General features: G+C 36.8%; 1 long non-coding RNA gene and 1 pseudogene across 1 annotated transcript; one reads left to right on the plus strand and one right to left on the minus strand.

Annotated features, from left to right (window-relative positions):
* Positions 1–40,777: 40,777 nt before the first annotated feature.
* Positions 40,778–105,913, minus strand: LOC129533934 (uncharacterized). The gene is made up of 3 exons (XR_008680353.2): positions 105,621–105,913; positions 92,318–92,363; positions 40,778–42,699 (listed from the first exon to the last, which is right to left on the minus strand). It is a non-coding gene; the product is annotated as an uncharacterized lncRNA (long non-coding RNA).
* A 3-nt stretch (positions 105,914–105,916) lies between these two features.
* On the plus strand, positions 105,917–107,286 carry LOC109026704 (polyubiquitin-B-like; annotated as a pseudogene).
* The last annotated feature ends 36,893 nt before the right edge of the window (positions 107,287–144,179 follow it).

A 144,179-nucleotide genomic window follows, 5' to 3' on the forward strand; every position in this document is an offset into this window, starting at 1 on the left:
GAAAACAAGGGCAGGATGTAAAGTACACTAAAAGCAGAAGCGAGGATTTTGAGGTAAATGGACGGAGTCAGCAGCCATGTTAACACGCAGCATATTGAGATGTGAAGGGAAGGCAAAGCTGCCCCTCCAATGGGGATGTTCCTGACACTTACTGTCAATTGCAGTCGCCAGGCACGTATTCCTGACTTCCGCTGGGTCTGTCTGCTTGCATATTTCCTGCATTATTACTCAGTGTATTCATTTCCTATGACTACACATTACACCATTAGTAAGGACATTACTAATGACAGAACAGTCCATTCATTTTGAAGATATAACAACTAAGTATATATTCGCTAAAATTCATGCATCTAGATATATAAAGCAAACATTAGCAGACTGAAGAAAGAGACAGCAATACACTAATAGTAAGAGGCTTCAACATTCCACTTTCAATAATAGATATAATACACTGACAGAAAAGAAATAAGTAAACAGTGGCCTTGAATAACGCAATTAATCAAATGGATCAAACAGACATATCAAAAACATCCCACCCAATAGCAGTAGAAGATACATTCTACTTAAGCATACACAGAAGACTTTGCAGTATAGGTAGTATATTAGGTCATGAAACAAGTCTTAACAAATTTAAGAAGATTGAAGTCTTACTGAGCAACTTTTTCAACCAATGTGGAATGAAACTGAAAATCACAGAAGGAAAACTTAAAAATTCACAAATATATGAAAAAGGGCACATTCTTGAACAATCAATGCATCAAATAATCAAAAAGGAAATTAAAAAATATCTTGAGACAAACAAAAATGGCAAAAACTCCAAAACTTCAGAGATTCAGAAAAAGCGGTATGAAGAGGGATGGTTATAATAAATGCTTATATTAAAAAAGGAGAAATATCTTAAATAAACAACCTGCCTTTGCCCATCAAGGAACTAGAAAAGAATAACAAACTAAGCCCATGGTTAGCAGAAGAAAGAAAATCATAGATTATAACAGAAGTAAGGAGAATAGAAAAAACAATAAAATTTATTTAAAAAGCATATTCAATTTTTGAAATAAAAGACTTTAGACCATGAAAAAAGAGAAAGGCTCAGTTAAATAAAATTTTTAAATAGGAGACATTACAACTGATGCCACAAGAATCATAAGAAAGAGATTACTGTGAAAAATTATTTGGCAACAAATGAAATAGTCTAGAAAAAATGAATAATTTAATAAAATAAATACTGATTAAAAAGAAAAATTTAGTCAAATTAAATTTAAAAGAGTTTGTGCAAAGAATGATTCATGAATGGGGCAGCCTCCGGAGTGAGAGTAGTCTCAGCGACTCCAGCTCAGCCACGTGGGAAGATTTATGGATCAAAAAAGGAAAATGAAGTACAGAAAATGGAATTGAGGTACAGAGACAGTCGGATTGGTTACAGCTTTGTGTTTGCCTTACTTGAACACAATTTGAACAGTTGGCCACTTTTGGCCAAAACTCAGTGACTGTCACAAGAGTAGGCTACAGTCTGTTTACAATTCCATTTAGGTTATAGTTCACAATGTAAAGAGACACCGTTAGGCTGAACTTAAAACATGTAAGAAGAAGCTTTAAGCTGAACTTGATTTAATACTACCAAAACTTAATGAATACATAGAAAATCTAAATAGATCAGTAACCAATAAGGAGAATGAATAAGTATCAGAAGACTCCCAACAAAGAAAAGCCTCACTGGTAAATTCTCTCAAACATTTAAATAAGAATTAACATCAATTCTTTTCATTCTTTTCCAAAAAAAAAAAAAAAAGATAAGGGAAGAATTTCAAACTATTTTTATGAGGCCAACATTACTAAAACAACAAAGCCAGACAAAGAAAAAGACACTACAAAAAAAAAAAAAAAAAAAAAATCACAGGTCTATATCCCAGATAAACAATGTAAAAATCCTCAATAAAACACTGGCAAACCAAATTCAATAACTTAAGGACCATTCACCATAACCAACTATAATTTATCCCTGGGATGCAAGAATGGTTCAACACACACAAATAAATAAATGTGATATATAACAGTAAGAAAATGAAGAACAAACACATGATCATTGCAATAGTTGCACAAAAAGTGTTTGACCAAATTCGGCAATCTTTCATTATAAAAACTCTCCACAAACCAGCAACAGAAAAAATTACCATGACATAATTAAGGTCATATGTGAAAAGACCACAGTTAATATCATACTCAACAGTAAAAAACGGAAAGCTTTCTCTGAAAGATTAGAAACAAGGCATTCATGTCCACTCTTGCCTCTTCTGTTCATTATATCACTAAAAGTTTTTAGCAAGGGTAATTAGGCAAGAAAAAATTAAAAATAAATGAATAATTAAATAGCATTAAATAGGAAAGGAAGAAAATTGTTCTTTTCAGATGACATAATCCTATATGTAGAAAACCCTAAACTTTCTAGCAAAAACTATTAGAATTAATAAATGAATTCAGTAAAATTGCAGGATATAAAATTAAAATACAAAAACAATTGTGTTTCTATAGACTAAAAACAAACTCTTTGAAAAGGTAATAAAGTGATTTTTTCTACAATAGTATAAAATAGAATAAAATTGTTAGAAATAAAGTTAACGAAGGAATAAAAGACTTGAGACCCAGTAAAGGCAGAACATTAATAAATTAAAGAAAGCACAAATAAACGTAAAATATCCTGTGCCCATGGATTGGAAGACTTAATATTGTTAAAATTGTCATAATTCCCAGAGCAATCTTTAAGTTCAGTTAAATCTCTATTCAAATCCCCATGCCACTTTTTACATAAGTGGAAAAAATTATAAAATTTATATGAAAGCATAAATAATTCTGTATAGTCCAAACAATGTTGAACAAAAAGAAAAAAGCTGAAGGCAACATGTTTTCTGGCTTTAAAATACAGTGGCTTCCTCTTATTTGTGAGGGATATGTTTCAAGATCTCTAGTGGATACCTAAAATCTTAGATGATGCCAAACTATATATATTATAATATTTTCATCTAGTGACTGAGAAGGCTACTAAGTGACTAATGGGCTACTAAGTGACTAACAGTGTAGATATGCTGGACCCACGGATGATTCACATCCTTGGAACAGTGTGAGATGCCATAACATTATTCAGAAAGAATTAAAATTTAAAACAAATTATTTCTGAAATTTCTATTTTAATATTTTGGAACTGTGGCTTACTGCAGGTAACTGACATGGTAGAAAACCCAAAGATAAGGGAGATACTACTGTATATTATGGCATATTGTATATTACTGTAAGTTGCAGTAATTAATATGTTACTGCCATAAAGATAGACATATAAAACTATGAAACGGAATAGATCCCAGACAAAAACCCTCAAATATACTGTCAACTGATCTTTTGCAAGGGTGCCAGGAGTACACAATAGGGATGGGATGGTTTCTTCAACAACTGGTGTTGGGAAAATTGGATATTCCCATAATAAAAAATAAAATTGGAAACTTATTTTAGATCATATACAAAGATCAACTCAAAATAGATTAAAAAGCTTAAACAGAGACCTAAACTGTAAAACTCTTAGAAGAAAACATAAGGAAAAATATTCATGACATTGGCATTGGCAATGATTTTTTGGATAAGACACCAAAATTGAAGGCAATAAAAGCAATCATAGACAAGTGGGACTACATATAACTAAAAAGCTTCTGAACAGCAACTGCAACAATCAACAGAGTGAAAAAAGGCAGTTAAAATATATGCAATTGTTAAAGGTTAATATGCAACATACATGATTAAGTCCTTCAACTCATACTAAAAAAAAAATACTGATTTAAAAGAACTTGACAAATAACTTGAATGGACAGTTTTCTCTACAAAAACATAAAAATAGCCAACAGGTATATGAAAATACTCTGAACATCACAAATCAACAGAGAAATGCTAATCAAAACTACAATGAGATAGCACTTCATACCTCTTCTAATGATTATTACAAAAAAGAAATAAAACAATGTAAAAAGTGTTAGCAAGTATGTGAGAAATTGCAATATTAATATGTTGATGAGAATGTATAATGGTGCAGGTGCTATGAATAACAAGTATGAAGTTTCCTTAAAAAATGCAAATAGACTACCACAGAATATAGAAATAGTACTTCTGGGTAATTAATCCAAAAGAAAAAATTATGATCTTGAAGAGATATGTGCACCCTTATGTTAACTGGAACATTATTTACAGTAGATAAGATAAAGAAACAACCTAAATGCCCATCAGTTGATTAGTGGATAAAGAATACGTTATATACAAATACAATAAAATATTATTCAGCATTTAAAAAGAAGGAAATCCTGTAATATGCAACAACATGGATGAACCACGAAGATATTATGCTAAGAGAAATAAGTCAGTCACAGAACTACCATGACCGCATAATTCCACTTATATCATATATCTAAAATAGTCAACCCCAATAGAATCTCAGTAGAAAGTAGACGGCGGTTGCCGGGGGCAGGGGAGAGGGAAAAAGGGGGCGATGTTATTCAATGAGCATAAACTTTTAATAATGCAAGAGGAATGAGATTAACAAATCTGCTGTACAACATTGTGACTATAATTAACAATACTCTATTGTGTTCTTAAAATTTTCGTAAGCAACTAGATCTCATGTTAAATGTTCTTACTCCAGTATATTTTTTTAAATCAACAAATGAAAAAATAATAATAAAAATTACTTTAAGATAAGAGATGTCTTCTTAGATACCTTGCTGGAGTAAAAAACCACTACATTTTACCTTAAGATATGCTCCATCTTCTTTCTTGAACGGTAGGTCTAAATAGGGTTAATTTACAGCATACTCCATTTGAGGATATATTAGTTGTCAGTATCACTACATGCTCAATAAAGTAAAAAAATCTAGCTGTCTTTTACAGGTAGAAGCTCTCCAGTTAGTCATGAGACTAAATTCTGAGGGTGCTGATAAAGTGAGTTGGGATATAAAATTGAATTTGTGGCATTATCCCAAATTACAGGATATAACACTCTGAAAAAGGACCTTGGAAGGTGATAAACCCACTTACATAATGCTTGCTAGAACCATGGAAAAGTGACTGTCCATGCTGAATAAATATGAGATGCCAGAGTTGCCTCTCAGATGGTGAAAGAGAAACCCTGCTGAACTGGACATGCAGTCAGAAGGCTCACAGATAGTGTCCCATAGGAAGGTGACAACACTAAGCAGTGCACAAGTAAAAGAATCACTCTTTCTGACACCAAGGCTAAAAGTAGATGCATTAGTCTATTCTCATGCTGCTAATAAAGACATATCTGAGACTGGGTAATTTATAAAAGAAAGAAGTTTAATGGATTCACGGTTCCACATGGCTGGGGAGGCCTCACAATCATGATGAGAAGACAAAGGAAAAGCAAAGGTATGTCTTACATGGCAACAGGCAAGAGAGGGCTTGCACAGGGGAACTCCCCTTTATAAAACCATCAGATCTTGAGAGACTTATGCACTATCATGGCAACAGCATGGGAAAGACTCACCCCCATAATTCAATTACCTCCCACTGGGTGCCTCCCATGACATGTAGGAATTATGGGAGCTGTGATGCAAGATGAGATTTGGGTGGGGATGCAGCTAAATCATATCAGTAGGAGAAGCTACTACAAAACTTGATTAATTATTGCAAGACAATAGAAGCAGGGCAGTGGTGTTTAACCACTGGAAGAGAAGTGATCATAACCATAATAATAACTGGCAAGTTTTGAGTGACAGCCAAAGGGTAACAAACAGCACAGGGTTATAAATATGGTCAATAGAACACGAAATTTCTAGGGAAACACAAGTGGGTGGCCAACAAAGTTACTATTCAGTTTGTGCCAACAGAAAAATTGAAGGGTGAAATAACTGTACTGAAGACAATTGATCCATTTAAAAGTACTGATTGCCCAGTTTCTGGAGCTAAGCCAGTTTTGCAATTAGAATGCATTACCTGAAGAAGCAGAGAAATCCCCAGGGGAAAGGAGTATGGAAAACCATAGTGAGTAACCTACGCAAAATGTATATCCTAGTGCTTCACTAAAGAGACGCATGTTAATTTTCTCTGGTAACTGTGGACTGGAAAACAGAAGATTCCCTGACATGTTGAGGGATGTCAGAAACAAGACACCAATAACATCATCATGCTGTCATGCCCCTTCGCTGTCAGAAAAGGAATATATTGTGACACATGTGGTAAAGGGAAATAATATAAATAGAGCTCTAGCCAGGGACTGGCCTACAGACCTTACAATGGTGACTTGGCTGTCATTTCATCACAATATACCTTTCTTTAGTCCATAGAGGAAAAACTATCATGGCATAAAACTTTAGGGAAGTCTTCAAAAACTATTATTCCCTATAAAACAAGAAATTCAAAAACAATACTACATCCCAGGTGGCTTAAAAAATCTAATATCACCCTCGATAGTCTAAAAAGGGCCAGATTAGTGGATTAGTAGTTCTCATTATATCTATTTTGATTCACCTATGTGACTCCTATAGAAATAGGATGGATGCTGGAGAATGACCATAGAATACTATAGGATCAACCTTGTTGACCAAATCCCAAATCCCATGAGGATGTGACACTTTTGCTAAAGATAATTAGTATAGCCTCAGATACCATTGATTTGGAAAATATAGTTTTCTATTATGATAAGAAAAGGATTAAAATAGTTCACATTCACATGGAATAAGCAACATCTTACAGTCACAATTTTGTCCCAAAGCTACGTTAACACTTCCACCTCTGTCACAGGTTAGTCATAAGAGATATGAACTATCCGAATATTGTACAAACCATCTCTGATATAAAACCCTGACAGGTGAATGAAGGAGGACACCTGGAATGCATTACATCAGTGACAGGGTGCACAGCCAGAAGCACATGAGGGAAGCCTAGATGCCCATGATATCCAATATTGTTACACCAGTATCCCTTCCTTGGCCTATGTCTATGAGAATATCTTATGACCAGATGAAAGATAACACATCTCAATTTGGTTTATCAATAATTTGTCTTGGCATTAGCATGCGAGTCAATATCAATGAAAACTGCACTATAACATTCTGTGCTATTAGCCTTGAAAAAAGTGACAGGAAAATCTTCCCAATAGGTATAAATTCAGACAATGACCCTAATCATCCACTTTGTGTAGACAGAGAATTGTCTCAAAGAGGCAGTAAACATATGCTCGTGAGTAGTATTGAGTAGCCTGGATGAAAAATATTGTATTTTTTGCTTAAAATCTGACTTATAAGCATATGATGTGTAAATATGTCACATATCAAAAAATGCATTCATCTCTGAAAATGGACCAATTCACAAAGAAGTCAAAAGGACTCAGCAAGGGAACGTTAGCACGCCTTTGTAATTGGCAACCACAGGTCTAGCATGATGGGCACATGAATAAAGTGGCCATCGTGGCAGCAATGAAGGAGATGCCTGAGATAAACAGCCTGCACTCACATGACCAGTGTTAGTGTGGCAGCTTCTAGAGACCAGTGATCCACCTGCCAGGAACAGGAACCAGTGGCACGATCCATTGAGGGAGCCAACAGCAGCTTGGTGGTAAGGACCAGTGGATTATTCTCAAGCAATAAGTATCTATCTGGATAAATTTGTATATATACTGCCTGCACAGCTTTGGTATATCTGAAAATGTGTTTAATATGTTGGCATCACATTATATGTAAACTTGCATAAGCACAGGGGATCCACTTTCTATTAAAACATGTAGAGGAATAAACCAATGTCCATAGATCCACATGTAGCATATCACACCAAGATACTTCCAGGCATGATAGCTGTTCAAAGGTGGGTAATTACTCCAATGAACACACACCCTTACCATCTGAAAGGAGAAACATGACTAACAATGGGTGTGAAGCAGTGATAGGAACAAGTTTTGAGTGATCCCAAATAAAATCCACCTGACTTAATACTTGTTACATGAGTATTTGGTGAGTGAAAAAACTATTAGGAAAATGTGGAACTTTTAAATAGTATGACTCTCATACCTCATTGAACCTTTTGGATTTTTTTAGAAGAGGGAAGAGCATTAATTTTATAGTCAGCAACAACACACTGCATGCCTCCTACAAATTGAGCATCATAATATTATCTGGAGAAAAATAAATGTCATGAGCCCTAATCTGTAATTTCTAGGAAACTACTTGGCCCATGTTTTCATTTGTCAATACCTGTAGTCTCCAACCTTAATTATGTACTGTTCAATAACCTGCTTACTTGCTTACTTTAGTATAGTGTCTTATCTAAAGTTTTCATGCTCTGGGTGTTAATCTATCACTGGAAACAGTTTCAACCATAATTTTTTCACTCTTGATCACAAGTCACTCATATGACCCAGTGAAACAAATTACAGTGTTCTCTTTGCATTGATTTGACTTCTGGGCCTTTGTAAATCTTACTTCTCTAATTAGGCTGTAAAAAGAAACTGCAATATATAGATTCATGAAATAAAATCAGGACAGGGGAAATGTTTTTAACAGTTTTGAAGCCCAAGGGGATTTTAGAACTGTCACTGTGATGAGATGGGCTTAAAAATTCGATGGTCTATATTAAAATAAATAGTCTTATGACAACACAGTTCCTGCTGTAGGCATCTCAGAGTCACCGTAGTTTCGTATATTTGGAAATGCTTAAATATACTGGAAATAAAAAATTATATTACATTTTCATATTACAATATTAAACATTCTGTTATTTTCATTCCTACAACTACTGTTCCATTTCATGTCCTAATCATTGCTTGTCTGTATAATTTCAACAATTTCTCAAATGGTTTATATTACTAGGAATCCATCCTTTGTCAGATGACTTTCCTGGAAAACAATATCTGTTTTACGTGACTTTAATATTTCAGAATCACATGGCTTCCTCATATCAACTCAGTTGTTTTAAAACTAGTGAAACATATTCATTCTACAAAGGCAATATCACATAAAACTTTGTGATATTTTAAGAAGCATGGAGACTTCTACTTATGGCCATGATAGAATAATTGGTACTGGAATAACCCTCCATGGATGAACAAATTTTAACTGAATGATTCAACAACCACTGGACTATTTGTAAAGATCTAAAATATTGTGCCACTTTCTGATAAAATGTGCATTTACATATATTCTTCAGAAATGTATCTATTAATAGCATTTTTCCTTGAGTATGTGTAAATAAAATGTTAGCTATTTTCTAGTTTAAAAAATGATTTTTATAACTAGTGATTATTAATTTATTTATTTTATATTTAATTGTAATGAAATTTCCATTTATTCCTAAATGTGGATTATTTTAATCCCTCCAAATATAAGTTTCCTAAAAGCAGCCATCTTGATTGTCTTGTATTCTTACATATTCTCATAACATCATCCAATACTTGGCATTCTTTACATACTCAAATCATATATGCTGAGTTTTTTTTTTTTTTTATTATACTTTAAGTTTTAGGGTACATGTGCACATTGTGCAGGTTATTTACATATGTATACATGTGCCATGCTGGTACGCTGCACCCACTAACTCGTCATCTAGCATTAGGTATATCTCCCAATGCTATCCCTCCCCCCTCCCCCCACCCCACAACAGTCCCCAGAGTGTGATATTCCCCTTCCTGTGTCCATGTGATCTCATTGTTCAATTCCCACCTATGAGTGAGAATATGCGGTGTTTGGTTTTTTGTTCCTGCGATAGTTTACTGAGAATGATGGTTTCCAATTTCATCCATGTCCCTACAAAGGACATGAACTCGTCATTTTTTATGGCTGCATAGTATTCCATGGTGTATATGTGCCACATTTTCTTAATCCAGTCTATCATTGTTGGACATTTGGGTTGGTTCCAAGTCTTTGCTATTGTGAATAATGCCGCAATAAACATACGTGTGCATGTGTCTTTATAGCAGCATGATTTATAGTCCTTTGGGTATATACCCAGTAATGGGATGGCTGGGTCAAATGGTATTTCTAGTTCTAGATCCCTGAGGAATCGCCACACTGACTTCCACAATGGTTGAACTAGTTTACAGTCCCACCAACAGTGTAAAAGTGTTCCTATTTCTCCACATCCTCTCCAGCACCTATTGTTTCCTGACTTTTTAATGATTGCCATTCTAACTGGTGTGAGATGATATCTCATAGTGGTTTTGATTTGCATTTCTCTGATGGCCAGTGATGATGAGCATTTTTTCATGTGTTTTTTGGCTGCATAAATGTCTTCTTTTGATAAGTGTCTGTTCATATCCTTCGCCCAGTTTTTGATGGGATTGTTTGTTTTCTTCTTGTAAATTTGTTTGAGTTCATTGTAGATTCTGGATATTAGCCCTTTGTCAGATGAGTAGGTTGCGAAAATTTTCTCCCATTTTGTAGGTTGCCTGTTCACTCTGATGGTAGTTTCTTTTGCTGTGCAGAAGCTCTTTAGTTTAATTAGATCCCATTTGTCAATTTTGTCTTTTGTTGCCATTGCTTTTGGTGTTTTGGACATGAAGTCCTTGCCCATGCCTATGTCCTGAATGGTAATGTCTAGGTTTTCTTCTAGGGTTTTTATGGTTTTAGGTCTAACGTTTAAATCTTTAATCCATCTTGAATTGATTTTTGTATAAGGTGTAAGGAAGGGATCCAGTTTCAGCTTTCTACATATGGCTAGCCAGTTTTCCCAGAACCATTTATTAAATAGGGAATCCTCTCCCCATTGCTTGTTTTTGTCAGGTTTGTCAAAGATCAGATAGTTGTAGGTATGCGGCGTTATTTCTGAGGGCTCTGTTCTGTTCCATTGATCTGTATCTCTGTTTTGGTACCAGTACCATGCTGTTTTTGTTACTGTAGCCTTGTAGTATAGTTTGAAGTCAGGTAGTGTGATGCCTCCAGCTTTGTTCTTTTGGCTTAGGATTGACTTGGCAATGCGGGCTCTTTTTTGGTTCCATATGAACTTTAAAGTAGTTTTTTCCAATTCTGTGAAGAAAGTCAGTGGTAGCTTGATGGGGATGGCATTGAATCTGTAAATGACCTTGGGCAGTATGGCCATTTTCACGATATTGATTCTTCCTACCCATGAGCATGGAATGTTCTTCCATTTGTTTGTATCCTCTTTTATTTCCTTGAGCAGTGGTTTGTAGTTCTCCTTGAAGAGGTCCTTCACATGCCTTGTAAGTTGGATTCCTAGGTATTTTATTCTCTTTGAAGCAATTGTGAATGGGAGTTCACTCATGATTTGGCTCTCTGTTTGTCTGTTGTTGGTGTATAAGAATGCTTGTGATTTTTGTACATTGATTTTGTATCCTGAGACTTTGCTGAAGTTGCTTATCAGCTTAAGGAGATTTTGGGCTGAGACAATGGGGTTCTCTAGATAAACAATCATGTCGTCTGCAAACAGGGACAATTTGACTTCCTCTTTTCCTAATTGAATGCCCTTTATTTCCTTCTCCTGCCTAATTGCCCTGGCCAGAACTTCCAACACTATGTTGAATAGGAGCGGTGAGAGAGGGCATCCCTGTCTTGTGCCAGTTTTCAAAGGGAATGCTTCCAGTTTTTGCCCATTCAGTATGATATTGGCTGTGGGTTTGTCATAGATAGCTCTTATTATTTTGGAATACGTCCCATCAATACCTAATTTATTGAGAGTTTTTAGCATGAAGGGTTGTTGAATTTTGTCAAAGGCTTTTTCTGCATCTATTGAGATGATCATGTGGTTTTTGTCTTTGGCTCTGTTTATATGCTGGATTACATTTATTGATTTGCATATATTGAACCAGCCTTGCATCCCAGGGATGAAGCCCACTTGATCATGGTGGATAAGCTTTTTGATGTGCTTCTGGATTCGGTTTGCCAGTATTTTATTGAGGATTTTTGCATCAATGTTCATCAAGGATATTGGTCTAAAATTCTCTTTTTTGGTTGTGTCTCTGCCCGGCTTTGGTATCAGAATGATGCTGGCCTCATAAAATGAGTTAGGGAGGATTCCCTCTTTTTCTATTGATTGGAATAGTTTCAGAAGCAATGGTACCAGTTCCTCCTTGTACCTCTGGTAGAATTCGGCTGTGAATCCATCTGGTCCTGGACTCCTTTTGGTTGGTAAACTATTGATTATTGCCACAATTTCAGCTCCTGTTATTGGTCTATTCAGAGATTCAGCTTCTTCCTGGTTTAGTCTTGGGAGAGTGTATGTGTCGAGGAATGTATCCATTTCTTCTAGATTTTCTAGTTTATTTGCGTAGAGGTGTTTGTAGTATTCTCTGATGGTAGTTTGTATTTCTGTGGGATCAGTGGTGATATCCCCTTTATCATTTTTTATTGTGTCTATTTGATTCTTCTCTCTTTTTTTCTTTATTAGTCTTGCTAGCGGTCTATCAATCTTGTCGATCTTTTCAAAAAACCAGCTCCTGGATTCATTGATTTTTTGAAGGGTTTTTTGTGTCTCTATTTCCTTCAGTTCTGCTCTGATTTTAGTTATTTCTTGCCTTCTGCTAGCTTTTGAATGTGTTTGCTCTTGCTTTTCTAGTTCTTTTAATTGTGATGTTAGGGTGTCAATTTTGGATCTTTCCTGCTTTCTCTTGTGGGCATTTAGTGCCATAAATTTCCCTCTACACACTGCTTTGAATGCATCCCAGAGATTCTGGTATGTTGTGTCTTTGTTCTCGTTGGTTTCAAAGAACATCTTTCTTTCTGCCTTCATTTCGTTATGTACCCAGTAGTCATTCAGGAGCAGGTTGTTCAGTTTCCATGTAGTTGAGCGGCTTTGAGTGAGATTTTTAATCCTGAGTTCTAGTTTGATTGCACTGTGGTCTGAGAGATAGTTTGTTATAATTTCTGTTCTTTTACATTTGCTGAGGAGAGCTTTACTTCCAACTATGTGGTCAATTTTGGAATAGGTGTGGTGTGGTGCTGAAAAAAATGTATATTCTGTTGATTTGGGGTGGAGAGTTCTGTAGATGTCTATTAGGTCCACTTGGTGCAGAGCTGAGTTCAATTCCTGGGTATCCTTGTTGACTTTCTGTCTCGTTGATCTGTCTAATGTTGAGAGTGGGGTGTTAAAGTCTCCCATTATTAATGTGTGGGAGTCTAAGTCTCTTTGTAGGTCACTCAGGACTTGCTTTATGAATCTGGGTGCTCCTGTATTGGGTGCATATATATTTAGTATAGTTAGCTCCTCTTGTTGAATTGATCCCTTTACCATTATGTAATGGCCTTCTTTGTCTCTTTTGATCTTTGTTGGTTTAAAGTCTGTTTTATCAGAGACTAGGATTGCAACCCCTGCCTTTTTTTGTTTTCCATTTGCTTGGTAGATCTTCCTCCATCCTTTTATTTTGAGCCTATGTGTGTCTCTGCACGTGAGATGGGTTTCCTGAATACAGCACACTGATGGGTCTTGACTCTTTATCCAACTTGCCAGTCTGTGTCTTTTAATTGGAGAATTTAGTCCATTTACATTTAAAGTCAATATTGTTATGTGTGAATTTGATCCTGTCATTATGATGTTAGCTGGTGATTTTACTCATTAGTTGATGCAGTTTCTTCCTAGTCTCGATGGTCTTTACATTTTGGCATGATTTTGCAGCAGCTGGTACCGGTTGTTCCTTTCCATGTTTAGCGCTTCCTTCAGGAGTTCTTTTAGGGCAGGCCTGGTGGTGACAAAATCTCTCCGCATTTGCTTGTCTGTAAAGTATTTTATTCCTCCTTCACTTATGAAGCTTAGTTTGGCTGGATATGAAATCCTGGGTTGAAAATTCTTTTCTTTAAGAATGTTGAATATTGGCCCCCACTCTCTTCTGGCTTGTAGGGTTTCTGCCGAGAAATCCGCTGTTAGTCTGATGGGCTTCCCTTTGAGGGTAACCCGACCTTTCTCTCTGGCTGCCCTTAACATTTTTTCCTTCATTTCAACTTTGGTGAATCTGACAATTATGTGTCTTGGAGTTGCTCTTCTCGAGGAGTATCTTTGTGGCGTTCTCTGTATTTCCTGAATCTGAATGTTGGCCTGCCTTGCTAGATTGGGGAAGTTCTCCTGGATAATATCCTGCAGAGTGTTTTCCAACTTGGTTCCATTCTCCGCATCACTTTCAGGTACACCAGTCAGACGTAGATTTGGTCTTTTCACATAGTCCCATATTTCTTGGAGGCTTTGCTCATTTCTTTTTATTCTTTTTTCTCTAGACTTCCCTTCTCACTTCATTTCATTCATTTCATCTTCCATTGCTGATACCCTTTCTTCCAGTTGATCGCATCGGCTCCTGAGGCTTCTGCATTCTTCACGTAGTTCTTGAGCCTTGGTTTTCAGCTCCATCAGCTCCTTTAAGCACTTCTCTGTATTGGTTATTCTAGTTGTACATTCATCTAAATTTTTTTCAAAGTTTTCAACTTCTTTGCCTTTGGTTTGAATGTCCTCCCGTAGCTCAGAGTAATTTGATCGTCTGAAGCCTTCTTCTCTCAGCTCGTCAAAATCATTCTCCATCCAGCTTTGTTCCATTGCTGGTGAGGAACTGCGTTCCTTTGGAGGAGAGGTGCTCTGCGTTTTAGAGTTTCCAGTTTTTCTGTTCTGTTTTTTCCCCATCTTTGTGGTTTTATCTACTTTTGGTCTTTGATGATGGTGATGTACAGATGGGTTTTTGGTGTGGATGTCCTTTCTGTTTGTTAGTTTTCCTTCTAACAGACAGGACCCTCAGCTGCAGGTCTGTTGGAATACCCTGCCGTGTGATGTGTCAGTGTGCCCCTGCTGGGGGGTGCCTCCCAGTTACGCTGCTCGGGGGTCAGGGGTCAGGGACCCACTTGAGGAGGCAGTCTGCCCGTTCTCAGATCTCCAGCTGCGTGCTGGGAGAACCACTGCTCTCTTCAAAGCTGTCAGACAGGGACATTTAAGTCTGCAGAGGTTGCTGCTGTCTTTTTGTTTGTCTGTGCCCTGCCCCCAGAGGTGGAGCCTACAGAGGCAGGCAAGCCTCCTTGAGTTGTGGTGGGCTCCACCCAGTTCGAGCTTCCCGGCTGCTTTGTTTACCTAAGCAAGCCTGGGCAATGGCGGGCGCCCCTCCCCCAGCCTCGCTGCCGCCTTGCAGTTTGATCTCAGACTGCTGTGCTAGCAATCAGCGAGATTCCGTGGGCGTAGGACCCTCCGAGTCAGGTGTGGGATATAGTCTCGTGGTGCGCCGTTTTTTAAGCCGGTCTGAAAAGCGCAATATTCGGGTGGGAGTGACCCGATTTTCCAGGTGCGTCCGTCACCCCTTTCTTTGACTCAGAAAGGGAACTCCCTTACCCCTTGCGCTTCCCAGGTGAGGCTATGCCTCGCCCTGCTTCGGCTCGTGCACGGTGCACGCACCCACTGGCCTGCGCCCACTGTCTGGCACTCCCTAGTGAGATGAACCCGGTACCTCAGATGGAAATGCAGAAATCACCCGTCTTCTGCGTCGCTCACGCTGGGAGCTGTAGACCGGAGCTGTTCCTATTCGGCCATCTTGGCTCCTCCCCCCTATGCTGAGTTTTTGAAAGGATGCATACTTACTAATTTTTCTGTCGAATACTCATCCATGTTACAGGTTAAACAGCTTTCCTTTGAAGATTTTTTAATAAATACATTAATCAAAATCACCATATTTGCATACATATTTTACAGTAGACATGATAGAAATTGTAAATGGCTTGGTCATATATATTAATATTACTTACATTAAAGAAAGCTATATTAGCCTTCAGTTACTTTGCATCGTCTTCTGGTAAGATAAGTGGCAAAATATTTAAATCAAGTAAATGGAGAAAAGACACTAACATTATTTTATAGAAGAATACACTTGACAGATGCAAGTTAAGCAAAATAGGATTTGAGATTGGGTGAAGGGTCTTTAAAATGATAATGGAAAAAATGCATACTATGAAAAAATACTCATGAATTTCAAAACTTTTGCACAGTAATAAACCTGTACTAACTTTTTATAACATGTTTGAACAGTATCTAGTTTGAGGCATTAAGAAGAAAAAGGCATCAGTTTGAAAAGAGCCCCTAGAAAAGTAACATGTATTCTATTCAAATTGACGGAAGAACCAATGTCAAATTTATGGTGAAGCTTGGGTAGAAAAATAATGAATCATTGATGCTTTATGAAAAGTTTAGGAGGACAATAACCTAGAGAAATGAGCAGTGTACAAGTGGTTAACTTGTTTTAAGAAGGGACAAGACAATGTTGAAGCCCACAGCATCAGACCATCTACATCAATTTGCTAGAAATAAAATATCTTGTTCATGCCCTAATCGAAGAACAACAACGATTAACAGCAGAAACAATACACCATAGACATCTCAACTGGTTAACCTTACACAATTCTGACTACTAAAAAATTAAAGTTGTGCCAACTTTCCATTTAATAGATCCCAAAACTTGTGCCTGGGTCAGCTGCAGACAAGAGCAAAACAGTCAGTGAAAAGTTTAAAGAAGTGAGATCAAGATCCTGAAGCCTTTCTTAAGAGAATTGTAACAGGAGATAAAACATAGCTATACCAATATTATCCTGAAGACAAAGCACAAATAAACTAATGGTTATCAAGAGTTGGAAGTGGTCCAGTCAAAGTAAAAGTGGACTGATCAAGAGCAAAGGCATGGCATCATATTTTGGGATGCTCGTGGCTCTTTGCTTATTCTCTGGAAGTTCAAAAACTATAAATCCTGCTTATTATGAGTGTTTGAGAAAGTTAGTCAATGCTTTAACACAGAAACACCCAGCCAAACTTCATCAGAGAGTCCCTCTCTGCCATAACAATGCTTCTGCTCATTACTCTCATTAACAAGGGCAATTTTGTGAGTTTTAATGGAAAATCATTAGGCATCCCCCTTAGGGTTCTGATTTGGCTTCTTCTGACTTCGTTTCTTTCCTAATTTGAAAAACATCTGTAAAGGGTATGTATTTTCTTTAATTAATAATGTAAAAAAGACTACCTTGACATGGTTAAATTCTTAGGACCATCATTTATTTAGAGATGAACTAAATGGTTGCTGTCATTGCTTACAAAAGCGACTTAGCTCGTAGTAAGAAATAAAGTTCATACTTACATTTTTATTTTCAAGTTTAATTTCTTGGTGAACTTTTTGAAGTCCCCTCATATATGAAACCTTTTCCTATAATACATACAAATAAATGTATTACATTGTACAGCAGCATTCATTCAACAAATATTGTGAGTACCCATTACATGTCTTTAACCATAGAAGGAATTTGGATGGTATCTGTGAACAAAGCATAAAAAATCACTGTCGTCATGAAACTTAACTCCTGCTAATGGAAAATATGCAATAAATGATAATCAAATAGATATAATAAATTACCTATTATGCTGAGGATGCTAAGTATTTTGGGGGAAATGAAACAAGGAAAGTGAGTTTAGAAATAATAGAAAGGAAAGTTACAATTATAAAGAGGATTGGGAGATGGAGTGATATTTTAACCATAAGAAGATATTTTATTAAGAGATTGAAGAAGATTTTGATCACATGGTTCTCTTGGTAAGGGGCATTTAAGCAAAGGAAAAAAACCTGTGCAAAGCCCTGTGGCACAGCTAATTTGACATGTTCAAGGATCAGTAAGAAGGCCCGGGAGAGTATAAGGTAGTGAGGGAGGAACAGAGGAGTAGAAGGGCAAAAATATTGATATTTAACAAAGATATTTCATATTTGATAATGTTTGTCATATGTTTCACAAAGAATCGTAGAGAATATAGTCTCTAGATTTTGTAATTCAAATCTAAAAGAATACATTATTACAATTAAGAAAAATTAATTTCACAATAATAATAATGGAAGGCGCAGTGTGTCTTGCTCAGTTGACAAATAAATTCAGAACCAAAAGAAAATGGAAAAATTCAGGTATTCTCATTCACATTTTATGTAAGAGAACTTCATCTCATAGCTTTTGATGACAAAATAAGATATTAGCATAATATAGCACTTTTAGGTGTTTTTAAAAGAAGTATATTCTATCCATGACACTAATAGCCCACAACTCACAATTGGTAGCAGAAGGTAGGATGTTGCTTTTTTTAAAAATCCAAATCTTTAATTTCTCAGGGTATTTCTAAAAGAAGAGCAATTTGATTCTTTAGTTTTATGAAAGTCCTATAATCTTTTATGGCCCAAGTGGTTCATCACATTTGATCTGTTGAGCTATAAAAGCATGAAACTTCAATATGAACATCACACAGAACTCTTACCATTTATTCTTTTGTTCCATGTGGCCACAGCTGTCAGCTCTCAAAACCACTTCTTTTACATCATTTTTTGAAGTTGGTACCTTGAATGAAAAGGTTTTCTCAGTGTCCATAAATTTTGCAACTACTGTAGATCAGGTGACAGCTTAACAGTAAAGAGCTTTAAAAATATTGCTTCGCTTCATTTTCCATAAAATTTAAGTACACAGAATAAAATAAAAACACTAGTATAGCAAAGGCATCAGAAAAAGACTATATCAGTACTTGAATATTTATCATATAATCAGTAATATGTAAAATACATAACATGTACATATATATTTATATTCAGCAGCTAGTTTACACTACCTCTCTATCAATGCCTCCACCCACCTCTCTGTCTTTCAAGTTGTTTCATATTTTGCAGCTCTGTTGCTTGGTGCATAAACATTTAGGATAGCTATGGTTTTTGAAGGACTGTCCCATTTATATTAATATAATATCCCTCAATACCTCTGGTAATTTTATTTGCTATGAAGACTACTTTTTCTGATATGAATAGATCCACTCCTGTTTTAAAAACTTATTATTTGCATGATATATGTTTCATCATTTTACTTTCAACCTTCCTGTATTTCCATATTTGAAGTGCTTTTCTCAGGGGCATGTAGTTGGGATATGTGTTTAAATTTACTTTGCTAATCACTTTTAATTGGTGTATTTAGAACATTTACATATAGTTATTAATATGTTAGGGCTTACTTTGGCCTTTTTGTTTGTGTTGCTGTTTGTTCCATAGTTTTCTTCTGATTTCATTTACCTATGTAGTTCTGGGTTGAACATTTGTTAAATTTTAATTTTGATTTATTTGTAGTGTTTATGAGAGTATGTATTTATTTCTATAGGTTTTCCTTCTGGTCATATTTATGTAGGTTATTACAATCTACTGCTATTAATTTTACTGGATCAATTGAAATACCGAAATCTTACTTCTCTTTATGTCTGTTCACCTTCTCTAATTTATAATATAGTTGTGTTAAATTTTTCTTCTGGATTCTACAGTTACTGTAGAGAATTCTATGGGAGTTTTGAATGTAGATCTTTTTCTTTTTTCTTCTAGAAATGTTACTGTTTTCTTTCATGCACTGAATTCTCATCATTATGAGCCTTTTCTGAGATATAACTTTTATACATGTAATGTATAGAATGTATAGATATAATGGTTTATGTATAAAAGTTACAAATATAATATTACACACATATATAATAATATATGTGTGTTTGTGTGTGTGTGTGTGTGTGTGTGTGTGTGTATGTATATAATAGGGCCCCAGTGGCCTCATCAACCTGGCAACTATGCAACTCTTTTAAAAAATAATGTCAATAATGTTTAACCCTGTTTTCACAAGTATCTCATTTTAGGGCTCTTAAACATAGGTAAGTTCTTTACTGCTTTGAATGAAATACAATGAAAGTGACATTTGCCAGTATCAGTCATCTGGCCTTCCACTGGCAGTTTCCATGTTCTAACTTTCTAGGAACACTCACTCATAGGGAATCTATGTTAGTCTGTTATCACACTGCTGTAAGGAACTACCTGAGACTGAGTAACTTATGAAGAAAAGAGGTTTAATTGACTCACACTTCTACAGGGTGTACGGGAAGGCTGGGGAACCTCAGAAAACTTACAATCAGGGAGGAAGGTGAAGGGGAAGCAAGCACATCTTACCATGGCATAGCAGGAGAGAGAGTGAAGGGGGAAGTGCTACCACTTTTAAACAAGCAGATCTCTTGAGAACTCCATCATGAGAACAGCAAGGGGAAGTCCTCCCTCGTGATTCAGTCACCTTCCACCAGCCCCCTCCTTCAACATGAGAAGATTACAATTCACCATGAGATTTGGGTGGGGACGCAGAGCCAAACCATATCAGAAGCCAACCAACAAGTACCAAATCCAGCTTTCCTGAAGTTAACAAGTTTGACAAAGACTAAGCTGTAGTAAAAAGTACAGCAAAATTGAAAAGATTCTCAGATGCAATGATAAGATTAACAACTTCAGATTACATGTTCATTTAACTCTTATTCATCATCAAATGTTAAGTAATTAGAGAAAATTGGATAGTATTAAAATTTTATATTATAATTTGTGGATATGTTGCTGTATTAGAATAATACCTAGATAATGAATGAAAAATACAGGTTATGGCTATGAAGCCTTTATTTTGCAATAATCTATTTGAAATAAACAGCAAAATTCTTCCTCATTTTCTTTATCATAAGAGCATTCATTATTTTGTGTGAAAAAGATTTTTCTTTCATTAGTATTGTAAATGATTATTTTTTTCCAGTATATTTATAATTTTGGTTTACTTGTGCTATTTTATTTTTTAAATTAATACATTTCTAGATTAATTTTAGGTTTTTTGATACTGATTACTTTTTTAATATTTCATGATTTTCATAAGTGTATATAGAAATAATAGTCACCTTACATTTTACTTCACAATACTTTATTATTGGATTACTATTCTTTAAAATTGTATGCCTTGCAACTTTTTATTAAATGCTCGTTTTCTTTATTTGTATTAAAAACACATAATTTCTCTGCAGTATCCAAAGGTTTATGTGTATATACATAGTTTTAATCCTGCTGATAACTTTACTCAGATCCATTACATCATTGCTAATTGACATATATTTTGTCTTTGTCAAATTGTTTATATGGTCACATATGAAAGTAGACACATCAAATATTTTAACTATGATTTATGCTTTTAAAGTTCTTATTTTATGGGTATTAACTTTGGCTAATTCAATACAATATCCTTTGGTATGTTAAGTTTATATTGTTATAAATTAGGAATGAATTATTCTGTTTATAATTACATAATACTCACATCCTGGCTTTGGTAATTAATAACCTTTGCTCTATATGAATGCCCTCATACTAATCCATTTTAATTGTTTTATTACATAATATGTATACATGAAAAAATCTATGCAACACACATGTGAACCTTAAAGCACAATAATTAAAAAAAAAAGTCTCAGTAATCAACTACTCAACCTGTCAAGCAGAAGGCCAATTGTATTGCTATGTGGATTTTTGTTTCTTTTTACTGTATCCTAAGGTTTTCCTCTATCCCAGGTTAACCAATAACCTGAATATATACATATATATATGTATATATATATATGCAGAAATTCTTTAGATTTAAAAATGTTTAATCACAAATGTAAAGTTTCTAAAATGCATAATATATATGCATATGGCTATATTCATCTGTATTTATTTGTGTACATATTTAGGTGTTTATGCGTTCTTTTATAATTTTGCTGACAATAAAAGTTATGCTATAAAGAGTCTTACAGCATTCTTTTTCATTCATGTATTTTATTTCTGAGATGTGTTCTATAACCGTATTTTCTCTGATCTATAGTATTTCATTGGCAAATATACTACATTGTATACAGCCAGTCAGTCCTCTGAACCATTTTTTCTCTCCCACTTAACTACAATCACATTCTTATGGAAACACTGGTGGTGACGTACAAGAGTTCCCAAAGATATATGACTCTAACAGTGAAATTACTGCTTTTTGGAGTTTATGGGCATGTAACTTTATATGGCTGTCACATTATTAATGTACTTGTATCAATTTAAAAGCCTAGTAAGAGCAATAAAACTATCTACTGATGAAAATTCTTACTAATGCTTGATATTTATTAGTAAGCTTCTTAATTGTTGTCAATTTGATATGAAACATCTCATTTTGGTCCTAATTTACATTTTCATGACTACTAATTATATTTATATGTCATTCCTAATTACTTTTCTATGAAAACCTGTTGCCTATAATTTTGAAGTTGTCTATAGTTTTCTTAGGAATAATTAACACTTATCTATATATTATTGTGATTTTTTGTTTTTAGAATTCAAATAACTTTCCCAGATTATGAATTCTCTTTCGTTCTCTGTGGGGTTTTTCTTCTAATTTTTACTTCTAATTTTTTCTTCAAATTTTTATTATGAAGATATTTCATACACACCAAGTTAGAGAGAGGTTTACTAAGACTCATGTGCTTATGCCTTACTTGCAATGTTCTCAACATTTTGCCAATAGTGTTTCATTTTACTCTGTAGTTTTCTATGTTTACTTTGAAGATCATAAATCACTGCAATGCTGCAATACTGTAAATAGCTCACTAATCATCTCTGAAGAAGGATTTGTTTTTATGATTACCACATTGCCATTGTGAAACCACAGCAAATTAAGAATTTTTTTTTTTTGGTGTCACCTACTCGCCACTAATTATGCTCTTTTGCTGCCAGTATTTTTTCTTTTTGTATGCAGTTGGTTCCTGCAAAACTTCACCCAATCATCACCTGGCAAATTATGATACACATTTCAAAGTAGATATTAATTACACTGAGAATAAATCCCTTGGCTCCAAAATTATGTTAGGTGCCCTTTCTAGACAGTGTAATAGCAATACCCACTTCTTCCTTTGCATATATATTCCCAGCCTGCAAATGTCTTGTTACATATGTATCTCAGGAAGTACACTATAAAAGCTTTATTTACCAATTTATTGCTTATTCTTAGTAGGAGAAATTGCATACAGTCTTTACTCAATGTGAATGAATAAAACACATAAAATAATAATACTTTTGGAAAACTTTTAATCATAGATACTATTTTTTCATATTTCCACGGTGCCAAACACAGTTCTTAGCTCTTTATATATCCGAAAAAATAAACAAGCTTTTCAATTCTTCACTTTTTATAATATAGGAAAATTTTTTAACATCTCTAATGTTAAATATTTGTTGACCAAAGTTAAGCATGCATCTCATGGAACATACAATTAATATTTATATTCCTATACAAATATTTTGTTGGCCAAAATATCAACTATAATAAGCACATATAACTGCAACAATTATAAATGGAATATATTTTAGTTTGGCTCAGCATTCAGATTTAACATTTGCAAGTGTTGTGAACATGGTAGCTTGCTTAAGAATTGGAAACTATGCAACAATGTACCCCTTACTTATCTTCAGGTACACAGTATGTCCAAATGCTCTCAGGGAACCTCACAAGATTTACTTCCTTCTGCCCCAGGGTAATACCTTTCACTTATGTGTATATATATATTTATATTTATGTATATATATTTATATTTATGTATATATATTTTTGTGTATATATTTTATATATAGATACAGTTATGTATATATATTTATGTATATATATTATGTGTATATGTATATATATTTACGTATATTAAGTATATATTTATGTATATAAGTATTTATATTCTTCCATCTATATTCACTTAGGTAGACAGTATTTCATTCTTACTTCTAAATATTTTATTTACACAAAATTTTATGATAACTTAGGCAACAGAAATCAAACAAAAACAGCTTACAGTGTTTTTTCCCAAGGCAAGCAGAAGACTCATAATATTGTGAAAGCAGTAAACTTTAAAAAGAGGATAATTTCTGTGTGTGTGTATGAAGCAGCTCATGTAAATGATTGTTTTCACTTTTGAATTAAACTGGCCCTAATCCCAACTCATCTAGCAATTAGTTGATATAAACGTAAAATAGGTTTTTTTTGGTTTGTTTTTTTCTTTTTTGTTTTTTGTTTTTTGTTTTTCACCCAGACTGGAGTGCTGTGGCATGATCTCGGCTTACTGAACCTCCACCTCCCGGGTTCAAGCGATTCTCCCGCCTCAGCCTCCTAAGTAGCTGGAACTACAGGCACATGCCACCACACCTGGCTAATTTTTTTAATATTTTTAGTAGAGACAGGGTTTCACCGTGTTAGCCAGGATGGTCTCGATCTCCTGACCTCGTGATCCGCCCGCCTCGGCCTCCCAACGTACTAGGATTACAGGCATGAGCCATGGCACCCAGCGTTTTATGTTGTTGTTTGTTTGTTTGTTTGTTTGTTTTTAGGCTACACCATTCTTGGAGTAAAAATAGGTAACCAAAAACAATTACAAAAAAAGTGTTTATTAGACTCCAATCTATTTCTGTGAAAATTCAGCCTTACATAAATTCCACACTGATAACACTAAGAGTACCCAAAGAACATTCCCCACATGTATGTTTGTTTTGGTGGGCCCCTGTAGAAGACTAAACATGTTCTGAGGACTGACAATTGGGACACTCTTTTCACCAACTATTTGCATTTTCTACTACTACAAATGATTAGTAGCTGTCTATTCTACCTGACATCTGAAGTAGCATTTAACATCCTCTGTTCTTCTCAATGATACTCTACAATTGATACCCAAATAAAGATTATTTATCTTTTTTTTCCTGTGGATTACCCTGGTGTTGCAGAAGTTACTGTTACATATATTAATGATTTGTATCATCACACAGTAGTCTGCCACATAATGTATTTTCATGTTACTCATTTTAGAAAGACCTCCTTGCTCTAGATATATTTAAGCTCAAGTGGATAAAACTATTAGAGTCATTCCTGGTGGCTCGGGGAATGAGAAAGAGGAGATATGGAAATGCTGAAGTTGACAGACACTACATATTTTATTTAGAGAATGAACAGGACAAATCTGCTGTAAAATACACACATACTTTTTAAATACCGAAATTGTGCCAGTACTGTTAAGAGAAAAATATGTTTTTAAGAACTCAACAAACATTAATCAAATGCCACTGTATTCTGGATAATATGGTATAGATTCAGTCATTTCTGTTGTATCCACATCATGTCCTTCAAGAATCCGACGAAGTTATACTTTCAAAGAAGCGTTAGATAATATCAAATGAAAATACACTCTTTAATCAACAGGATCAACTAAAGGGGCGTGGGGGAAAGGGGTTGATCTGTTCAGTGTATGCAACAGTGAAGCAGTTGGAATTTCATAGAAAGAATATACTCCCAGGGCAGAAGGAGATTTGAACTTCGTATCTACAAAGGAGAAAGTCTTATGATGGCAGGCTTGCAGGCTTTGTTACACTGAGAATATAAAAAGGAACGAATTTAAAAGTTTTAGTCAAACTGAATTAGAAAAATAGAGATACTCTGGCCTGTACTTAATGTAACACCTCTTGGCATCCCTCAAAATTTTGGTAAGATATCTAAACCTCTCAAATCTTAGTGACTGAAATTATCATAAAAATTAGAGCACAAGAGAGTCACGATGTCTTAGTGTGATCAGCAGGACACATATCGGGAAGCTCATTGTTAAGTAGAGTCCTTCAGAGAAGATAGGCAAAAAAGTACACAGCAGATAAAATCTTTTCAGTAGAGCAAACCTCGGGGAAAATTGAAGTAAGTGAAAATTGATCCGTGCCTTAAGTTTTTAAAAAATTAGTATTGAACAAATTAATAGATACTTTTCTGACTTTTCTGATTTCAATATTTGATAACCTATTCTTCTTGAAAATTGCTCTCTTCTTGATTTCCATAATACTGATCACCACTAGTTTTTCTCCTTTGTTATTACTTTTTATTGGCAGAAGAAGCCGTTGAGATTCTGGATTTGATAGTAGATGAGACAGAAAAAAAAAAGGCAGAGTACCTGAATTGTTTGGTTTCTTAGTTGCTGGTAGAAAAAAGTGTAATGACCTCCCACCCTACACAAAATCTTTTGGACAGCCTGGACCAACTTCTTCCATTTCCTTTCCTCTGTCGGCACCATAAATACTAGTGTTCTTCAGTGTTTGGCTATATTCTCTTTTCTTCTATATTTTACACTTCACTGGGCAATTGTGTCAACTTTAATTTAATTGACCCCACTATTATATTAATAGTAACTCCTAAATCTTCCTTACTAGCACATATGGCATCTTTTTATTCGTACACACCCAAACAATAATAGATCTTGACAATCAGATGTTGTACAGGACGCTGATATTTAACATGCCTAAAATTCAGTTCATAAATTTCTTCTAAGGAAGTTGTAATAAAAATGCTAAGAAAAGTTAAAACTACTGATATTGGATTAGGAGAATTTTATGAGGAAGTATTTTTGTGGTTTCTCCATGTATTACAACTACATATGCTAATTGATTTTTTGTGTGCCAGGTAATTATCTTAGTAGGAATATAAGGTGCAGAAATGACACAGAGTCCTTACAGAGCTGGCATTCTTATCAGCACAAAGATAACTATCTAGAAACAAATAAATATACAACAAACTTCTAAGAGTAAAAGATAATGTGTGTTAGGGAAGTAGAGTTGGGACAGGGATATTTTAGAAGGAATTATCCGAAAGGACCTCTCTGAGATCTTTTGAAAAGAGAAATGGATGAGGTAAAGAAGAAAATTATGTCAAGCTTCACAGGAAGAGTAAGGCACATTTTCCTAAGTAAATGTATTTTCCAATTTAGTAGTAAAATTGTATGTTGTCTAGATAATTCTTTTTAATAAATACGGAGAAATACTGGGCATGAGTGTTTTACTCTGAGAACATACGCACTGCATTTAAGGTTAAGGAAACACTGGCTCAAAAATAGATATATACTCACATGGAAAAAAAGTAAAATAGATTTGAGACAATGAATTGTTTAACTTTTATCTCAATTAGATAAACACATTTGCACATCTTAACCAGGTTAAATATTCAACTTTAAATAAAAGAGTTTGTTTTTTTAAAAAAAGTAATAAATATAGTGCAAAAAAATTGTGGATTTGAAAGTGAATTAGGTTTCAATTTTGACGTAACAGGAAACTTCCTTTGTCATTTTTTAGTGTTGTGTTTATATTTATAGCTTACACATTTTCTGCAAATACATTAGACTCAAATATTGACATTAATTGTCATATTTAACACAGTCAACTTAAAATATGAGATACAGGATAAATATTTTATGTGATTCAATAACTATGTTCATTTCCCAATGTTTGAGAAAAAAATTCAGGCACCAGTTATTACCTATTATAGTGGTTGATGTGAAAACCTAAAGAAAATTCTTCTGTAGTACAAACTTTTAAAAAGTTTACCAAGATAATCTCTAAAATGATACAATGATAGATTTCTTCATGGAAGAATAACAATATTTAAAATAACAAGGAAGCTTGAAAATTTTAAGTACAGATAGATTATCAGTTATAAATGGTGTGAAATGATAAATGTTATTTGTATAAAACCAGAAACAATAAAGCATTTTTATCTTCTGTAATAAAATCTCAAAATTTATGGAAGTCAACTCTTATTTTAAAACAATATGTGTATACAGCCCTAATATTTTGCATATGCATATTTAGGTTGGCAGCCTATGGAAATGCTTACTTATGCATAGTATATGAATTTCTAGTAATCATTTATTATAAAGAAATATGAATAAGTGTGCGTTAAGTGCAAAACTGATGTTTACCTCCAAATAATTTATATTAGTAATTTGCTCCAGAATGGTTCACCTATTTTTGCTAAGAGAACGTTTTGATCTAGTTTTCTAATTACAAATAAGTCAATATTACACCCTCACCTTATATTTAATGTTTTGTGTTTAAAACTTTTTCCTTATCCTTGAAGATAGATAATCCAGTTATGTATATAATCTTTACAATATATCTGGAATGCTCACTTTATTTACATTTGGAAGCAATGTCTTTTAAAAAGACACAATCATGTATAAAATAATCTGAAAATTAATTGGAATAGATAATGCACTTATAAATTTTAATTACATACTATCTTATTAAAAATTAAACTTATGATTATGTAAAAAGTGAATAAACTCTTGAGAAAATCAAGACCATGTGAATATTATTTCAGGCAGGTTGGATAAAGAAATTTCTTATGATTGTATGTCTTTCATTAGTACATGACCCAAAAATTAAAAATACATATTTTCATACATTGTTTTCAGTTTTAAATCAGGAGTAAAACATGATGAATGACAGATAGGTATTTCTGATACATTTAAAAATCAGTAAATTCTATATTGCAGTAGATGTGCTAATATTCCTTTTAGTCACTCTGATACATTCAAGACAATGGAAATTTTGAATTATAACATCAAAATGTCATTTTTATCATTTTAATATTTTTACTGAGGTGTCAAAATAAAAAATTATTGGGAGATGAAAAGTTTTAATAAATATAATTAAAATGATTCATGCAATAATATTTAACACTTTGTGCCACCACATAGAACGTATGATTGCATAAGTTTACATATTCCAAAGCTTTATACAATGTAAATTAGATGTGACATTATTTTATCATTAATAAAAACATATAGTGAATTTTAAGTTTCAGTGCCTTCAAGCTATTAAGTGGCAGAATCTGTAAACAAGGTATAACTTTCTCATTAAATTTACTCTATATCAAATTGAATCTGAGATCAGATTATATAAAAAACACAAAATAATACCATAACTTTCAAGTCAAAACAGTATTTCAACTTTATAAAGATGGATGATGTACAAGAAGAGAAAACTCCTTAAAATTATAAATCAAACATCTAATGTTTAGATTTTATTCGACACTAAGGAGACTTTTTTATTTTTTAATATGCGTGATTTCACTTTATTTACAGAAATTTTTGATACATAAATGAAATAATTTGTTACTTTATAAGAGAAAAATTTGTTATCTCCTTTTTTCAAATATATGCTTAGATTAATACTGTTTGATATATAAAGCTTGATATCCATAGAATGTTTCAAGAAGATTGCCTTTTGATATAAATGAAGTACATATAAAATGTATATTAAACTACCAGCTTCCAAAAACAAATATAATGGTTGTTCTATAAAAAAAAAATTTTGAATCCTGAAATTGTGGAAACAATTTATAATTCATTTTTAGTATAACTAGTTCCTAAACTGTAAATTTAAATAATAATTGATAAATTATAAATAAATTGATAAATTTTAAAGCAAGTATCCCATTTATTTGACAACATTTATATTGGGTAATTAACAAAATTTTGTCATTGTAACACGAAGCCATTTTCTCAAAATTATAAATGACATCTCAATACACCCAGTTCACATTTCATTACCTCCTTCTTTAGAGTATTTCCCAATATATAGCTCTTTACAATTTTATAATATTTTGACATGTCTTTCTATGGTGTAGTTGGATGAGTCCACTATTTGTTTATGTACAGAGTTCAGCATGCAGTTTCTGCCACTTAATAACTGTTTAATCTTAAACTAGTTTTTATGCTTTCATCTCAATAAGTATTATGGGAAAAATAATTTCTAGGGGAGATTTGTTAAAATGTTAACAATGCATTATTATATTGGCCCTCCTATGTTTGTGTATATGGGCATTGCATACATAGGAGAAGGATATCATGAAAATTCCAAACAAACATATAAAAAGATATGGTAAATATCTACCTTACAAAACAAGAACTTGTCATATTTTTGAATGTCTATATGCAAAAAGATACGGTAAATATCTACCTTACAAAACAAGAACTTGTCATATTTTTGAATGTCTATATGCAAAAAGATACGACATATTTAAAGTCTAAACAAATATTACAGACATAGGATGGCTCAAGAAAACCAAAACGCTTAGCTGAATAGATAAAGGCCATAAATCATCATAATAATAAACAAACACAAATGCAGAGAAGTAAGATAGTACTGTAACTGGTATTAACACTGAGAACATCTGTTGAATACTTTTGGCCTAGAACTGAATCTTAGTGGATATATATATATTTTTTTCTTTTCTTTTCTTTTTTTTGCACAAATTGAGAGATAAACTACCAAACCTGGAACCCATAAAGGGTGAAAAGTTAGTTTAGAGATGAGACCCCCACAGGGAATGATCTCCTGAGTGCACAAAAATGCCCACTTGTTAACAAAAGATAATGTATTTGCCCATGTTGACAATAATATTGAGTAGAAGTTGAAAATAAAAGCTAAAAGTCTCCACTAAGTTTCCAGAGACACAATCTAATTGTTACCGGTGGAGCGTGTCCGGATCCTTGGTATTTTGAACAAAGAACTGGACAAAATGCACAAACAAAGCCAGGAAAAATGAAGCAACAAAAGCAGAGATTTACTGAAAATGAAAGTACACTCTACAGGGTAGGAGCTGGCCTGAGAGAAGGTGCTCAAGAGCCTGATTACAGAGTTTTCTGAGGAAACCCTCTAGAGGTTTCCCATTGGTTACTTGGTGTACACCCTATGTAAATGAAGTCGTAGCCCACATCAGAATGATCGTTTCTCAGAATTGTTGAAAAATGCCAATCCTCAGATTTGGGGCAGGGGCCAAATAAATTAAAAAGCAACCTATAACTATCATTCTAAAATAAGTCAAAATTTAAAAAATAAACAATATGAAAATTGATGTAAAAGAAAGCAAAACATAAAATCATAGAAATAGATGAAAATATTAACTATTTTTAAGATATTAATGGTAAAATGCCTTAAAAAATTCCCTCTAACAAAAAAAAAATTGCCAGTTGAGTTTCAAGCCTAAAGACAGTTTCATGGCTGAAGACTATGAGACAGGCTAAGGTAAGAGAATTGCCTGAGCCCAGAAGGTTATGCCCAACGTTGGCAATCTAGCAAGACCCTGTCTCTAAAATAAACAAAAAAATTCTCAGACTAAATAAAAAAAAATCCAAATTTACGCTATTAAAAAAAACTTTCTAATGCTTAAAGATGATCAAGAGTAAAATAACTGAGAAATATCTCAGGTGAGTACTAATCACAAGAATCTTACTCTATGTAGGCTATTACCAGTAGAATAAACTTCAAGGTAAAACAATAATGAGAACAAACAAAAACAAAACCTGTAACTCAAGATCAAAACCAATACAGACTCAAAAAGTTTTAGTACATTTTAGATATATTTGTTTTAAATTTACAGTAATAAAAGAGCTTAAAAATATACAAAGCAAAAATGATGGAACAAGGATAGCTATAAGTCAATGATAGACTAAATGCATATATAGTTCAATATATGTATAAAAATTTAAACAACAAAATTAATACGTTTAAGCTGAATAAAATACATAGAATACAGCCTGTATTAGTCTGTGTTCACAATACTACAAAGAACTATCTGAGATTGGGTAATTTATGAAGAAAAGAGTTTTAATTGACTCACAGTTTTGCATGGCTGGGGAGGCCTCAGGAAACCTACAATCATGGTGCAAGGCAAAGGGGAAGCAAGGCACATCTTCCCACAGAGGCAGGAGAAAGAGAAAGAGTGAAGGGGGAAGTGCCACACTTCTAAACCATCAGATCTCCTGAGAACTCACTCACTATCAGGAGAACAGCAAAGGGCAAATCTCCCCCCATGGTCCAATCACCTTCCATGTGGTCCCTCCCTCAACACATGGGGATACAATTCGAGATGAGGTTTGGGTGGGGACACACAGCCAAACTGTATCACAGCCCTTCCAAACTAAAGTATATATATTGTTTCAAAAACCCATGATATATTTGGATAAGTAATCATGTGCTGGTCATATCTTATTAAAAAATTAGTATCATAGGCCTTATTATTCAGCCATATTGTTATCACTATAGACATTAGTAACAACAGTAAAATAACATAAAAGACGCTTTGGACATAAAAATTTAATGAGCACATATGAAAATACTAATATAAATAAAATTCCTTAGAACTCAGTATGTAAATATTACTTCTTGAAACTTGTGAAAGGCAGCTAAAGCAGTACATATAAATTTGTATTACACAATATATGGTAATTAATTATAACAGATGGGATGAAAAAAAATCATCATTACTAAGATGTCAAATTCCCCAGATTAATCTGTCAAATTTTACTGTATTTGGTGGAATATCATTATGTCATATCTCATTAAATGTCAATGACTTTCAACAAGATAAGAAGTTCTTGATAGATTCATCATCTCCCAGTAGGCAGCCTTAGTACTCCAGTTTTTCTTAGTGACTCACTGGCTACTTATTTTGGGCTGGGGATTACTATGATGGAGCTGTATGGCCCTGGAAAGAAACAAATAATTATTTGAAAAACATGGTAGCATTTTATCCTGTTTAGCATTTTTCCAATTGTAATCTTTTTATATAATATTAAAACATAGCCTTTTCAAAAGTTAATTAATATACTAAAAGCCATTAAAATATCCTAATTTGGAAAATCAGACTAGTTTTAATTACCCATATAATTCTAAGGTTTATGACCTCTGAAGTAATGTTCCACAACTGTTTTGTAATCAATCTGTAATTATTTTTGTGATGTCATAGGTACAGTAGCTGATCCCCCTCCAAAAAATAAAGAAACAGCTTTCAAAACATTTGTTATTATTTATCATTGTCTATGCATGTATTCATTTTGTGCTGCTATAACGGAATACCTGAGACTATGTAAATTATAAAGCACATAAATTTATTTCTCACCATTCTAGAGACCAGGAAGTCCAAGGTGAAAGGGCTGGTAAAACTTTTAAGGGCCTTCTTGATGCATAATGCCATGGCAGAAAGCAAAAGGGTGAAGAAAGCTGGGTGTGGTGGCTCACACCTGTAATCCCAGCACTTTGTGAGGCTGAGGTGGGTGGATCACAAGGTCAGGAGATCGAGATCATCCTGGCCAAAATGGTGAATCCCCGTCTCTACTAAAAATAGAAAAATTAACTGGGTGTGGTGGCGCGTGCCTGTAATCCCAGAAACTTGGGAGGCTGAGGCAGGAGAATCACTTGAACCAGGGAGTCAGAGGTTGCAGTGAGCCGATATCGTGCCACCGCACTCCAGCCTGGTGACAGAGTGAGACTCCGTCTCAAAAAAAAAAAAAGGGTGAAGAAAATAAATCCAAATTATTCTATGTGTCATATTAAGTCAGATCTATCCTACTGTCCATATGATAAAAGAGATGTAAGTAAAATTAAATCTAAATAAAACATGTTTTAAATGAATTTGACGTTTTATTTTTCTTAAGTGAAAGTATGCCAGTATATTTAGAACAGTTCCATGAGTATAAAACCCTTACACTCTCCATAAAATTATATTCAACCACCATTTGACTGCAGTTTGTTGCTTCATAGTCTGAGAAAGGCTCTTCCACTTAAATATTGCACCTATTTTCTAGACCTGGGAAAAATAGTACATGCCAATTAGGTATATTTAAAAGAGTATTCTAAAAGTGCTTATCCAGTGCTTTTTGTTTATATTTCATTGGTATAACTATGTCTCCTAGCATTCTTGGCTAAAATGGGCCCTGAGAGACACATTTTTTAAAGCTGGAAGATGGTTTTCTTTACAATAATTATGGTTATTTTACAGAAGACAAAAATGCAACTTAGGCTATTATCTGTGAATGTCACATGAATCCAGTTCATTTATTTGCCATTGTTTATTTATTGGTATAGGTCCTAACCTTGTGACTTACTCCTCTATACCAAAGTGAGCAGTGAAGATGTTCTATACAAAATCTCTCCATGGGAAACATTTATATTCTTATCCTACTTTAGTAACATCCCTTTTTGGAATAAACACACTCTGCAGAATAAAACAGAAGCCCTGCTAGAACTTTTTTCTCTTTCCCTTAAAACAATCATAGTCAATTTTAAGAGACTATGTTAGGGTTCTCTAAGTGGACTTGGTGATGGAGGGCTACTAGTAATGCCTGTCTTTATACTTTGTGGATCAGATAATGTCATACTGACTGAGAGAAATAAATATTCTGGTTACATGGGTTCCATGATACTTACATTAGTACCAAAGGCTGTTTCTCGAAAAGATCTAAAAAAGAATAGAGATTCCTTAAAAAATTTGATATACAGGCCAGGCGCGGTGGCTCGCTCCTGTAATCCCAGCACTTTGGGAGGCTGACGTGGGCAGATCATGAAGTCAGGAGATGGAGACCATCCTGTCCAACGTGGTGAAACCTTGTCTCCACTAAAAATACAAAAAAAATTATCTGGGAGTGGTGGCGCGCTCTGTATTCCAAGCTACTTGGGAGGCTGAGGCAGGAGAATCGCTTGAACCCGAGAGGAGGAGGTTGCAGTGAGCTGAGATGGCGCAACTACACTCCAGCCTGGGTTGTAAGAGCAAGACTCTGCATCAAAAAAAAAAAAAAATCCTATATACAATGTCTATACTCATTAATAAAATTCAAACTATTTCTAAACCATTGAATCACTTGCCCCAGCTACAAAGTCCCATATGAAAGAATCAAATGGCCAAATTTAAAGCAGAGGAACTTGCCCTGGATTTTAAGAATGTGGATTTTTTTTTTTTTTTTTTTTTGAGATGGAGTCTCACTCTGTCACCCAGGCTGGAATGCAGTGGCACAGTCTTGGCTCACTGAAACCTCTGCCTCCCAGGTTGACACAATTCTCTGCTTCAGCCTCCCAAGTAGCTGGGATTAGAGGTGCCTGCCACCACGCCTGGCTAATTTTTGTATTTTTAGAAGAGATGGGGTTTCACCATTTTGTCCATGCTGGTCTTGAACTCCTGACCTCATGATCCACCCGCCTCTGCCTCCCAAAGTGCTGGGATTACAGGCATGAGCCACCAAGCCCAGTGGAATTTTTCTAAAAATGACTTTCTTAACTCACAATATATAAGTCCCTTAACCTCATAGGTAAGTCTTATTTTCCAGATATAAATGAAATTTCAGTGTTGAAAAACAAAGGAGCATGACATATGCCAAGTATACAAGAATAGCTATCGAATTCATTCAAGATGAAATTTAGAGCAGAATATTATATAATTATTTTAAATAAAAGTAAAGGATATGACTTAGGGTGGTGACCCATGGTACTTGTTGAGTTGAGAGGTATTATTAACACTCTTCAACTGTGATCGATTTTTCAGTAGGTTAATGACCAGTTTGAAGTATTTGAAGAATTAATTTCTCTTTGTAGTCTACAAGGAAAAAATTCAAGTGAAAATATTCTCACTTGAATTTTTTCAAATATGTCAAGTTAAAACTAATTTCGTACATGCAGAAATGGAATCTGCTAAGATGGTTTACAAATATTGGTGGTAAAAATGTATGTGCATCAAAAAGTACGTAATTGGAAAAATTTATAGTATGTGAAAATGCAAGGTATATAAAATCTTTTGTCATTCCCTATTACCAGCATATAGTTGAAAAAAAGTTTGAATCTCCTAATCACGTGAACTTCATTCATTCTTGTCTGTGTAACCATTGTCAATTCTATAAATATTTTTATGGAAAATTGAAGAATCCTAACCTACCTGCATAATAATTAGATCATTTAGCAGTGGTAACATTTTATACTAATTATTTGGACAGATCGACATGATTGAAATTTTTCTAAAGAAGAATCACCCCAATCACTTCATTGAAAGGCTTTGAAATTAGCTTTTAATGTAAACATTTGTAGATATTTATCAAAATTAATTCAAAAATTACAAAGCAAAATAGTGCTTATATGAAAATTGTTGACTACTATAATGTAATTTCAACAACTAAACAGTAAATCATTTAGCAAAATGCCAATCTGCTATACATTCTCTCTGTGCTTTCATAAGCTATAACAAAAAGGTTGTTCTTCATTCCCATGCAAATTTGCAGTAAAATGTATTTTCTCTGAGTTCAAACTACAATTTCAGGACTGGTATTTGAAAATTGATGTAGCTATAAAAGAAAGTTTAATATTTCAAAATGAATGTAATTATACAATTGAGAAACTCCTACCTCACCTTTAACTGGAAGTGACAACTCTTGCAATATAATAATATAATGATACGCTAAAAGGCAAATATCAAGAGAAGAATCTGGTAGAATGCCTTCCAAATGTTTTGTGTGCTCAATTAAAATAATATGCTTATGAACTGATATCAATATTTGGCGGTATCTCTCTGTTAAAAACAGTATCAGGCTGGGCACAGTGGCTCATTCCTGTAATCCTAGCACTTTGGGAGGCCAAGGTAGGCGGATCACCTGAGGTCAGGAGTTCGACACCAGCCTGGCCAGCATGGTGTAGCCCCGTCTCTACTAAAAACACTAAAATTACCTGGGCTTAGTGGTGCATGCCTGTAATCTCAGCTGCTCTGGAAGCTGAGGCAGGAGAATTACTGGAACCCGGGAGGCGGAGGCTGTAGTGAGCTGAAACTGCGCCATGGTACTCCAGCCTGGGCAACAGAGTGAGACTCCATGTCAAAAAAAAAAAAAAAATCAAAGATAAAATATGTAAAATTTCATTATAGATGAGTATTAACAGATAAGCATTTGCAATCAATTTTGATGATAGGTAAAATAAACCCTGAATCTCAATTAAGCAAAATGCTGTTTCCCAGTAAAGAATTCAATTGTTTTTATCAGTAGATTCATATTATAAGTCTAATTATTATTATTTTTTAATTTTGGTCAACAAAAATATGGAAATGTGTCTTCTTGTTTGATATATAAGCAGACATATGATATCCTCAATTTTGCCTTTTGGCCAATGAAGCCTAAAACTTTTACTATCTGATATTTTACCAAAATAGTTTGCACCCTGCTTTGTCATTGACTGTTTGTCATAAATTATCAACTCAAGTGTTCTTGAGTAGAAAAGTTTTACCTATCTTCTACTTAGGTACAAGCCAGTGAGGCTCTGTAGAGTGCTTAACACCTTTGCTGATAACTTATACACTATCATTTCCACATTGCTCTTTGATCTTCCCTTTAAACATTCTTGTTATTCATCCTTGCCTTAGAGCCTCTGCCCTAGATAATCTTTGTCTAAATCTCTTGTCTTCTAACGTCTGTCTCTTTCTCACCATTTAAATCTCATAAATAACATTAGCTCTTCAGAAAGACCTTCTCTAAGCACTATATACAATGCTGCCCATCCCACCAGACCCCATAAGTAATATCTCTATATTTAAATTTTCTTCAAAATATGTAACACTGTATTAATAAATGTATTCATTTATTTGTATATTTATTAAAAGTTGGTCTCCCAGTTTTTTCTATGATAGTATTTTATAAGAAAACAATGATTTTTTTTCCAATTAATGAATGACTTAAGTAGATTATACTTTGTGACTGTAGGAACTATGACATAACTTAGCACAGTGGTTAATACATATTTAATAATGCAAAATGGATCATTAGTTAGATTCTACTTGTTGCTAAAAATTTCTAGTCAGAAATAAAGGAACTAACACTTCTGTACTCATAAATTAATAAAAAGTCACTTTGAATTGACTCATGGTTTTCATTTATCATGCACTCCTCTAATTTTCCTTCCAATTTGTTTTTTATTCTGACAATGCATTTTTTTAATCAATCCTGCTCAACAAATCATATATGTGATAGGAAGATAACAGGTTCTCACAGGTCCTGAGAATAACCTTGTACAAAAATAGATTTTTGATTTAAATTGCCTATTACCATAGAGTCAAGATATGCTTTTGTAAATCTATAATCTGACAGTTGTGATTCTGCTCTATTTGAACTTAACTAGTCATTCCACTACAAGTAACACTATAACTGGTATTTTGCTTTTAATTTAGCTACCTCAGACTTGTCCTTTTTTTAAATAACTATTTATCTAACCTGCCAAGACCATGACAAATGACCCCAGGGTATACTGTGATTGAATGTGAAATTTCTGCAGTGAGAAGAATCCCGCTAGGCAATGTTAAGAAAGACACCAGAAAACTCTGACCCTTCAGTTTAAGTCTAGTTGGTTTCCCATTAATCCAGAAGTCCTAAAATAAAGAAGAAATGTGCCACCTTTATACATGCAGACGCATACACAGGATATGCCAATAAATGGAGCATCTAGTATTGCGCATCAGATGCAAAATTACTAGGGGGAAAAAAAAGCAAAGCACATGCTGCTATTTAAAATAAAATGTTTTACAATATGTAGAATTATGTTTTCTTCTTTTTTTCTTTTTTTTTGAGATGGAGTCTTGCTCTGTTGCCCAGGCTGGAGTGCAGTGGCGGGATCTCGGGTCACTGCAAGCTCCGCCTCCCAGGTTCATGCCATTCTCCTGCTTCAGCCTCTGGAGTAGCTGGGACTACAAGCACCCGCCACCGCGCCCAGCTAATTTTTTGTATTTTTAGTAGAGATGGGGTTTCACCGTGGTGTCGATCTCCTGACCTGGCGATCCACCCGCCTCGGCCTCCCAAAGTGCTGGGATTACAGGAGTGAGCACCGTGCCCGGCCTGTAGAATTATATTTTCAAAGATGCATGGGTATATGTCAACTCAATTAAAGAATAGAAAAATTATTTTCATAAATTATACACCTTTTAAAATGTGGTATCCTCACTGATTTTTAAAGTAAAATATATTTGTACAAATGCATTTTTGTATGCTTTTTCTTTTTGATTCCCCAAATATATATACATTTTAGCTTTTTTATAATATATATTATAAAATATATGTTATATATTTTATTTTATATACAGCTATAAATAATGAATTTATGTACATTCACCTTTATTGAGGTAGAATTGAAAAATAAAACTTGTACATATTTAAGGCTGAAAATGTGAGGATTTATGTAGGTATACATTGTGAAGTGATTATCACAAGCTAAGTAGCATAGATAGATATAGATCTTAGAATATTTTTAAAATAAAATATTGGTATTTTCAAATGTTGATTTAGAGTATTAACTGGAGTTAGGCGTTTCTGTTTTATTGTTTGTAAAATATTGGCCCCCTCCGCAAAATTAAATCAGCTGAGACAAAACATGTAAAATTAAAATGAATTTGTGTTAGATAGAATTTTTGCATAATTGTACTTGAAACAAAACTTACACAATGTCTAATTGCATTATAAGTGAAATTAGTATGTTAGTGATATAATATTGGCATGATGAAATGCACACAATCTGTGCTAATAGTCTTATATTTTGTTACATAAAATAAAATTATTAAGTAGTATCAACATTTGATTCTGATATTATGTATTAGATAAGACAGACACTCAGGAAAATGACATGTTTCAAGTTATATTTAAAATTAAATTTTATATATGGTTCTCTTAGAAGTTTTAGGAGATGCAGGACAGTTTATGAATTTTTTATTATAAAATTAAATTCAGACAGCTTGAGATCAAAACTCGTCAAGTACTAATTTATGATTTTAGGCAAATTACTTAACATTTTGTGCCACAGATTCCTTATTTTGAAAATAACAATAATATTTATATTGTCTTTAGTAATATTGTGAAGAATAAATGAGTTAATTAATGTATAATACATAATAAGTACTATAAAATTGTCAGGATTTTTTTTTAGGTATTATCAGTTTAATTCAGTCATTGACAATCTTTCCTAATTCAAGGTGCTAAGATTCATACACATTAAAAACCAATGTAATCATCAAATGATGTCTTCTAACGATTAAAAATTTTTGGGTTTATTCTCTTGTGAGAAATAAATGCTGTAAACAAATGACAAACTTAGATGGTGCTTGGAATTACTATCAGCTCTGACAATGAGGCACAGAGCCAACTACACTGAGGAAAGCTGTCTGGATATAAAATAGGTTCAAACTAATAAAATGTAGAACCGCTAGAGACAATTTCTTGAAATAAATTATGAAGATACTCTTAATGACATCCCCCTGTTAAAGATTATAATTAGTGAGAATGAAAAATACTAAGGTCCTTGTATACATGTATCAAAATATTGTTATGTACCCCATAAATATGTGTAATTATTGCATGTCAACTAAAACTATAATTAAAAAGCAGAAATACAAAAAAAATTCCATAGAAAACTCAATAATGTTATACTGTCTTCAGGGTTTTATCTAAAAAAAATCCTTTTTACTATCTATATGTGTATCAAAATCATCATTATTTACATCTTATATATATATATATACAATAATATTTTTAAACAGAGGTTCATGCTAATAAAATGTAGAACTACCACAGAAAATTTCTTAAAATAAATTATAAAGATTATTTTGACTATGTCCTTTCCAACAAGGACTATGCTTAGTGAAAAGAAAAAATACTGAGGACAATTACATTTTTCTTCTCTATATCCTGGCATATCCTCGCTGTCACTGAAGGCTGAAGTTAATAGGTTGGGGTCATCGCCATTGCAATTCAGTTATTAGTTTCATATCCCATAGAGTTACTAAAAAGTGTGTCATGTGGGAAAAAAATCAACAAAGACTATCTACAAATGTTGAGAATCTAAAAGTTGTCATCTTGAGAAGTCAGTGCTGTGAAAAAACAAAATATTTATAGCATGTGGTTCTCAGTCAATTACAAACCACAAGATGTTAAAGGCATGCTGGTTTGCTAGGCTGGCAGTGTTGATCTGCCTTTAGGGATGAGCTGATGCTGATGTACATAGTAGTCATGACCAAGAGGACGTTTGTATTTATTCCCCTCAGCTTCACAAAACTTTATACAGGCTTGTTCCTGCTGTAGGCCACTGACCTTCCTTGTTGTATACCATTTGATTTAGAACACTTGAAACTGTAAATTCTTTCTCTGTCCCTTTGAGATGTAAATATTTTTGCAGCCTCTTACCAGTTTAACAACCCAGGAGTATTTTCTCAAGGACCTGAGCCCTATCCCCTTCAAATGTAATCATCAAGTTGAATACCCCTATCTACCAGTTTCTATGGGAGGGTAAAACCTACATTAGTACTGGTGCCTTGAGCCAAGTTGTGAAACTGTGGGGAAAAGCAAGAGAGATCAGATTGTTGCTGTGTCTGTATAGAAAGAAGTAGGCATAGGAGACTCCATTTTGTTCTGTACTAAGAAAAATTCCTCTGCCTTGAGATTCTGTTAATCTATAACCTTACCCCCAACCCCCTGCTCTCTGAAACATGTGCTGTGTCAACTCAGAGTTAGATGGATTAAGGGCGGTGCAAGATGTGCTTTGTTAAACAGATGCTTGAAGGCAGCATGCTCCTTAAGAGTCATCACCACTCCCTAATCTCAAGTACCCAGGGACACAAAAACTGCGGAAGGCCGCAGGGACCTCTGCCTAGGAAAGCCAGGTATTGTCCAAGGTTTCTCCCCATGTGATAGTCTGAAATATGGCCTCGTGGGAAGGGAAAGACCTGACCGTCCCCCAGCCCGACACCCGTAAAGGGTCTGTGCTGAGGAGGATTAGTATAAGAGGAAGGCATGCCTCTTGCAGTTGAGACAAGAGGAAGGCATCTGTCTCCTGCCTGTCCCTGGGCAATGGAATGTCTCGGTATAAAACCCGATTGTATGCTCCATCTACTGAGATAGGGAAAAACCGCCTTAGGGCTGGAGGTGGGACCTGCGGGCAGCAATACTGCTTTGTAAAGCATTGAGATGTTTATGTGTATGCATATCTAAAAGCACAGCACTTAATCCTTTACATTGTCTATGATGCAAAGACCTTTGTTCACGTGTTTGTCTGCTGACCCTCTCCCCACTATTGTCTTGTGACCCTGACACAACCCCCTTTTCTTTAAGCACCCACGAATGATCAATAAATACTAAGGGAACTCAGAGGCTGGCGGGATCCTCCATATGCTGAACGCTGGTCCCCCGGGTCCCCTTATTTCTTTCTCTATACTTTGTCTCTGTGTCTTTTTCTTTCCTAAGTCTCTCGTTCCACCTTACGAGAAAGACCCACAGGTGTGTAGGGGCAACCCACCCCTACATGAAACTACTTCCTGCCATAAAAATATTAAAATGTCCATTTTTCCTTTCGGTAAAGCCAATTAGCAAACACATGTGGCCTATGATCCTCTTACCTTACATCTTAAAAATGCTTCAGTTCTTTATGTACAGTACAGCCCAGATTGAATGCTGGCCTCTCCCCACAATTGCAATACCCTTGGATAAAGTATTCCCTGCTGTTTAACTTTGTCTAGTGAAATATTTCCTTTGACACTGCTCATTTGGGATAAAAGTTCAAATTCAAAAAAAGATCTAATTCAAAATTTGGCCTTTTAGTAACTAGAAATGTGCCTCTGTTTATAGATGTTCTATTGAGCCTCAAATTTAGGCTCATCAATACCCTCCAAAAATGGTATTCTATTCCTTTGTCTCCTTTTGCAACCTATCTTGACATAAAATTTACAACAGTCTAGAGTAACTAGACATTTAGAGCTAGTGTTACCAGAATCTATGTTTCATAAAAAAGGCAATAAATTCTGAAAGTAACTTCTCTGCCCAGCAATAGCACCAAGGGGTCACAATTCTAGAAAACATTTACAGACATGCATTTATGATGATAACCCTTTCGTTTTAGACTTGTGTTTTCAAATCTCTATGCAAATGGCATAAGACTTTTTTGTAATCAGAAATTAGTCCCATATACAGCCAATATGATACAGTGAAACCATGAAATTCAGGCATACAATAAATGTAACTTTTTATTCTCCCTTGTAAACATGGGTTCTGTCTCTAGATCATATATGTATGTGCTTTTCTTTTTTTCACCAATTTCAAATTTAACCTTGTTAGTTAAGGTGTCTTTCCTTTCTACAAAATTATTTTGTGTTAATTCTACGTGGGGGCAGAATGTGGTGTGGTGTTTGCCTTTTACGGTGCTCTGGCAACACTTGACAACATTCTTCTCTTTCTGATGTTTTTCATATCTTCACATTGATCGAGATGGACCTAGTGGTTAGGAACAGTGAAATCAATCAGTCATTTATTTGTTCAACAAATATTTGTTTATTTATTCAACAAATGCTTATTAAATACCATGTCTTGCTTGGGATGGCAAAATACACAATATTTCCCTAACCTCATAGTACATACATTTTCACATTGAAAGAGAAACAATTGAAATTTTAAAAGTAGGTGTCATGTTTTTTGTGAGGAACAAAAAACAGGAACAGATAATTAGGAGTGTTAAGGGCTTCAATTTTAAATAGGGTGGTAAGGAAATACCTTCATAAAAATGCTGCTGACTAAAAAATGGGAATTTTTTAGTGTTGAGGGAATAAGCCATTTTCATATTGTGAGGAAGAGCATTTTAATTCAGCAACACAATAGGTAGAACACAACAGAATAATCACAAGTTGACTATTAGCTTCAAAGAACTAGGTCTGTGAATGAATGAGAAACAAGAAATGTGATTAGATAAATAATGAGGATGTGGTGAGAATGCATCTCATAGGCCTGGTAAGCCATTGTGATGATTTTGTATTTCACTGTGGATGAGTTGGGAAGTCATCAGGAAGTGTTGGACATAGTAGTAACACGATGTAACATAATTTGAAATACACTTTAGCCCTTGAATTGAGAGTACGTTCTTGGAGTCAAGTGTGATACAAAAAAAAAAAATCAATTAGGAGAAACTCACTATAATTCAGGAAAGGAACAATACAGAGTTTATCACGATGAAAACAGCAGAGATAGAATTGGTCAAATTTCAGATACATTGTTAGAAAGAACCCACTTTCTTTTTGAGGAATTAGGAATTAAATTGTAATGTGAGAAGATATTAAACACTATGGATGACTCAAAGAGTTTGGCCTAAGTAACAGAATGGATGTGTCACTAACTGAAACGAGAAAGAGTATAAGAAGCACACATTTTAGGGGTGAATAGAAGAATCATATTGGCATTTCGTATGCCTAGTAGGCATCTGAGAAGTGACATTGAATAGGCACCTGTGCCTGAGAGTCTGTAACTCAAAGGAGATTGCAAAGCTGAATTTATAAATTTTGGAGTTCTAAGTGTACAGATTTTACTCAAAAGTATATTAAAAAAAGAAACATGTAGTAACATCACCAAAGTGATAACTCTTCTATAAATAGAAGAGTTTGAAACTTGGGACACTTTTTAAGATGTTACAGAGAGGAGTAGAATTAGAAACAAAGCAGAAGGAAAATCTGAAGGTAGAAACATGAAGATAATTGGAGACCAGGACAAGAGCAGTTTCTCTGGGGCAGTAGCAGCAAAAAAATGGTGGGAGTGGATTCAATGAAGTCATATATGAAAAATTAGATGCAGATAAACTTTATGTTTTGCATAAATATTGCAGTAAATGAAAAAAGAGAAAAGGGTTGTGAGCATTTTGTTTCTTTCCTAACAATATATGCTAATTTGGGGAATTTGAGCATTAAACTGAGGCAGAAATTAGAGAAAGAAAGAAAAATAAAATTAAAAAGAGAAAGAAGTAAGCTTTCTGTGTTACGCTGATCATCCCAAAGGCAGTGACAGGCAAAACCCAGACCCAGGCAAAAGTTCCAATAATGTTATCTAAGAAACCAGGGCTCAAAGGAATGTGCTCTGGAGACTCTCCCAGCACTCCCTCAACATAGGGAGAAGAAAAAACAAATTTTCCCTTCTCTTATCATGTGAGTAAACCTACGAGTTTACGGATTTCTGTTCTCTGTAACTAGTACCTTCAAGTATTCTGTTTTACCTAGGCGGCACAGTGAAGGTCATGAGAAGCCTGCGCAGGCCTGAACTACAGCCACCTGGGCACCATAGCGAATGTTATGAGATAAGCCCGTGCAAGGCACTTGAGTAAAACCTAGGTAACAGCCATCTGAGCCGCATAGCAGGATGTCATATGTAATCCTGAGTTATGCACCTGTCACAATTTGATTAACTGTCTTTGTTCTGCTTCGTTCTGCACACTTGCTTTTGCGCCACTACGCTTCATGGCAGTGTAAGCTTGCTTCAAACTAGCCAACCCGCTTTTTGAAGTGTGTATAAAAGCCAAGACTTGTCTTTGTTCTTGGCTCAGTTTTTGGATGTTAATCTGTTGGGTCTGACTGCACTCAATAAAATTCTCCTGTCTCACCCTGTGGTCTCTTCAGTCCTTCATTCCCGCAACAAAACAAGATAGCCAAAACAGATATGTGCTTTCCTGGAGTTTGTAATGTAAGACATACAATAGCAAATAATGACAAATTATAAGTGAGAGACAGAAAATAATGATTAGTTCAAATTAGCTAATACATCAAACTGTGATAAATGTTTTTGCATTATTTACTGGTACAACTAGCAAACATTTTTTGAGAATATTTACAGCTGACAGATTAATATGTATTAAATTATAAGAACATACATAAGAACATGTGTGGGTGTATTGGTGTGTATTTTCGTTATAATGAAAAGCAGTAGAAACATACAAATTAGCTCAGTGGTTAACTCTAAAAGGGCGGCAGGGGTATTGCCTCTATGATGAGCATGAAGGTATAAGTAATACTTCAATGGTATAAGTAATACTGCATTTATTGAATTACTGACAGGTTGATATTATCCATTTTACTAAGTATTATTGCTTGCATATATGCTGTTGTTATTTGTACTCACAAAAGATTTATAATTTGTATTCTTAAAATTAAGGAGTAAAAGAATATTTTAAAAATTAATGATGAAATAAGAATTGTATAAGAAAGGTAGCCATGATTAATTGAATAGAAACACTGCCTGGGCTCTTATCTCACTAATATTTAGACTAGAAGTTGGACTATTACTGAAGGACACTCATTTATAGCTACCATAGCTAATCTTGCTCACTTTTACATCCTTATTTTCTTTCCCAAAGCACAGTCTTTTATTCAAAATCTAAAAAAGGACAAGTAGCTCTTTCATCATCATGCATTCTGCAAATATACCTTTATGAAGGCATAAACATGGGTTTGACCTAAATACTTTACTTAATAAAATATTTTATGAAGGAAAAAATATATTTCAAAAGACTTTGAACAGTGAACAGCCCACTTGGAATTTCCTAGAGACAATAGCATGTAACTTTTAGAGCATGTAAACTCTAAAATGTATATAAAGGAAGAGATAAAGGATTTACATCAATAGAGGTAAACTATATTATTTAACATGAGATTTTAATTCATTAAAATGTAAACATTTTCAAACATATTAATGCATAAAACAAACTCAAATTCTTGAAAAATTGATGGGAGTTGCAAAAACTTTCTCTAGATTTCATATGACATATTTGAGTCCCAATATTAGGAAATGCAATTCTGCAACCAAAAAATCTGAGTTTTTGAATTCTATTGTATTTCCAAAACATATAAAGCAGCTGAAATAGTCAAAACCATAAAGAATTTTAAAATCTGGGTTTAAATATGACACTGGATATTGATAATGACTATCTCTTAACTGCAAAGCCAGATCAGACATTAGCTCCAATTTAAGCAAAAATAAATTTCAGAAGTAAACTATACTTTGGACATGGCTTATTCAAATATCTGTATGTAAGGGAACACAATTAGTCTCATAAACTTTCAGTTTTAAGTAAGCTGGTGCACACTGTGCTTATTTAAAGTTTGTGATAATACTTATTGTGAATGATATTCACAGTATATCACGATTTCTGTGGACCATATAATTCTTCAAAGAACAGTTAAATTTGAAGATGAATACGTGTGTCTAGCCACTATCACCTGGATATTTCTGCCTTGTTTATGCTAACAATCTTAAGCTTCAAAGAAATATCCTAATGAGATATCTTGCTGTGACAATCTGCTAGCTACGCTACTCCATGCAGACCAATGTCATTATTTTAAATATATGTACCCCTGCCTATGAATTCATGATTTCCATTTTACTTCTGTCTAATCAAGCTTATGTATATACCCATGAAAAAGGAACCCAGATGCCTCAAAATGATCTAATCCTGATTTCAGCTTTGCATTGTAAAACTTTTCCTTGGCTTTCCATTTGTAATTCAATTTGCTGATAAACATCTTGGACATCTTTTCTTTTAACAATGTGCAGCACTGATAGCTTTTGTCCATTCTCCTTTATTTGGTGCATTTAAAAAATTATGAGAAGTTCATTTACTTATATATCTCTACTACAAACAGATCAGCAAAGGAAAGGAAACATAGCATATATTCTAACCTAATTTTAGCCAAAAATTCCTCATAAAGACTATCAGCATGTTTTTTATTTTATCTTTAAAAAACTGTGATTTTAAAATAACTAACTTTCTGAGCATTTAGGATCTAGAGAAGAGTCAAAATATATATGACAAATAATTAATTTTGCCCAACATCTAAACTAGTGGTACTCAATTTTTTTTGGCAGAAACTCATACTAAGAAATGCAGTTTACATACCAATCTAGTTCACACATAAACATATCTACAATAACACTTCCCTAGAATATAGCAAAACTGGTTGTTTCATTTCGTGATAACTGGCTCTAACCAGTTAAAGCTGATAAGATGTCATGAATTTGAGTGACCTGAATGAACATTTATTTATTACAACAAACTAAGGAGTCTTTCCTGATGAATGTACAGTGCAGACGTATAAACTCATTTCACTTAATTTGGTGTTCTAGTTTCGGCTCTTAATTAGCATAACTATTATGAATTCCCTTTTTTTAATCACTTACGGAACCCTGATCGTATGCTGCAGAGACTTTGTAAATTTCTTAACTGTTGAGTGTTCCCTTGCCTGGCAAGTTAATAGACTCAGCAGCTTTGTAATTATTATTACAGGTACTAGTATGATTAGTCGTAGTCATAGTCGTAGTCGTAGTCGTAGTCATAGTAGTACTTAGCCCTGGTCTTATTTTATCAGACATTTTAGGAGATCCACCAAAATTGCCTTGTCGGCCTCACTTAGTGGTGCTGGTGTTGCCAGCCTTAAGACCGGAAACAACATTCTTACCTGTGCCTTTTGGTCCTCTGTTTTGGTCTTCAGGTACAATTGCAGTGGTGACTAACTAAGATTTGATTCTTCTTGGAGACCCCCTTAAATTTATTACATTTACCGGGACGGTTTGAGGAGCTGTAGCTCTGAGTTACCACAGCTCATTACTTATATATGATTTTTTTTTTTGAGTCAGAGTCTTGCTCAGTTGCCAGGCTGGAGTGCAGTGGCGCGATTTCAGCTCACTGCAACCTCCGCCTCCCAGGTTCAAGCGATTCCCCTGCCTCAGACACCCGAGTGGCTGGGACTACAGGCGCCCGCCACCACACCTGGCTAATTTTTTGTATTTTAGTAGAGGCGGAGTTTCACCATGTTGGCCAGGATGATCTCCATCTCCTGATCTTGTGATCTGCCTGCCTCGGCCTCCCGAAGTGCTGGGATTACAGGCCTGAGCCACCGTGCCCGGCCAATATGGTTTTGACCATCAGTCATCTGTCACTGAGCTTTCAGTCTTATTTTGTTTCTTATTTTTCGGTGATTGCTTGGGAAAAGAGAATCAGTTGCTCTCTTTTCTGGTGCTTTCCTAAGTCTGTCTTGTAGCTGTCATAGATAACATTTCGGTCTGTTATGTGGTTAATATAGGAACTACAGTGTCAAACCGTTATTATCCTGTACCCTCACTCTCCTGTGGGGACTTTTTAATTTGACAAGTCGGACTTTTAAATTGCTTTTAAAGTCTGTCATTATATATGCATAGTCCAGGAATATCTAGCCCAGGTCCACATAAAACTAAGTAGAAAAAAAACAATGAAACTGATTACAAAGTCTCTTAAATTTCATGGTAACTCTAATGCTAATTGGTTTACTGAAACTTATAAATACATAATTTTAAAATAGCACAAAGTTCACAAGGATTTTTTAAAATTAATTACTAATGCTTAAAATGTCTAGCTGGCTTCTTCTAAGAATAACTGCCTGGTTGTGTCTTTTATTATGGGAACAATATCTTTTTTTTCTTTTTAAAAAAAGGAAACTTTAGCTGCATTAAAGGTTAACACTTCGGTTACTTATCTCTTAGTTAAGAGAGAATAAAAAAGGCAAGTCATTCGGTGACTAAAAATTGTTCTATATTTGTGAAAAGGTATTAAATTTCTATAAATATAACTAATCAAAGTAAATCTTAAAAAATTAATTATTTTTTATGAAATAATTGTCACTTCAAATTTGCTGCAAATTGGATGAGGCTAAAGAAATATTGTAAAAAAGACATTTTTTTCTTACAATTTCTGGTATCTAATATGTTATCTTGTTCTTTTTAAGGCTCTATTGAGATATAATTGATATAAAAATAACTGGACATTTTAATGTATACATTTTGACGAATTACTGTCTTTTGTGTTTGCATGCTGCATGCTCACACATCTAAGTGAGTGTGTGTGGGCATGGCAAAAGCTCATAAAATGAAATCTATCCTCTTCAACTTTGGAGTGCTAAATGTTATATTGTTAACTATAAATATAATGCTGTACAGCAGATCTCTAAAACTTTTTCATCTTGGGTAACCAAAACTTTATATCAATGGAGCAACAAGTCTCCATCTCCGTATTCACCCATTCCCTGGCAGCCACCATTCTACTCTCTGCTTCTACGAGTTTGACTATTTTAGATATCCTGTGTAGACTGAATCATGCAACATATGTCTTTTTCTGACTGGCTTATTTCACTTTTCATAATGTCTTCTACTTTCCTCCTTGTTTTCACAAAAGATAACATTTTCATCTTTTTAAATATTCCATTGTTCGGTGACATATCACATCTTCTTTATCTTCTTTTTTGTCAGTGGACGTTTAGGTTGTTTCTATATTTTGACCATTGTAAATAATGCTGTAGTATACATGGGAGAGAAGCTACCTCTCAGAGATTACTTTGTGCTGATGGTTTCACAGATGTATGCATATTTTCAGACTCATCAAATTGTATACACTGAATATGTGAAGGCTTTTGTATATCAGTTACACCTCAATAAAGGTGTTTAAAAAAACAAATAATTTGTTTGATTCAAGGCAGGTATAATTTGCTACACAAGTTAAGCTGTTGAGTTTGTCATACTTTTTCTATTATTGTAATATTCTGCTAAAATTATTACAACTACAGTTTTCATAAGGTTCATCCAGAGAAGTTTATTTTCTCATCAGCCCAATATTAGCAAAATTGGTAATTAATTCTTCAGGCTCAAACTTTCCAGCAACCAATTTTTTTAGCTAAAAAAATCTTTAGTTAAAATAAGCATCATTTTATAGCATATGAATGTTATTATCTTATTTCTTATATGACATGAATATCATAGTTATAAAATATAATATTCTTTCTATAAAGCCAGATAGCTTAAAATATTGACAATTGTTCCATATCACAGGAAATCACTAACAACATGTTTGCACTCAACTAATTAAGAAAAAAATGTCCTTGAACTGTTTGAACTAGTTATACTTGTCCTGCTGTGAATTTCGAATTATTTGGTTAAAACAACTCTCAATTTCCTCAGATAACTACAAAAACTATAGATTGTGCTCTTTATGACTTGCATATGTATGCACCAAGATATATTGTATCACAGTATTGATTGTGGAGATAAATACGTCTACTATCTTTAAAGAGTTTATATGCTCTGTTGAAATTTTTGTAAGTCTATAATGGTAGTATTTCACATGATCTATGTACATGCCTGTTGAAGTATAAAACTTTCAGGCTGTATCAGAGATATTTGTATCCACTGATTCCTGAGAAGTTTTCTTTATTGGCCTTGATACTCCTATATTTGAATACTGCATTGAAGCTCTATGACAGAAGCAATCATAGCAAAGGAAGCCATATGTTGTCCCTGAGATACAGGTTCAACAAAATTTCTTGCACATTTTTCTTGCAAGAGTACTGAACAACAGAATCACTTTATTCACAATTCCAAAACGGAATTTACTTATCACAATATTTTCTATACTATTTAGTCTCCTGTTTTTATTTGGATAAATGCTCCAAGGTAAGTGTTGAGAGAAAAATGTTCATGTATGTTGCATGTTGCTGTTTGTCTCATATTAAGAGCCTTAGAAAATAGAAGGGATGTCTCCTTCCAGAGTGAAGGGTAGATATGCTTCCTACCCATTATAAGAGATCCACATTCCCTAAAGCTCAGCTTCTCTCTCAACACAACTCACTGTGTGTGCTGGCTTCTACCTGAGCCCATGTGTTTCTTCCCACTGGACTCTGGGGCAAGGGAAAGTAACCCATATGTATCTCCCCATTGGACTCTGGGGCAAGGGAAAGTGACAGGAATGTACATATGCTTTTACTGCTTTTGCAGCATTATCAGTAATAATGTCCTTTGTCTCTCACCTAGAAATATTTTATCTTCTCCCATTGTCCATGAAATTGTGGCAAGCTAACTTGTTAACTTGTAAGTAGATTAAATATTTAACCCTTTGAAATCCTTGATTGTAGGTTAAGAAGACTCTATGTAAAATTAATAAGGAAGCCAATTGATTTTCCAAAATATGACACACCTGCCCACAGGATTTTTTTTAATGATTCAGCCTTGTACAAATGAAAGAATATGATTAATTGTTGCTGTGATCAGGGTATTATTAACAGTTTTAGTAGAGTAACTATTTTATGGATCGTGCATTAAAGTGAAATTGAAGGTATATGGATAAACAAAACATATCCACTAAAAATTGAAACCCAAGATCTAAGTATTGTCCAAAAATATCTGACCATATATCGTTCCTTGTATCATTACTCTACAATAGAGATTAAGGAAAGGACCATAAGAAAATTGTTGCTTACTTTGAACATACAGCCTATAGTGGCAATTCCCTATGAAATATCAAAAATGATTATTGTGTTTATCACTGCTGTCATTAATCAACCAAAGCTTATAAAGGACCATGACTATTGAATATCCCCAAGATTACAAACCCTTACTGGACACAAAGTGAAGACTTTTTCCTGATCAATGAAGAGTGAAATTCATTTTATCCAACTATATGCAGGTCATTTGATTTCTATCCTCTCCAGCATACTAATTTTTAATGCTTAATAAGCACAGCGTTCATGAACTCTCACTTTCTAGCACTTAAAAACTGACTTTTTGCCTTCTGCAGATGACTTGGTAATTTTTTAAATGGTGCATGTGCTCTTTCATGGAGTTAATAGAACTCAGCATTGTAAAAATGTTTAACTCTGGTTTTCTGTTAATTCATCAATACAATATATCTGAAAATAAATTCATGAATCAATTATATTGTTACTATTATGATACGGTCTAATATTTATAACTTATTAAATTTTATTTTAAATAATACTGATGATGAGCCTTAGTTGAGTTCATGAACTATTAGTAGATTGTGGCTTGCATTTTGAAAAACATATTGATATTAGTTCCTTGTCACTTGTATTTCTTATGCAATTTATTGGGTCAGACTGATGTTTGAATCTCTGCTCCAACACTTAGTAGCTTTGTTACCTTAAAAAGTATACTTAACAACCTTAGCCTATGTGATTATACGTAAAACATGCTCATAATAATAGTTACCACTTAAGTTTTTTTAAGAATCATATGAGAAAATTTGTAAAGTATGTAATACAGTGCCTAGAACTTACAGTTCTCAATTAGTATTTTACCATGATTATGATCATAGAATTACCATAAGTGTTATTAATATAATTGTAATAAGTGAGAATCAATTTTTGAAATTACCGTATTAAACAGTGCCACTAATTGTAAAGGATATTTTTTGGCAAATGAAATAACACTCACATACCAAAAATGTTAATTTATAAAGATTTCAGTGAGTCATGTAATGGATTAGTTCTTCGTTGGTAATTTTATGAGAATTAAATAAATTTACCTGTAGCTAGAAGGTTTGCCTAAGTGTATATTCAAATCTCTTACTGTACCTCTGGGACCATACAATGTTCTCTTATTTTGTAGAATTATTAAGCAATATAATGTAAATGAAAGAATCCCGCTTCCTTTGACATTCTTTGAACCTTAATAAGGGGTTGCCTTGTTATGGTAATAATATGAGATATGTTAAATTATTCTCTTATAAAATTTTTATTCTCAGGGATCTTATATCTGTTATGAGGAATAAAATCTATCTTGTTCCCAGTGCAGCTTTTTGTCTGTGAAGGTCAGATACTTGATGAAGTTTCTAATAAAGCTGCACACTGGAGTATTTTTATTTAAGTTTGTAATGGGAGGAACATTTAGATTCGATGAGTAAAGTGATACAGAATTATTTACAAAACTTGTTGACATTAGATAAGATGTTAAATAGATTTAATAATATAATCTATAATATATTCTATAATAATAATAATATAATCTATAATATATTCAAGAAGGACAAATCGAACAGCTTAGTATAAAGCCCGTTGCAAATGTGCAGAATTTGTTTAAATTACATCAGCCAACGGAACTCTGATCCATTTATATACATGTCCCAGGTGGAAAGTTCCAGTGGGTGACTAAGATAGCCTGGATTTTAAGACAAGATGTATTGAAAGCAACTTTACATCTATACTTCCAGACTCTGATCTTTTAAGAAAATATGGTATTGACCAATGACATGGAGAGCTGCCTATGTGTTTTTCTTCTACAATCAACTTGTGAACAATGCTCTTTACTTTCATTATATTAAGTGAACTAATAACTTTACATCATTTTATTGAAGGAGAAAATAAGCAACTTTGGAATTTTACATAGAGGCAATTTTGAAAATTAAACCACAATTAGATTATTTACATTTAAAGCATATAAATTGTTCAGAATGTAATACAACTATTCTAATTTGGGAAATAAATTGTTGACAAATAATGCGTGCACTTTCAGCAATATTTTCAAACAGAAACAAGTTTTATATAATGACAGATATATTTAATTAACATATTGGTTATTATAATGTTTTGGTTATTTTAATGTTTGCAACTCTGAATGAGAAGAAACTAGCTTTGATATTTTAATTTATCCATTACAACCACAAGTGAATCCCCAAACCCCATGTTATTTTTTTGTTTACTTTTGTTGATCTACTTGAAAGCATCATGCCATTGTTTTTTTAATGCCTAAGACTGCTTAGTGAATTTGAGCCTTCAATTATTTTAATTATCTGAAATCTCTAAGGTTTTCACTTTTTCCTTATTTTGTAGTTTAAAGGTTAATAAAATGTTTTTTCATTGTGAATTCAGAGAATCATGGATTGTTATCCACGGATAAGATAAAAATCTATTATTTTTATCATGGATTCAGAGAATCAGCACATTCAGCTATGCTCATTATTGTTGTTTGTATAAAAGCAACTGACTCTCTAAGATATCCTTATTACATCATCATTTTACCTATTTTTATTTATTAAAAATAATATTTGTTAATTTAGTTCATTGCATGCAATCTTAATGTGCTTTATAAACACCTAGATAATTTAATCTTTAACAATGAAGTGAGGATAACTTTATACATGATTATTCGCTCAGCAATAAAGCAAAAAAATTTGAAATATTTGTTAAGATCTACTAACAGCAAAAATTGCTAAGCACTTGAAAATACTTACAACTAACGTTGTATTACAATTAATGTAAGTGTTTCCACTCAGACATATGAGATCCCCCTGAAAGTTATAAAATGAAGAGCTTTTATAAGCTTTCGATGTTGGGTAAATTTGGTCCTAGGCAACTGTTCTAATATTTTAACATTTTAAATATTTTAATAGGTGGTTCCTGAATTTTTAGGATATAAAACATCATTTAAAAATAAATCAGTAATAAAATATTTAGCAAATTTGTTTTAAGAGATTTTAAGAAGCACAGTTTTTCCTGTTTTTTTCCCTCCGTATATTGTACCCAAAGTCAAAATGAAAGCCTCCCATTAAGATAGAAACAAGACAAAGATGCCCACTTTCATCATTGCTATTCAACATTATATTGGAAGTTCTAGACAGGGCAAGTAGGCAAGGACAATAAATAAAAGGTCCCCCAATTTAAAAGGAAAAGATAAAGATATATCTATTCACATATGACATGTTCTTATATGTAGAAAAATCTCTCAAAATCCACAAGAAAGTTACTAAGAAACAAATTCAGCCCAATTGCCAGGTGCAAAATCAACATACAAAAATTGAATGTATTTCTACACATTTGCAATGAACAATTTGCAAAGGAAATTTAAATAGTAATTCACTTTACAATATCATTCAAAATATTAAAATACTTTAGAACAAATTTAACCAAGAAAGTTAAATAGATTAACAAATATTTTAATATACACTGAAAAATATAAAGCACTGATAAAAAAACTGAACACTTATTTAAATGGAAAGGCAGCCCATGTTCATGGGGTCGAAGACTTAATATTTTAAGACATCAGTACCACATACAGTTATCTACAAATTTCAAGCCAATCCATATCAAAATTGCAACAGCCTTTTTTTTTTTTTTGCAGAAATGCAGAAAGCTGATCCTTAAGTTATGTGAAATTGCAAGGGGATCCAAATGGTCAAAACAATTTTGAGAAAGAACAAATTTAGAGGACTCACAATTTCTAAATTTTAAAAATTATTCCAAAGAAGCCCTAATAAAAACCATTTGGGATTTGTATAAGGATAGTTGTATAGATCAATTCAATATTTGAGTCAGAAATAAATTTATGTGTCTATTAGCAGCCGATTTCTGAAAAGGGTGACAAGTCTGTAATAGAAAAGCAGCATCTTCATCAAAATGTGTTGGGCCAACTGGACTTCCACATTGATGCTGGTCCCCTACTTCACACCATATAAAACATTAACTCAGAATGAATCAATGATGTAAATGTAAGAGTTAACATCAAAAACCTTTTAGAAGACATAGGCATAAATATTCTGGGCCTTAGATTTGTCAATGGATTTTTACATATGACACCAAAGCATGAATAACTATATATATATATGTATATATAATTAAATATATATGTATATTTGACTTTCAAGAGACTCATGTACCTGTTCATTAAGCATCAATTATTGTGAACATTACACAGGTTTAGGATTTCTTTAAGAATTCTATTTTTTAGCCGGGCGCGGTGGCTCAAGCCTGTAATCCCAGCACTTTGGGAGGCCGAGGCGGGCGGATCACGAGGTCAGGAGATCGAGACCATCCTGGCTAACACGGTGAAACCCCGTCTCTACTAAAAACACAAAAAATTCGCCCGGCCTGCTGGCAGGCGCCTGTAGTCCCAGCTACTTGGGAGGCTGAGGCAGGGGAATGGCGTGAACGCGGGAGGCAGAGCTTGCAGCGAGCCGAGATCAGATCGCACCACTGCACCCCAGCCTGCGGGACAGAGTGAGACTCCGTCTCAAAAAAAAAAAAAAAAGGAATTCTATTTTCTAAATTGTTATTGTGGTTAAATATGTATAAAATAAAATGTCCTATTTTACCTTCTTCTCAATGGATAATACACGAGCATGCATAATACAGCAGCAATGTATAATACAAAAGCAATGTATAACAGGACAGATTGCATCCAAATGTAGAAGTATGTATGTAAATTTGAAAGTCAAATATATATATTTGATTTTTACAAAATTAAAATATTTTATTTATTAAAGGATATGATCAAGAAAGTGAAAAAGTAAAGCTACAGATTGGGATAAAATATCTCTAAAACACGTATCTTATGGAAACTAAATACCTAAGATATAAAGAACTCCTAAAACAACAAAATAACGTATGACCCAATTTATTAAATGACCCAAGGACTGGATAAACATCTATACAAAGAAGATATACAAATAAGCACATGCAAACATGTCCAATATTATTAGTCTTTAGGGAAATCTAAACCATAAGATACTACTTTATACCTACTAGGATAGCTATAATAAAATAAAAGAAAATAACGCGTGTTGGCAAGGATGTGGAGGAATTAGAACAATTGCACCTTGCTGGCAGAAATGTAAAATGGTACCGTCACTGTTGAAAAGAGTTTTATGGTCTCTCAGAAAGCTACACATAGAATTACCACATAACCCAAACAATTTTAGACTTTGTTATATACCCCCCAAAACTGGAAACAAAGTTTCACACACTTGTATGTCACTGCTTATTGTGGCATTATTCACAGAGCCAAAAGATGAAAACAATCCAGGTGTTCATCAACAAATGAATGAATGGACAAAAGGTGATGTATACATATAGTAGAATATTATTCAGCCAGAAAATGGAATGAAGTTCTGATGTATTGTCATAACAGGTATAACCTAGAAAACATTATACCAAATGAAAAAAGCCAGACATAAAAGGGCAAATATTTTCTGACACACTTGTATAAAATATCTAGAACAAGTAAAATTATAGAGAAAGAAAGAGATTAGAGGTTCTCAGGGGCTGAGGGAAGAGAGAATGGAAAGTTATTGTTTGTTATGAAGTTCTATTTGGGTGATGAAAAAGTTATAAAAATAGGTAATGATTACGGTTTCACAACATTGTGAATGCAACTCATGCTTCTGAATTATGCATTGAGAAGAAGGTAAAATAGAAAATTTTATTTTATATGTATTTAACCACAATAACAATTTTAAAATAGAATTCTTAAAGAAATCCTAAATCTATGTAATGTTCACAATAATTGATGCTTAATGAACACATACATGAGTCTCTTGAAAGGCAGAATTAACATTCAATTAAACTTTCCTACTTCATAGCAGTGTAGTATCTTCTTTGAAATTATTTATATTGGCATTTATTACTAAAGAAAAGCATATATTACTTGTAACTGATAAGCATTATTATATGCTGGGGAAATAGAAGGTAAAACAGGATTGTATGTCTCAGGAAGCTTCAAAGGAAGAAAATAAATAGGGTGGAAAGAAGGACAGAGAGAGACGAGAGAATTGAGAGAATCATTTTCTTGAGAGACAAGAAAATACGTAATTCAATACAAAGATCAGATAGCAGAAGAAACAGCTACTTTATTATAGCAGAACAGATTGCATCCAAATGTAAAAGTATGTATACAAATTTGATATTCAGAGAAAATGACTACATGTCTAATAGAAAAGATAGAAATAGATTTTGAAGTGTATGAACAATCTTTGAAAGATTTGAAATAGAATGAAGATTAGTTGACCAGATATCTTGCCTATAATTGAAGTGATGAGGGATTATTTCAATTTTGGGATGATCATTTTGTAGTTGGAATAATGTGTCCTGATATCTTACGTAGACAGAAATCAGATAGCTTTTTCTTCAGAGTAGCATAATGGAAAGAAAAAAATGCGTGGGCCTTTAGAATAATGTAAAAAATCTTATTGAACTGTGAGCCACGGAATATAAGCTGAAAAAAGAATCATACTAAGAAGAGGATTTTTGAAATTGGGGATAACCTATGGCTTAATAAATTCAGGCTTCTGATAAAATCAGAGTAGGAGTATTTGAACAAATAAGCTGTAAGGTGGAAAGTAGAGGAGTTAAGGAATTGAATATTTGCATGATTGATTTTCCAGCTAAAATAATTATAGGTATAAAAAAGATATGTCCCTGGAATAGGTATCTGAAATGATGGCGAGGAATAGTTATGAGAAACAAGAAGTTCAAGAACAGAGGTGTGGTATTGGATGCATCATTCACTAGAAGTTTTCAACGAAGATTATAAAATAAATTAAGGTTGAGAAAAAGTGTGTGGGCCTGTTGCCAAAGTTTTAAATATGACAATAGGGGCCCCAATATTGAATTTCAAAGATGATAACCTCAGGTAAAGGAAAAAAATTGTTAAAATTGAAGTATAAGATCTTAAAGTGAGTATGATTTTTTTTACTTAATTTTTCTTAGAGGAAGGAAATAAATAGTAATGTACAATTGCTTAAGTCTTTTGTACTCTATACCAATTATAACAGAATTCAGGTCATAGACTTTTTGTTTTTCTGTCTCTCCGTCATTGTCTCTCTTGCTCTCTGTCTCTTTTTCTATATATACACACATATATGGAAATCAATCTATCTATCTATATATTCCACATATATATATATATGAAATTCAATATATATTAGTCTGCTTTAGTTTCTCCTAAAGCCGGAAAATACAATTGCAATATATATAATGCTAAATATGAGAATTATAGTCACCCTCCTTCTTAAAGACATTTTCATGAGCTCATGAATCGCAACAAAGTTTAATAAGTAGTATTTTCTCCAAACATTTTACATACATTATCTCATTTAATTTTTAACGACATCTGAGATAAAAATTTTAAACCAGTTTTGGACTTGAGAAAAAGAAGACTTAAAATGCCTAAATAATTTGAACATGGTCGCATGGCAAGTAGAAGTAATAGTTCGGAATGAAACCCCAGTGTGCCCAGTTTTCCTGAACCAAAATCTATCTTCCATTTTGTTATTCTTCCTAATATGACTAGACAGATATTTCTTAATATAAAAAAGTTTCTTTTATATATAAAAAGTTATGTCATTTTAGCAACAATTATAAAACAAAACACATTAAACCACAATGAATTGTAGGTTTTCCTAATGAACACAATTTGTAGCAGTTGTACAACATATTAGGTTTCTTAATTTAGAGGACATGAAAACATTGTTAGAAGTACAAAAATTACAATTACAAGAACTTTGCTTTGAGAATAACAATCCCCTTTGTCTCTTTTGGTTTGTCTTTTCCTCTGTCACCCCTAGCCGGTTAGCATTGAATGAGAAAGCTAATAAATGTTTCTACATAATCTTACATTGCCTACAGAAAAAGTTTCATTATATCAGCATGGTTTTCATGTGATTTTAAACTGTATCTATGCATACCAAAACAACAGACAAATCTAGCTCATCCTATTTTATTAAATTACAACCATTTACCTCTTCTTTTCTTACTAAATTTGACCAATCTTCCAAACTCCAGCTAAAATTCTACCTTATATATGAAAACTTTCTCAATCCTATCAAGGAGATTAAACTAGTGCTTTCTTCAGGTCCGTGATGTATATACTTCATTACTCAATTTTTCAGAATTTCGTTCATTCTTTTAGTCACTCACCCATGCCTAGATACAAGATCATTAGCTCCTCAAGATTAGAGAATGAGAGTTTTTATACTTTGAACTCAGCCTCCAGCATATAGTACTTGGTAGCTGCATAAAATGTCTTCACTGGGACACAACTTTTGTCTAAAGACAAAAAGTGATTTGATTAACAAAATCAGGAGTGATTTTATTCATTTCACAAAATGCCTACAAGGTAATTAAGATATGCATAATTAAACTAGTGGATAGAGAATAAAATGTCTCTGAACTGCAAGGAAGAAGTGGGGAAACATGGAGGTTCTTGACACACCTTCATAAACAGTCACATATCTGGGAGATCTGGAAGCCACTGTTTCGAAGGCAGGTCAGTCTTTTGAATAGTGTCCAATCTGTATTTAAAAATGTGTTCATTAGAAACCTCTGGACTGAATGGTGAAAGTGAGGCAAGGCCTCATCTTGCTGGAAAATGGGATAAGTGAAGGCTTTCTGTAGCTACAGAAAAAAACATTCCATGAGTGTGTCCAAAAAAACAAGTACCCGTGATAGTACCTTCTACTACAAGGATTTAATTAAAACCTGTGTGCTTCATGTGACACAAAAGACATTTAGTGAATCCCTTACAAGTGGAATTGTGAAATGTTGGTTTTCAGTGCTCCATGTGTGAGGGTGATAATGTTATTTTTCTAGTCAAAGGTGATAATGATTCATTTTTCCTACTTAAATAAAACAGCTTTGTCACTGACAGTCAACTCCACTTCCCTGGGACCCTGAAATCTGCCGCAAAACTTGTATCATTTTACTTCACTGTCTCCACTGGGGCTTGAAGCATTTTAAGGCAGGTTTTATTCTCTATTTATGGAAAATGCACTACATAATAGGCTGAAGCTTGCTTAATTTCCATTTCCTGGGACTTCTCTAAAGAAGAAAAAAAAATTGCCTCACTTCTTCCTCTGCATATGGGGCTACTCTGCACACTGTCTTAAGATACACTCTTTCTGCTTCATCTCACTATACAATGGGAAATGCTTTGAGTACCTGATAGCTGTTGCTGTCTGGTACACTTAATTACTTTTGTACTGCAGTCATTACAACCAAGTTTACAAGATTTTGACATATGAAATTAAGTGCTATAAGGGTACCTACAAATTGATGGGTATTACATGTTTACCTATTAATATGATACTAATAAAATTTTTAAAATATTAAGAAATGGTTTATGAAATTTAGTAATGCTACCAAAGTTAAAGGATGTCGTTAATTACATGTAACTTTGAATTCTAAGTTGATAGTTAAGCACAGTGTTACATCTTTCCACCCATCTGAGCTCTTAAATATGGTAATAACTTATTGATGTGCTAAACATAGAACTGTATTACCTACTCATGATGCCATGATTTAAATTTTGAGTCTAGGTATTATTATTTTAGGTATTTTATTTATACCTTGTCTTGATTCAAGTGCACTTATCCTAATTGAATTTGATTTTGTCTCTTTGTAAAGAATTTCAGGCAACCATTTGAATTCTGTTTCTCTTGTAATGGCCTACATAGAGATACCTCAAATGAATAAATGTGCCCTCCTCTATCAGGAAGAGAGTGTTAACAATTCTGAAAAGCACTACTAATAATATCAGGTGATAATTGAATCAAAGGAAACTGCTGTTCTCTTCACCGAGATGTAAGACAATTGCATTAGGCAATCTTTGAAAATTTTAATTAGTATGTGCAATATTCTGTGTTTAGAACCTCTGGATCTTTACTGGCCTCTTTGAAACAAATTGATTGTTAAAGTCCGATTCTTAAAGAGGAAATTGCCAGATCACACAGTAGATTTCACAATTGACATGACTACCTTCTTAGCATTCTTGGTTGAAGAGACAAATATAGCTGGTAGATACAAAATTAACTATGTATTTATTACTTTAAGTCCTTGCTTTATTGCTTCTCAGCCTTTTGGCTAAGATCATGCGAAGTCCTTGCTTTATAATATATACAATGAAAGTTAAGTGAGTAATCTCTGAGTTAGTTTGTGATTTGTGTGTATATTAATGTTTCCGTGCCTGGGAACTGTTAATATGATAACGAATGTTTTACATTAAATTTTATTTTAATTTGAGGTCCCCAGAAAGACTTCATAATAAAATAAAACAAATACCTTCTGCTTAATCTTTAAATTTACCATTTGTCCATGCTTCCTTCCCCGTTTTTTTTTTTGTTTTTGTTTTTGTTTTTTTTGCTTTGGCCCAGATAAAAAGCCTCAAATATGTGATAATAAACCCAAATTGATTTCTATAATGCTTTCAATAAAAAGGCAGTTTATCTGGTTTCAGCAAGTACATGCAGCAGTAGCCAGTGAATTCTGGCCCTGGGTTGGACTAGCATTGTGTAGCCATATATCAGAACTTGTATAAATTATCAGAGTTTGTAAAGATTGCTTTAATAGCCAGGCACGGTGGCTCACACCTGTAATCCCAGCACTTTGGGAGGCCAAGGCGGGCGGATCACGAGGTCAGGCGATCGAGACCATTCTGTCTAACACGGTAAAACCCTGTCTCTACTAAAAATACAAAAAAATAGCTAGGTGTGGTGGTGGGTGCCTGTAGTCTGAGCTACTTGGGAGGCTGAGGCAGGAGAATGGCGTGAACCTGGGAGGTTGAGCTTGCAGTGAGCCGAGATTGTGCCATTGAACTCCAGCCCGGGCGACAAGAGTGAGACTCCTTCACAAAAAAAAACAAAAAAACCCCACAGTGCTTTAATATAAAATGCCCAGTGAATGAATATGAGAATGTGCTAACCTGAGTTAGGTCTCCTATCCTATCTAGAAAAACAAAATATGTTTAAAGATTGAATGGTAACAAAATAACTCCTAAGCATTGATACTCATTTCCTAACACATTTATTTATTCAGCATGCATTTATCAATTTTGTTCCTATATACAAAAATAGAGAAACAATTGTAAACAAAACACAACCAATTCCTTCATGGTATGGATCAAATATTTAGACTAATGAAGCCTAGGCAAATATTTTGATGTATTACTGCAGTTTATTTTAAAATATAGTAATTTATTTTCACACAGATCTCAATATCTGAACTTACTTTACTTCATCCAATACTGCCCAGCTCAGACTTTGTTTTTTTTTTCTGAAACCCAGAAAACTTTTTTAAACTGTGTATTAGACATTTACAATTACATGAGCCACAAGAACAAGAGATACAAGCTTCCAAAACTCAAGTCGTTGTCTTACCAAGAAAACTTACTCCTTCTTTGGCATTCTAAGTTATGCTAAATGACAACACACACCACCAGAAGCTAAGATGTCACCACTGATTCCTTCTAATTACCATAAGCCTAACACAGAATCAATCACCAGGTTCTACTAATATAGCATCTAATATTGTCAGAAAAAAGCAGACAAAATATGTCTGCCTAAATGAAGATTAGATGGATAATGAATAGAGATGTAGAGATACAGAGAAAATCAACAGCAGATTTAAGAAACAAATATCTCATGTAGTATTATAGAAAGAAACAAGTGTTATGGAAAAATTTAAAAATACAATTGAATAGTCTATTTTATGCAATTAGAGAAACATAAAAATTTCAATTTTATTATGTAATTATTTCACTTCATGCTTTTTGACTATTTTAAAATGAAAATATTTATTTTGTGTATTGAACTTATAATTTTAAGTTGCTTTGATTTATTTATTCTTAATCTTTTGGTTCAAGATAAAAATGGAACAGAAGAGTAGATTTACATATTTTTTTAAATGTCCTACTTTCAATTTTTGAAGCCTCATAACTGGTTTCTTCCTCAAGAGATGTGTTTGAAAATGACACAAAGCCACTGTCTTTATTCATGTTTCTTTCTGGCATAACTGCTCTGAACAATACGTCTTTATCTTCTGTTTTTAGTTGTTAGGTATTGGTTCCTGAGAATAAAATAGTCTTTCTTACTAAGATAACAAAGTGTTGTTTGTTATAAAGACTTCTTCAAATGAAAGGTCTCCTTTTCTACTGTTTTTGTTGAAAAGTCCCTTTAATAGAAAATCCATTTATCCCTCCCTAAACAGACGCTACTTTGGTTTTTTGAATGAACAACCCAAAAAGTTATGCAATATTTGTTTTCCCCTTAAACAAAGTATTTCTAGTGAGCGTGTTATATTTATAGCTTGATCGACATTACTAAGCAATTGCTGAAATACATTTTTCTAAAGAAAAGCTTCTTTGTAGCTTTAGCATAAAGTCTCTCAGTATTTCAGTCTGTGAAGGAATAGATGGATAAATGAGCTTCTGTGAAATAGGTTGGCAGAAAAAGATATCTTACGTTTTTATGTTTTGTGCTAAGCCAATATGGCAATAGAGTATTATTTTGATATACAGGAAGATATAAATGCCTCATTTTATTCAACTAAAATAACACTGCCTTGCAATCTTTACATAAAAGATGAAAATTATTGCTCGCTCCTCTATATATATATGTGTGTGTAAATATATGTATACCTATATGTACATATATATACCTATATTTTTATCTATCTAATATCCACACATTACAAAACATTATGCAAGTTGATAACCACTGATTATGTAAATATATGAGTGTATACAGAAAGCTAGACAAAATAGCTTTCTAACTTATACAGAACATTTTCTTTTGCAATTCAAGTATTATTTTCTTTCAGCATAACTCAGCAGACTTAGGCATTTGCAGATTCCACTCAGAGTAATGGAAGAAAGTGCGGTGGAAGGAAACATTTATCAAGTGCCTGTTTTAAGCTATTCACCAAGATAAGGGCTTCCACAGTTTACATACACTTGGTAAAAACCCTGACGGATGTTAGACAAAATCTCTATTTTTTTTTACAGTTCAGATAATTTTTGTCCCAGTGAACAATTCATAAAAGTTGTCACTGAAAACAATAGATAAAAATACTCACAAATAAAAATACTCTCACCAATGAATCCTCACCCTAAACTCACATGAGCACTGCCAACATTTTTATAGATCTATTTAGAGACTCACCAACATATTTGGAAAACAAAGTGTTCTATAGATATTAGTCAATACAAGTAAAAGTAGTTACTCAGAGAAATAATAGGTACAGATTCAACTTCGTCCCACATAAAATATGGCCTCCTTTTTCATGCTCACTTTCACATCTGTGATTTATACATACATCGCTCTCCCAGATTGCTAATGCCTGGGCTGCTTTTAGCCTCCAGTTTGCCTCTTTCCGAACTTACAGAGCAGTCTTTCTGTCATAGAAAGCTAACCATGCCACTCACCTGATTCAATTATTTCAATTTCTGTAAAGTAAAATTAAAATTTTTTATCTCAGTGTAAATGGTTATCCATGACTTTCCTTTTGCTTAACTGAGCTAGCATTTTCTTCGTAGTTTCTTCCATGTAACCAACATTTAAATCTTATTAAAACCCATCTATATTTTTAGATTATTATCCTGTCTCACACTCTCCCCCTCTGTGATACTTTACCTAACTCTCTATAATCCTTCAAGATTCCAGTACTTTATGAATTTCCCTTGACTCCTTAAAGTGGTATTTTCTTATTTCTCTGTAATCCTTGACTCAGTCATAGTTCTTTTCACTTGGTATTTTCGTTGTTTTATTATACCTTGTGTATTGTACCTCTACTTTAGTTTGCATGTTTTGGATTATATCTGGCAAAGAGGACTATTGATATGTGTAATTAAATAGCTTCCTGGAAAAGAACTCTACTTTGGGTAATGAGTTAGATAAAGCAAAAATTCTTCATTGTCAGAAAAAATATAGTGATTTTCTGCTTCTGTTTCTTTCTCTGCCTCTCATATACATGCTCCATCCTTCTGTCCATATGCTAATCTCTGCAGATTGCATCTCTCAGGCTTAGTTTTCAGCAGACTTCAAGTTAAGTTTGACAAAAAGGAGGCATCAAAAGAAGATAAAGGGGAAGAAGAGTATAGAGGACTGGAGTATTTTGTCCTTGTTTTCCTCCTGTTGTCCCTTTTGGGTGTTATTAACTTCCACTGTTGCAAGTCTTTGTGATGAATTCTCTTTTCCTGCCAGGATCCTGGCTTTTAATCACACAAATGTATTGCACGGTTTAGTGATTGTTAGAAGAGTGTATTAGAAAATTGAGAGCAGAAAGACAACTCAACATTGTGAGGAGTATTTCACCAAAACTCAGTAAAATTTGTATAGCTTTACATGTTACACTTAAGCCTATGATACATTTTGATGATACAACTTTTTCTATCATTTTAGTTTTGATTTACCTTTGCTAATGTGTTTAAGTGTTTGTATAGATTTCTTAATGCTTGTTCTAGTGTTTCTATGCATGCACTTATCGTAGCCTATTGACATCAATGTATAGAAAACTTACTTTAATTTAGATCTATTTAATCTCCCATTTTCAAAATTCACAGTTTTCTTAAATATGTTCTCTGCATACATTGAGCCCCGTATCAATTGAGTTATAATATAAATTCTGTTTCCACCATTAAATCTGATTAAGAAACTCATGAAATGAAGGATAGTCTATATGTTTACCCACATTGTTATACATCGTTTTATCCTTGTCTGAAGTTTCTACTCTTTTGTTATCACTTTATTTCCATTGGGAAAATTCTTTTTGCATGCCCTATGGGTAGATCCTATGGTGGAAAAATTTCTTAGTTTTTCTTTGAGAATGCCTTTCTTTTTTTGACCTCTAATGGATAGCTTCACCAGACAGAAGATTTACTTTGGCAATTCTCTTAATTTGAACGTTAAAAATGTGTTCCACTATTTGCTTTTGGTCTCAGTGGTTTTGGATGAGAAGTGGGCTGTCATTTTTACTTACATTCCTCTAGAGATTATGTGTTGCTTCTCTCTGGTTTTCTTAAGGTTTTTTTTTTTTCCTATAGTTTTTATAAGTATAATTTTTGTCTGTCTTGTTAAAGGTTTCATTTGTTTGTTTTTAATCATCTTTGGGGTTTGCTCAGCTTCTTAAGTATGTGGGTTCATGTCTTAAGTTTGGGTGTTTTCAGATATTATTTCTTCAAATGTTTGTCCTGCCCTTTCATTTTTCCCTCTCTTTCTGGTACCGCAATGATATGGATGCTAAATCTTTTGTTACTCTTTTACATATCATTTACACTCTGTGTATTTTTAAAGTCGATTTCTCTGTGTTGTTAAGATCGAGCAAACACTACTGATAAGTCTTCTAGTTCACTAATTCTGTTCTCTGCCATCATCTCCATTCTACGATCAAACTCATCTAGCAAGGTTTTTATTTCAATTATTTCATGTTTCTGTTCTATGATACCTGATAGAGTCATTTCATGGTTGTATATGTTAAATGATGTTCAGGATATTTAGGTGTACTTTGTGGAAGAAGTGGGTGAGGAGGTAATAGTAGAAACCAGAAAAATAAATCTACATCAACTTTTCCCAAAGTCAGAAGTCTAATTTTGACTTTTTAAAGTTTCAAAATTAGCTGCAAAAAGATCTTTTCTGCTAAAAATACTACATTATACATTTAACTACAGAAGTTAGAATTATTATTGCAAACAGTATACTTCTCTTCCCCTCTGCTTTATTTCTAAACATCGAATGATTGAAATAAAGTAGAAATATAGATATGGATATAACACCTTTACCTTAATCTTTTATAGTTGTGATATATATAGAACTCATGTGAAGTGTTATTCTTATGGCTCCACAGTTGATAGGCACCCAGAGTTTCCAGAAAAGAAAAGTAAAATCACTTTGTCAGTTTCATAAATAAAATTTCACCAAACTTATTTCTATATGGCTTCTCAAAACCTATGGCATGGATATTCATTCATATGATAACATAACAAGGGCTCTGAGGATACAGTTTTTGTGATTCTCTTTTATTAAACATCAAAAAGTGTAATGTGGAAGGCTTATGGTGAAGACTCATGTAATGTAATTTACCATTACCATCTAACCTCTCTCTCTCTTTCTCTCTCTCTCTCTCAAACACACACACACATTTTCAAAAGACACTCTATAAAAGATTTAGGCTATCATGCAAGTTTTATATCAGCAAATTCACTAATGGCTTTTACCAGTGAATCCCTCAGGAGTGCATCTGCCTTTTAAATGTCAAAAAACAGCTCTTAAACTTCGACAAAGTAGAAATTTGGTGTGAAAAGTCTAAGCAAAAGTTGAAATAATATGTTTTAAAAAATATTGGCCCTAACAGTTCAACAACCTTACTCTTCTATGGTAAGTTAAACAGAGCTTGGTGTTGTAACCCACGTTGACCATACAGCAGCTTACTACATATCAAGATGTATGACAGCATATTTGTCACATAGTCTCAAAAGAAATTTTAAAAAGACTATACTAAATTTTATCCTACCAACTTCCTTCCTTATTAACATGTTTTCCAAGCCAAATGTTATTTTTGCATATTCAGAGTCACATTGTATTGTAAAATATAAAAGTAGAGATTCTCTCAAGATAACCTATTTGTTATAATCCCAGTTATTTTATAAAATGAAAAAAAGAAAGAAAAAAAGAAGAGTCTTTAAATCTCTGTATCTCAATAGTGATTTTGAGTCAGTGTTGTGAGATATTAAACAAATGCAGGGTTTAACATTTGGCATGTGTTTTCCAAAATATCTAACTCATTTCATTTAAAAACTAAATCTATAAGGTGTGTGCTATTATTTTCACCACTTTAAGCACAAAGATATAAATACACAATAATAAATTGTCTTTGGTCTTGTTGCTAGTAAGTGGAAAAGCTGGGAATTTAACCCAACTAAGCCTTCACTCCCACCATAACATTCATAATCTATTTTCCTTATCTTGATCCTGTTGTTCTGAACCATTAAAAAATCACAGGTTTTATCCTTGTGATGAGGAGTCACTGAGGAGTCACAGACTTTTATTTTTTATACAAAATTCAATTGCATTTTCTGCAACTATTTTGATTAAGAAGTTTTCAAATGGCCCAAATCCTTTTGACTAGAATTCATCTTCATTACATTAGTGTGATTTATGGCTGTAATTTCATGGGAGCTGACTCATTGTTGTATCCTGATGATACTCTTTGGCTGTGGGCATTTAAAAGTGCAATGACTTCTCCATTCTTACCTCACTTGATCTTTTCCCAAACTCCAGTGTATCATTAGAGAGGATCATGCAAATATTTTTAGGTGATTATTTTCAAATCAGTTTTTAGTAAACATTATTTTTACTTGAGATCAGTTTTCTCAGTATTTATTTATTTATTCATTCATTCATTCATTCATTCATTTTTTGAGATGGAGTCTCATTCTCTCTCCCAGGCTGGAGTGCACTGGCACAATCTCAGCTCTCTGCAACCTCCACCTCCGAGGCTCAAGCGATACTCCCACCTCATCCTCTTGAGTAGCTGGGACTACAGGCATGCTCCGCCAAGTCCAGCTATTAGTATTATTTAATGAGCTATTCAGTTGAACTGTTATTTATTCAGTAAATCACTTAATCAACAATTCATTATTGAATATCTACAATACCTTCAAAAAGACACCAGCCGATTATAGGCCATTAAATAATTTAGGAAAATAAAAAATTAAGTATGCTAGATTGTAATAAGAGCTATGATAAATATGGATGAGCTCTTGCATAAGAACCTGTAGTCCTGATTGAATACAGGATAGCAAGAATTTTTCTATAGACATCTATGTGTTGATATCTCCCTCTCATCTCTCTCTTCTTTCTCTTTTTCCCCCTCCTTATTATTCCATTTTCATACTACTATAAAGCACTGCATGGGACTGGGTAATTCATAAAGGAAAGAGCTCTCATTAACTCACAGTTCAGCATGGCTGGGAGGCCTCAGGAAACTTACAATCATGGCAAAAGGCAAAGAGGAAGAAAGTCACCTTCTTAACAAGGCAGCAGGAAAGAGAAGTGCCAAGTGAAGCAGGGAAGAGCCCCTTATAAAACCATAAAATCTCATTAGAAATTACTCACTATCATGAGAACAGCATGAGTGAAACTGCCCCATGATTCAATCACCTCCAGCTGTTCTCTCCCTTGACGTGTGGGGATTATGGGGATTACAATTCAAGATGAGACTTGGGTGGGGACATAAAGCCTAACCATATCATTTTGCCCCTAGACCCTCTCAAATCTCATGTCCGTTTCACATTTCAAAACCAATTATGCCTTCCTAACAGTCACCCAAAGTCTTAACTCATTCCAACACTAACCCAAAAGTCCACAGTCCAAAGTCTCACTTGAAACAAGGCAAGTCCCTTCTACCTATGAGCCTGTAAAATCAAAAGCAATTTAGTTACTTCCTAGTTATAATGAGGTTGTAGGCATTGGGCAAATACACTGTTCCCAGTGGGAGAAATTGGCCAAAACAAATGCAAGTCTGAAATCTAGCAGGGTAGTCAAATCTTAAGCTACAAAATGATCTTTGACTTCATGTCTCACATCCTGGTCTTCCCAATACAAGAGGTGGGCTCAGATGGCCTAGGACAGCTCTGCCCCATGGCTTTGCAGGGTACAGCCCCACTTCTGGCTGCTTTCATGAGCTGGCATTGAGTGTCTGTGGCTTTTCCAGTACAATTCAAGCTGTCAGTGGATTTACCATTCTGGAGTCTTGAGGATGGTGACCATCTTCTCACAACTCCACTAGGCATTACCTCAATGGGGAATCTGTGTGGGGGCCCCGAACCCAAATTTCCCTTTTGCAGTGTTCTAGCAGGTGTTCTCCATGTAGGCTCTACCTCTGCAACAAAAGTCTGCCTGGACATCTAGATGTGTCTACATATAATCTGAAATCTAGGCAGTAGTTCCCATACCTCAATTTTTGACTCCTGTGCACCTGCAGGTCCATCACCATGTGTGAGCAGCCAAGGCTTGAAGCTTGCACCCTCTGAATCAATGGCCTGAGCTGTGCATTGGCCACTTTTAGCCATGGCTGGAATGCAGGGCACCATGTTCTGAGACTGCACGAAGCAGCAAGGCCCTGGGCCCAGCTCAGGAAACCATTTTTTCCTCCAGGGTCTCTGGGCCTGTGATGGGAGAGTCTGTCACCAAGATCTCTGACATACCCTGGAGCAATTTTCCCCATTGTCTTGACAATTAACATTTAGCTCCCGGTTGCTTATGCAAATTTCTGCAGCCAGCTTGAATTTCCCCTCAGAAAATGGGTTTTTCTTTTCTATCACTTGTTGGGCTACAGATTTTTTTGAACTTTTATGCTCTGTTTCCCTTTTAAACATAAGCTCCAATGCCAAACCATCTCTTGGTGAATGCATAAAACTGAATGCTTTTAAGAGCACCCAAGTAACCTCTTGAACGCTTTGCTGTTCAGAAATTTCTTCTGCCAGGTACCCTAAATCATCTCTCTCAAGTTCAAATTTCCACAGATCTCCAAAACAGGGGCAAAAATACCAGTTCCTTTGCTAAGGTGTAGAAAGAGTCCATTTTATTTCAGTTCCCAACACATTCCTCATCTCCACCTGAGACCACCTTAGCCTGGACTTCATTGTCCATATTACTGTCAGCATTTTGGTCAAAGCCATACAACAAGTCTCTAGGAAGTTCCAAACTTTCCCATGTCTGCCTGTCTTCTCCTGAGCCCCCCAAACTTTTCCAACCTCTGCCTGTTGTCTAGTTCCAAAGTTGCTTCTATATTTTTGGGTATCTTTTTAGCAACACCACACCCTCTGCAGTACCAATTTACTGTATTAGTCCATTTTCATACTTCTATAAAGAACTGCTTGAGACTAGGTTATTTGTAAAGAGATTTCATTGACTCACAGTTCAGTATGGGTGAGGAGGCCTCAGAAAACTTACAATCATGGCAGAAGGCAAAGATGAAGCAAGTAACCTTCTAACCAAGGCAACAGGAAGGAGAAATGCCAAGCAAAGGGGGTAAAAGCCCTTTATAAAACCATCAGATCTCATGAGAACTCACTCATTATCCTGAGAACAGCATGGGGAGAACTGCCCCCATGATTCAGTTACCTCCACCTTGTCTCTCCTTTGACAGGTGGGGATTATGGGGGTTATAGGGATTATAATTCAAGATGAGATTTGGGTGGGGACACAAAGCCTGACCATATCACCCTTCTTTCCTGTCTTTCTGTTAAACACACAAAATCTAAAAATACATCTGCAAAAACATTTCAATTAGGACATGATCTTGTGCCATTATAAATGCAAATTCAAGTATGGCTACTTTTGCATACCTCTACTGCTACTGTCAAAGTCCAGTCTAATAAGATCTTGTTCTTTTATTCACGGAATAATGTTTTAACTGTTCAGCTTGGTCACATTGTTGGTCTCCACAGTCAATTCTTAACACTTATCATTATTTTATCTAGAGTAAAGCCAAAGTCTTTTTGATAAATTTTAAGGATCTATTTTACTTAGTTTTAATTGTCTTCCCAATGTAATTACTAATTACACTCTAACTTGCTCATCCTTATCCAGTTACACTTGCCTTCTTGATTTCTTTCTAACTTTCTAGGCATGACACTGTTCGATGATCTTGGCACTGATTCTTCCCTTTGTTTACATTCCTTGCTCTCCAGGTTTATACTGCTAATTATTTGAACTTTCTCAATTATTTGCTGATATGTTATCTTGTCAATAATCGCTACCATGATTAGAGTATTTAAAACTAATACCTTTTTAACCTCCATATTTCATATCTTTACTTGCTATGAATTATTTTTCTCAGGAATCAAATACACTATTCAAATATATATAATGTGATTATATATTATGTTTATGCATTATTCTGTTTCTATCACAAGTTTTATTTAGCTTTATTAGGGCAATACTTTTTGGCTATTTCATTCACTGAAATATATCTCAAGTTCCTAAAATAGTTCTGAGCATAAAGTGGCTGCTCAGTGTATATTTTCTTAAAAAATACATGAATATTCATTACTTGTGGTAATGATGGGAGAGTAAAATGGTCATGAAAAATTTTCTTGGGATAAAAATTATAACATGTAGATAAAAATGCATGAATATTTCAAAAAGGATTCAAAAGAAGGAGTAAGTATACAAAACAAGCTGAAGTCAGAGGAGAGTCCTTCAACAGTAAGGGGTGAGAATATTAGCATTTTGTTTCCTGAAGAGATCCTCCAATGTACTTTGCTACAGCAGAGAAAAAATGTTTTCAATGTGAAAAATCACACTGATGCATTGCAGGCTTACCAGCTCAATATGGTAGAAAAGAAGTTCAAGATTAAATAATTTAAGATGGGATACTTTGGAAGTGAAAGAATCACAGAAAGTGTGTGATCTATAATTTCAGCACAAACTTATATTTCTGAATGGGCACTAAGATAAACTATACATCTGCATTAGAGATATCCATTTAAAAGAACATAGAGACCAAAGGTATGTATTCTCATAAAATAAAGCTCTTCCAGGTGAGTTCCATGTACTTGTTTTCTTATTAAATGAATTAATTGATGGCATTCCTCAACCATATTCAACTTGGACAGCAAAAAGCTGAAGCTTAATGACTTGGAGATTCAAAGGAAAGAAAACAAATCTATGGAGCAGCTGTAAATTAGTAGAAATCCCCAGAAACAAGGAAATGCCAGGAAGATTTTGCCTCTAATTTTGAGTACAGTCATTTCTCTGTATCTGTGGGAGTTGTTTCCAGGACCCCTGTGGATACCAAAACCCATGGATGCTTAAGTCCCTAATATGAAATGGTGCAATATTTACATATAACCTCTACACATTCTCTTGCAGACTTTAACTAATCTCTAGTTCTCTTATAATACCTAATAAGATATAAATGCTATGTAAATAGTTGATCCGCTGTATTGTTTAGGGAACAAGGACAAAAAAAGTCAGTATATATTCAATACAAATGCATTTTTTTGATGTTTTTGATATGTGGTTTGTTGAATCCATGATGCAAAACCCACAGATAAGGAGGGTCAACTGGTAATCTCTGTCTCTTTTATGTTGAGAGACAAATTAAGCAGAGACAGTGGATACTGGGGGACAATTCTCCAGGTGGCCTTGAACTAACCCAGTTTCCCCCCCCCCATTTTTACTTGTAGCTCTCATGAATAACTATAAAATATGTTGTGAATGTAATATCCTAAAATAGGGAGGGACTGGCTGGAAAGCCTGGACTCTGTTTCAACCTGTACACCCTCCCTCTCCTGAAAACAGGATGTCCTTCCCCACTTTATCTGAAAAATTCTGACAACCCAGGGGTATAAAACCGAGCTCAGGCTGCTTACCAGGGTTCCTCAGCTGCAGTGCAGGTGGGAGACATGCAAATAAGATTCCATCCATTCCTGGCAGCTTTTCTGAGCCTTGGGGGACTGGTTCACATGAATTCTAGACTTGTGTTTTTTCTTCCCACCTATTTTCATGTAATAAACACGTTTCATATTACTTATGGATGCATGGGTGTTCTGTCTTACTGGACTCAGACAAGTCGGTGACCAGTCCAAGTGAACCTGTTTCTCAGAGATCTCTAAGAGTCCAGCCTAAAAACAGCATCTTGAAGGCACAAAAATTGAGCAGACACTTTAGCTGATGCCTAATGCTTGGAAAATAAAGCTAGCATTTCAAGTCCAAACAAGGTTACTATTTAGCAGACAAAAATAAGATAATAATTCTAAGAATCCATATATCCTACAGTATGTTATTTATAATTTTTCATGAACGTAAAGAAACAGGAAAGTGATAACTTACAATAAAGAAAAAGATACTGAATAAAAAATTCAAGGTAATGTCAAATTTTGGATTTAGCAGAAGGATTTCACAGAAGCTTATTAAGCAATATTCAAAGAATGAGTGGATATGTCCAAAGTTTAAAGAAAAATGGCAGTAATGAGTGAACGGAGAACGGAATTCTGATAGGACAAGGAAAGGACAAAAGATGGAATTTTAGAGCTAAAATGTCCAATAAATTAAAAGAAAGACTCAATGAAGGACTGAAGATGACAGAAAAAATAACCAGTTACCATGAAAACAGATCAATCTAAGTAACAGAAAGACAAACAGTACATAAATATCCTGACATACCTTGACAAGAAGTTCATGTCTATAGTTGTAGTGCCAGAAAGAGAAACAGAAAGAGAAACAAAATATTTGAAGAAATAACAACTGAAAACTTGTCAAATTTTGTAGAAAATATTGACTTAGAGATCCAAGGGGCTTCAAACTAAACACAACAAAAATGTTAACCACATTATAGACAAAACGCTAAAAGTCAAAGAGAAAGAAAATCTTAAAATGAACCAGTGAGAAAGGAAACATCACATACAGGGAAGAATGTTATGATTAATTGCCCACTGTTCATCAGAAACAAAGAAGTTCAGAAACATTGAAGTGTCTTATAAAAATAATTAATTTTATAACCATTTTATTGTAAGATATGTTCCACTGTAGAACCATTTGGATACAATATTCTCTTAAAGTAATGGCAAAACAACTGTGTATTCTTCTATGAAAACATGATTTTCCCCCTTACTCAAGTCTTATAAAAGTAATTTCTAGAAGTATTAAAAATTAAATGTGATAGCAAGGAAATACGGTTTTTAAATGGTAATATATAAGAATATCTTCATGATATATTTAGAGAAATATTTTTAAATAAACACATATAACTTAAAAGTTATAAATTGACTACATTGAAATTAAGAATTTGTCTTCATTAAAAAACACTGGAAAAGGAACGAAAATACAAATCATCAAGTGGGAGAAAATATATTCAATACATGTAACCACCAAGGTCTAGTGCTAAAAAGACACAAAAGAAATAAAGTCAATAAGAAAAAGACAACAAATAACCCAATTGAAAAAAATGACCAAAGAATGGTTTAGAATTCATAATTCATAAATATTAACTCCAAATGGCTAATAAACATAAAAAAGTCTTAACTATTATTAATTGAGAAATTACAAATTAAAACTACAATGCTACCCAACCCTGTACTTATCATATTGGCTAAAACTTAATAGATGTAGACCTCATTAAGGTCTCTCATACTCTGTTGGTTGGAGAGTGTGGTACAACCTCATTAGAAAAAAATTTAAATATTTATCTAAATCTTAAGATAGACACATCCTATGACACAGCACACCTAAATATTTATCTTAGAAAACTCCATTGGATAAATATACAAAAATATTCATTACAAATTTTTGACTAATTTTCTCAGGTAGGAAACAACTAAAATTTCATTGTGTTTATTAAATGATGGATAATTAATTGCTATAAATTTTTTAATGTAATATTAGCTACAATGGTAATGAATGAGTGACAACAGTAAGATTTGAGATGAATACATTTTTAAAGAAAACATTAATACTGAGCAAAATACCAAGATTAAATTCAATTTTGTTTGATTCATTTATATAAATTAATAAAAGAGATATATTAATTTTCTGTTGCCGCTGTAGTAAATTACTATAAATTTAGTGGTTAAAAAAACTCACAAAGTTATTATTTTTTTTGGTTCTGTAGGTTAGACTTTAACACTGGTTTCACTGGAATAAAATTAAGATATTGGTAAGGCAGTGTTATAATCTGGTGGTCCTAGGAATAAAATCTCTTTTCTTGACTTTTTCAACTATAAGATACTGCAGACATTCCTTGACTGCTGTTCCTTTTTTTCCATTTTCAAGGCAAAACTTTGCTTCTCTCTGTGTCATTTTTCTATATTCACATCTCTCTAATTTAAAGAACCATGTGATTAAACTTGGTACAGCTAGATAATCCAGGATAATCTTTCCATTTTCAGGTCTTTTAGCTAAATGACATTTGAAAAGACTTCTTGCCATATAAGATCACATATTTTCAGATTCCAGGGATTAGGACATGGGCATCTTTGGGAGACCATTATTTTGCCTACCACAAGAGGCAAGAGCAAATTATATTGTCCAGGGAAAAAATATAGTTACAAAAACAATAAAGATATAGAGAAAATAGCTATCACAAAATTCTAGTAGGAAAAATTTGCATAGAAAATGGTATCCCTTAGGTCACAGAGAGCAGTGCAGTATTTCTTGATTTAGGAGGTTATCTCATTGCCCTTTTTTTAACAGAATATTAAATTTCACATTTACAGTTTATATACTTTCATACTAAAACTAATTAATAATAGATTATATGGGATTTCAAATTGAGTGAGGAATCACTCTTTTGGAATCACTGCTGCGTTTTGACTAGACGGTGATGGGTTGAACTGTTTTTGGCAGTGTATAAAGGAGGAAAGACTGAATAGATTAGTGGGATATTTCAGAACAGTATAAGCAAAAGATTTTTTAAGCTTGTAAACTTTGTAATTTTGTTATTTTTCTCCCTTTCTTTTTGGCAGATTTTACACATCTCTCTAGTGATTCATATAATGATTGATTATATAATCTTTTTGAGAATCTTGAAATGACATCACTTAACCCATGTTTGAGAGCACAACGTTGAGTAAGAGTCATTATGTCTGGATTTGTTAATTTTTTTTCACATACACTTTCTATTAGGTGCAACTTCTGTTTGTTATCTTAATTATGATAGATGATGATTCTCACTATACTTCCTTTTTATAAATAACACCTTCTTAAATATTTGACTATGATAGCTAAATAATGCAAAAATCTTGGATGCCAAATAAAATGTGCTGGAGTTTAAAAATCCCAAAACAACACACATTATTGACAGTAAATTTTAAATATTATAAATTTTAAATTTTAGTATAAAATAAATTTTAAATACTTTAAGCTAGTTATTTACATATTTTAAAAGTTATTTTTTTGTTCTATCAATATATTCTTTCTGCATTTTGTTAATTCAATTTAGTTAATCTTACCTAACCAATTTCTTTCTGTAGTTCAAAACTTTATAAGCCTAAAGTGTTAAAATTTCTGGCATCTTTTTAATATACACCATTCCGTCATACAAAAAAGGAGAAATACTATTTTAGATTAAGAGACAGATGCAAAATAGTAGATAAAATAATACTGATTTCAGATGGAAGATAACTGATGATCCTAATATTAACCAAGTTTTTTATTTATTTATTTTTTTGAAACAGAGTCTCCCTCTCTTGCCCCTGCTGGAGTGCAGTGGTGCTATCTCCGCCTGGGGTTCAAGTGATTCTCCTGCCTCAGCCTCTCGAATAGCTGGGACTACAGGTCCCCAACACCACGCCCAGCTAATTTTTTTGGTATTTTTAGTAAAGGCAGGGTTTCACCATTTTTGCCAGGCTGGTTTTGAACTCCTGACTTCAAGTGATCCACCCGCCTTGGCCTCCCAAAGTGCTGGAATTACAAGCGTGAGCCTGTAGCCAAGTTTTATATATACTGGCAAATATGTTATTTAAACTTTCTCTTCCATAATGCCTAAACAGAAAAATCTTACAATTTATTATGTGCTAAGATTTGTTGTGAAATCAGGTGAAGAAAAAAGTCCAATGGAGCAAATTGATTATCTAAAAGGATCAAATAACCCAATCATTCATGACTTCTAGTTATTAGTGGATTGTAAATGAGAAAAAAAATTTTTTTTTTTGGGACGGAGTCTCGCTCTGTCGTCCAAGCTAGAGTGCAGTGGCGCGATCTCGGCTCACTGCCAGCTCCGCCTCCCGGGTTCACGCCATTCTCCTGCCTCAGCCTCCGGAGTAGCTGGGACTACAGGCGCCCGCCACCACGCCTGGTTAATTTCTTGTATTTTTAGTAGAGACGGGTTTTCACCGTGTTAGCCAGGATGATTCAATCTACTGACCTCGTGATCCGCCCGCTTCGGCCGCCCAAAGTGCTGGGATTACAGGCGTGAGCCACCGCGCTCGGCCTAAACTATGGATTTTTTTTTTTTTTTTCCAGTGGAGTTTCGCTCTTGCCCAGGCTGGAATAGGATGGCACGAACTCGGCTTACTGCAATCTCCGCCTCCCGGGTTCAAGCGATTCTCCTGCCTCAGCCTCCCGAGTAGCTGGGTTTACAGGCATGTGCCACCATGCCTGGCTAGTAAATGAGAAAAATTTTAAAGAAAAATACATGGACATATCTTTCCTTCAAAAAATAAATGTGGTATTTATACTTATTTAATAGTAAATTATTCTCAAAATTTATACAATAGTTCACTTGATAATAATCATTATGTGACAACATCAGCTTGGATTTATTAAATCCATGTTAATATGAATCTAAAATGAGCTTTGCATTTTCTTTATAAACTATAAATATTTTGAGTAATTTTTATGGCTTTTATTGTTTAGTAGGCTCAAGAAGAACCACACTAGCAGTGATGTTTCACTATAAGCAAGCCTTTTTCACTGTTATAGATCAAGTGTCTCAACTAGTATCTTGAAAATGTTTGCTCAAGGAAAGGAAAATTTCTTGCCTTGGACTTTACTATCTGGTCACCATGATCAAATCCTGAGGCAATGATTTTCAAGAAGTCATACTCTTCATGACATTGATTAATTCCATGATAAATCTATTTAGCGATATACAGATAAGATTTAGAAAATGTTCATGGCCTTAAATTGAATTTTAGATTAGCTATATATCATGTTAATATGCAGGTAATAGCAGTTTAAAGACGATGTGATGCCTTAATTATATATTTGTCTAGAACAACAGGCAGCTTTGCAGAAGGTTAGAGTCTATTAATAATATGCATAACAACCGGTCACTTGACATTTAATTTTGAATCTGACAACTTTGGGCCAGTTGTTTCAGAATTCTCACACAACCTAGTGTGCTGAAGAATGAATGCGAGGTATTTCAGTGATGGCAATACATTTAAAACTATACTTAAAAAACACTTTTCAGTGATAAGTGGAGTTTTAAAAATATACAATTTTATTATGAGGGAGTGACACATTTTTTGAGAAGGCTAGTTTTTAAACTGGAAGGACTGAGCCTATTTATTAAACAAGCCTAGAAATATCTGCAGGAAATACGAATAGAAACTGGTAAGTGCTTTGTAAAGTATACCTTAAAGTTATATTGCTGCTTACTTTAAGTATTTTTGTTTCAAGTAACAAACATGGAATGAGGTTAACTTAAGTAAAAAAAAAAAATTGCTTGAAATAATAAACTGTGGTTTTCCAAATAGAGGGAATATTACACAAAGAAAAGAACCTAGAAAAGGTAGTGGGGAGTTTGTAGGTCTACTGAACATCATTTTCTTAATTCTTAGACAAGAAAGAATAAGCTGGAATTTTTGTTCTGTCTCCTTAAAAGTGGGATTCCCAGGAAATAAGCCTAATTAATGAACTTCAATTATACATCACATATTCAATAGGAGAGTGGAAGAAAATTTGATTGACAAAACCCATTGATTGTGGGAGGGGTGGATATTTGAAAAAAATGGAAAACCAATGCTGAATTGCAAAAGTTTTGTTAATGTATAATTCATTTTGAAATCTCAACTTCATTTACATTTTTAGTAACACTACCAAAAAATTAATCAATTCATTATCTTCATTTTGTTTTGAGGGAGGATGAAAAACAACTGCCATCCTCATAATCTTCAATTTACAAAAAATCATCTTGTTCTTCCAAATTTTCGATAAGTTGTTGAAATTTCAAATATTTTCCCCATAATAACCTTTGTATCTGATCAAGAACAGTGATATATTATATATTGACAATAATATTATTATCCATTTATTTAGTATATATATCAGGGGTATATTTCTATGGGAAAGGAATAGACAAATACTGACTTTTATGTGTCAGAAATGCTATTGTATTTAATAATTAAAAACATGCTTTGAGACATGCATTAAAATTATTGATTTATTGATAAGACAAAAAATTCAAAGAGATTAGTTTCTTTAATTACTCACAATAAGAAGGAAGAATGTGAATGAAATATAAAATTCTTTCCTATACACTCCTCTATTTTATTCTGTTAGATTATTTAGAAAATAAAAACAGGAATATCATGCTGTCTTCAAAGAAATCATATTTTGGTCAGTGGTATAAATCATGTAAATTAAAATGTATTAAGTGCAGAAATATGGACAAAACTGTAGATACACTTCCATTTTATTTATTTATTAGGAGACAGAGTCTTGCTCTGTAGCCCAGACTGGAGTGCAGTGGTGCGATCTCAGCTCACTGCACCCTCCCAATCCTGGGTTCAAGTGATTCTCCTGCCTCAGCCTCCTGAGTATTTGGAATTGCAAGTGTGAGCCACCATGCCTGAATAATTTTTGTATTTTTGGTAGAGAAGGGGTTTCACCACGTTAGCCGGGCTGGTCTCAAACTCTTAGCCTCAAATGATCTGCCTGCCTTAGGCTTCCAAAGTGCTGCAGTTACAGGCATGAGCCACTGCACCTGGCATATAGATACACTTTCAGAGAAAAAAAGAGATTATTTTGGTATGAGATGATGAATCAAAGGATTCTTTGTAAAAAGTTTAGAATTTGATAACAGCAGACACATATCAGATGAAAAAATATTTTATGTGCAAGGAATATTGTGAGTTAAATCAGTGGGATGGGAAGAATTTAACGTGTGGCTTTTAACATAAGAATAATAAACAATTTGTAAGTATTTTATATAATCCAGCATACTCTGTATGAAATGGAGAAAACTTTTTCTATCAAAATGCTGTAAGAGGAAAAATATTAGAGCAACTATTTTCACTAATATGCTTAATAACATAATATTAAAAATTTTGGAAGAAAGTTTCCATCCTACATTTCCATTAAAACTAAAATAATACATTTCAATGAAAATAATTCCTACTTGAGTTTTGCAAAGGAGAAACTTGAGCCTTATTACTATAATTTTCATCATTTTTAATATACAATTTTAATGTTTTTTAAAATAAACTTTCTTCACTAGATACTAAATATTTTATCTCACTTTTTTCTCATTTATAAAATTCCTTTGGGGCTGAGGAAAAAGTGCTTTTCAAACTTTACAGTATTTTATAAACAACAAAGGTAGCATTTTATCTGCTACCATTTTACACTTCACTGCTGCACAGAAGTGAGGAGGCCAAGTCATTTGGGGATCTGGGCATTAACTTTCTTACAAGAAGGTTACTTTCCAATATTGGACAAGTGTAGAGTTTTCCAAAGAGGCATATTTCATTCAGGTTCCACAATCAGTGTCAAGGTCCCAGAAGGTCATTATCCTTTTCAAGTCAGTTGGAATGACATCTGCCTCAAGCAACCTAGAGGCACAGCTGATTGTTCTATAGTAAGAATATAAACACTTCCTGTAACTTATGTCAGTATAAGTCTAGTGGTAGAAGAGATGCATTTGGGAAGAAGAAGAAATAGAAAGCAAGTTTATTTACTTAAAATATACTTATAATATTTTAAGTTTATTATTTAAAATATTACAAATGGAAATATATACACATGGCTATTAAAATAAGTGTGGTTTTAAATTTCAAAGCCTCATTGAAGAGTTGGATGACAGCAAAGGGAAAACACTTAAGTCCATGTTCATTGCTAGGTTTCTAGATTTTATTTCTTACAATACTGCTTATCTTTGCATAAAAAATGAACAAATCAAAACCATATATATACATACATATTATGTGTATATATGTGTGTGTGTATATATATAATAGATATATCTATTATATATATATATAATAGATATATCTATTATATATATATATAATAGATATATCTATTATATATATATATATATATATCCCCAGTAGAGAACTCATAATTCAACCTGATACTTGTTATTCCTATTTTTGTTGTTGCTGTTATAAGCTCTGGTCCAAGCCTGGACAAAACTTTTACTCCCAATTCCCATTAGCATGACCATATGCTATATTTCTTTCCTGCTCAGCAGGAAATAATGTGCAATGTGGTGCTTTTGCTTAGAGGAGCTGTGGAAGATGCAACTAAAACAAAGAAGAGAGTGTAGATTCTTACAATAATCCAAATTTTGGCTCACATTATTTTCCAAGCTTTCCTTACATTAATGATTTAAAAGAAGATCTCATTAATCCTCTTGCAACTGGAAAATATATAATCTATTCCACCTCAAAAGATCACAAGTTGAAAGGGAACCAGATCACAGAATCAAAGCTCAGCCGATAGTTACTCCATACTATAAAATATACAATTGTATTAAAATTGGAGCAGATTCCTGAGGCAGATATTATGATTACAGTTTAGTCTGTTGCTGTATGTAAAATAAGACGTAAGACCAAGTTCAGGGCTTTGCTACCTACTGATAATTGCAGAGTGGCTGGTGGGTACAGAACATGAGAAAATTGTGTGGTTTTTAACTATCCTATCACCTTCCTTAAAAATAATCACTTCAAGCTGGGCACGGTGGCTCACGCCTGTAATCCCAGCATTTTGGGAGGCCGAGGTGGGTGAATCACTTGAGGTCAGGAGTTCAAGACCAGCCTGACCAACATGGAGAAACCCCGTCCCTACTAAAAATACAAAAAAAATTAGCCAGGCCTGGTGGTGCATGCCTGTAATCCCAGCTACTCTGCAGGCTGAGACAGGAGAATTGCTTGAACCTGGGAGGCAGAGGTTGCAGTGAGCCAAGATCATGCCATTGCACTCCAGCCTGGGCAACATGAGCGAAACTCCATCTCAAATAAATAAATAAATAATCACTTCATTCAACTCAGATGCATTAATAAATTTGCTTTATATTTTTTAATGACTTGCTTAGAAACATTATTTTCTTACATAAGCCCAGTAAAAGAGAATAAAGCTTTGATATTGATGATAAATTTAGAGCATGTACAATTGTTATTTACTCTCTTGGTGAATCACAATTTCCATGATACTACAATTGACAAGTTAATTTCACTATTTTAATGATCTTCATAGTTCACAAACACACACACACACAATCTTTTCTTTATTCTTGAATTACAAAGACAAGATACTTTTGCTGATCACATTTGATATGGTTTCACTGTGTCCCCACCCAAATCTCATCTTGAAATCCCATGTGTTGTGGGAGGGACCTGGTGGGAGGTAATTGAATCATGGGGGCAAGTCTTGCCTGTGCTGTACTTATGATAGTGAATAAGTCTCATGAGATCTGATGCTTTTAAAAAGAGGAGTTCCCCTGCACAAGCTTTCTCTCTTTTTGCCTGCTACCATCCAGGTATGATGTGACTTGCTCCTCCTTGCCTTCCACCATGATTGTGAGGCTTCAGCAGAAACGTGGAACTGTAAGTCGAGTTAAATCTCTTTCTTTTGTAAATTGCCCAGTCCTGGGCATGCCTCTATCAGCAACATGACTAATAACAGTAAATTGGTCCCAAGAGTGCAGTGCTGCAGAAAAGATACCCAAAAATGTGGAAGTGACTTTGAAACTGGGTAACAGGCAGGGGTTGGAAGAGTTTGGAAGGCTCAGAAGAAGATCGGAAAATGTGGAAAGTTTGGAACCTCCTAGAGGCTTGCTGAATGGCCTTGCCCAAAATGCTGATAGTGATATGGACAATAAAGTCCAGGCCAAGGTGGTCTCAGATGAAAATGGGGAATCTGTTGAGAACTGGAGCAAAGGTGACTCTTGTCATGTTTTAGCAAAGAGACTGGTGGCATTTTACCCCTGCCCTAGAGATCTGTGGAACTTTGAACTTGAGAGAGATGATTTATGGTATCTGGTGGAAGAAATTTCTAAGCAGCAAAGCATTCAAGATGTGACTTGGATGCTGCTAAAGGCATTCAGTTTTATAAAGGAAGCAGAGCATAAAAGTTCGGAAAATTTGCAGCCTGACAATGTGATAGAAAATAAAATCCCACTTTCTGAGGAGAAACTCAAGCCGGCTGCATAAATTTGCATAAGTGACAAGGAGCTGAATGTTAATCCCCAAAACAATGGGGAAAATGTCTCCAGGGTGTGTCAGAGGTTTTTACAGCAGTCCTTCCCTTCACAGACCCAACACCTAGGAGAAAAAGTGGTCTTGTTGGATGTGCCCAGAGTCCCGGTGCTACGTGCAGCCTAGGGACTTGGTGCCCTGGGTCCCAGCTGCTCCAGCCATGGCTAAAAGGGGCCAATGTAGAGCTCAGGCCATAGCTTCAGAGGGTGCAAGCCCAAAGCCTTGGTGGCTTCCACATGATGTCGAGCCTGTGAGTGCACAGAAGTCAAGAATTGAGGTTTGGGATCTTCCAACTGGATTCCAGAGGATGTATGAAAATATCTGGATGCGGTGGCATCCAGGCAGAAGTTTGCTGCAGTGGCAAGGCTCTCATGGAGAACCTCTGCTAGGGCAGTGTGGAAGGGAAATGTGAGGTCAGAGCCCCCACGCAGAGTCCCTACTGGGGCACTACCTAGTGGAGCTGTGAGAAGAGGGCCACCGTCCTCCAGACCCCAGAATGGTAGATCCACAGAGAGCTTGCACCATGCACAGAGAAAAGCTGCAGATACTCAATGCTAGCCTGTAAAAGCAGCTGGGAGGCAGGCTGTATCCTGCAAAGCCACAGGGGTGGAGCTGTCCAAGACCATGGGAACCCACCTCTTGCATCAGCATGACCTGGATGTGAGGCAAGGAGTCAAAGGACATGATTTTGGAAATTTAAGATTTGACTGCCCTTCTGCATTCTGGACTGGCATGGGGCCTGTAGCCCGTTTGTTTTGGCTAATTTCTCCCATTTGTAATGGCTATATTTACCCAATGCCTCTACCCCAACTGTATCTAGAAAGTAACTAACCTGCTTTTGATTTTACAGGCTCATAGGTGGAAGGGACTTGCCTTGTCTCGGATTACACATTGGACTGTGGACTTTTGAGTTAACGCTGAAAAGAGTTAAGACTTTGAGGGACTGTTGTGAAGGCATGATTGGTTTTGAAATGTAAGTACATGTGATTTGGGAGGGGTTGGGGCAGAGTGATATGGTTTGGCTGTGACCCCACCCAAATCTCATCCTGAATTGCCGTGTGTTGTGGGAGGGACCCGGTGGGAGGTAAATGAATCATGGGGGCAGGACTTTCCTGTGCTGTTCTTGTCATAGTGAATAATTTTCACAAGATCTGATGGTTTTAAAAAGAGGAGTTCCCCTGCACAAGCTCTCTCCCTCTTTGTCCGTTGCCATAAAGTACATTATATTTAGAAGACAAGGAATAAATAGAAAAACTATTTAGGAATATCATGCTAAAAAGAGTGTTATGAATTTGCCTTCTGAGTTTCTATGAACATCAGTAGCAATTCATCAACCAATATTTAAGGGCCAAATATGAATCAAAATCTACTGGATATTTATATTCCCATTACATTGATTGAAGCAATGAGTATTATTTGGTTGTAATCAAGGGTATAATTGTGCAAGGTCATGCAGACTGAGAGAGTACCTTATCCTGAAAGCATTATTTTTAACTCTCAGGAAATTATATAGTTAATTAGAGAAACTTGAATATTTAACAAAATTAGGAGAAGGAAAGTTTTCTTGGGAGGGAAAGTAAAGTGAATATGCAAGATAAGCAGGAATCTTGTAGACTATCCTGTGGCAGATACCACCATTATTTCTATTTTAGAGATAAAGAAATAAAAACATAAAGTAATATATCTAAAGATGTGAAGCTAATCAGTACCAAATACTAGCGAGAATGATTAAAAAGACCCTATCAATATCAGAAATGTAAAATATCAATTTATGTCTAAAAGCATATCTTTGTTTATGTCTAATACATATCCAAGGCATAAGAAATAGAGAAAACTAAATAAAGCAAAATATTGTAATAAAATAATCTTTATATAAAAAATGATACACTTACAATTCAGTTGGAAATATATAAAAAATTCAAGCTATGGAAAACTTTCCTTTGTGGATTTATTTCAATTTTTAGATATGTATCAAGAAATAATTTATAACTTTAGAGTCTTACTTAACTGAAGCATGATATTTTAAATTTAAAGGTAAAATAGAAATTATGTGAATCCAGAGTTAAGTATTATTATGTTAATTGCACAATCTTACCAGAATTAAGAAACTCAGGAAATGAATGTTAAATTGAACTATGGCATATGGTCAAGCTTTTAATTCGTATTTCTCTCACAATTCTCATTAAGAATTAGAGCTGATCTGGCTTTTTACAAATCATCAACATTGCCAAGATGGTTTGGAATAGTGCAGTGTTTCAGAGCAGAGAGGTTCATAAGGTTTTATTAGGTCCCATGGGAGAACATCAACTTGTTCTATTCTCCCCCAAGAAACAAACAAATTCACTCAGCGAAAAATCCTCTGTGAGTGGATCTTTGCACACTGATAAGGAGATGGTACAATAGTTGGCATTATAGAACTTTGATGATGTGGAAGAAACACATGGAAGTCATACTTTCTGGGTAAATCAACAAGGTTAGTTAGACACAAATAAACATATTTTTCCCTACGAGACTAATTTTGTAGAATTTAAATTCCACTTGTAATTATAGAGAAAAAAGTGGCAAAATATATACTGTCTGCATTTATTCTTGACCAAGAAAATCCTGAAAAGTGTAATACTAAAAAATCGAAAAGGAAATTCTCACGTGATGTAAATATTAGGAAGTTTCCAACTCGGGAATTGAGGTATTACAGAAAGACTAGGAAGCAGCTACCTACATCAAAGCGGGGTGAATTAAACAGAAGAAATGAGGTACCATTAATTAGGTTAATGAGGAACCTTCAGTGGACTGGTTCTTATACTTCTGAGGGGAAATGGTATAGATGGAGTTGGAAAAGCCATGGGAAGCTCAGAGGTTTCAGCTGTAGATTTGTTCTTTTAGTCAAGCAAGCTGAAAGAAAGTATTTACCAAACTTTGGTGAATGCCTTGAAAGCTACCGTTTCGCATATGTTGTCCAATGTTTTAGTTTTGGCAGAACGGTCACTATGGTTTGGGCTGGCATTGGAAGTTTAGAGCAATTTGTCTTAAAATATTTTCATTTGCAAAATTCAACAACACTGAAAGATGCTACAAAATGTAGCTTGACCCCAGATGCTTATCAAAAATGCTTATTGAATAGCATTGGAGCTTATATAAATTATTAATTTCAAATATTAAGTATTAAGATCTAGTAAGAGTTTAATACAACATGATTACATCTTTCCAAATCAAGCTAAGAACTTCTTAATCATCTTTGAGTAACATTTTTGGATAATTTTTTGTAACATTTTCCAATAATGGCTAATAGCATGTCTGCTTCATTTTCATAGTCAGATACCTGTGATTCATGTGAAGAATTCTCATACATTTAGTCAGAGTTTTATCTTATTTTATTTGAAAATAAATAAACATTTTTTTACCCTGGAATTACGTTTAATCTTGGCTCCAGGAGTTATGTAATAAACCATTGGTATAATTGAAGACTTCAACACTGGTCTTCCTATTCCATATATCTTAGAGTTACTAGTTCCTTCTCACTTTTGAAGATTTTTTTTTTTTTTTTTTGACGGAGTCTCACGCTGTTGTCAGGCTGGAGTTCGGTGTCATGATCTTTGGTTACTGCAACCTCCGACTCCCTGGTTCAAGTGATTCTCCTACCTCAGCCTCCCGAGTAGCTAGGATTACATGCACCTACCACTACACCCGGCTCATTTTGTGTGTGTGTGTGTGTGTGTTTAGTAGAGACGGGGTTTCACCATGTTGGCCAGAATGGTCTTGATCTCCTGACCTCGTGATCCACCAGCCTTGGCCTCCCAAAGTGCTGGGATTACAGGCATTAGCCACCACACCTGGCCACTTTTGATGGATTTTTAAAATTTCTATATGACTTTATATCATCTAAATTTTAACTCAAATGCACTCGTGTTAATTTGTTAACATTTTATTTTTTATTTTTGTGGCTACATAATAGGTATTTATATCTGTGGCATATGTGAGACATTTTGATATAAGTATACAATGCGTCAAAATCGCATCAGGACAAATGGAATATCCACCACCTCAAGCATTCATTCTTTCTTGTGTTACAAGCAGTCTGACCATACTCTTTTAGTTATTTAAAAATGTACAATGAATTATTGTTGACTGTATTCACCGTGTTGTGCTATCAAATTACCACAATCAGAATAACTTCTCAACCTGTCTCCATATTTTACACTGACGTTGAAAAGTCAGTTCCATAGAAAGCAATATTTCAATTCAAATAATAAATTATAGTCTTGTTAAATGTTATTTAAAATGTTACAGTGAAGAATATGAAGAGATTACATAAAATTTTTCCCCGGTTTAAAATAATACTCAAATGCCTGAATATATCAGAGCTATTTCTAATGATGTATTTCAGTTTTTATATCTTTACTCACAAATATTATTTGAAAAAAAGACAATCTTCTATTTCTTTATACATATTTACATATGTAAGCCATTACCTATTAGCTGGCAATTTTTAAAAAAACATAATAGGAATATATACCTTTTAACTTTATCATTCATTGATACTATTGACTACAAGAATAAAAATATATAAGTAAAAATATAGATTTTATATAACCAACGCCAAATTATATGTGCATTTATCAAACTTTTGGAGGCTTTTACATGAGAGGGCTATTACAATCACTCAAAAAATTTTAGAATATAAAAGCTCTAATTTCAAGGAATGTAAATCTTTTAAGAGGCAGGCAAGTGAAAAGTTGAATCAAATTAGAGGAAGGTCTATATCAAAGTAATGGATAATTATTGAATTTTGAGAATTTCTTATTAAAAATATTACTTGAAACTGTCTCTGTCTATGGCTTAATTTTTTATCTTATGTTTTTTGAAAAGCATATTTTATTTTTTTAAATTTAAACAATATAATTAAGTACAAATTATAAAACCCTTCCATTGGCTAAAGTTATCAATTTATTTTTCATTATTATGGGTACATAATAGTGTCTATATTAATGGGGTACATGTGATGTTTTGATAGTGACATACAATGTGTAATTATCAAAACACGGTAACTGGGATATTAATCACATCAATTATTTATTATTTCTTTGTGTTAGGAACATTCCAAGTCTACTTTTTCAGTTATTTTAAAATATACAACAAACGACTATTATCTACAGTCACTCTATTGTGCTACTGAATACTCGATCTTATTCATTCTAATTGTATTTTTTTGTGCCCATTAACCATTTCCCCTCTATCCTCTTGTTCTGCTACCCTTCTCAGCCCCTGAAAACCATCTTTCTACTTTCTGTCTCCATGAGTTTATTTTTTCAGCTTCCATATATGAGTGAAGAGATATAATATTTGTCTTTCTGAGCCTAATTTACTTCACTTAACATAATGTTCTTCAGTTCCATTCACGTTGTTGCAAATGACAGGATCTCATTCATTTCTATGGCTGAATAGTGCTCCATTATGTATATATACTACACTCTCTTTGTCCGTTCATCTATTGATGGAAAATTAAGTCAATTTCATACCTTGGCTATTGTGAATATTGCTGCAATAAATAATTGCTGCAATATTTTTGCTGCGATAAACAATTGCTGCAATATTATTGCTGCAATAAACATGGAAGTATAGATATTTCTTTGATACACTGATTTACTTTCTTTAGGGTGTACACCCATTAATGGTATTGCAGGATGATATGGTAGTTCTATTTTTAGTTTTTTTTTTAAAAAACCTCCAAGCTGTTCATAGTGGTAATACTACTTTACATTCCGACCAATGGTGTATGAGATTATTCTTTTCTCCAAATCCTTACCAGCATTCTTTATTGCCTATCTTTTGCATAAAAGTCATTTTAACTGGGATGAGATGATACAACTTAAAATGACCATGAGAAAACCGTACATATTATTGGAACTAAAATCAACAAAATTGATCGTAGCCCGTGTTGCTGTGGATGGAGAACAAATAAAACTCTCACACATTTGGGTAAAAAATCAAACTTTATAACCACCTTGGAAAATAGTTTGGCAGCATCTTCATACATTGAACATAATACCTGCCAGCTATTTCATCCTTACATATTAACCCAAAATAAATGATAATATATGTCGATACAAAAACTTGTACACTAATCTTCATAACTAATTTTTTCCTAGTAGCCCAATACTGGAAATAACCCAAGTGTCTATGAATAGGGGAATGGTGAAAAAAATGAACATATCCATACAATGGAAGAGTATTCGTCAATAAGAGAAAAACTCTTCATACATGCAACAACATTGATAAATCTCAAGAATTATACTAAGTACAAGGAGTCAAGCTATTACCTGCCTCCAAAAAAGACAATATTAAATGGTTTCATGTACGTAACATTATAGAGAGCACAAACTATTCCATACTGACAAAAATCAGGGCAGTGCTTCCTTGGGGATGAAAACTAGGCAGCATTAGGAGAGTGAGACTGAAAGGAACATGAGAAAACATTTGAAGGTAATGGATTTGTTCACTGTGTTAATACAATGCATTTTTACGTATAAGACTTACCAACTTCTACAATTTAAATATGCACAGTTAATTGTAAAAAAAGTATGAGTAAATAGAAAAGAAGCCACAAAGTCACTTGACACTGAATAAATTTTTCAAAAAAGTTATCGTAGAAAAGGGAAAGCCTTATATATGCTGTAAAAGTTAAAGGACATGCCACTAGACTAGATGCATAATGTGGGAAGGAGGGGAGAGCATTCTAGGCAAAGGAAGCAAAGGAAGAATAAAGCATTAATGCCAAGGAGTGTTGAGAAGGAAGTGATAACACTGGGATGAAAAACTACAACAGGGTGAAGAACAGCTGTGAACATAACATTGGTAGATAGATTTATCCTCTAAGGGATGGCAATACGGTAAAAGATTTCCAAAAAGTTCACATAAAAAAATGAGTGTCAGTGTTAGTGAAACAAAAGTCCTGGCAGAGAGTAAGACTGGAGGGAGAAAACATTAAGACAAACAAGAATATGCAACTTTAAATAAGATAAATATAAATATTTTATTGTTATAACACCTTATACCCTATTGACCTTGTGAACTTTAAATCATATGTAAAATATAAATCAAGAATATTCTGTATGGTGAGATTATAGAATCAAATAGCAATTCAAAGACCCCAAATTCCAAAATGTATTCTAAGTAGTATAATTTTTTTGTTAGTAAGTGTAAAATCTATTTCAATCATATCTAATCAGCTTGCTCATTAGAAATAGCGTATAGTGTTTTCAGCTAGTAAATAAGTCTGTCACGTTTCATTATTATTATTATTAAAGTATTATTAGTATCTATTTCTTTCCCTCAAAGTCATAACAGCCTATTCACTAGATAAAATCAGCTAATTTTTCCAACATTACACTTAAAACAAGTCTTTTTTCTGAATTGCTTGATGGTGACTTTTGAAAAGAACTTTCATGAGGTAGACAAAAATAAACTGCAAAATACACATTTATAAAACAGAATTAAAACAATGATACATGAATCTGGAATTAGAGAAAATAATCAGCATATAAATAGAATCTGAGAAGAAGTATTACCCTTGAAAATAATGGCTGTATCATTTGTAATATATGTAATACTCATAACATTCATCTTGTGGGGTTTTTTTTGCTTTTAAACAAACAGACAGTTTTGGATTTTGTTGTTTCATTTTACTTATAAGAGACACATAGTTGTACATATTTATGAGTTAAAGTATCATGTTTCAGTAATGGATACATTGTATAATGATTAAATCAGTGTGATTAGCTTATCCTTAACATTAAACATTTACCAATTCTTTGTGATGATAGCATTCAAGATCATCTCTTCTAGTTATCCTGAAACATACAAAGCATTATTGTCAGCTATTTTCACCTACTGTGTGATAAAACACTAGAAGTTATTCTTCCTGTCTAACTGTAACTTTGTACCTAATATTCAGATAGGCAAGTAACTGTGTCATATATGTAACCTGGTCTAAATGAACAGTAAACAGTGATCGGTCTTGGTTTATTATGTTGACTAATAGAGAGATCAGTGGTCATAATAATCTTTTTTCAAATGTGTTTCCATTTGTAAGAAAATTTTATTTATAATTTGAAAGTGCTCAGCTCTGCTTTTCTATATCGTTTTGATACCATTGTCCACAGTTGTATGCTTTTGATGCAAATATTTCAGATTATTTAAAAGTCTTAGGAAGGTTAAAATTACTACATATTAATACATTATCTGGCATGTTTATTATAACCAAATAAAAAAGTTTATTCCTCTTTTAATAGAATTTTAAACACATGTGAGTTGTTCTTGTATTCTTTTATGAAAAATGCTCATTTCAAGAGAACACATTTTAAGTCATATTTTTATCAAATATATTAATTAAAATTATAATGTCATTTCAAACTTTATTCAAACTTAATTCTCAACCTCTAGCCTGCTTGTCATGATAGTCTGAAATAATAATGACATAAAATACTCTGATGGGACAAATAAATTACTCTCACCTTTCTTGGGGAATGAGAAAGAAAACAGAAAAATCAGTAAAAGATATAAAAGCAGTTTTCTGGAGTTTATTGGTTATAGTTACTTGTCACAAGTATCTGTGTTCATCTGAGTCTGTAATTACGTAGCTGACTCTCTGAAAAGGGAACACAGTGATGAAAAGACAAAACTTGAAATTACACAATTAATTGCAAACTATTTCTCCTAGGGCTATACATTACACCTAAGAGAGCCTGAGCTTAAAGGTTATACTACTAATTCTCTTTTCAAATGGTACTTTTATTAGCCATTAAATATCACTCAGTGTGTGATTATTTTTACCCTTGTCTTAGAAATTGTGAACCTGAGACACTAAAATGGGTTAATGGCTCTAAATCAGACAATATATAAAAATCTCAACTAATTGGTTTTTGTAAACTGTTTGGATCAAGTTACATGCAAAAAAAAATGAGTACAAAGCTTCAGGGAAAAACACATTAAATAAATGTGTGCTTTACAATAGGAAAATGATAAAATATCAGCTTTTGTACTCATCTTCTTTTCAACATCTTTATCTTGAGAATGAGTGGGCTACTTCTGTAGTGAGGAAAACTCCCAGTAGTTAATCTGTTTCTAGTCATATATATATATATGCCATCTATATGGCATCATATATATGCCATCATATGCCATCAGACACCTGAAATTTTAGATATATTATTGTAATTTATAGAACATATTTATGTTAGGCAATATTAAAAAACGGGGATATCCATTGGCTTGTTAAAGAATAACATCCGAACAGTACTGCAATGAAAGTTGCCCACTAGTAGGGGTGTGTTTTTCTCACTTTTATAAATTCAGAGTTTGAATATAATATGGGCCAATACATTGATACTGCATATAAAATAATTAAAAATGGAACATATCATCAGGCAGTATACAAATCTTTCGGGATACATAGTGTTGGGTGGGGGCAGAAGCTACATAAGAACTTAGGAAGTACAGTGGGTCAGGGAGAGATAGTACAAAAAGAGTTATCACAAAATTTGCATTTCATATTTGGGTCCAAACACACACACACACATACACGCACACACACACTCTTATACAACTGGATTTGATACTTTTTGATACTTTTTATAGACTTTTTTAGGAATGTGCCCTTAATCCACGCACACAAAAGACCTTGCTCAAGTTAACTCAACTTGTCATTACAAGCAGAAGAAAGCGAAGCATTGTGGTAGTTCATCTTGGAAATATCTGTAAGGTCTTTCTTTATCTGATCAGTTGGCTTTTTTTTATGTTTTTAAAACAAAATAGAATTTGGAAAATGCAAGCTGTATATTATATTTGTAATGAATTTTATACTTCAAAAATGAAAGTGAGTGACTTCCCAGTAGTAAATATTTAAATACTTCAACAATTCTAATACTTAAATAGTGGATTGTAAATTTATTACTGAACTAAATAAATTCTTCAAAGGTATTTTATTTAGTCTGTAAAACATTTGTCAGTTACCTAGCTTTATAATTTAAGGAGTTTTTCTTCATCTATAATAAAAAGTTTAGTCTCTGAAACTATTATCATAATTGTATAGTTATATGTGTTTGATTTTCTAGAGGAGCATATACTCACCAAAAAGTGTTGTATATCATCAAGAAGAGTAAAGGAATAATAAAATTATTACCATATTGTAGAGTTGCTACAAATAATATGCTATGCTGCAGTTTCAACAAAACTGTCTGCAGTTTTTTTAGGCAAGTAACTCATTTCTTATATATCAGATTAATGATTATGAAAACTGTAAATATGTAAAGCAGGTATGAAGCAATAAATTTTTTTCTACTTAGTAAACTCTGGAAGCATCTTTATATCAGGAAATGTCTTTACTCTTAGTGATGTTTAGAATAGCCACCCTTTTTAGTAATGCAAAAGGGATGAAAATGCCTTTTACCTCATGACTTATTTCATTTAGGTCACCATTTTTATACCTGATTGATATAAGTTATTTAATTTTTTATTTTAACTTTATAATATTGCATGGTCTCACTTATATGTGAAAGCTAAGAAGGTTAAAATCTTGAATAAAGAATAGAATAGTGGTTTCCAGAGGCTAGAAGGGTTGTGGGGAGGAGAAGATGAGGAGATATTGGTTAATGGGTAAAAAATAAAGTTAGATAGAATCAATACAACCTAGTGTTCTGGCACAATAGGGTGACTATAGTTAATAATAGTTTATTGTATATTTCAAAATAACTAAAAGAATGAAATGGGAATTTTTCTAATAAAAATAAATTATAAATGCGTGAGGTGATATATATCCCAGTGACTCCAATTTGATCACGATAATGCATTACATTGTAAGCTTGATTTTTAAACATACATACATTTTGAAGAATCAAATAATCTACAAAATTTATCTATTACAAAAACAAAACACAGTAGCCAACCCTAGCTCTGTTTTAATGACAAAAACAGAAAAACCAAGGAGCAATGAGAGTATAAGCATGACATTTAGAAATATAGGGATTATAAACAAAAGTACACAGCTATCCCAAGGTACGGTGAGTGGCCAGCTCCTCCCTTCAGCTAAGACACTCTCAAAAGGCTGGCAGCTCAGGGCTGTCTGCAGGTGGCCCTCCCAGCACTGGGAGTAACATAATCCTGTACTGAAGGAGGATCTTGACAGTGTCACGTGGCTTCTACCCATTCCCTACTTTGGTGCTGGATCACCTTTTGTTCAGAATTGCATATTATTTCCTTTCTTGGTATCTCCTTTGTTTTGTTATATGCTCTACTGTAGTTTCCTAAAGTCCATAGGAGTTAAGATTTCTGAGACCTTGTACATCTGAAATCTAGACTTAACTTTCAAATAATTGTTAGCATGGGACATAATTTAAGTTTGGAAATCAAATTTGCTTCAGAAGTTAAAGTCATGGCATCATTCTCTCTCAGCTTCAGAGATGCTGTTGAGAAATCCAGTGTCAATTTAACTTTTTATCATTACTATATTAGCTTTTCCGCTTTGAATTCACCTAGGATATTCTCTTTTTCCCAGGTAATCTTAAATTTCAGGCTTATTTGCCCCAGAATGGATCTATTTTCATCCATTTTTTGTCTCTCAATGGGGCCTTGCAACTTAGAAATTTAAATTATTTGTTCAATGATTGTCTACTCTCTATTATATCTGTGTTCTTTTTAAGTATTATATTATTAAATTAAATTTACAGTATATTAACTATATATTCAATAATATATTAAAATATATATTAACATTATCAATGCATATATATTATGCATTACATTATATTCTATATAATATACATCAGGGGTATTTTATTAATGTATATTAAAATTATGGTATATAACGTATCTATATATATGTTTATGTTATACAATGTATATGTATACATATACATATAGGTATAACATGTATATACATGTGTGCGTGTGTGCATGTATGTGTACATATATGTACTTAGCGTAAAGTAAAATGGAGACCAGAACTGGAGAACCCCTGAGTAGACAAACCCATTAAGGCCTCATTAGTGATATTATATTAACCTTGCTTGGTTTGTAAACATAATTTAACTTGAGCTATCTCTCCTATATACCCATATTAAAGAAAACTAACATTTAAGGCTAACCAATCAAAAGCTATCAATTAATTATAGTTATTTAATTATGAATGTTGCAGCAGGATAGACCAAATAAGGCTTTATTGGTCTATTTTTGGATTGATAATAATGTTAATATATTTGACTTTAATGACTCAAAAATTGTCATTACTTTACTTCCATGTTCTCTGTATAAAAGCCTTCCCCTGGCATTCCTTCAGCACAGCCACTTTTGGTTTACAGCAGCCTTATTCATGAATTGCTGGTTGCTAAAATTAAGTATAGTATTATTGTGCTTTTCTTTACACTTTAACAAATTTTATATATAGTTATATATAAGCATATATCAATATACATATATTTATCATGTATAATTTGTCTATATTACATACTTACATATGGTCTACAAAAGTTCTGGTCTGGTTTGCAATTTTAAGTTTCACTTTTGTTCTTAGAGTGTCACAATAATATCTTTCAGTCTTTCTACTAAATTTCATTTCTCTGCTCATACATTTAATTTAAAAAATTATTTTGTTCTCTGAGTATTTGTGTACTACCATAATCTTGTTTCACAGACATGATAGCATTTCTTTTATCTCTGAAATGGTGATGAAAGTTTTTGCTTTTTTCTGTTTCTATTTTATTTTTAGTTACCTATCTTCAGTCTCTGTTTTTTCGAAGTTGCTTTCTTTAAGTTTGTCTGTTTAATATTAGAACATTCCTTTCTTATCTGTGATCTTGACTCATGTTTAAGACGGAGTCATTAAATCTTATTTGAGAATTTGTACACATGCATGCTGTTTGTGGATTGCACATGTGGTGACCTAGCAAGACAATATTACTGGAAAATACCCAGAGCCAATGTATCAGATCATTTTTGAGGGAATAATCAGGTTTCTGAAAATATAAATCTTTCACTCTTTAGCTGCCCCTACTTCCTATTTGTGTGGTATTCTTCCTCTCAATTGTGGTAGAACTGTGGCCAGAAACATTGTGGTCCAGATACTTTTTGTACCTCGATGGGTAATAAATTTCAATTTTCTAAGATAATGAGAGACAGCCTCTTCTGATTGCTTGAAGTAGAAAATCCAGCTTTCAAGCAATCTTCCAATTTTCACCCTTTCTCCTAACCTACCTCATGTTGCCAATTACTGAACCCTGCAAATGTTGCACAGTGCACGTCACTTTGCTGCTCAGCTGTCCATACTGCCACTTTAGGATTTTACTTGTTAAGGCCAATTGACAGTTACCATTATGCTGTTTTTTCTTTGCTTAAAATACTTTTGCTATTATTTCCCCTTCTAACTCTCAGAAGAAATAGATGCAAATGTTTGTGTTTAAAACAATGTCTTCAAACTGGAAATTCATATTTACTAAAATTACCTGATTTAGCTCTTTAAAAATAGAGAGCAATTTATTTATATTATTACATATTTTCAGTAACACTTTAAACTCCTTTATAACATGTGTGTGATTGAATTCCAGTTACCTCAGCATCATTTATTGAAAAGGGAGTCCTTTCCCCATTGCTTGTTTTTGTTAGCCTCGTTGAAGATCAGATGGTTATAGGTGTGTGGCTTTATTTCTGATTTTTCTATTCTGTTCCATTCGTTTGTGTGTCTATTTTGTAGCAACATCAAGCTATTTTGGTTACCGTGGCTTTATAATATGATGTGAGGTCGAGTAATGTGATGCTTCTGGCTTTGTTCTTTTGGCTTAGCATTGTTTTGGTATTTGTGCTCTTTACTAGTGCCTTATGAATTTTAAAATCATTTTTTTCTAATTCCGTGTATAATGACATTGGTAGTTTGATAGGAATAGCAATGCAAATTGCTTTAGGCACTGTGGCCATTTTTATGATATTGATTCTTCCAATCAATGAGCATGGAATGTTTTTTCTATTTATTTGTGTTACCTCTGATTTCTTTCAGCAGCGTTTCGTAGTTCTCCTTGTAGAGATCTTTCACCTCCTTGGTTAGCTGTATTCCTAGGTATTTCATTTTCTTTGAGTCCATTGTAAGTGGAATTGTGTTCTTGATTTCACTCTTAACTCTTAGCATAGATGTTGTTGGTGTATGGAAATGCTACTTATTTTTACACATTGATTTTGTATCCTGAAACTTTACTTATATTGATTATCAATTCTAGGAGCCTTTTGGTAGACTCTTTAGCATTTTGCAATAGAATCATGTCATTAGCAAAGAGAATTTGAGTTCTTCTTTTCCTATTTGGATATCTTTCATTTCTTGCTCTTGCCTGATTGCTGTGTTTAGAATTTCTAGTACTATATTGAATAGGAGTGGTTAGAGTGGACATCCTTGTCTTACTCCAGTTCTCAAGGGGAGTGTTTCCAGTTTTTGCCCATTCTGTATGGGGTTGGCTGTGGATTTGCCATAGATAGCTCTTATTATTTTGAGATATGTTCCTTTAATGCCTAGTTTTTTGAGGGTATTTAATATTAAGTGTTTTTGAATTTTATCAAAAGTCCTTTTTATGTCTTTTGAGATAATCATGTGGTTTTTATTTTTATTTCTATTTATGTAATAAATCTCATTTGTTAATTTTTATATATTGCAACAACCTAGCATTCCAGGAATAAAGCTGCTGGATTAGCTTTTTAATATGCTACTGGTTATTTTTGTCTCCCTAGGTGTGATTTTAGGTTGTCAATTTCAGATCTCTAACTTTTTCACATGGGTGTTTTCCACTATAACCTTTCAAATTAACATGGCTTTAGCTGTGTCCCAAAGATTTTGGTATGTTGCATCTTTGTTTTCATTTGTTTCAAATATTTTTTTTCATTTCTGCCTTAATTTAAATTTTCCCCAAAGTCATTCAGGAGCAGGTTGTTTAATTAGCATGTAATTATATGGTTTTGAAAGAGATTCTTGGTATAAATTTCTATTTTATTGCGATGTGGTTTGGGAGTGTGGTTGATATAATGGGTTTCTTAAGGACGTCTTGCAAGGCTGGTCTGGTGGTAATGAATTCCCTTGGCATTTGCAAATCCGAAAAGGATTTTATTTCCCCTTCACTTTTGAAGCTTAGTTTGGCAGGATCTGAAACTCTTGGTTGGATTTTTTTCTTTACAAATGCTAAATATAGATTCCCAATCTCTTCTGGGTGGCAGAGTTTCTGCTGAAAGGTCTGCTGTAGTCTGATGGGGTTCCCTTTGTAAGTGACCTAACCCTTTTCTGTAGCTGCTTTAATATTTTTTCGTTCACATTGACCTTGATGAATCTGATGATTATGCGTTTTGGGGATGGTTGTCTTTTCTACTGTCTCACAGGAGTTCTCTGAATTGCCTGAATTTGAATGTCAACCTCTCTAGCAAGGTTGGGGAAATTTCTTTGTAGATCAAAGAACTATTTGGTTAAAAAACACATATGGGGGTGGTGGCTCACGCCTGTAATCCCAGGACTTTGGGAGGCTGAAGTGGGTGGATCACAAGGTCAGGAGTTTGAGACCAGCCTGGCCAGCATGGTGAAACCCCGTCTCTACTAAAAATACAAAAAATTAGCCAGTCATGGTGGCATGTGCCTGTAGTCACACCTACTTAGGAGGCTGAGGCAGGAGAATTGCTTGAATCCAGCAGGTGGAGGTTACAGTGAGCTGAGATTGCACCACTGAACTCTAGACTGGACAACAGAGCGAAACTCCATCTTAAACAAACAAACAAACAAAACCAATAAACAAACAAAAGTCTGTAAAAGTAGTAGAAGAAAATACAAGTAAATATGTTTATAAGCTTGGGTAAGGAAGAATTTTTTTTTTTTTTTGAGACAGCGTCTTGCTCTGTCTCCTAGGCTGAAGTCCAGTGGCTTGATCACAGCTCACTGCAGCCTTGAATTCCTTGGCTCAAGCTATCATCCCATCTCAGCCTCCTGCATAGCTAGGACTCAGGCATGTGCCGTGCTAAGCTAATTTTGTATTTATTTTTTAAATTAATTAATTAATTTTTTTTTTTTGAGACGGAGTTTCGCCCTTGTTGCCTAGGCTGGAGTGCAATGGTGCAATCTGGGCTCACTGCACCCTCTGCCTCCCGGGTTCAAGCGATTCTTCTGCCTCAGTCTTCCGAGTAGCTGAGATTACAGGCATATGCCACCATGCCCGGCTAATTTTGTATTTTTAGTAGAGATGGGGTTTCTCCGTGTTGGTCAGGCTGGTCTCAAACTCCCGACCTCAGGTGATCCACCTGCCTCAGCTTCCGAAAGTGCTGGGATTACAGGCCTGAGCCATTGCGCTGCTAAGCTAATTTTTTTTTTTTTTTTTTCTGAGGCGGAGTCTCGCTGTGTTGTCTGGGCTGGAGTGCAGTGGCAGGATCTCGGCTCACTGCAAGCTCCGCTTCCTGGGTTCACGCCATTCTCCTGCCTCAGCTTCCCGAGTAGCTGGGACTACAGAAGCCCGCCACAACTCGGCTAATTTTTTTGTATTTTTAGTAGAGACGGGCTTTCACCATGTTGGCTAGGATGGTCTCAATCTCCTGACTTCGTGATCCGCCTGCCTCGGCCTCCCGAAGTGCTGGGATTACAGGTATGAGCAACTGCGCCCGGCCCTGCTAAGCTAATTTTTTAAATGTTTTTGCAAATATGAGGTCTCCCTGTATTGCCCAGTTTGGTCTCAAACTCCTGGCCTCAAGTGGCCTTCCTCATGTGGCATCCCAAAGTGCTGGGATTACAGCTGTGAGCCACCACACCTAGTCCCAGAAAGATATTCTTGAACAAGAAATAAATCACAGCCAGATGCGGTGGCTCATACCTGTAATCCCAGCACTTTGGGAGGCCTGAGGCTGATGGATCACCTGAGGTCAGGAATTTAAGACCAGCCTGGCCAACATGGTGAAAACCTGTCTCTACTAAAATACAAAAATTAGCCCGGCATGGTGGCCACGCCTTTAATCCCAGCTACTCAGGAGGCTGAAGCAGGAGAATGGCTTGAACCCCGGAGGTGGAGGTTGCAATGAGCCGAGATCATGCCATTGCACTCCAGCCTGGGCATCAGAGGCAGACTCCATCTCAAAAAAAAAAGAAAAGAAAAAAGAAATAAATCACAAAAAACCCAGAAAACCCAAATCAGAGAGCCATTAAGACAAAAAAAAAAAAAAAAGACTAATAAACTTGACTCCATCAAAAATTAAAACTCGGCCAGGCGTGGTGGCTCACGCCTGTGATCCCAGCACTTTGAGAGGCCGAGGTGGGTGGATCATGAGTTCAGGAGTTGGAGAACAGCCTGGCCAACATAGTGAAACCCTGTCTCTACCAAAAATACAAAAAAATTAGCTGGGCGTGGTGGCGGGTGCCTGTAATCCCAGCTACTTGGGAGGCTGAGGCTGGAGAATCATTGGTTGAACTAGGGAGGCAGAGGTTTCAGTGAGCCAAGTCATGCCATTGCACTCCAGCCTGGGCAACAAGAGCGAACTCCATCTCAAAAAAAAAAAAAAATGCGTATGTTTCAGCTCAGCAACCCCACTTCTCTATTCTCAAATAATACACATATGTATGTTTAAAGAGGTATGTACAAGAATGTTCACTGTCAACACTCTTGGTAATAGCAAAAAAACTGGAAACAATCATCATTTCCATGAAAAAAAGAATAGCTAAATAAACTATGCCCACACTATGCTATTCTACATAACAGTTAATAATGAGGATATGTATATTGATATGAAAAGATCAAGATGTAGTTAAATAAAAAAATGCAACCGGGTGCAGTGGCTCCCACCTATAATTCCAGCACTTAGGGAGGCCAAGGCAGGAGGCTCACTTGAGGCCAGGAGTTTGAGACCAGCCTGGGCAACAGAGCATGACCCCATCTCTACAAAAAATTTTTAAAAATTAGCCAGGTGTGGTGGTACACACCTGTAGGCGGTGGTAGGATTGCTTGAAGTAAGGAGTTCAAGATTACAGTGAGCTGTGATCACATATCTCTAAAAAAATTTTTTTTTTTTTAAGATAGAGTCTCGCTCTGTCGCCCAGGCTGTAGTGCAATGGTGCAATCACAGCTCAGTGCAGCCTCAACTTCCCTGGCTCAGGTGATCCTGCCACCTCAGCCTCCTGAGTAACTGGGACTACAGGTGAGCAACAACACACCCAACTAATTTATTTATTTATTTATTTATTTATTTATTTATTTAATTTATTTTTTGAGAAGGAGTCTTGCTGTCACCCAGGCTGGATTGCAATGGCACACAATCTTGACTTACTGCAACCACCACTTCCCAGGTTCAAGCAATTCTCTTGCCTCAGCCTCCTTAGTAGCTGGGATTAAAAGTGTATGCCACCATGCCTGGCTAATGTTTGTATTTTTAGTAGAGACAGGGTTTCGCCATGTTGGCCAGGCTGGTCTCAGACTCCTGACCTCAGGTGATCCACCTGCCTTGGCCTCCCAAAGTGCCGGGATTACAGGCGTGAGCTACCGCACCTGGCCTGATTTTTTGTATTTTTAGTAGAGACAGGGTTTTGCCATGTTCTCCCAAAGTACTGGAATTACAGGTGTGAGCCACTGTGCTTGGCACCTGTATAATTTTAAAATTTTAAAAAAAATTTAAAAATACCTGGAGTTCTGGCCTCGAAAATCCCATCCTTGTGGGTGCTCCTTCCAGTCTTGAGGAGTGAACCTGGCCATCAGTGATTCTGAAGAGGCAATGACCACAGAGAACCGCAGCACAGCAAACTGAGAAACTGCCATTTTTGTTGTATTTTATTATTTCCTCTAGAGATGGGGGGGGGCAGGTTTCAACATATTGCCCAGGCTGGTCTTGAACTCCTGGACTCAAGCAATCCTCCTGCCTCAGCCTCCCATAGTGCTGTATTACAGGTGTGAGCCCCCTTGCCTGGCCTGGCCGTCTATATTTCTTTTGTTTGTTTTTCATTTTTGAGACAGAGTCCCACTCTGTCTTCCAGGCTGGAGTGCAATGGTGTCATCTCAGCTTACTGCAACCTCTGCCTCCTGGGCTCAAGCCATTCTCCTACCTCAGCCTCCCAAGTAGCTGGGATTACAGGTGCCCGACACCACACCCAGCTAATTTTTGTGTTTTTAGTAGAGACGGGGTTTCACCATATTGGCCAGGCTGGTCTTGAACTCCTGACCTCAGGTGATCCACCCGTCCTGGCCTCCCAGAGTGCTGGGATTACAGGTGTAAGCCACCACACTCGGCCTTTTTTTTCCAATTTTTTTTTTTTTCTCAGAGACCTTTGTTCTGAGATCTTTATTTCTTCTCCCTGTTCTTTTTCCTTGTCTAGTCTACCTCACAAATCATTTCATGATTAATTTTCCTAAAGCAAAGAGCAAATATTTATTAAGCATTTGCCATTATTTGTACTCAGTATTTGGTAATGGCAGGAATGTTTGAAGAAAGTTAATATGATAGTAATATGGAGCAATGTGAAGTTAAGAAGAGAGGGAGATGGCAACCAATCAAAAGACTGTATCAGGCCAGGCTTTAGTCATTCCTGTTCAGGTGGTCACAGCTTCCCAATGCCTACAAAATAAAGGCCAAATTCCTGAGCCTAATATCCAAGACCGTCCATTCTATCCTCAACATACCTTTCTGATCTCTTCATTACTTCTTCCCATTAAAAGCCTCCAATTCAGCCAATTTTTTTTTTTTTTTTTTTTTTTTTTTTTTTTTTTTTTTGACATGAGGGTCTCGCTGTGTCTCCCAGGGTGGAATGCATGACACCACCATAGCTCACTGCAGTCTCAAAACTCCTGGGCTCATGTTGTCCTCAGCTTCCTGAGTAGCTGCAACTACAGGTGTGCACCACCACATGCAGCTTCAGCCTGGCTTTCGCATGTGTGCATACCTCTGTTCACAGTTACTTCTCCTGTCTCCTTAAATCTTGCTTCCTTTATTTATTGATTGACTGATTTATTGAGACGGAGTTTTACTCTTGTTGCCCAGGCTAGAGTGCAGTGGTGCAATCTCAGCTCACTGCAAGCTCCGCCTCCTGGGTTCACGCCATTCTCCTGCCTCAGCCTCCCGAGAACTACAGGTGCCTGCCACCACACCCAGCTAACTTTATTGTATTTTTAGTAGAGATGGGGTTTCACCACCTTGGCCATGCTGGTCTTGAACCCCTGACCTCGTGATTCGCCCGCCTCAGCCTCCCAAAGTGCTGGGATTACAGGCGTGAGCCCCTGTGCCTGACAAGGGGTGCGCGTTTTTTAAAACATGGGAGAGGGAATTGTGCTTCAGAATCACCACCAGCTGTTGCGACATCGGGTTGCCACTCCATCCCGCTTCTGAGGCACGACGGACCACTTTGGGAGGCCGAGGCGGGTGGATTACCTGAGGTCAGGAGTTCGAGACCAGCCTGACCAAAATGGTGAAACCTGGTCTCTACTAAAAATACAAAAAATTACCCAGAGGTGGTGGCACATGCCAGTAATGCCATCTACTTGGGAGGCTGAGGCAGGAGAATCGCTTGAACCCCAGAGGCGAGGTTGTGGTGAGCCGAGATCGCGCCATTGCACTCCAGCTTGGGAAACGAGCGAAATTCCGTCTCAGGAAAAAAAAAGAAAAAAATTTAAAAAAGGAAAAAAAAACAAACCCTCTTTTTCTCGCCGGAAATACCCTCTTTCAGGAAGGCGCGCCTGTGCCGCACACACACACTCAGTTACTTAGCAACGTCGGGGCTAAACCACCCAAGGCGGAGCGCAGGAACAACAGAGCCACCGCGTCCCCCACCAATCAGCGCCGACCTCGCCTTCGCAGGCCTAACCAATCAGTGCTGGCGCTGCAAGAAAGTTTCCAGAGCTTTCGAGGAAGGTTTCTTTAACTCGAATTCATCCGCCCAATAATTTTCTTATATTTTCCTAAAGAAGAGAAGCGCATAGAGGAGAAGGGATATAATTTGTTAGGATCCTTTCTTACGCTATGGGAATTTGGGGCTCAGTTGAAAAGCCTAAACTGCGTCTGGGGATGTTGGGCGCGGCGAACTACTTTCAGTGGCGCACGGGGACGGTGTCTATGTAAGAAGTGATAACGCAACACACCTTGCACAAATTTGCGCTCTGCCAAACCGGAGCATTCAGGCACGACTGGCTTTGTTGGGTGAGGTTGTTGCGGTGTTCCTGTGGCTAGCGTGATTCGCAGCATCCTCCTATCCGCTAACAGGTACTGGCCCACAGCCGTAAAGACCTGCGGGGGCGTGAGAGGGGGGAATGGGTGAGGTCAAGCTGGAGGCTTCTTGGGGTTGGGTGGGCCGCTGAGGGGAGGGGAGGGCGAGGTGACGCGAGGCCTGGCCTTTCTGGAAGAGTGGGCCTTGTTGACCTAAGGGGGGCGAGGGCAGTTGGCACGCGCATGCGCCGACAGAAACTAACAGACACTTAACCGACAGCAATTCCGTCGCATTTACTTGGGAGGAAGGCGGAAAAGAGGTAGTTTGTGTGGCTTCTGGAAACCCTAAATTTGGAATCCCAGTATGAGAATGGTGTCCCTTCTTGTGTTTCAATGGGATTTTTACTTCGTGAGTCTTGTGGGTTCGGTTTTGTTTTCAGTTTACCTAACACCGTGCTTAGATTTGAGGCAGGTTGGAGTTCGGTCAGGGGAGTTTGAATATCCGGAACAGGTAGTGGAGAAAGTTGTGGACGCTTGGTTAGAGAGCGCTCTGGATTCTCCGCTGTTGACGTTGAAACCTTGAGTGACGAATTTTGTATTAAGTGACTTAGCCTCGTAAAAATCAGGGGAGGTTTGCGGAATGTTACCATGTTTAAGGCATTTTGAAGGAGTAGTTGCTAACTTTGAAGCATATTAGATGTAAAAGCAAGAAATACAATGATCCTGAGATGACACGCTTATGTTTTACTTTTAATCTAGGTCAAAATGCAGATCTTCGTGAAAACCCTTACTGGCAAGATCATCACCCTTGAAGTGGAGCCCAGTGCCACTATCGAAAATGTCAAGGCCAAAATCCAAGATAAAGAAGGCAATCCCCGTGACCAGCAGAGGCTCATCTTTGCAGGCAAGCAGCGGGAAGATGGCCGCAGTCTTTCTGACTACAACATCCAGAAAGAGTAGACCCTGCATCTGGTCCTGCGTCTGAGAGGTGGTATGCAGATCTTCGTGAAGACCCTGACCGGCAAGACCATCACCCTGGAAGTGGAGCCCAGTGACACCATCGAAAATGTGAAGGCCAAGATCCAAGATAAAGAAGGCATCCCCCACGATCAGCAGAGGCTCATCTTTGCAGGCAAGCAGCTGGAAGATGGCGGTACTCTTTCTGACTACAACATCCAGAAGGAGTCGACCCTGCACCTGGTCCTGCGTCTGAGAGGTGGTATGAAGATCTTCGTGAAGACCCTGACCGGAAAGACCATCACCCTGGAGGTGGAGCCCAGTGACACCATCGAAAATGTGAAAGCCAAGATCCAGGATGAAGAAGGCATCCCCCCCGATCAGCAGAGGCTCATCGTTGCAGGCAAGAAGTTGGAAGATGGCCGCACTCCTTCTGACTACAGCATCCAGAAAGAGTCGACCCTGCACCTGGTCCTGTGCCTGAGGAGTGGCTGTTAATTCTTCAGTCTTGCATTAGCAGTGCCCATTGATGGCATTACTCTGCACTATAGCCATTTGCCCCAACTTAGGTTTAGAAATTACAAGTTTCAGTAATAGCTGAACCTGTTCAAAATGTTAATAAAGGTTTCGTTGAATGGTAGCATACTTGGTGTTTTGTCATGAAATTCTCTAGTGATGTGTGGGTACACTTAAAACCGGTGAAAATGTCTAGGGAGGGATTTAATTTTGAGATTGGTAATGTGCCCAAAGTTAAGTCACTTGACTCTGGTATACACTTGGGTGGGCTGAGGGGTAAGAGCCTTCTTTGCTGTAAGTCATTACAAGTTAGGATCCTGGACTAATGGCAAACTTTCTGAAGCTCGAATTTAAAGTCTGTTGGGAGTCCGAGGTGGGTGGATCACGAGGTCAAGAGATCAAGACCCTCCTGGCCAACATGGTGAAATCCTCTCTCTACTAAAAAAAATTAGCTGGATGTGGTGTCGCCTGCCTGTAGTCCCAGCTACTCAGGAGGCTGAGGCAGGAGAATCAGTTGAACCTGGGAGGCAGAGGTTGCAATGAGCTGAGACGGTGCCACTGCACCCCAGCCTGGTGACAGAGCAAGACTCCATCTCAAAAAGTTGGATATGCAGGCTTTTTTAAAGATGGTCTTGCCTTGTAGTCCAGACTGGTATACGGCGGCACAATGACAGCTCACTGTATCATTCCTGGGCTCAAGTGATTGCAGGGATTTTCTTTACAAATATGCCTGCCTAGGCCTAATCAAAGATTGCTGGAGAAATAGTTTTGATTGAGGCTGCCTGTATAGTGGTAACGTAACTGCTTTCAATTCTGCAATTATTGGGTGACTATGAGCTGTGTGTTTATTGCTCTGTAGTGTAGTAACACCGAAGTGTTTAACCTGGGTGGTAGTATGGGACCGTAATCTTGTCTGTTTGCTGTATATGTTTTAAATGATGAGCCAAGAAGCAGCTAATTACTGAGTATGGAAGACTACTGGCTGAGGAGAAAGATGGCTTGCAGGTACTTAATGTTTAAAACTGTATCCTGATCTAAGACAATCTTCCTGATCTTGATGAGTTAGGTGGCAAATTAAAGTGGTTCCTCACACAGTTGGTTTTTGTTTTTGTTTTTGTTTTTTTTGAGACAGAGTCTCACTCTTTTGCCCCAGGCTGGAATGCAGTGGTGCGATCTCGGCTCACTGCAAACTCCGCCTCCCAGGTTGAAGCAAGTCTCCTGCCTCAGCCCCCCACGTAGCTGGGACTACAGGGGCCCACCAGCTAATTTTTGTATTTTCAGTAGAGATGGGGTTTTACCATATTGACCAAGCTGGTCTCAAAAGTCCTGGCCTCAAGTGATCCACCCACCTTGGCCTCCCAAAGTGCTGGGATTACAGGCATGAGCCACCACTCCGGGCCACGCTGTTGTTTCTTAATGTCTAACAGCTTAACTTTATTGTGAAAGACTGCAGTAACAAATGAGATTTTATCTGTATTTGGTAAAAATGCTTATCCTTGTCTAAGTCTGGCAACATAAGCAGTTTTTAGGCTTCTATGCCAATGGACATTAGGCAGTAATACATGTGCAGTGCTAATAGAAAATATTTGAGGGAGTAAGGGTGTACTAAGGAAGTTCTCAAATCTTCCTGCTTCACTATCTTGTGTAATACAACTTCAGTAAATGTGATTCTCATCTTGGCACAAAATTGGGAGTAGTGTGGGGAGCCCTGTTTAGTTTTTTTTTTTTTTTTCACTAAAACTGGCGTGGTAAGTGCATACTTAGGGTAAGGACTTTAAATCACTGGCCAGTTAATCTCTAGTTGGTGGTTTAGCATGCAAGAAGTACCCATGGGTATATTACACAAATGTAGGAATAGCATATCTAGAAATAAGCCTTTGATATTCATAGTGTACCTGAGAATGGTTTCACACATAATTTTAGGTAATCTGCCTTAGTCACTCTGGTTTTACGGATCTTTGTCCACAGTTCCTGGTTCATAACTTCTATAGCCCTTGTTATAGTCATGTTGGGTGTGTTAGGCCACAGGAAACTCACTTAACTTCTGCCCTTTTACCTTCCCTAAGACAGGACTCATAATCTTCCCCTACCTTTCTGAGTCCTAAGACCCCCATTTCAGAGAGGGTTCTGTCCTATACCCTGGGGAAAGGAATGCTGTCATTGTGAAGCCTCCTTAGAAAACCAAGAGGACTGAGTTTGGATATCTGAACACATGGAGGTTCCTGGAGGATGGCACACCCAAGTAAGGCATTAAAGCTTTGTACCCCTTCCCCCATATCTTGTCCTATGCATCTCTTCATCTGAGTCCTTTGTAATATCTTTATAATAAACCAGTAAACGTGGCCGGGCATGGTGGCTTATGCCTATAATCCCAGCACTTTGGGAAGTGGAGGTGGGTGGATCACTTGAGGCTAGAGCTTGAGGCCAGACTGGGCGATGGGCTCTTTACAAAAAAAAAAAAAAAAATTAAAATGGGCATGGTGGCATATACCTGTAGTCCTAGCTACTTGGGAAGCTGAGGTGGAAGGATTGCTTGAGTCCAGGAGTTCCAGACCAGCCTAACATAGCAAGATCTTGTCACTAAAAACCTAGCTCTTCAAACCTGGAAAATTAAAACTTTTCACTGAATACCTAAAAACTATTATCTGGGGCAATAGGGCTTAAAATATTGTGCTGTCATTTCTCCCAAAGTGTCACTGTCTGACAAGATAGGCTCATAGGTCTGTAGTCTGGTGAATCCTTCAGAAGAAGATTCAGCTATTCCTCTTTAGTTCTCTTTTGGAATCTTTTATTTTCCATAGGGTTCCCCCTCTAAGTAATTCATGGATCTCAGCAAATTCACTCTGCACACAAATGAATCTGAGCAATTTTGAGACAGAGTCTTGCTCTGTAGCCTGAGCCAGACTGCAGTGGCACAATCTTGGCTCACTGCAACCTCTGCCTCCCAGGTTCAAGCGATTCTTGGGCCTCAGCCTCCTGAGTAGCTGGGATTACAAGAGTGGTCACCATACCCAGCTAATTTTTGTATTTTCAGTAGAGACGGAGTTTCACCATGTTGGCCAGGCTAGTCTTGAACTCCTGACTTCAGGTGATCTGCCCGCCTTGGCCTCCCGAAGTGCTGGGATTACAGGCGTGAGCCACTGCACCTGGCCAGGGAAAGGCTCTTTAAATATGTGTTGGAGGCCTGGTCTATGGCCTGATGCCAGTCCAAAATAGTTCTTGTCAGCTCTCAGGTAAATAAAAATGAGAACAGCAGCCAGGTGCAAAGGCTCACGCCTGTAATCCCAGCACTTTGGGAGGACGGGGTGGGGAGCGGGGTGCGGATCATGAGGCCAGGAGTTCGAGACCAGCCTGACCAACATGGCGAAACCCCGTCTCTACTAAAAATACAAAAAATTAGCTGGGTGTGGTGTCACGCACCTGTAATCCCAGCTACCCAGGAGGGTGAGGCAGGAGAATTGCTTGAACCCAGGAGGCGGAGATTGCAGTGAGCTGATATGGCGCCACTGCACTCCAGCCTTGGCAACAGAGTGAGACTCCATCTCAAAAAAAAAAAAAAAAAGAACAGCTCAGTGGATTTTACATAAAAAATGTATTCAACTTAAAAGACATGTCCTCTGTAAAAATGTTGTGGTCTAATGGTTTAGTGTGACTCTGGATACAAGACTTCTTGAGTCAAATCTGGCTACTTACTAGCTTGTAACGTTGGGCAACTAATTTATCCTGTCAGTACATCAAATTCCTCATCTATAAAAATTGGGTTAATTACACCTGTCTCAGACTAGTTATAATTACCTGTGAAGCACTTAAAACAATGTAAAAACTTGGCCAGGTGAGGTGGCTCATGCCTGAAGTCCCAACTGCTTGGGAAACAAGCAGAATGGCTTGAGCCCAGGAATTCAGGGCTGCAGTGAGTTACCAGGTAATGCCACTGCACTGCACTCCAGCCTGGGCAACAGAATGAAACCTTGTCTCTAAAAACAAAACAAAACCAAAAACCCGACACACTTGCGTAGTGCTTAATATGCTATTTTTTGTAATAAAATTACCAATCAAGATGAGATGATAGGCTGGGTGCTGTGGCTCACACCTGTGTAATCTCAGCACTTTAGGAGCCCGAGGTGGGAGGATCGCTTGAACCTGGTAGTTTGAGATCAGCCTGGGCAACATAGTAAGAACTCATCTCTACAAAAAATGAAATAAAATAAAATAAAAGGCGGGAGGATCACTGCAATGAGGTTAACGCTGCAATGAGCTGTGATCTTGCCACTGCACTCCAGCCTAGGTGATGGGAGTGAGAACCTATCTCAAAAAAAAAAAAAAAAAGATGATAATGCAATAAGTAAACTGAATGAAGGTGATAGGAACTCCGTGGGGCAATATCCAATAGAGGAAAAAATGCTATAGGAAAAAATATGCCTAAGCACAAAGACAGGTGGGCCACTGTTAACAATGGTTGCTTCAGGAGAATAGAGGAGTAGTTTTAAAGGGGGGTATATTTCAGCTCCTCTCTAGATATTCTTAAATCTGGCACCCACATAACATCAGCATTGTCCACAAGCACCCCATGTTTAAGAGCCAGCAATGTAACTCAGCCCTGAAGTCAGACTGTGTTTCTGGATAGAGTAGACATTTTGCACAAATCTCTGGTTCAATCTCTATCACTCCTATAGGGCCTCTAGAAACTTTATCTCATGAGACTTCCTGAACCGCGACACACTTCATTTTAGCTACACTTTATTCATTCTTCAAAGAACACTTTATTCATTCTTCAAAGAATCTGAGCAGGCAAGCCATGACTCTATTTTAATCAGGCCCAGCTAACTCTAAATGGAAGCTTTAGATACATGTTGGGTTCTGGGAAAGGATCTTGTACTTAGCGCAGCAATAATTATTTAGTTATATGAGCACTTAGTTTCCTTAGTCTGACAATAAGTACTTAGTTTCCTCAGTGCAACAAGGAAGTAGGTTTTGAGATTTTTTTCCTTTTTTCATACTTTTTTCTTATCTTTTTTTTTTTTTTTTTTTTTTTTTGAGGCAGAGCCTCTCTCTGTCACCCAGGCTGGAGTGCAGTGGCATGATCTCGGTTCACTGCAACCTCCACCTCATGGATTCAAGTGATTTTCCTGCCTCAGCCTCCCAAGTAGCTGAGTTTTATACTTTCTATACTTTCTTAATCTCCCACTTTTTTTTTTTTTTTTTTTTTTGAGATGGAGTCTTGCTTTTGTCGCCCAGGCTGGAGTGCTGTGGCGCGATCTCGGCTCACTGTAACTTCCGCCTCCCAGGTTCAAGTGATTCTCCTGTCTCAGCCTCCCATGTAGCTGGGATTACCGGTGCCCACAGCCACGCCCAGCTAATTTCTGTATTTTTAGTAGAAACAGGGTTTCATCATGTTGGTCAGGCTGGTGTTGAACTCCTGACCTCCGCTGATTTGCCAACCTCAGCCTCCCAAAGTGTTGGGATTACAAGCGTGAGCCACCGCGCCCAGCTGATCTCCCACCTTTTTTTTCTTTTTTCTTTTTTGAGAAAGAGTTTCACTCTTGTTGCCCAGGCTGGAGCGCAATGGCACGATCTTGCCTTACCGCAACCTCCACCCCCCAGGTTCAAGTGATTCTCCTGTCTCAGCCTCCTGAGTAGCTGGGATTACAGACATGCACCACCATGCCCAGCTAATTTTGTATTTTTAGCAGAGACAGGGTTTCACCATGTTGGTCAGGCTGGTCTCAAACTCCTGACCTCAGGTGATCCGCCTGCCTCAGCCTCCCAAAGTGCTGGGATTATAGGCGTGAGCCACCGTGCCTGGCCTCCCACTTTTTTTAATCATCAAATGTTGGGTGGTGAAGTTCACTCTCCACCAGTAGGTCCCAGCCAGCTCCTATAAAATTCTAAAACCTATTCTAACCACACAACACTAACCAGGGCCCCTTTTAAGAAACACTATTATCTTCAGAAATTTCTGATATCTGTGTTTCCCCAAACCATCTTCCAAACATTACAACCAGTACGAAAAACGATGCTATGATCACAAGGAGTTATCCATTATCTCCCTCCTGAAGACCTACAATGTCCTACAATTGTACATTAGCATATTTAAGTCTCCAAGGAGTTCTACCTTATAGGAACTGGTTTAACATTGTTTAACACAGTGTTTTCCAATTCTCAATTTCACTTATGTTTCACTTTTTTTTTTTTTTTTTTTTTTTTGAAACGGCGTTTTGCTCTTGTTACCCAGGCTGAAGTCCAATGGTGCCATCTTGGCTTACGACAACTTCCACCTCCCAGGTTCAACAGTGATTCTCCTGCTTCAGCCTCCCAAGTAACTGGGATTACAGGCATGAGCCACCACGCCTAGCTAATTTTGTATTTTTAGTAGAGACGGGGTTTCTCCTTGTTGGTCAGGCTGGTCTTGAACTCCCGACCTAAGGTGATCCACCCTCCTCGGCCTCTCAAAGTGCTGGGATTACAGGTGTGAGCCACTGCACCCGGCCTCACGTTTTTTTGGTGGGAGAGACAAAGTCTTGGTCTGTCACCCAAATTGAAGTACAGTGGCGTGATCTCGCCTCACTGCAACCTCTGCCTCCCAGGTTCAAGAGATTCTCCTGCGTTGCCCTACTGAGTAGCTGGGATTACAGGCATGTGTCACCATGCCTGGCTAATTTTTGTATTTTTAGTAGAGACAGGGTTTCACCAGTTTGGCCAGGCTGGTCTTGAATTCCTGGCCTCAAATGATCCACCCGCTTTGACCTCTCGAAATGTTGGGATTACAGGTGTGAGCCATCGCTTCTGGCAATCATTTTTTTTTTCTTTGTCCCCAAGGCTGGAGTGCAGTGGCATGTTCTCAGCTCACTGCAACCTCCACCTCCCAGGTTCATGTGATTCTAACAGGAGGTGACATATTATTATTAATGAATGATAATCGTTAACTCTTATTTACGCTTACCATGCAATAGGCATTATTCTAAGGTTTTACATGCACTGGCTTATTTGATTTTCACAACTATCCACCCACTTAGGCACACAGAGCTGGGGTTTGAGCCCAGGCAGGCTGGCTCCAGAGTTCTTGCTCTTAATGCTTCAAGATAAGATCTCCTGAGAGAATAAGCAGAAGACAGTCACATAAGGATCTGGAAAACAACATTCCAGAAAATGGACTAAGCAAGGCTCAAGTTTCTGAGGCTAGCCGGCACTGAGATATTTAGAGATCCACCTACCTCAGCCTCCCAGGTAGCTGGGACTACAGGTGTGCACCACCATGCCCAGCTAATTTTTGTATTTTTAGTAGAGATAGGGTTTCACCATGTTGGCCAGGATGGTCTCAATCTCTTGACCTTGTGATCTGCCCACCTTATCTCCCAAAGTGCTGGGATTACAGGTGTGAGCCACTGCGCCTAGCCATCACTTTCTTTTTCAATGACATAACATTTCTCACACTTTGAGAAACAGTGTTGAAGCCATGCCCTGTCTCCTGTCTCCGTATCTGGTACTGCTGATTGTGCTTGGTTCTAGGCATCTTTCAATGATAGAAACATGCTGCTGTGAATTCGAGGCAGGCTGCACACTGGGCTTGGATCTTCTACTTTTAAAATAGAACAATACAGGCTGGGTGTGGTTGTTCATGCCTGTAATCCCAGTACTTTGGGAGGATGAGGTAGGTGGATCATCTGAGGTCAGGAGTTCGCTATCAGCCTGGCCAACATGGTGAAACCCCGTCTGTACTAAAAATACAAAAATTCACTGGGCATGGCACTGGGCACCTGTAATCCCAGCTACTCAGGAGGCTGAGGCAGGGGAATCACTGGAACTCGGGCGGCAGTGAGATCCCGCCACTGCACTCCAGCCTGGGTGACAGAGTGAGACTCTGTCTCAAAAGAAAGAAAAAGAAAAGAAAAAAGCATGAAAAAAGGAAAAGCAAGACTCCATCTCAAAAAAAACTGGAACAATTCAAATATTGAGGGGGACAAAGTCTTGGTCTGTCGCCCAAGCTGAAGTACAGTGGTGCGATCTCAGCTCACTGCAACCTCCACCTGCCAGGTTCTGAGGCAGAAAATGAGAGAAAAATAAAATTTAGAAGAAAGAGAAATAAGTTTTCCTATATTAGGCTTGTGCAGCAACGGGCACAGCCCAGACCCAGGAAACGTCTTGATAATATTATCTAATGTGCTCTGGAGAATCTCCCAGCACTCCCTCAACATTGGGAGAAGAAAAACAAATTTTCCTTTGTTTTATGGAATGAGTTTATAGATTCTTGTTCTCTGTAACTAATGACTTCAAGTATTCTGTTTTATCTAAGAAGTACAACAAAGGTCACAAGAAGCCTGAGTAGGCCTGAACGACAGCTGCCTGAGCACCATAGTGAAGGTTATAGGATAAGCCCGTGCCCTGACAAACCTAGATAACAGACATCTGGGTTGCTTGGCAACAGTCATGTGCAATCCTGTCTTTGTCCTGCCTCTGTATCCCTGATTTCATGCCACTGTAACCTTGCTTCAAGCTAGCCCACCCCCTTTTCTGAAGTGTGTATAAAAGTCAGGTGCTGTCTTTATTCCGGGCCCAGTCTTTTACACGTGAGTCAGCTGGGCCTGAGTGCACTCAATATTCTCCTGTTTCAACCCGAGGTCTCTCTCGTCCTCCTGAATCCCACAACAGTTCAAGCAATTCTCCTGCCTCAGCCTTCTGAGTGGCTGGGACCACAGGTGTGTGCCACTATGCCCAGCTAATTTTTGTATTTTTAGTAGAGACAGGGTTACACCATGTTAGTCAGGCTGGTCTTGAACTCCTGACCTCAGGTGATCCATCTGCCTTGGCCTCCCAAAGTGCTGGGATTACAGGTGTGAGGCACTGCACCTGGCCAATTTTTTGTATTTTTAGTAGAGATGGGTTTTCACTGTGTTAGCCAGGATGGTCTCAATATCCTGACCTCATGATCTGCCTGCCTTGGCATCCCAAAGTGCTGGGATTACAGGCGTGAGCCATCATGCCCGGTTTATAGATTATCTTAATCAGTTGCTACTTTGCTGCAGCTTGTCTTTAAGCATATGTTACCAGAAAAATTAACAGACAAATTTTGACATGGATTTTTTTTTTTTTTTTTTTTTTGAGACAGAGTCCCACTCTGTCACCCAGGATAGAGTGTAGTGGCATGATCTCAGCTCATTGCCACCTCTGCCTCCCAGGTTCAACGGATTTTCCTGCTTCAGCCTCCTGAATAGCTGGGATACAGGCGCACACCACCACACCCGGTTAATTTTTGTATTTTTAGTAGAGATGGGGTTTCACCATGTTTTGGCCAGGATGGCCTCGATCTCAAGGTGGGTGATCCACCCACCTTGGCCTCCCGAAGTGCTAGGATTACAGGCATGAGCCACCATGCCTGGCACACACCTGACTAATTTTTGTATTTTTTAGTGTAGACGGGGTTTCACCATATTGGCCAGGCTGGTCTTGAACTGTTGACCTTGAGATCCGCCCACCTCGGCCTCCCAAAGTGCTGGGATTACAGGAGTGAACCACCGTACCAGGCCTGGACATGGAATTTAAAAAAATTATCTAATTCGTTGCTTTCTTCTGAGACAGAGTCTCACTCTATCGCCCAGGCTGGAGTGCAATGGTGCAATCTTGGCTCATTGCATCCTCTGCCCTTTTTTTGAGGCAGAGTCTCACTCTTCGCCCAGGCTGTAGTGCAGTGGCATGATCTCAGCTCACTGCAACCTCTGCTTCCAAGGGTCAAGTAATTCTCATGCCTCAGCCTCTGGAGTAGCTGGGATTACAGGTGTGCACTGCCACACCCACCTAATTTTTTTTTTTTTTTTTTGAGATAGAGTCTCACTCTGTCACCCAGGCTGGAGTGTGGTGGCATGATCTCAGCTCACTGTAACCTCCACCTCCTGGGTTCAGTGATTCTCTTACCTTACCCTCCCAAGTAGCTGGGATTACAGGCGCACACCACCACGCCCAGCTAATTTTTTGTACTTTTAGTAGAGATGGGGTTTCACCATGATGCCCAAGCTGGTTTCAAGCTCCTGACCTCAAGCAATCCACCCGCCTCAGCCTCTCAAAGTGCTAGGATTACAGGCATGAGCCACCGCACCCTGCCTAATTTTTGTATTTTTAGTTGAGACAGGGTTTCACCATGTTTGGTCAGGCTGGTCTCAAACTCCTGACCTCAGGTGATTAGCACCTCTCTTACAAGCCTGAGCCACCCTGCCCGGCCCTAGTTTAGTTTTGTTTTTTCAAAACAGGGTCTCACTCTGTTGCCCAGGTTGGAGTGCACTGGCCCAATCTCCGCTCATTGCAACCTCTACCTCCCGGGTTCAAGCGACTCTTCTGCCTTAGCTTCCCAAGTAGCTGGGATTATTGGTGCCCCCAGCCATGCTCTGCTTTTCATATTTTTTAGTAGAGATGGGGTTTCACCATGCTGGCCAGGCTGGTCTCAAACTCTTGACCTCAAGTGTTCTGCCCCCCAAAGTGCTGCATTTACAGGCATGAGCCACCATGACCAGCCTGATTGGTTTTGTAAAACACAAAAGTGATATAAGCTCTTGATAAAAATACATTCAGTGGCATATAAGAGTATCCAGTAGGCTGGGTGTGTGGCTCACACCTGTAATCTCAGCACTTTGGGAGTCCAAGGCAGGCAGATCACTTGAGGTCAGGAATTCAAGACCAGCCTGGCCAACATGGTGAAACCCTGTCTCTACTGAAAATACAAAAATTAGCCAGGCGTGGTGGTGCACGCCCATAGTCCCAGCTACTAGGGAGACTGAGGTAGGAGAATCGCTTTAACCTGGGAAGCGGAGGTTGCAGTGAGCCAAGATCTCGCCATTGCATTCCAGCCTGGCTGTCGCAAAAAAAAAAAAAAAAAAAAGTATCCAGTAAAAACTCCCCTCACCTTTCCTTGTATCCCCAGAAGAAACCGTTTAATGAGAGTATATGTTTTCATTTATTTATTCATTCAACAAATATTAGGTGTTTGCTGTTTTTTAAAAAAATGTAATTTAAGTTTTTAGAGTCAGGGTCTCACTCTGTGGCCCTGCCTGGAGTGCAGTGACACAATCATAGCTTACTACAGCCTTAAACTCCCGGGCTGAAGCGATCCTCACACCTTAGCCACCCGAGTAGCTAGGACTACAGGCACCTGCCACCACACCAGGCTAATTAAAAAACTTTTTCTTCTTCTTCTTCTTTTTTTTTTTGAGATGGAGTCTTGCTCTGCCGTCCAGGCTGGAGTGCAGTGGCGCGGTCTCGGCTCACTGCAACCTCTGCCTCCCGGTTTCAAGCAATTCCCTGCCTCAGCCTTCGGAGTAGCTGGGATTACAGGCGTCCGCCATCATGCCCGGCTAATTTTGTGTATTTTTAGTAGAGACGGGGTGTCACCACCTTGGCCAGGCTGGTCTTGAACTCCTGACCTCAGGTGATACACCCATCTCGGCCTCCCAAAGTGCTGAGATTACAGGAGTGAGCCACAGTGCTGGGCTTTTTTTTTTTTTCTTTATAGACGGAGTCTTGCTCTGTTGCCCAGGCTGGAGTGCCTTGGTGCTATCTCAGCTCACTGCAAACTCCGCCTCCCAGGTTCATGCCATTCTCCGGCCTCAGCCTTCCAAGTAGCTGGGACTACAGGCGCCCACCACCACGCCCGGCTAATTTTTTTTGTATTTTTAGTAGAGACGGGGGTTTCACCATGTTAGCCAGGATGGTCTCGATCTGCTGACTTCGTGATCCGCCCGCCTCAGCCTCCCAAAGTAGTGGGATTACAGGCGTGAGCCACAGCGCCCAGCCCACGCCTTTTTCTTTCTTTCTTTTAAAGAGATGGCGTCTCACCGAGCACTGTGGCTCACGTCTGTAATCCCCAGGACTTTGGGAGGCCGAGGCGAGGGGATCGCTTGAGCCCAGGAGTCGAGACCATCCTGGACGACATAGCGAGACTTCGTTTCTGAAAAAAATGCAAGCATTTTGAACCCGGGAGGCGGAGGTTGCAGTGAGCCGAGATCGTGCCGCTGCACTCCAGCCTGGGCGACAGAGCGAGACTCCGTCTCAAAAAACAAAACAAACAAACAAACAAACAAAAAACCCAAGCATTTGGCAGGCATGGTAGCGCACGCCTGTGGTCCCAGCCAGCCACTCTGGAGGCTGAGGTGGGAGGATCGCTTGAGCCAGGGAGTTCGAGGCTGCAGTGAGCGGTGATCGCGCCACTGCACTCCAGCCTGGGGGACAGAGGCAGAACTTGTCTCAAAAAAAACATAAAACAAAAAACCTGCCAGTGTGTGAGGGGCGCGCGATTTTTACGATGTGAGAGAGGGAATTGTGCGTCACCATCACCACCAGGTGTCACGACATCGGGTGCCGTGCCGTCCCGCTTCTGAGGCGCGGTGGCCTGAGAAACTGGCTTCAGAGCCCGCTCTTCCTAGCCTTCTGCCCGAAAATGCAGAATTTGGGGAATTGGAACTTTGGAGGCGGGAGCGAAAGACCTCTCCTTCTCTCGCGGGAAATATCCCTCTTTTGGGAAGCGCTCGCCTGCCTTCCGGAAAGGAAGAGCCGTGATCGCGCCGCTGCACTCAAGCCTCTGGGTGATAGAGCGAGGAGACCCTGTCTCCAAAACACAAACAAACAAAAGGTAATGGGGGGGCTAGGCGCGGTGGCTCACGCCTATAATCCCAGCACTTTAGGAGGCCGAGGCGGGTGGATCACCTGAGGTCAGGCGTTCCAGACCAGCTTGGCCAACATGGTGAAACCCCCGTCTCTGCTAAAAATACCAAAAAAATAGCTGGGGGTGGTGGCAGGCACCTGTAATCCCAGCTACTCGGGAGGCTGAGGCAGGAGAATCACTTGAACCCGGGAGGCGGAGGTTGCAGTGGGCTGTCACACCGTTGCACTCCAGCCTGGGCGACAAGAATGAAACTCTGTCTCAAAAAAAAAAAAAAAAAAAAAGGTAGTAGGAACATTGCTGGTAATTACTGTGTGAGCACACTAATACCACATTTATACCTGTCTTTCTGAACTTCTATGACAATGTAAACATGAATTTGTATATAGATATCTCCATATATAGTTACTCTCACCTTGTTCACAGCTGCTCTTACACTAGATATACCATTTTCTCCTTCAAATAATGTTATTGCTAACTATGAATGTAATATATGTTCAGTGTATGAAATTTAGGAAATATAGAAAAAGAAAGCACTCATTATCCCTACGATCCAAGTATATTCAGTTTGGCATGTTTCCTCTTTTCCCAGTATTAATTTTTTACTTAAATAACAATGAATACAATACAAGTTGTAAGGACTTGACCAGCAGATATACAGAGAGTGAGTAAAAACATTGAAGTCCTTTTTCAGCGTCCCTTCCCAGGTGTCCTCTTCCCACACATCTTTTTCTGTGCCACTTGCTAGAAGTTTGGTGTATTTACAACCAGATTGTTTTCAATGTGTCACATATGTTTGTGTTATATAAAAACATACTTTAAAAATCATATATAAATGCAATTATACATTACATACCCATCTTTCTTGGAGACATTTCCATGCTAACACATATAGATGTGCCTTATTCTTTTCAAACTGCTGCAAAATATTTCATGGTATAGATACACCATATTTTACCCTTCTCCTTACTGATGGTATTTATATTGTTTCTAATTTTTACTATTAAAACAATACTGCAATTAATATCCTTGTAAATGTCTCTTGTCACAAATGTGCAAGTATTTCTTCAGGATATACTAGAAGTAGAATTGCTGTATCAAAGATTATGGCATTTAAAAATTGGGGATTATTACAGAATTACCCATCAAGAGACTGTACAACAATGGAATATTATTCAGCCTTAAAAGGAAGAAAATTTGGCTGGGCATGGTGGCTCAGGCCTGTAATCCCAGCACTTTGGGAGGCCGAGGCGGGTGGATCACGAGGTCAGGGGATCGAGACCATCCTGGCTAACATGGTGAAACCCCTTCTCTACTAAAAATACAAAAAATTAGCCGAGCATGGTGGCGGGCACCTGTAGTCCCAGCTACTCGGGAGGCTGAGGCAGGAGAATGGCATGAACCCGGGAGGCGGAGCTTGCAGTGAGCCGAGATGGTGCCACTGCACTCCAGCCTGGGCGACAGAGTAAGACTCTGTCTCAAAAAAAAAAAAAAAAAAGGAAGCAAATTCATTTAGCAGAGCAGAAACTGAAAAATAAAAAAGGAACTTCTGGCTGAGTGCAGTGGCTCATGCCTGTAATTCCAGCACTTTGGGAGGCCGAGGCGGGCGGATCACGAGATCAACAGATGGAGACCATCCTGGCCAACATGGTGAAATCCCGTCTCTACTAAAAATAGAAAAATTAGCTGGGCGTGGTGGTGCACACCTGTAGTTCCACTCAGCTACACTGGAGGCTGAGGCAGGAGAATCGCTTGAACCCGGGAAGCGGAGGTTGCAGTGAGCCGAGATCAGGGCACTGCACTCCAGCCTGGAGACAGAGTGAGACTCTGTCTCAAAAAAAAAAAAAAAAAATTCTGCTGGGCACAGTGGCTCATGCCAGTAATCCCAACACTTTGGGAGGCCAAGGCGGGAGGATTACTCGAGGCCAGGAGTTCCAGACCAGCCTGGCCAATATGGTGAAACCCTGTCTCTACTAAAAATGCAAAAATTAGCTGGGTGTGGTGGCGCATGCCTGTAATCCCAGTTACTCGGGAGGCTGAGGTAGGAGAATCACTTGAACCCGAGAGGCGGAAGTTGCAGTGAGCCAAGATTGAGCCACTGCACTCTAGCCTGGGCGACAGAGTGAGACTCCATCTCAAAAAAAAAAAAAAAAGAGACCAGCCTTGCCAACATGGTGAAACGCATCTCTACTACAAATACAAAAATTAGCTGGGCGTTGTGGCAGGTGCCTGTAATCCCAGCTACTCTGGAAGCTGAGGCAGGAGAATCTCTTGAACCCGGGAGGTGGAGGTTGCAGTGAGCTGAGATCGTGCCATTGCACTCCAGCCTGAGCAACAAGATCAAACCTCTGTCTCAAAAAAAAAAAAGGAACTTCTGACACATATTACCACATGGATGAATCTTAAAGACATTACACTAAATAAAACAAGACAGACACAAAAGGACATATACTGTGTGATTCCACTATATGAGGTAGCTAGAGTAGTCAAACTCATAGAGACATAAAGTAGAATGGTGGGTGCCAGGGGCTGGGAAAGGAGGGAATGGAGAGTTAGTGTTTAATGGGGACAGAGTTTCAGTTTTGCAAGATGAAAAAAGTTCTGGAGATGGATGGTGGTGATGGTCACACACAATGAATATTAATGCTATGAAACTGTACACTTAAAAATGGCTTAAACGGTACATTTTTTGGTATTTATAGTTGATCACAATTTTTAAAAAGACTGTACCAATATCAATTCCCACCAGTATTGCATAAGAGAGAGTATCTAGACCTCCACCACTTCATTAATATTATACATTATGAATCATTTCAACTTTGAACATATTGAGGGGCAAAAACAACACTTGATTGTTTTAATTTGCATGTGCCCAATTACTTCTGAGATTGGATACCTTTTGAATGTTTATTTAACATTAATTTGTCTTGCAAATTATCTGTTCATTTCTTTTGCCCAATTTTAGTATGAATTTGTTCGACTATATATTCTAACAACTAATAATTTATTTAATTGTGGTAAATATTGTCTTTCAGACTTGCTTCACTTTTTTTTTTTTGAGACAGTGTCTCACTCTGTTGTCCAGGCTGGAGTGCAGTGGTGTGATCTCAGCTCACTGCAGCCTTCACCTCCTGGGTTCAAGACACCCGAGTAGCTGGGCTTACAGGTACGTACCACCACACCCGGCTAATTTTTGTATTTTTAGTAGAGACAGGATTTCACCATGTTGGCCAGGCTGATCTCGAACTCCTGGCCTCAAGTGATCCACCTTCCTCAGCCTCCCAAAGTGCTGGAATTACAGGCATGAGCCACTGCACCTGGACTTACTTCACTTTTCAATTATGGTGTCTTTTGTAAAAAAGAAGTTTTTAATTAAAAAAAAAAAAGCTCCCATCTCTCCAAAAATAAAAAATTAGCTGGGCGTGGTAGCTCACACCTGTGGTCCCAGCTATTTGGGAGACTGAGGTGGGAGGATCACTTGAGCCCAGGGGGTCGAGGCTGCAGTGAGCTGTGATCTCCCCACTGCTCTCCAACCTGGGTGACAGAGCAAGACCCTGTCTCAATCATCGTCGACATCATCATCTGACAATCTTTTTCCTTATGGCTTCTGGGCCAAAGGAATAAATGAAGGTATAAGGCTTGTTGATAACTATTAATAACACACATTAAAAAAAAACCTATGCATCACACACTTTTGAAATCTACAGCACATTGCCTGAAGTTAGCATGTTGGGTTCTGGCTCTGTCTCTTGCTTCAACAGCGTTTAGAACGAACAGACCAGGGGGATCCCTCTTCCAGCCTGTGATTGCCTCCCATCTCCTTTTCACTTGAGCCTCCCAGACCATCTTCTTGGCAACCTCCTGCTTCTGGGCCCAGCCAACACCGTTTATGTGGATATCTTCTTCTTGTCCCCAAGCATGAGCTCCTAGATGTGTTGGAATGATTCCACCCAGGCAGAGGCAGCCACCAACTGCCCCATCAACCGGCATCTCTCTGGACTTCTACTTTGGCCACAACGACGTGGCTCTGGAAGGCGAACTGGCCAAGCATCTCTGGAAGATGCAAAGCCAGCGTGGCGGCCCACTCTTTTGCAGGACCTGCAGATGAGATGAATGGGATAAAACCCTGGATGCCGCGGGGGGCAGCCTTGGCCCTGGAGAGGAGCCTGAACCAGCCTCTTCTGGGTCTTCACCCCCTGGGTTCTGCTGACACAGACGTCACCTCTGGGACTTCCTAGAGAGGCCTTTCCTAGATGGGGGAGTGAAACTCGTCAAGAGGGTGGATGATCACCTGATCTCTGCAGGCTGGCCACCTGGAGCCGGGCCAGGCAACTGTCTTTTCCAAAGTCTGGCCACCCTCAAGCACGACTGGGAGTCTAGCGAGCCCAGTGACCTCTGAGAGGCTCCTCTCAAAGGATCAGGGTTTCTGCCTGCCTGAGCCTCCCCCTCCAGCCACTAGGCAGCTTTTTAACCCTGGAGCCCTCTCCCAAGCCTGGATCAAATTTGCAGGGACAAAACGGGGGCAGGGGCTGGGGTGGGGAAATCAAATTAATGACCTTCTTAGGGTAAGGATGTTCCAGGAAGAGGAAACCTGCCATCCCACAAACCCTAGACCATAGTAGCAATTATTCCCTCCAGGGATCAACAAACCAGTGACAGAGAGACTCTCGAACCATTGAAATCTACTGATTAAGGCCAGGCGCCGTGGCTCACACCTGTAATCCCAGCACTTTGGGAGGCCAAGGTGGGAGGATCACGAGGTCAGGAGTTCGAGACCAGCCTGGCCAAAATAGCAAAACCCCGTTTCTATTAAAAATACAACAACAAAAAAAAATTAGCTAGGCATGGTGGCAGGTTCCTGTAATCCCAGCTACTCAGGAGGCTGAGGCAGGAGAACCACTTGAACCTGGGAGGCAGAGATTGCAGTGAGCCAAGATTGTGCCATTGTACTCCAGCCTGGGTGACAAGAGCAAGACTCCATCTCAAAAAAAAAAAAAGAAAAAGAAAAATCTACTGATTAATGCCTATCTTAACTCCAGTGTCAGTAGTAGCTTTGACAAAGGCCTTTTATATCACATGGCTATACTTTGCCAAGCATACTGAACACTATTATAATTGTTTCCTAATACCCCATGTGATACCCACATGCTTCTTCATAAGTTTATAACACATTCAAAAATAGCATGACACCAGGGGTGGTGGCTCATGCCTGTAATCCCAGCACTTTGGGAGGCTGAGGCAGGTAGATCGCCTGAGATCAGGAATTCAAGACCAGCCTGGCCAACATAGTGAAACCCTGTCTCTACTAAAAATGCAAAGAATTAGCTGGGCATGGGCTGGGCGCGGTGGCTCACACCTGTAATCCTAGCACTTTGGGAGGCTGAGGTGGGCGGATCACCTGAGATTGGGAGTTCGAGACCAGCCTGACCAACATGGAGAAATCCCGTCTCTACTAAAAATACAAAATTAGCCAGGTGTGGTGGCCCATGCCTGTAATCCCAGCTAATTGGGAGGCTGAGGCCAGAGAATCACTTGAACCCGGGAGGCAGAGGTTGCGGTGAACCGAGATCGCATCAATGCACCCCAGCCTAGGCGACAAGAGCAAAACTCCGTCTCAAAAAAAATTTAAAAAAATGAATTAGCTGGGCGTGGTGGGCGGGAGCCTATAATCCCAGCTACTAGGGAGGCTGAGGCAGGAGAATTGCTTGAACCCAGGAGGCAGAGGTTGTGGTGAGCTGAGATCACACCATTGCACTCCAGCCTGGACAACAAAAGCAAATCTCTCTCTCTCAAAAAAAAAAAAAAAAAAAAAAAAAAAAAAAAAAAAAAAAATCAGATAATCTAGAATGGTAAAAAGAAGAGAGTAAAATTACCTAAATAAATTACCAAATTCCCACCATCTGGAGGTAACTATTCATAGCACAGATTTTTAAAAAATGGGTTATCATATAATGCTATTTTTTATCCTGCTTTTTTAAACTTAATTTTTCTACTTACATTGTTTTATGCTAATAAATGTATATCTTCATTGAAATAACTGCATAGCTTTCTGTTGTATATATCATAATTTATTTAACTCATACTAATGGGGCATTTGTAAACAACTCTATGATACAAATGCATCTCTTCATATATATATATGTGTGTGTTTGTGTGTGTGTGTGTGTGTGTGTGTGTGTGTGTATTTAGAGATAGGCTCCCACTCTGCTGCCCAGGCTTGTGTGCAGTGGTGCAATCATAGCTAACTGTAACCTTGAATTCCGGGGTCAAGTGATCTTCCCATCTCAGCCTCCTGAGTAGCTGGGACCACAGGCAGGTGCCACCATGCCTGGCTAATTTATTTTTATTTTTATTTTTTTGTAGAGCTGGGGTCTCACCATATTGCCCAGGCTGGTCTCAAACTCATGGCCTCAAGTGATCCTCCTACCTCAGCCTCCTAAAGCATTGGGATTTAGAGGCATGAGCCACTGTGCCCAGTCTCTTGACATATTTTGTAAATAAAAAGCAAGGAAGAAATATTTATAACACAGGCGTGTGCCACCATGCCCAGCTAATTTTTTGTATTTTTAGTAGAGACAGGGTTTCACCATGTTGGCCAGGCTGGTCTCAAACTCCTGACCTCAAGTGATCCACCCACCTTGGCCTCCCAAAGTGCTGGGATTACAAGCACGAGGCACTGCGCCTGTCCTTAAAGGACTAATTTCTTTCTTTTTTTTCTTTTCTTTTGAGACAGGATCTTACTCTGTCACCCAGACTGGAGTGCTGTGATAAAATCACAGCTCATTGCAGTCTCCATGTCCCAGGTGCAAGTGATCCACCTCAGCTTCCCAAGTAGCTGGGACTACAGGGGCACATACTACACCTGGCTAATTTAAAAAACTCTTTGTAGAGACAGATTGTTGCTATGTTTCCCAGACTAGTCTTGAACTGCTGACCTCAAGCGATCCTTCTGCCTCAGACTCTGAAAGTGCTGAGATTACAGGCATGGGCCACTGCACCCACTGAAAGGACTAATTTCTTCAATATGTAAGTGGTTTCTATAAATATATGAGAAACAGATTAACAACACAATAGGAAAATGGACAAAGGACAGGAGCAAACAATTCACAGAAAAGAAAATTGTTCTTTTTTTTCTTTTGAGATGGAGTCTCGCTCTGTCACCCAGGCTGGAGTGCAGTGGTGGCGCTATCTCGGCTCACTGCAAGCTCCGCCTCCAGGGTTCATGCCATTCTCCTGCCTCAGCCTCCCAAGTAGCTGGGACTATAGGTGCCGGCCACCACGCCCGGCTAATTTTGTTTTTTGTATTTTTAGTAGAGATGAGGTTTCACCGTGTTAACCAGGATGGTCTTGATCTCCTGACCTCGTGATCCGCCCCCCTCAGCATCCCAAAGTGCTGGGATTACAGGTGTGAGCCACCACGCCCGGCTGAAAATTGTTCTTAAACACATGACAAGATGTGCAGCTTCACTTAGCATAAGAAAAATGACCATTCAATGTATGAAGTGGCATTTCTTAATATTTCAGATTGACAAAGATAAAACAAGACTGTTAATACTTTTGTTTACAAGAGTGCAGAGAAATGCATCCTCATGCATTGTTGGTCAGTGTAAACTGGTACAACCTCTTTGGAAGGCAGTTGGGTAAGTAGCTATGAAAATCTCAAATGCAGCTGGGTGAAGTGCCTGTCATCCAAGCACTTTGGGAGACTGGGGCAGCTGGATCACTTGAGGTCAGGAGTTTGAGATCAGCCTGGCTAACATAATGAAACCCTGTCTCTACTAAAAATACAAAAAAAAAAAAAAAAAAAATTAGCCAGGCAAGGTGGCAGGCACCTGTAATCCCAGCTACTTGGAGGCCGAGGCAGGGAGAATTGCTTAAATCCAGGAGGCAGAGGTTTCAGTTAGCCGAGATGGCACCACTGCACTCCAGTCTGGGCAACAGAGTGAGACTCCATCTCAAAAAACAAACAAACAAACAAAATAAAATCTCAAGTGCATGTACCGTTTGTGCCAGTAATTCCACGTCCGGGAATTTTACAGATACTCTCACAGATGTGAAAAAAGAAGTATGCACACAGATGTTCCCTGCAGTATCATTAATAATAGAAATACACTCAAGGCCAGGCGCGGTGGTTCACGCCTGTAATTACAGTACTTTGGGAGGCCGAGATGGGTGGATCACTTGATGGCAGGAGTTGGAGAGCAGTCTGGCTAACATGGTGAAACCCAGTCTCTACTAAAGATACAAAAATTAGCCAGGCGTGGCATCACACCCCTGTAGTCCCAGCTACTCAGGAGGCTGAGTTGGGAGAATCACCTCAACCTGGGAGGCGGAGGTTGCAGTGAGCCGAGATCACACCATTGCACTCCAGCCTGGGTGGCAGAGAGAGACCCCATCTCAAAATAAATAAAATACAATAAAATAAAATAAGAAAGGTGAACATTAGCAGCAGCAAGGCAGCCATCACCTTTGCTCTGTGAAGCCTGTGGTAGGGACGGATATGAATTAGCTGTGGTGGGAGGGACTGAGTAAGCTCTGGGACCATGTGGCTCTGCTGGACACAGCAGGGGAAGGCAGTGGTCCAGGCTTCCCAAAAACCAGCCTTGAGGAATAAAGATAATGCTCCCAATTTTCAGAACTGCTCTGCTCACTCTGAGTCAGAGTGGAAAATACTGACTGCTGCATCTAGCAAAGGAGATGTTTCAGCACTGTTTTGGGAAGAAGGGCCTGTAGGGCTTATCTGACGAGGGCCTTACTGTCATCTCCACATCATGCCAAGCAGCCTTTCCTTAGACCCAGGGCTCCCACCCCCACTTTCAGATTAGCTGCCAGCCTCCAACACTCTGCTGTTTTCCTTTCCTGAGAAGCAGCCCCTGTGAAAGCTGTTTTTCTGAGCATCAGGCCTGAGCATAATCTGCTTTAGCAGCTGAAGTGGTCTGCTCTTCTTTTAGTGAAAACACTTTAATACAGAAATTCTGTTGGCCTTTTAGATTTATATATGCTTCTCCCTCCCGTCTGGGCTTTTCCTGGAAGTAGGTTGGCAAGGTTTACTGGAACAGTATGGTTCCTACACCCACACCAGCCAAGACCTTGAGAAGAGAGAAGGTGCTGAGCCACTCAAGCACATGGCCAGGGGAGCTTAGAAAAACAGGGACTTCCAACCTGCCTGGGCAATATAGCGAGACCCCATTCTCCAAAAAAAAAAAGGAAAAAAGAAGAAAAAGAGGGACCCTCCAAACACAAGCAGGGAGAAGCTGAAGAAGTGGGTGCTAGAAGAGCCTGGAGATGTGTAGATGGCAGCCTGTCTGCTGCTCTGGGCCTTGGCCATTGCCTGTGCTGCTGATGCTTCTGCTGTCTCTTCTCCTTTCACAAAACTACAAGAGCTCAGGTTGGGGCTGCTCAAAAGCTTCCCGCAATGTGCTGATTCACTCTAAGTGCCTGCTCCTCTGCAGACTGATTTCATGCACTTAAAATAATTCACTCATTTCATTGTTAGCTCTGTCCTCTTCACTTGCATTTCAGGCCAGAGCAGTACAGTGAGGTCCCAAGCTCTGTCCTGTAAACCACAGATAAAATTCTAAGGCCCCTCCACAACCATCTGAATGGGCCCCTCTTCTTGGCTAAGGACATTCCCAAGGAAATCTGAAAATGTAGTTCAGGACATGATGGAAGAGCAGATCCCACAAGCATCATTATAACCTCCTCCCTTTTGGAATTCAGGAAAAGCCAACCAGCATTAACATCAACACAGATCTTAAGTCTGGTAAGAAACATTTACAATCTATTTTCTCTGAAGTTTGCTACCTGGAGGCTTCATTTGCCTGATAAAACCTTGGTCTCAACAACCGCTTATCATAACCCAGACATTCCTTTCTACTGATAATAACTCTTTCTTCTTCTTTTTTTTTTTTCCTAGACAGAGTCTCGCTCTGTGGCCCAGACTGGAGTGCAGTGGCCCCATCTCAGCTCACTGCAACCTCCTCCTCCTGGGTTCAAACGATTCTCCTGCCTCAGCCTCCCAAGTAGCTGGGATTACAGGCACGTGCCACCATGACCAGCCAATCTCCTTTTTTTTTGAGACAGAGTTTAGCTCTTGTTGCCCAGGCTGGAGTACAATGGCATGATCTCGGCTCACCACAACCTCTGCCTCCCGGGTTCAAGTGATTCCCCTGCCTCAGCCTCCTGAGTAGCTGGGATTACAGGCATGCACCACCACAACCAGCCAATTTTGTATTTTTAGTAGACACGGGGTTTCTCCATGTTGGCCAAGCTGGTCTCGAACTCCTGACCTCAGGTCATCCACCCGCCTCCACCTCCCAAAGTGCTGGGATTACAGGCGTGAGCCATGGCCCCTGACCAACTCTTTCAACCAATTGCCAATCAGAAAAAAATTAAAATCTGCGTGTGACCTGGATACACTCCCCACAAGAACTTCGAGTTGTCCTGCCCTTCCATATGGAACCAGTGTAAGTCCTATATGTATTTGACTGATGTCTCATGTCTCCCTAAAATGTATAAAACTAAGCTGTGTCTTAGCACCTTGGGCACATGCTCTCAGGATCTCCTGAGAGCTGTGTCATGGGCCACTGATCACTCATATTTGGGTCAGAATAAATCTCCTCAAATACATTTTTGCCAACAGTCCACTGGGCTCAGGTGAGCAGGGCCTGAAACAGATAACATGGAAATTTATAATAAAATAAGGGGCCCGTGCCTTAAGACATACCACAAAGTAAATATAACATTGTACAGGCTCTCTTGGGTGACCCTGGACTACAGAATGTGGGTTGCGGGGAGGGAGAGATGTGGACTTTTTCCTGCAGGTCATGGCTTGGGTGCACCTAGAAACAGGCCAATACCACCTCTTCTTTTCTGGAAAGGTGGGGCCTGACAGCTTTGTGTGGGGAACCAGTTCCCTGTTACAGTTCAGGTCTAAAATGCCTGCTGAGTAAATAAACATGTTGTTCTCAACCTCACCCTAAAAGCCTGATATTTGTAGGAATAAAATTGCTCTTTCCTACCCTGGGCAAAGTGCTTCCCTGACAAATATGCTCAGTCATGGAGTGGAGACAGATAAGTAAACAGATGCTGGGAATATGTCATGATACAGAGCCAGGCCAGAGTCAAGCAAGGTGTTGCATTGGCATACTGCCGGCCTTTCCTGCAGGAAAAGGTGTAAAAAAGCTCTTGGGGTGATGGGAAGGGGTGTGCTGTTTTGAAATGGGAAGATAAAAACAGAGCCATGGGGGTTCTGCACCATCGCCTTGGAACAAACGGTGTCTGCCTCCACATCTGCAATGACTCAGATCTCTGCTCTGGGCATACTTGCAGTCAAATCAGGGCTGCCCAGACATCCTGTGTTTGTGAAATGCTGAGAAAGACTAACTGGCTTCCAGCAGTTGTCTACTCATCCACCCTCTTCCAAACACCTAGGCTGGGGAGTAACATTTTGGGGATGAGTCCTTGTAATGCTGCTTCTCTCTGGAGAGCAATGTGTGAAAATTGACCCAAGGAGTTGTCTCATGGGATGAGGCATAATTGGCTGTCTTTTTTAGGAACCTCCTTGAGGCTCATCTACCCCTGTGCCCTGAGCTCACTGGGGCCTGCCTGGCCAAACAGAATATACCCATTAAGGGAAATAAATTTCCAGGCCACAATAACAAGCATCACCACTTTGAAAAGAAAAAGCCATGAACTGAAATTCTTCAGAATAAGAATTTTTAATTATCCCAATAAACACATTAAAAGATATAAGGAAGATGCTAGAACTATGAAACAAATGAACACAAAAACACCAAAAAGAACCAACAAGAAATATTAAGTTGAAAATATAACAGTTGAGGCCGGGCACGATGGCTCAAGCCTGTAATCCCAGCACTTTGGGAGGCCAAGGAGGGTAGATCACCTGAGGTCAGGAGTTCGAGACCAGCCTGACCAATATGGTGAAACCCCGTCTCTACTAAAAATACAAAAACTAGCCAGGCGTGGTGGTGCGTGCCTGTAATCCCAGCTACTCAGGAGACTGAGGCAGGAGAATTGCTTGAACCTGGGAGGCAGAGGTTGCAGTGAGCCGAGATCGTGCCACAGCACTACAGCCTGGGTGACAGAGCAAGACTCCATCTCAAAAAAAAAAAAAAAAAAAAAGAAAAGAAAATATAACAGTTAATGCCGGGTGCAGCAGCTCACTCCTGTAATCACAGCACTTTGGGAGGCCGAGGCGGGCAGATCACCTGAGGTCAGAAGTTTGAGACCAGCCTGACCAACATGGAGAAACCCCGTCTCTACTAAAAATACAAAATTAGCCAAGTGTGGTGGCATTTGCCTGTAATCCCAGCTACTCAGGAGGCTGAGGCAGGAGAATTGCTTGAATCCAGGGGGTGGAGGTTGCGGCGAGCCAAGATCACGGCATTGCACTCCAGCCTGGGCAATGAGAGCAAAACTCTGGCTCAAAAAAAAAAAAAAAAGGGGGGGGGGGCGTGGCTCAGTGGCTCAGGCCTGTAATCCCAGCACTTTGGTGTAGGGAAAAGAAAGAGAGATCAGACTGTCACTGTGTCTATGTAGAAAGGAAAGACATAAGAAATTCCATTTTGACCTATACCTTGAACTATTGCTTTGCTGAGATGTTGTTAATTTGTAACTTTGCCCTAGCCACTTTGCCCCAGCCACTTTGCCCCAACTTTGAGCTCACAAAAACATGTGTTGTATGGAATCAAGGTTTAAGGGATCTAGGGTTGTGCAGGACGTGCCTTGTTAACAAAATGTTTACAAGCAGTATGCTTGGTAAAAGTCATTACCATTCTCTAGTCTCAATAAACCAGGGGCACAATGCACTGTGAAAAGCTGCAGGGACCTCTGCGCTGAAAAGCCGGTATTGTCCAAGGTTTCTCCCCATGTGATAGTCTGAAATATGGCCTCGTGAGATGAGAAAGACCTGACTGTCCCCCAGCCTGACACCCGTAAAGGGTCTATGCTGAGGTGGATTAGTAAAAGAGGAAAGCCTCTTGCAGTTGAGATAGAGGAAGGCCACTGTCTCCTGCCTGAGATAGGAGAAAAACCACCCTATGGCAGGAGGTGAGACATGTTGGCAGCTATGCTGCCTTGTTATTCTTTACTCCACTGAGATGTTTGGGCAGAGAGAAACATAAATCTGGCCTACGTGCACATCCAGGCATAGTACCTCCCCTTGAACTTAATTGTGACATAGATTCTTTTGCTCGCTTTTTTTTTTTTTTTTGCTGACCTTCTCCTTATTATCACCCTGCTCTCCTGCTGCATTCCTCTTGCTAAGATAATGAAAATAATAATCAATACAAACTGAGGGAACTCAGAGACCAGTGCCGGTACAGGTCCTTGGTATGCTGAGTGCCAGAATCCTGGACCCACTGTTGTTTCTCTATACTTTGTCTCTGTGTCTTATTTCTTTTCTCAGTCTCTCATCCCACCTGGCAAGATATCCCACAGGTGTGGAGGGGCAGGTCACCCCTTTACTTTTGGAAGCCGAGGCAGGCGGATCACGAGGTCAGGAGATAAAGACCATCCTGGCTAACATGGTGAAACCCCGTCTCTACTAAAAATACAAAAAAAACTTAGCTGGGCATGGAGTTGGGTGCCTGTAGTCCCAGCTACTCGGGAGGCTGAGGTGGGAGAATGGCGTGAACCCGGGAGGCGGAGCTTGCAGTGAGCTGAGATTGCACCACTGCACTCCAGCCTGGGTGACAGAGCGAGACTCTGTCTCAAAAAGAAAAAAAGAAAAAAGAAAACATAACATTTGTACTAAAGAACACAAATGATTGAATAAACTGCAGAATGGACAGAGCTGAGGAATAAATTAGTGGACTGGAATAACAGAAATTCCCCTAAAGGAAGAAGAAAAAAGAACAGGAAATATAAAAAGAATATATAAAATAGAATATAAAAAGGAAATATAAAAGAATAGCTAAGGGATATGGAGAATAAAAGTGAAATGGCAACATTCAGAAGATAGGATTCCTGGAAAGAGAAAAAGAAAAATGGAGAGGAGGAAATATTTGAAAAAATAAAGAATAAAAAATTCTCAGAATTAGGAAAAAAGATGAAATGTGAACACAAGATCTGTATACAGATTATTCCTCATTAAAAATAATTTTGGCCAAGCGTGGCCAGGCGTGGTGGCTCACGAAATCATGCCACTGCACTCCAGCCTGGGCAACAGAGCAAGACTCTGTCTCAAAAAAAAAACAACAACAAATTTTTGCCAAGCATGGTGGCTCACCCCTGTAATCCCAGCACTTTGGGAGGCCCAAGACCAGAGGATCTCCTGAACCTAGGAGTTGAAGATCAGTCTGGGTGGGCAAAACCCCGTCTCTACCAAAAAAAAAAAAAAAAAAAATTAGCCTGGTGTGGTGGCACAAACCTGTAGGTAGGAGGGTCGCTTGAGCCTGGGAGATGGAGGCTGCAGTGAGCCATGATCACTCCACTGCACTTCAGCCTGGGCAATAGAGCAAGACCCTGTCTAAAAAAATATATATATTTTGGGGAAATTTAAGAATACCAGAGACAAAAAGAACATTCTAAAAATTTCCAGAGAGTCAGAGATCACAGATAAAGGAAGAAGAGGTCTATTTACTTATTTATTTATATCTTTTTGAGACAGGGTCTCACTCTGTTGCCCAGGCTGGAGTGCAGTGGTGCCATCTGGGTTCACTGCAACCTCTGCCTCCTGAGTTCAAGCGATTCTCTTGCTTCAGCCTCCTGAGTAGCTGGGACTATAGGCGCCCGCCACCACACCCGGCTAATTTTTTTTTTGTATTTTTAGTAGAAACGGGGTTTAACCGTGTTAGCCAGCATGGTCTTGATCTCCTGAACTTGTGATCCACTGCCTCAGCCTCCCAAAGTGCTGGGATTACAGGCATGAGCCACCACGCCCAGCCTGGTTTTTCAATATACTTGTCCATGGGCCCCTAAATGTCTTGTCGTAGATTCTTTAAAAAGAGTGTTTCCAACATGCTGAATCAAAAAAAGAAAAAAAAAAAGGTTTAACTCTGTGTGATGGATCTGTTCATCACAAAACTTTTTTACAGATAGCTTATTTCTAGTTTTTATCACGGGACATTCAGATTTTTAATACAGGCCTCAATGGGCTCCACAGTGTCCCTTCATAGATTCTACAAAAAGAGTGTTTCCACCCTGCCCTTCATAGATTTTCTATAAACAGTGTTTTCATCTTGCTGAATGAAAACAATGGTTTAAGTCTTTGAGCTGAATCTACTCATCTGAAAGCATTTTCACAGATAGCTTGTTTCTAGTTTGTATTGAGAGATAATTGATTTTTCACTATAGGCCTCAATAAGCTTCTAAATGTCCCTTTTTAGATTCTTTAAAAAGAGTGTTTCCAACCTTGTGAATCAAAACAATGGTTTACCTATGTGAGACGAATGCACACATCACAAAGCATTTTCACAGATATCTTGTTTCTGCTTTTTATCATGGGATATTCTGTTTTCCACCATAGGCCTCACTGAGCTTCATAACGTTCCCTTGTAGATTCTACAAAATGAATGTTTTCAACCTGCTGAATCAAAACAAAGGTTTAAATCTGTGAGATGAATCCAGACATCACAAAGGATTTTCAGAGATACCTTGTATGTAGTTTTTATTAAGGGAAATTTGATTTTTCCCAACAGGCCTCAATGGGCTCTAAATGATCCCTTCCTAGATTCTACAAAAAGAGTGTTTCCAACCTTCTGAATCAAAACAAAGTTTAACTCTGTGAAATGAATCTGCATATAGCAAAGCATTTTCACACATTGCTTGTTTCTAATTTTAATGGCAGAATATTCGGTTTTTCACAATATACCTTAATGGGCTTCGAAATGTCCCTTTATAGATTTTACAAAAGGAATGTTTTCTAACTGCTGAATCAAAACAAAGGTTTAACTCTGTGAAATGAATCCACACATCTAAAAGCATTTCCACAGTTTGCCTGTTTCTAGTTTTTATCGTGGCATATTCAGATTTTCACTATAGGCCTCAATGTGCTTTGATACGTCCCTTCTTAGATTTTACTCAATGAGTGTTTTCTACCTACTGAATTAAAAGAAAGGTTTAACACTGTGAGATGAATCCACACATTGCAAAGAATTTCCACAGGTAGCATCTTTCTAATTTTTATCGCAAATATTCATTTTTTCACAGTAGGCCTCAATGGGCTCTGAAGTGTCCCTTCATAGATACCACAAGAAGCTTGTTTCCAACCTGCTGAATCAAAACAAATGTTTAACTCTGTGAGATAAATGCATGCATCATAAAGTATTTTCAAATATAACTAGTTTTTAGTTTTTATCATGGGATATTCAGTTTCTCACTATAGGCTGCAATGGGCTAAGAAATGTCCCTTTGTAGATACTACAAAAAAGTGTTACCACTCTGCTGAATCAAAACAAGGGTTTAACTCTGTGAAATAAATGAACACATCACAAAGAATTTTCACAGATAGCTTTTTTCTAATTTTTATCGTGGGATGCTTTTTTTTCACTATAGGCCTCAATGTGCTTTGAAATGTCCCTTTCTAGATTCTACAAAAAAAGTATTTAAAACCTCCTGAATCAAAACAAAAGTTAAACTCGGGGAGATGAATGCACATATTTCAGAGAATTTTTACAGATAGCTTGTTTCTGTTTTTATCACGGGATATTCATTTTTTCACTATAGGCCTCATTTGGCTCTGAAAAGTTCCTTTGTAGTTTCTAAAAATAAAGTGTTTCCAACCCACACTTAGTAGATTTTACTAAAACAGTGTTTTCAACCTTTTTAATAAAAACAAAAGTTTAATTCTGTGACATGAATATACACATCACAAATTATTTACATAGATAGCATGTTTCTAGTTTTTATCATGGGATATGTGGTTTTTTACTGTAGGCCTAAATCAGCTCTGGACTGTCCCTTCTTAGGTTCTAGAAGAACAGCGTATCCCACCTGCTGAACCAAAATAATGGTTTAGCCCTGTGAGATGAATCCACAGATCTCAAAGCATGTTCACAGATAGCTTGTTTCTAGTTTTTATCATGGAATGCTTGGTTTCTCATTATAGGCTTCACTGGGCTCTGAAATATCCATTCGTAGATTCTACAAAAAAGAGTGTTTCCAACCTGCTTAATCCAAATAAATGTTTCACTCTGTAAAGTGAATCCAAACATCACAAAGCATTTTGATGGATAGCTTGTTTCTAGTTTTAATCACGGGATATTCAGTCTTTTTCTATAGACCTCAATGGTCTCTGAAATGTCCCATTGTAGATTTTACAAAAAGAGTGTTGCCAGCCAGCTGAATCAATACAAACGTTTAACTCTGTGAGATAAATCTTCCATCACAAAGCATTTTCACAGATAGCTTGTTTCTGGTTTTCAAGGCGAAATATTCAGTTTTTCACTACAGGCCTCAATGGACTCCAAAATGTTTCTTTGTAGATTTTACAGAAGAGTGTTTCCAACCTGCTGAAACAAAACAAAGGTTAAACTGTGTGAGATGAATCCACACTTTGCAAAGCATTTTCACAAATTACTTGTTTCTAGTTTTTATCATGGAATATTCAGTTTTCCACTGTAGGCCTCAATGGGTTCCAAAATGTCCCTTCGCAGATACTACAAAAAGAGTGTTTCCAACCTGCTGAATAAAAACTAAGATTTAACTCCATAAAATGAATCCACACATTGCCAAGCATCTTCACCAATAGTTTGTTTCTAGTTCTAATTGCAAGATATTTGGTTTTTCACTATAGGCCTCAATGGCCTCCAAAAAGTCCCTTTGTAGATCCCATTAAAAGGGTGTTTCCAAACTCCCCTTTGTAGATTTTACAAAAAGAGTATTTCCATCCTGCTGAATAAAAACAGAGGTTTATCTCTGTGAGATGAATTCACACGTCATGAAACATTCTCATATGTAGCTTGTTTCAAGTTTTTATAGTGGGATATTTAGTTTTATGACTATAGGCCTCAATGTGCTCTGAAATGTCACTTTGTAAACTGTGTCAAAAGAGTATTTCCAACCTGATGAATAAAAATAAAGGTTTAAGTCTGTGAGATGAATCCACACATCACAAACCATTTTCACAGACAGCTTGTTTCTAGTTTTCATCATGGGATATTTGGTTATTCGCTATAGACTTCAATATGCTCTGAGATGTCCCCTTTTAGTTCTACAACAGAGTGTTTCAAACCTACTGAATCAAAACAAAGATTTAACTCTGTGACATGAAATGACCCATTGTAAAGCATTTTTACAGGTAGCTTGTTCCTAGTTTTTATTGCAGAATATTCAGTTTTTTACTGCAGGCCTCAATGGGCTTTGAAATGTCCTCTCGTAGATTCTACAAAAATAGTAATTTTGGTCTGCTGAATCAAAACAAAAGTTAACTCTGTGAGATACATCCACACATTGCCAAGGATTTTCACAGATACATTTTTCTAGTTTTTATCATGGAATATTTGGTTTTTTACTATAGTTCTCAATGTACTCTGAAATATCCCTTAATATATTCTTGAATAAGTTTGTCTCCAACCTGCTGAGTTAAAACAAAGCTTTAACTCTGGGAGATGAATCCACACATCACAGCACATTTTCACTGATAGATTGTTTCTACTTTTTATCTTGGGATAATCTGTTTTTTACTATAGGCCTCAATGGGCTTTAAAATGTCCCCTCATAGATTCTATGAAAAGAGTGCTTCAAACTTGCTTAATCAAAGCAAAGGTTAAATTCTGTGAGATGAATCCACACATCACAAAGCATTTTCACATATAGCTTGTTTCTAGTTTTTATCATGGGAGATTTGATTTTTTACTATAGCCCTCAATTGGCTCTGAAATGTAAACTTTTATATTCTACAATAAAAGTGTTTTCAACCTGCTGAATCAAAACAAATGTTTAACTCCATGAGATGAGTCCACACATCACAAACATTTTCACAAGTACCTTGTTTCTAACTTTTATTATGAGATACTCAGTTTTTCAGTACAAGCCTCAATGGGCTCCAAAAGGTTTCCTCATAGATTCTAAAAATAGAGTTGTTCCAACCTGCTAAATCAAAACAAACATTTAACTCTGTGAGACAAATCCACACACTGCAAAGCATTTTCACAGATAGCTTGTTTCTAGTTGTTATTGTGGGATATTTTGTTTTTCACTGTAGACCTCAATAGGCTCTGAAATGTCCCTTCATAGATTCTACAAAAAAAGTGCTTTCATCCTGCTGAATAAAAACAAAAGTTTAACTCTGTGACATGAAATGACACATCATAAAGCATTTTGACAGAGAGCTTTGTTCTAGTTTTTGTCATGGCACATTCAGTTTTTCACTACAAGCCACAGTGGGCTCCAAAATGTCCCTTAGTGGATTCTACAAAAAGTGATTTTGGCCTGCTGAATCAAAACAAAGGTTCAACTCTGTGAGATGAATCCACACATCACAAAGAATTTTCACAGATAGCTTGTTTCTAGTTTTCATCCTAGGATATTAGGGTTTTTTCATACATTTCTTCATGGGCTTTGAAATGCTCCTTTGTAGATTCTACAAAAAGTGTTTCCAACCTGCTGAATCATAACAAAGGTTTAACTCTGTGAGTTGAATCCACACATCATGAAACATTCTCATATGTAGCTTGTTTCTAGTTTTTATCTCGAGATATAAAGTTTTTAACTGTAGGCCTCAATGTTCTCTGAAATGTGCCTTCTTAGATTCTACAAAAAGAGTATTTCCAACCTGTTGAATCAAAACCAAAGTTTAACTCTTTGAGATGAATTGACACATTGCAAAGCATTTTCACAGATAGCTTTTTTCTAGTTTTTGTCACAGAAATTCAGGTTTTCACTGTTGGCCATTGTGGACCCCAAAATGGACCTTCGAAGATTCTACAAAAAGAGTAGTTCCAACCTGCTGAATCAAAACAAAGGCTTAAATCTGTGAGATGCATTCACACATTGCAAAGCATTTTCACAGATAGCTTTTTTCTAGTTTTTGTCACAGAAATTCAGTTTTTCACTGTTGGCCTTTGTGGACTCCAAAATGGCCCTTCATAGATTCTGCAAAAAGAGTAGTTCCAACCTGCTGAAACAAAATAAAGGCTTAAATCTGTGAGATGCATCCACACATTGCAAAGCATTTTCACAAAGCTTGTTTCTGGTTTTTATCACAGGATATTTGGTTTTTGACTTTAGACCTTGATAGGCTCCAAAATGTCTCCTCCTAGATTATACAAAAAGATTGTATTCCACATGCTGAATCAAAACACAGTTAACTCAGTGAGATCAATCTGCACATCACAAAGCATTTTCATAGATAGTTTGTTTCTAGTTTTTATTATGGTATAATTTGCCTTTCCTTGTAGGCCTCAATGGGCTTTGAAGTGGCCCTTAGTAGATTCTGCAAAAAGAGTATTTCCAACCTGCTGAATTAAAATAATTGTTTAAGTCTGTGAGACAAATTCACACAATGCAAAGCATTTTAACAGATATTTTGCTTGAGTTTTTATTGCAGGATATTTGGTGTCTCAATATACTCTTCCATGGGCTCCAAAATGTCCCTTTGTATATTCTACGAAAAGAGTGTTTCCAACCTGCTGAATAAAAACAAAGGTTTAATTCTGAGAGATGATTCCAAACATCACAAGACCTTTGGACAGATGGCTTGTTTCTAGTTTTCATTGTGGGATATTCAACTTTTCACCATAGTCCGCAAGGAGCTTTGTAATGTCTTTTCATGGAATCTACAAAAACAGTGTTTCCACCCTGCTGAATCAACACAAATATTTAACTCTGTGAGATGGATCCACACATCCCAAAACATTTTCATAAATAGTTTGTTTCTACTTTTCATAGAAGAATATTCGCTTTTTCCATATATTTATCCATGGGCTCCATAATGCCCCTTCATAGATTCTAAAAAAAGAATAGTTTCAATCTGCTCATTCAAAACATATGTTTAATAATCTGAGAGATAAATCCACCCATCACAAAGCATTTTCACAGATAGCCTGTTTCTAGTTTTTAATTTCAGAATATTTAGTTTTTCACTGTACACCTCAATGGGCTCCAAAATGTCCCTTCATAGATTCTACAAAAAGAGTGATTCCAGTCTGTGGAATCAAAACAAGTGTTTAACTCTGTGGGATGAATCCACTCACTGCAAATCATTTTCACAGATAGCTTTTTTCTAGTTTTTATCATGGGATATTTGGTTTTTTACTCTTGGCCTCAATGGGCTTCAAAATGTCCCTTCATAGATTATACAAAAAGAGTGTTTCCAAGCTGCTGAATCAAAATAAAGAATTAACTCTGTGACATGAATCCACACATCAGAAAGCATTTTCACAGATAGACTGTTTCTAGTTTTTATCATGGGATATTTAGTTTTTCACTATAGACCTCAATTGGCTCTGAAATGTCCCCTCATAGATTCTTCAAAAATAGTATTTCCAGTTCTGTTAAATCAAGACAAAGAGATTAACTTTGTGATATGAATATACATATGGCAAATAATTTTTAGTGATAAGTTGTTTCCAGTGTTTTTGATGTGATATTCAGTTTTTCACTGTAGGCTTCAATGGCCTCTGAAATGTCCACATGTAGGTGGTACAAAACGACTGTTTCCAACATGCTGAATCAAAACAAAGGTTTAACTCTATCAGATGAATCCAAACATTGCAAAGGATTTTCACAGGTAGCTTGTTTCTAGTTTTTATTGTGAGATATTTGGATTTTTACTAATGGCCCTAATGGACTCTAAAATGTCCCTTCTTAGATTTTACAAAGAGAGTGTTTCCAACTTGCTTAATCAAAACAAAGGTTTAACTCTGTGAGATGAATCTACACATCACAAAGCATTTTTATAAATAGATTTTTTATTGTTATTGTTGCAAAATATTCAGATTTTTACCATAGGCATTAATGGGTGTTGTTGGGAAAAGGTGAGTGTTGGGAGAGGCTGAGACAGGGCTTGCATGTCTGACATAATGTAAAAGAGTCTTGGAACATGTCCAGGGCCCAGGGTCTAAAACCCCTTGTGGCATTTGGAACACCAAAGTCTGTGCTAAAGGGTGGAAGGCTATCCAGATGAACAATAATCTAAGGCCAGGGCATAAAAATCCCTGATGTCAGGGATAGAATCCAGGGTTTGTGGCTTTGGAATGTGTCCAGAATTGCTGGCTCCTTGCTCCTTGCTCTCCCAGAATTGATTGTATCTTGAGTTAAAAGAACCTGCTCTCCATTATCTCAAGTAGCAGAGCAAATGCTAAACCATCACAGCTGTAAATCATGTGCTTAATGCAACACACTCTTTTGACCACATTCTCACCACCTGTTTCTTTGTTGGATTACCAATAAATACTACGGGCTCCCAGAGCTCAAGGCCTTCATAGCCTCCATGATCGTGATGGACCCTGGTCCCACTTTACTTCTCAAACTGTCTTTTTCTCAATCATTTGACTCCACCGGACTTCATCAACCCCACAACCTGGTGTTGGGTCTGATCACCCCAACAGGTGTGACGTATCCTTTCATAAATCCATGCATTGCAAAGTATTTTCAAAGATAGCTTGCTTGTAGTTTTTATCACGGGATATTCAGGTTTTCACTATTGGCCTCAATGGGCTCTGACATGTTTCTTCATAGATTCTACAAAGGGAGTGTTTCAAACCTACTGAATCAGAAGAAAGGTTTAATTCTGTGAGATGAATCCACACATTGCAAAGCATTTTCACAGATACCTTTCTTCTAGTTTTCGTCAAAGGATATTCAGTTTTTCAGTATAGGCTTCAGTGGGCTCTGAAATATCCCTTCGCAGATTCTACAAAAGGAGTGTTTCCAATCTGCTGAATAAAAACAAAGGTTTAACTCTGTGAGATGAATCCATACTACTCAAAGCATTTTCACAGATGGCTTGTTTCTAACCTTTATAATGAGACATTCAATTTTTCTTTGTTGGCCTCAATGGGCTCCATAGTGTCTCTTCCTAGATTCTACAAAAACAGATTTTTCATTTCTCCAAATCAAAATAAAAGTTTACTCTGTGATATGAAATCACACATCACAAAGGATTTTCACAGATAGCTTTTTCTAGTTTTTATCATAGGATATTGGGTTTTTGACTATAGGCTTCAGTGGACTCTTAATTGTACCTTCTTAAATGCTACGATAAAGTATTTTCAACTTGCTGGATCAAAACAAAGGTTTGACCTTGTGAGATGAATCCTCACATCGCAAAGCATTTTCACCCATAGCTTGTTTCTAGTTTTTAGCGAGCGATATTATTTTTTCACTAGAGGCCTCAATGGGCTCCTAATTGTCCCCTTGTAGATTCTACAAACAAAGAGTCTAACCTGCTGAAGCAAAACAAAGTTTAACTTTGTAAGATAGACCTACACATCACAAAGCATTTTCACAGATAGGTTGCTTTTAGTTTTTATCAAGGGATATTTGATTTTTCACTGTAGGCCTCAATGGGCTATGAAATGTCCCCTCTAGATCCACAAAAAAAAGTTTCCAACCTGTTGAATCAAAAGAAAAGTTCAACTTGTGAAATGAAATCACACATCATAAAGTATTTTCAGAGATAGCTTCTTTATAGTTTTTATCACTGGATATTTGGTTTTTCACTATAGACCTCAATGAGCTTCGAAATGTCTCTGTAGATTCTACAACAAAAGTGTATCCAACCTGCAGAATAAAAGCAAAGGTTTAACTCTGTGAGATGAATCCACACATCACAAAGCATTTTCAGAGATAATGTTTTTTATTGTTTTTATCGCAAAATACTCACTTTTTTTCTATAGGATTTTATAGGTGTGAAACGTCCCTTTGTATATTCCACAAAAAGGTATTCCAAACTTGCTGAATAAATGCAGAGGTTTAAATTTGTGACATGAATCCACATATTGCACAGCATTTTTACTGACAGCTTTTTTCTAGTTTTTATCACGGGATAATCAGTTTTTCAGTATAGGCCTCGATTTGGTCCGAATATAGTAGATTGTAGAAAAAGAGGGTTTCCAACCTGCTGAATTACAAAGAAGGTTAAACTCTGTGAGATAAAATCACACATTGTAAAGAATTTTTAGACCTAGCTTCTTTGTTGTTTTTATTACAGGACATTTGATTTTTTACTATAGGCCTCAATGAGCTCTGATATTTCCCCTGGTAGCTTGTACAAAAAGAGCATATCCAATCTGCTGAATCAAAAGAAACATTTAACTCTGTAAGACAAATCTACATATCGCCATGCATTTTCACAGATAGCTTGCCTCTAGTTTTTATCACGGGATATTTGATTTTTCACTATAGGCCTCAATGGGCTCCAAAATGTTGCTTCATAGATTCTACAAAAAGAGTGTTTCCAACCTGCTGAATCAAA

The sequence above is a fragment of the Gorilla gorilla genome, chromosome 4 (genome assembly GCF_029281585.2).
Source record: "Gorilla gorilla gorilla isolate KB3781 chromosome 4, NHGRI_mGorGor1-v2.1_pri, whole genome shotgun sequence".
Classification (NCBI taxonomy): domain Eukaryota; kingdom Metazoa; phylum Chordata; class Mammalia; order Primates; family Hominidae; genus Gorilla; species Gorilla gorilla.